Genomic DNA, 144,179 nt, shown 5'->3' with positions numbered 1-144,179 from the left:
TTTGAAAGCCTGTCCTCATGGCTGGCATTTTTCCCAGTGCCAGAAGTGACTGGCTACTCCACTTCAAGTTTTTTCTTTACATTCTATGACTTTACGTCCTGTTTTATAAATCCAAGAATGCAAAGAAAAATCCTGGACTGGAAGAGCAAGTTACGCGTGGACCTGTGAATCTAGGCAGTGCTTCTATCCATCAATCAACCCCCATCTTTCCTCCAACCTCCTATCTTGAGATTAACCAACGGCCTACATTTTTTAAAGGTTCCGCCTGAGGGTAAGGTCTTGAGCACTCAAAGCCTAGCTCAAGCCACACTGGCTGTGACGTTCTAAAGTCCAAACCTTCTCTACTCCTTTCAGAGCACTTCCTGTACACCCTGATGCCTCAGCCAAGAGGGGTTCCTTCCAGTTGGTACAGTCCATTTCAAAACTACGCAGTTCCAACCACAGTTATGGTTGAATCTCATACATGTTCCCAGTTTTAATAAAATCCATTTCTAGCACCACAGGTAGAGGAAAATAAAGCTTACTGCCAACAAATCCGTCATTTATTTCCACTCACAGGTGGATCCCTGATTGGGTGCATGAACTTAAAACTAGTTCCGGGCGAAATTTTTATTAGGGAAGTGTAATCTCACCTAATTCCCATATGTTGGCTTGCACATATTTCGCATAATTTTTCTCCTTGCATTGTTATGATTTTTTGCCCATCGTTTTCATCGGTGGGAGACATTCGAACAGAATGACTTGCAGGAAATGTGAAATAGACATGTGCCATGGAGAACAGACATTTGTGTCTGAAGCCAGTGCCCCGCTGGATCCTGCCCGGCTTTTGTATGTGGAGTAAACCGACATGCACAATTTTCATTCAGATGACTGGTAAAATGTATTTCACGTAGAAGAAAATGATGGATATTTTTTACAATAAAAAAAAATAATCTGCCCTCACCCCTCCCCCCTTACTTTACATCTCCTTTCAGTTCCCTCTTCAGGAGTAACAAGGAGGGGGATACATGTTAAGCCTGCCTGCTCATAGTGTGGAAAAGGAGAGGAGACTTTTATTTTAGTCTCCGGGTCCACTTTCTGTCCCAGTCCGACCCTGGCACTTGTATGTGCTTGTGCAAGATTCGAGCTATGTAGAACTGCCAAAAGGGCATAATTAGTTGTAGGCAGGCTGTGATGCTGTGTTTTAATCCTGAAGAGACTCAGCTAAATTGCAGACTAACAAAACTATTTGATACAGTGGCTAGAAGACTCACGAAACAGCCACATGGCTTACCTAAAGCATCTGCCAAGCCACTGCTATACTAGCCCACTCGCAGTACTTTGTCCCTTCAATTTTTATGGTCTTTACCAAAATGAAATCGAGACTTTTATGATCTTATAGAGTGTGACCACCCCCTTTTCTTATATTGTAATTGTAAATAAGGCCTTTCTTACAAATGTATGTTATCACATTGTGCACAATAAATAAACCACGTAAACCACCTCTCTAGCAGGCACTAGCTTCTCGAATAGTGTCCCATAATGACTCTGGCCTAGCTTCATCAATTACAATTTTATCCTTAACCTCTACCTCCCTCTTCTGGTTCCTCCTGTACGCCCCCCCCCCCCACTCACTCGACAGACACCATACAGCTGCCTACCCAGAGCGCGCTATTACTCTGCCAGACACTGCCATTTTCTGAAAGATCATTTTATCTACACAACTCTGCCTTCCTCAACTCCTCTTGGTTGTTCCTTTGTTTCTTCTCTCCTGGTTGTTTTTTTTTCTATCTCTCCGGTCCTTTCTTAACATTTAAGCAGTGGGTAGGTCAGTGTGTGGGCCAGATTTTTGTCTGTTTGTGTCTCCGGTATTACCACAAACATTGCCTGCAACTATCATAGATGCATGCAGAGTCTTATACCCTGCACAACAACTATAGAGAGAGTTTTTACAAGTTGAAAACTACCCTGATTTGCATATGTGGGCAATTTTTAGCTGATTTGCTAATAGGGGACTTTTATTTTAGTCCCCGGGTCCACTTTCTGTCCCAGTCCGACCCTGGCACTTGTATGTGCTTGTGCAAGATTCGAGCTATGTAGAACTGCCAAAAATAAAATGTGGATCATGCCTGTCGCCCACGCTCTCATTGCAACCTCCTCCTCTAAGAATTAAGGACAAAGAATTAATCTTTGATGTCAGAGATACCATTCTAGTGGCTGAATTGCTCAGTGTGAAACTGGAATAGCTAGGATCAATCCTGGCTTCCTTGCTTGCCCACATTGTGTGCAAATATTTTATTTCACTGAGCCTTCTTTTTTTCCATCATCATATATTATAGTACCTTCAAATAAATTAGTTCAGAATATCCTGAGTACATAAACCTCTTTTGTTTTATTCAAAGGCTTTAAATATTGCTTATTGTATAATAAAAGTCTAGGCCATCATTGTCATCAGGGTGAGGGCATCAGTTAATGTTTAAAAGCTCTTGCTATTAATAAATACATGTTAATGCAGATATGTAAACTGAGGTACTAAGTTGAAACACTTCTGGGAGTTATAGAAATACACTTTTTTCGATTTTGTAGACACCTTATCATATTCCAAAAATATGAAGTTTAAAATACATTATTTTTTTAAGTGTGTCACAAAGAAATAGGTGTCAAGATATATACATGAAAGTAGATCTGTTCTGGTTTACTTAATTGGTCACAAAGAGGCTGCGTTTCAAAATGTCTTATGGGGTTAAGGGCCCTACTGCAGAGATGTGTCTGTGCCCACCAATTATCAAGGGATAATAATTCTTTTAAATTCTGGTGGTTAATGCACTTGTTGGAAAGATCTGTGTTTTGTTTAGTCACAGTTTGACTTATGTAGTATCATAAATGGTTATATGTGCCTAATGCAAAGCACATTGTGCAACATGCTGATTGCAGATTGCTATTTTATGTAGCTAGGTGAGCGGGTTACTACTTTTGACACTGAGATCCTTTTGTTACTTGCAGTTTAAAAGTCACAAACCTCTATCATGCAACAGTCACGCCATCGAGGAGGTGCATGCAAACAGCAAGGCATGGATTTAGAACCTTATTGTTTTTTTCTCTTTTACTCATTATTCTGAGGTTGTTAAAAATGGTTCCTTTGGTTTGGTGACAAAGTCTCTTTAGTCCAGACAATTCCATCCATTGTGTCACGTTTTAAATCCTGTAGTTGTCTTTCCCCCCACTATGCACTTAACATACAGTGTCTAAGAATATGTACGACATGTAACCCCTACACCCTATAATCCATTCCTCATTGTTTTATGTAACATTTTCAGTTTATTGATTTACAAACCTACATGACTTATTGTTGTTTTATAAGGTATGCTTTTAATGTAAAGCACTCTGACACTGTACACTGGGATAAGTAGTGGTATAAAAGAATTAAATCAAACAATTAATTAGCACTTGCTACTTAAATCGTTCTTTGTGTAATTACTCTTATAGGAGATACATATGATATTCTTACAATGCATACACATCTATCATATACAACAGTTGAACAAGGTCAAAAACCAGCCTCCAAATCATAGTTTCTCTTAAGTATTTGTGAAGTGATAAACATGATGTGCCTTTGTTTCCTTCCATTCAATTGGTAACTAGGAGTAAGGCTCAAGAAGGCTCACAGACAGGATAATAGATTCAGTGCTGGAATGAAGGGAAACCCAGTCGAATCCCTGATCCGGCAGCCATTATTCAGCCAGTTCTGGGATCCATGTGGCTCCAGTGAAATATGCTATATTGGCCCTGGTGTAATTTGCCAACACCGGGATACATTATAGCAGTGCTTGGACATTGTCTGCTCAGAACAGCAATGTGTAGGCTATGAAAGGGGAAGGGCTTTTTTCTCTTCCCACTTGGGCCCAAAACAAAGGGCAATTTAAAGAATCATCAGCCCTCCTTTTGTTGCAGTAGAATCCTGACTGGGAGCTATCTGCAGCCTAGCACCTAGTTGTCAATCCGATGGGGAAACAAAGGCACATAGCTTGTTATCACTTCACAAGTACTTAAGAAAAACTTTAAGTATTTAAGGGGCATATTTACAAGAGAATGGCACGGTGTTAAGCCAAAATTGTTAACGCTGCGCTCCGCCATTCTGAAAACGCAGAGATGCGCAGTATTTTCAAGAATGCAGCGCACCCCTGCGTTTCCCCTAGCACTGGCACTAAATTTAGATTCCTAGCGCCAACGCAAGCACCCTTGCACCATAGTGCAAGAGTGCCTGCGTTGCAGGGAATGATTGTTCATGTGCAGGAGGGTGTCCCTTCCTGCACATAAACAATCAGTAATGGCGATTTATAACTTCTATGTGTGCTGCTTTATGCAGCACACATAAAAGTTGCAACTCGTCATTTTCTAATGATTGTTTATGTGCAGGAAGGGACACCCTCCTGCACATGAACAATCACTAGTGGCGATTTGATGTTTCTATGTGTGCTGCAGAATGCAAAATGAGGAGAAATTAATAATTTCTCCTTGTTTCGCCAGGTTAATACCAGGTTTTACTTGGTCTGATTTTTGGCGCTGCCTTCTAATTACGCCACCCTTGTAAATAAGGGGCAGCATCAAAAAGCAATGGGTGTTGTGGCAGAATGTCCACCGCAACACCCTTTGGCCCGCCCTTTCACGCTAAGTGCTGTGTGAAAGGGGACCTTATTCACAAAGCAGCGTTAAGCCACGTTAAGTGGCTTAACGCCGCTTTGAAAATAAGGCAAAGGGCTTATCACCACAGGAACATCACAAAAAGTGGCGTTCTAGTTTCACTGTGTATGAGTCACACATAATCTTGACTGGTCAGGATTATAATGTTAAGATTATATGGCTGGAAGAAACACTAAGTCAGGATTTAAAACATAACACAGTGCTTGGTGTTTTCCTTTATAACTACTCCAAGGAATATTATTTAGCAGTCTTACAATAACAGATTGAGAAAAATCAATAAGGTTTTTAACCCATGTCTTGCAGTTTGTATGCAGGTCCTTGATGTTGGTTCATAGCTCACTGTGCTATATTAGAAGGATTGCAAATTATGAACTGCTACTAATAAAATGATCTCTGTGTCAAAGGCAGTGCACCCCTCTCTTACCAATCTACATAACATAATAATCTGGCAACTGCATGCCACACAATGTGCTTTGGCGGAGACTAAGTGCTTTAACCAACAGAGTTATCTTACCATTATTATTATTCCCTGAGATATACTGGACAGACAATGTTTTCTGCACAAGTGTTTTACCCCCATAACAGCTGTGGCCGGTTCATTGGGGCTGAGGGGCCACGCCCCTTCACCTTTTGCCCCTCACGAACAGTGTCTGTGAGACTGAGCAGAGGTTGGCCTGACAGACACTGTTCACTTTCAATTCAAGCAGCCAGGAGCCAGACATGCGCATTTAGCGCAAGCTCCTGGCTACCTGTGCTGAACTTTGCTGGGCTGAGGAAGTCACTGCTCCTCTGGGCGTGACCTCCTCATCTCAGCAAAGGTCCTTGAGGCCCTTTCCTCAGTGTTGAGGAGTAGCGTCACACATTGCCTCAAATCTGGCCACTTCAGTTTTAAGCCCTGAAGCGCCCAGAGTCGAGTGTCAATCAGTGACACTTCATCACAGAGTTTGGTGGGGTCAGCAGTCTCACTGACCTCATCCCACCCTGTGAAGATGTAGGGATTGCTGCATTCCCTCTTTGACTGCCATTAGGTGAGCCAATGAGGGAAGGCATCAGTCCCAAGCCTCTATGGAAAAGCATCCCCCTTTGAGACCCCCGAAACTGCTTGGCTTGTCACCTTTAATTCACCTTCGATTCTATGAAAATAACGAGGCAGGCGGTGGAACTGAAAGACAAGAACAAGGTTTATTTTTCCAGAGGGGAGCATGTCTACTGCAGACACCGGGATGTCTCTCAGGGAGGTGTTCCAACTTCAACTCTTCAGCGGGCCACTTTTATACAGTGTTTCGACAATACAATCTTTATGAGCGGTGTCATGTAAACTTAGTACCCCCCGCCCCGGACAAGATGCCATACATTCCGGACAAGTTGCTTCGTACCCTCCCAATCATAAACAGTAGGACGTATGATACTTATCGGGCAGCTGGCCTTGGCCTCAGGGTCGAGAACATGCGAGGCTGGTCAGGTTTTAACGTCTTTTACTGTTGATAGGGAAACAAGTTCTATTGTCCATCGAGAGGTGCATTCTTTGGGGTGCAATAAACCAGGTTAGTGTGGGACCTTTTGGTATCTACGATCTTTGGTTATTTGCACAGGGATGGGGAGGAACAAGGAGGGCAGAGGTTTGTGGTGGCAATAGAATGTCCCTTTGAAGCTAACATCAAACGTGGGCATGTCGGCTAGATTATGGCCCTCAGCACACATACCAAGTCGGTCAGAGGTTTATACAGATATTTGTGGGAGTGCAGGTGAAACAGAGGTGAACAACAGAACACAAAATGGTTGCGGTCAATCAAAATGGCTGCGGCCTATGTGCACGTAGAAAGGGATCATCTGGCAAGATGGTGCAGGCAATGTTCACGATTATCGGCCCAGGTTTCACAGTCCGCCCTTTGAACATGACTAGTCAGCTTGTCAGTTTATTTCGATCACCATAATGTCCTGTATCTCTTGTTCATATAACACTCTCATTTTAGTCAGCTGAGTGTCCACAGTCTTAGGGCGCAAGGTGCTTATAAAAAGGGAACACAGAGGCAGTATACAGTGCACACATAAACAACAACCACATATTGAAAATATTGGGATCAAGAGGATCATTGATAACTTCCAACCCCATTCCCTTAAGATACCCCAAAGCCAATTTCCGAGTGTCCAAGTCTCTATTCCTTGATGGATTTCCGAAGACAGTCCGTGGAGATGCTCAATAGCTTCATAAACAGAAGGTGAAGTGTCAGGGACGAGGGAGCGTGGCTTGGATGCCGAGGAGGTAGGCAGCGTGAGCCCGGAGCTCCGCGCCCGATCCCAAATATCATCCTGATTATCTGAACGGATCCCAGCGAAACTGGGAAAACTCAAAATCTGAAGTCATCACGGAGGGTGCAGCGCTCGCAGCGGACGACCTAAAGCTATTCCTGGACCTGAATTTTGACTTTGAAAGTTGGCACTGGGCGTGAGGCCATCGAGCTAAGATGGCGCCCTGAGCCCGAGACAAAGAAACGACGGGAGCACGAGGCCGGACTCTTCTGTTGGCCTGTTCCTGGTGGTGTTGGATGGATTGAAAGACCCCTCTTGACCACCTCGGCGGACACAGGCGAACTTTCCTCAAGCTGATGCGAGCTGTTGGGCATCGTGACCACAATTACGTTGGGTGAAGAAGCGATAAAATGGCGGCGGCCCTGTGACGACGGTCCCGGCTATCTGAGCACAGACTGGCATCAGAAGGCTCCCCGGCGGCAGTAGACCCTAGAGTGCGGCTTCATCTAGATTGATTGGAGCGGAGCCCACTGTGCTAAGCACATCCGAACTATCTGATCCTATTGTCCGGGGAATTACCTAGTGGTGGAGCCCTGCAGTGCGGAGTGAGGGTGACGAGGTGACCCTAGAGGCCGCTACCATTTGCAGCCGAGATGGTGAAATCGAAAGGGAAGGGGGAAGGAGCGACCGACACAGAGGCTGCTGAAGGAGCGGATCGAGATCAGTCTGCTCTTCAACGCATGCAAGACCGTATATTGGAGGCCATCGCGACCACAAAAGACGCCCTGCAGCAGGACATAGCCCAGGTGGCGACGGGCTTGGGTCTCCTGAAAGCAGATCACGACAAGCTTAAGGATAGAGTGAAGTCTGTGGAGATCGCTGTTCAGGAATTGGCTCCGGACCACGCAGCGGTGAAAGCGCAGATGGCGGATGCCCTAGACCGGCTGAAGGTACTGGAGAGGAGGGCCGAGGATGCGGAAAACAGGAGCAGGCGCAATAATGTTCGCCTCGTGGGCCTACCGGAGAAAATTGAGGGCGACGATATGGTGGGCTACCTCGACAACTGGCTACGTACTGAAGTGGCGCCGGAGGGATTGTCTCCTTTCTTCTCCCTAGAGCGGGCCCACAGGGTACCGGCTCGGCCACCGGCCCCGGGCCTTCCACCTCGCCCGGTGGTGTTCAAGTTGCTCCACTACAGAGACCGAGACTGGCTGCTGCAGAGGGCGAGGGAAGCGGGACCTTTTCAAGTGGATAATAACAGAGTCACCATGTTCCCGGACTACACGTTTGAGACTCAGAGACTCAGGGCCAACTTCTTGTCCCTCAAGCGTGAGCTCCGTGGTGAGGGCATAAAATATTCCCTGCTCTTCCCGGCGAAGCTGAGAGTGGTGGTGGACGACAGATCGCTTTTTTTTACGACCTCGGCGGATGCCTGGGCCTGGTGGGACACCTATAAAGCTGGAACGGATGGAGCTAAAGCCAGGGCGGAGGAAGCTAGAGTGGCGCAGCCGGTCAGGAAGTCCCAACGGATTCGGAAAAATCGTCGGAGAACTGGTAAACCATCTGTGTCACAAACAGAGACGGAGAGGAAGGCGGCTCTGCAGGCAGTTGTGGACCTATCTAGCGCGACCAGGAGTCAGTCCGGGAAGGGCACGGACTCTGAAGAGCAGGGCACGGGGTCGGAGACGGGGCTCTCGGAATTTGGTGGAGCCAAAGGCCCTGTAGTGACACCGCAGACTTCTGGGGAGATCCTTGAGGCGTGACACGCTGGACAGGAGGAGCGGCCTACTGGTCAGACACTGGGGCGCTGTGCCCGTGAGCGCAGTACACTGTTATTTACGGTTTCGTGACTCTGTGATGAGGGGATCGTGGGGCGGAATGTGCGGGATTGATTTGCTTGGACGAACCTTTCGACATCGATTCGCGCCCTACTGGCCCTTACGGTCATCACAGTGGAGACTGCGAACACTAGTGCCTTCCTTTGAGGGGTAGTTGGGTGTGACAGTTTGGATGGGGTCGCTTCAGATTGTGGGGGGGCCTGTCCTGGGGGGGTGGAAGCCGAGAGTAGTTGGGGTTGCTCCGGTGGTCTTGGGGGGGTTTCTTTTGTTTGGAGTGGGAGGGATGGGCAGCACGTGGCTGGCAAACGCGCATGGTCGATGACTTCTATTGTTCTATCTGTGTGTGCAAAGGGGCATGGCTAGTACGGGGGCTTTGAAATGTGTGACCTGGAATGTTCGGGGTCTGCAGACTATGACACGAAGGCACAAGGTTCAAGCGTACCTAAAGCGTAGAGGTGTGCACATAGCTTTCTTGCAAGAGACGCATCTCAACAAGCAGGAGGGGATTGCGCTACAAAGGAGGTGGAGGGGGCAACTGTTTAACAAGACATATTCAGCCTTTGCAAGAGGGACGTTGATTTGGATACGTGCGGGGGTCCCTTTCCAAGTCACTAAGACGTTGGTAGATCCGGAGGGTAGATATGTAGCAGTGGAGGGGAGATTGAGGGGCCGGGTGGTATCCTCTGCAGCGTGTACGCCCCCAATGTGGATTTGCCCGCTTTTTTAACAACACTCTCGGGCAAACTGGCGAGTTATCTAGCAGGGCCAGTGCTCATGGGGGGGGATTTCAACTCGGTGGTAGATGTTGATTTGGATAGATCCCATCCCCCGCTGCGCGCGTCCCCAGCACACAGGGTGGCTAAACGCAGGCTGGAGTGGCAGGAGAGTTGGGCTCTAGGAGACGCCTGGAGGACGCTGCACCCCACCGCTAGGGATTATTCCTTTCACTCGCATTTGCATGACCTGCATGTTAGGTTGGATGCGTTTCTGTGCTCATCACATATGCTCTCTATGGTGGGTGGCGCGGAGTATTTGGCTCGAACAATGTCGGACCACAATCCTTTGTTGTTGTCCCTGAACTGGATGGTGGAAGTTAACTGTGTACCAACATGGCGACTGCAACCTGATACCTTGGATGACTTGCTCTTCAGGGAGGCCCTAGGGGAGCGATTAGAGCGCTACTTTGAGGAGAATAGTGGCTCCGCCTCTACTAGGGCGGTGGAGTGGGACGCGTTTAAGGTGGTGGTCAGGGGGCACTGTATTGGGAGCGCTGCAGGGGCTCGTAGGACTTTGCTGGATGATCTTGAAAAGGCGGAGAAGCGGTTGAGGGAGAAGGAGAGGGAACGCCCGAATCGCCCCGAGCTTCCGGAGGGGCTTAGTGGCGCCAGGGAAACACTAGCGGTGGAATTGGAGCGACTGCGTAGCTTTGACCATAAAGCGTATATGACAAAGGCGCATGCGGAAGGTGATAAGGCGGGGTCGATGCTGGCGTGGCTTGCCAATCCGATCAGGCGGGGCACGCCGATCATGGCGATTCAGGCGGTGGGGGAGGAGCTATGCCACACCCAGGCCGGGATTCTGGATAGGTTCAGGGCGTATTACGAATGTTTGTACGAAAGCGGAGAGACGGGCGGGGTGGATGAGCTGGGCACCTTTCTAGGATTACAGCTATCGCAATTGGAGGATTCGGAGGCAGAGGAGTTGGGTCGGCCCATTACGATCGGGGAGATAGGGAGTGCAGTGAAGCAGATGGCTAGGAATAAGACTCCGGGGCTTGACGGTCTCCCGATCGAGTTTTATAGTAAATATTTGGAGCACCTAGCTCCGCAACTGCAATTGGTTTATAATGAAGCGCAATCGCGTGGTCGGCTCCCAAGCTCAATGTGTGAGGCCCTCATGATCCCATTGTTAAAACCTGGCAGGGAGGGCGCTGCTCTATCCTCCTACCGTCCATTGTCCATGCTTACGACGGACTACAAGATCCTGAGTAAAATCCTGGCGAATAGACTTCTGGTCCACATGACTGGTCTGGTCCACAAGGATCAGTGCGGCTTTATCCCTACGCGTAACACTACCCACAATATCCGCAGGCTTACAAGGTTGATGGGGGCCCACTGGTCGGACACCACTGTTCCATTTGTGCTCTCCATAGACATAGAGAAGGCCTTTGATAGTCTTGAGTGGGATTATCTGTACGAGGTGATGCGGCGTTTCGGGCTGGGGGACGGGTACATCAACTGGACCAAAGTCCTGTATACGGAAGCCGTAGCTAGAGTCAGGGTTGGCTCCCTGATCTCGAAGCAGTACCCCGTGCGACGAGGCACCAGGCAAGGGTGCTCCCTCTCTCCCCTCTTGTTTGCTTTGGCAATGGAACCCTTTGCAGTGGAGGCCAGATCGGGCCGCCACTATGCAGGACTGATGTATAGGGACAGGCCGCACCTCATTTCGTTGTACGCTGATGACCTACTGATGTTCTTGGCTGATGCGGAGGCAGAGCTACTGGGGGCGAGACGTCTGTTGGAGCGGTTTGGGCGACTGTCGGGCCTGAAGGTCAATTGGCCCAAGTCCTGTCTATTCCCCCTGAGACACGGAGAGCCGTGCCCTCTCACGGCACAGGAACTCCGGTGGGAACCGCATTGTCTGCACTATCTTGGCGTTTACATCTACCATACCCCAACGGATATGCTGGATGGTAATATTAACCGTTGCATTACCGCCTTTAGAGGGAGTATGGATTTTTGGTCCACTCTTCCACTGTCACTGGCTGGTCGGATCTCCCTACTTAAGATGGTGGCTCTGCCCAGGCTATTGTACTACTTTAGGACGCTCCCGGTGTGGATCCCGGGCTCTGTTTTCCGACGCCTGAGATCACTGACCATAGCGTTTCTTTGGGGCACAGGTAGGCGACGAATCGCGCTGGATACCCTCTTGCGGCCCAAGGACGAGGGAGGCATGGCGGTGCCGGATTTCGAAGGGTATTATCTGGCGGCTCAGTTGCAGGCTTTCACTCAGGAGGTCGCGAGGGTATATAGAGGCCCGGAATGAGCTGAAGATGAGGGCACCCCGCGGCATGTGTTGGCGTACATCACACTGCATCAGAAGCTCTTGGTTAGGGATCTGACAGTGGAGGAACAGACATTTCGACTCTGCTGGAATCGAGCGCGCAAACGAGCGGGGGTCCGCCTTATGTATGCTCCTGAAATTCCGCTGGGGATGGTTACAGCCCTCCCTCATGGAGGGGACTGGTCCCGTTTACTTGGCTGGGAAGAAGCTGGGGTCCAAATGCTGGGCGACTTGTACGAGGATGGAGTGCTGCTCCCGTTTCAGGAATTGCAGGAGAGGTTCGACCTCCCACGAGGCGACTACTTGTTGCATGCGGCGGTAACAGGCGCTATGCAGGACCACTGGGGAGAGGGGTTGCAGGAACCGGTGATCTCAATGGCGTGCCAATATACGATGATGGCAGCAGGGACCTTTAAGGCGGTAACCTGTCTATACTCCAGAATGTTGTGGGAGGCTTTGCAGCCGCTCGCGGCTTTGAAGGCGAAGTGGGAGTTGGACCTCCAAATGGAAATCCCTGATGCGACTTGGGGTCAGTTGCTACGACGGGCACGGAAAAGCTCGAGAAACGCCAGGTTCCAGCTAATACATTTCTACATTATTCATCGGGCATACCTCACACCTGGGAAAATACGGCAATATTTTGGGGTGGAACAAGCGGCCTGTCCCAGGTGTAACACAGTTGGGGCGGAGTTGGGTCACATGCTGTGGGACTGCCCTGCCTTGGGGGATTACTGGCAGGAGATTGGGAGGGCTCTGAACAATGCTACGGATAGGGACATACAGTACACGAAGGCAGTGGGGGTCCTGCATTTGTTTCCGCACACATCCAAGAATAAAAATACCAGTCGGTTTATAGATTTGGGACTGATCCTTGCAAAGCGGGAAATCACGAGGAATTGGAAGTCGAAAGCGGGACCCACATATAAGCGATGGTATGGTGAATGTTTGCGGTGGGCAGCTTGTGAAAGCACTTTGAGGTACCAGATGGCTTGGAGAACGGATGATGAGAAGGCAATGGAGAGGGCGACAGCATGGGAAATGATGGTACAGGCGCTCCGAGATGATGCTGATGAGGGGGATGAGGAGATGGATGAATTATTGGCAGCTAACCCCGCTAACACACCCGGGGACACACCTTAGCGAATGTATAAGACCTTCTTGCAACACACCAGACTTTACTCTGCCTAGGATTTTTGCACAGCGCGGCCACGGGGGGGGGGGGAGTTCGGAACTGTTGGGGCGAAGGGGGGAGGGTGTTTGATAGGGGTGGGGGAGGGGCGAAAATTACAAAAGCAACCCACTGTTTCTTGCTAATAAGATGTCGGGCGTTGAATTATGCAGCAAGGACTGACCTAAGCGTTAAGGCAGAACAGTCTTCTTATTGAGGACATGTCAATCATGATGGGGAAGGACGATCACTGCTGTGTCTTCTTGCTATGCCTTATGATTATGCCGTGAACTTAATGTCTGTACATTTATTTTGGTGCTGCAATAAAAACGATGTTACAAAAAAAATAAAGGTGAAGTGTCAGGGACGTATGTGCAACAGCTGGCACAGATGATGCGACATGCTCCTCCACGGTCCGCTAGTACCACGTCTAGGACCAGACGATTTTGTAGGGCCACCAGACGGACTGCCTGAAGCTCGGCAGTGTTGTTGGTGAGGATGCCAGCTGTGATGTTCAGTGCAGTTGCAACTACCTGAGTCAGGTGCCTGATGACTCAGCTGTTTGCCATTGGTCCCCATAGCGGAACAAGCCCTTTTGCAGCTCCACAGCCTCGTGGGAGCCAGGTGTAGGCCTTGGTTCGGCAGACAAAGTACATGTTGGGTGAGGCCACAATTGCTGGAGGGTCGGCAGTGTTCAGAGTCCTTGTGATATTGCACGTGCTGTGTTCCACATTTTTAGTCCCAAGGCCTTTGATGCACACAAGGCCGGAGACATTCATCACGGATAGGGCCACAGTCAGCGTTGCAGAGGTTCTTTTCTTGAGGTTGGAAAAGGTTGTTCTGACAGGATTGCTGAAAACTTGTATTTCCACTTAATCTTTGGAAGGGACATTCATTGGGAATGTCGCGCTGGTGGAGTGAGGACAGAAAGGAGCTGCTGTTCTTCCTGTTTTGTTCAGCCAGAACTCAGTGTAGAAATGAGCAATTGTTTCATCGGAAGTGGCATTGTCTCTGTAACTTTCTTGGAGGAGCATCATCCAGGCGAGGCAAGAACCATGAACGGAAAAGGGTGAAGGGATGAATGGGATAGATCATTCAGTGGCATGTGGTAGCAGTTCACAGACCCAGCAATTGGTGGCATTAGTGGCAAGACTGTGCTGGTGCAACAGTTGTACAAACGAGTTGTTCCAAAATTCTTTGCGCCGTTCTCGGAGGTGCGACGACAGTGATACTAGAGAATGTTCTTTCTGGGTGGTAGGTTGCAAGGTTAGAAACATTGTTCTGTGTGCAGGAGCATTCTCCTCAATGATCCAGACTGTGATCATTAGCAGGAGACAGGGGAAAAATGCTGCCACAAATACAATTGTCTTTGTGATGGGCAAGTAGGCGTTCTTGGAGGCGTTGCGATTGTTCTTCCCGTGTTCGGTATCTTCCATCTTTTTCAAGGGGCTCAGTGACTGGCAAGACCACAGACTTTGTCTTAGCGTTTTACCCTGGTAACGTTGGCTGTGCTACCGATCTGAGGTTTTCGACTCAGTAAGAGGCCTAGTTGTCGGAGCACCCTCCTTTTGTTGATCGCAGGTTGTACCCCTTTTTGGACGGCACTGTGGGGTCAGGAACTTCTGTGAGTTGCAGTGTGTCTTCTTGTGGATAGCAACTCAGGGCTGGTCGGTCTTTCGTTAGAACTTCCTCGAGCACCTCCACCTCTTCGCGGGTTGCCAGCGTCGGAGGGATTTTCTTGCAATGGTGAGCATGCAGCCAATTTCGCTTCCCTTCCACTCGAAGGGCAGTTCAGGTGGTGATCAAGACTTGCCAGGGGCCCATCCACCTCGGCTCCAGACTCTTGGTCCTCTGGAAGTTCTTCACGAAGATATGGTCTCCGGGCTTTATCTCGTGTCCTGGGCCCCTGGATACGTCTGACAAGGCTTGATTCACCTGTTGGTGGATTAGTGTTAGCTTGTTTGTCAGTTTATACAAATAGTCGGACATTAGCATATCCGGGACATCATTAAAGAAGGTTGGTTTTGGAGCTGCCCAAATGCTCATAGGCCTGCCGAAGACAACCTCATAAGGAGTTAGTCTGTGCTTTGTTGGGGTGGAGCGCATCAATAGCAATGCCAATGGGAGGGCGTCGGGCCAATTTAACCCGGTTGTGGCAACTATTTTGGCCAGTTTTAGCTTCAGGGTTGCAGTGTGTCTTTCTACCAGGCCCGCTGATTGGGGGTGGAAGACGGTATGAAACTTCTGTTTTACCCCCAACCCTCTCAGGATGTTCTGTATCACCTCGGCTACGAAGTGGGGGCCGTTATCACTACATAAAATTCTACAAAGGCCATAGCGAGGAAAGAATTCTTTGAGCAATACCTATGCAGTTGCTAAGGCGGTATTGTCACGGGTGGATTATGCTTCTACCCATTTGCTAAAAGCGCACACAACTACTAGGACATATTTCAGACCATGGCACCTTTCTAGTTGGATGTAATCCATTTGTAGGACTTCAAAGGGGTGGTCAGGGACTCAAAACCCTCCCAGTGGTACTACCGTCCACTTCCATGGGCTGTGTTGTAGGCAGACTATACATTGTTGCACTAGGCGTTTGGCAGATTTGGCTATCTTGGCATTATGCCACACTCTGGTGATCAGTTCAATCATGGGGGAGGAGCCTATGTTTGCGGGTAAATGTGCCATGGTCAATATAGGGATTAAGTAGGCATTGGGCAACAGCCATTTATTCCCATCTTTAGTTCTCCAGCAATTTTCCTCGTCCTTCAGTCCCACCCTTTCCCACTCAGTCAGTTCGTCTTGCGTGCCTTTCGTTTGTGTGTCTCTTACAGTAGTTCTAGCGTCCGTCCATTGTTCGGTTTGTGACCTGGTCATATACATTCGTGTCGTAGTCCTGTCTTCTGCCGTGGCTCGGGCAGTAATGTCAGCTAGTGAGTTTCCCTGTCCAATAAGATCAGTCACTTTCTTATGTGCTTGGCATTTTATCACCGCTAACTTCTTGGGGAGGAGGACTGCTTCTGTAAATGTGGAGACTAAATCTCCATGTAGGATGGGTGTGCCATGTGAAGTCAGGAACCTTTTTTTCCTTCAAAGGATCCCAAAATGGTGAACCACCCCAAAGGCATACTGGCTGTCGGTGGATATGTTGACTGTCGTACCTGCTGCTAAAATACAAGCTCGTGTGAGTGCCATGAATTCCGCTGCCTGGGCAGAGCGTTGAGAAATATGGACTGTCTCTATAATGGTTCGGGCTGTGATGACAGCGTATGCGGCTGAGGTGGTACCGTCAGGGAGTTTGATATAGGAACCGTCCACCCACAGTTCTCCATCTGGTTCTGAAAAGGCAGTGTCTCTAAGGTCTACTCTACTCTTGGTCTGTTCGTCTGTCAGTGTCACACAGTCGTGTAGTGGAGTCACACCAGGATCGTTTTCAGGTAGTGGTAACAGAGTTGCCGGATTGAGGGTGGTGCACCGTTTCAGGGTAATGTGTGGTGCCAGCAAGGTCAGCTCATATCCTGTCAGTCGGGCGCTAGTCAAGTGTTGGGTCCTGGTCTGGTTCAGGAGTGTGTCGACCGCATGGGGTACTAACCCAGTGATGGGGTTGGAGAGCACTATTCCTTCCCTTTGTCGTATTTATAATGCTGCGGCTGCTACAGCACGCAAACACGCTGGCAGAGCTCGGGCTACTGGGTCGAGGGTGGCAGAGAAATATGCGCAAGGGCGCTGTTTGTTACAATTTGATTGTGTTAGGACAGACAATGTACATCCCTCCCTCTCGTGTGTGTAGAGGGAGAATGGTTTGGAGTAATCTGGGGTTCCTAGGACAGGGGCTGAACAGAGTGCATCACATAGCTGTTTAAAGGCAGTTTGACATTCAGGGGTCCAGGGGAGAGGTGAGGGGATGTCTTTAGCTAGGAGGGAGAGAAGGGGTTTTGACGATGAGGCTGAAGTTCGGCAACCACTGTCGGCAAAAGGAGGTGAGACCTATCAAGGTACGGACCTGCTTCTGACTTCTGGGGACAATTGTTAAAAAGGGTTCCAAAGACAACCGGTAACCAAAGACCCTTTTATGTTGCCCGGCGGTATCGCCTCTATGACCCACCAATATTAATCAATGAAGAAGCAGGCGCTGGAGACTGGAAGGCAGGAAACGAGGATTTTATTCTCTCCGGAGGAGAACACATCAATTCAGACAGCAAGTATCGTCACGAGGTGCTCTAACCACATCTCTGAGGCCTGGCCTCTTATACTAGGGATTATGACCTTTATTGCACATAACACATTCTCGCAATACTTTAGTACTTGAAAGAACATCCTCGGAATCTCCCCTTCAGACCCGTTCCCACATACATTTACAGTTGGATTCCCCACCCCGGTCACAACAGGTGATGGTTGTCGCACAGCAGGGCATTCCGCCGATTCACGGAATGCATGGGGTTGATCGGATCTCATGGGGTGGGGGCTTTGATCGGTTCGGGGGTCTTTTGATGGGGAGGGGAAGCTTCCTACTGTACGGGGTAATAAACAGTATCCGCAGAGCCAGGTGGCGGCCTGGGAACAGGGAAGACAAACGGGGACACAGGAAAAGGGGTTTGCATCAAAAGGGTTTGAGGCCATGAAAGGAATGAGGGGAGGTGTCGCGCTGGGAACAGGATGGGATTCAGTGGTGAAGCTGCGCTGAAGAGGGGTTTATGACCCTAGGCATGAGAGAGCGGGGGTTGTCAGTGTGTGGGGGAATGCTTGCGAGGTTAAGAGAGAGAGAGACGCGCTGGCTATCAGCGAGGGGCAGGGAGGCCATGGTGCTCAAAATGGCTGCCGCTTACGCGCACGAATGGGCTTGGAAAAGGGGCAAGATGGCGCCGATAATGTTCACCAAGTTTGTATTTATTTTCCACAGTCCTCCCTTTAACATTTCCAAGACATCTTGCTGGCCTATTTCCTATCTACACCTATATGCAGCGATCATAAGTAAGGGAGAGGGGACTTAGGCGAAAGAACTGTACATAAACATCACATTATCAACATCATATTGAAAAATCTCATCATTTAGTAGGCGGGTTCATCGTTAAGTTGGTTGCAGAAAAAGTCATCGTAATGCAATATCAGACTAGAATTACGTAGTGAGGGCGTTGGGTACAGATCATAGAATAAGAACTGGTAAGTTATCATATAAGTAAGTCCTTTTTGTATACGGCGGATGCATAGTCAGTCCAATGGTGGTTGGGAGAGAGATGAGATACAGCAAAAATATATATCAGAGTTCTTGTTGTCCTTTGTCGTCTTCTGTCGGCACTGTTGAGCACCTGGATTACCTATCAACAGAAATGTTCATGTGGATTGAGTCGTTGGGGGTCTGCGGGTAGGGGTGCATTCTGTTTGGTTTTCGTCAGACCTCGTAGGAGGAATGCGTTACGGTTTTGGAGCAGGTGCATCTCCTTCCGTAATGCAGAGCATAGATTTGCAATGGAAAATGCAATTGTTCCAGAATTGTGAGATCTGTTCGTTTCTTGAGTCCCTGTGGTGGGCATTTCCTGTTGCTTCCATCATCTTCAAGGTGCTTGGTAGCGGGCAGAACCACAGACTTTGTTTATCTTTTCTTCGGGGGCGACCCTTGGTGGAGTTCTAGGTCACCGTTCTGGGTTTTAACATAGTCCGTGGTCTACTTAGTCGGAGTTCCTTCCTTTCTGACGCAAGGAGCACTCTTCTCTGGGTAGCTCAGTAGGATTTGGAGGAACTTGGGAGTTCGGATGGAAAGGTGCGGGTGTGAACAGTCCTTATGGTAGGTCGGAGGAGGAGGGGATGGAGCAAGGCCAAGTCGGGAACAGATCAGGGGGAGGCGGAGAGTTTTGCGACAGGCGAGTCCGTAACCATGTTCAGAGAGCGGGGGCTTTTGGCACACGTTGATCATATAGCAGGGGCTTCAGGTCAGCCCTTTCCTTAGCTTTGTCTGAAACAATGCCCCGTCCGGCGTCTCCTTACTGCTGTGGTCTCGCCTCGGCCTCCGTCGCTGATGTTCCACAATCCGCAGTCAGGCCGCGTGCTCCCACATCCGGTCTCTTTCTCCTCCGACAGTGATACCCTTAAATGAGTTTTGAAAAGACAGTCTTTAGAGATATTGCAGAAGAAGGTAATTACATAAGTCTATTTCTCTCCCAACACCAAGCAACTGGGGTAAGCACTCGCTACATTGGAGATTCTTGCGACTGACGTATAAACAATTGATGATGGGTTTGCTGGATTCCTTACAACTTCCTTTTGTTGGCTAATTCTTTGACGCTTTGATGATTATTACGTTCATTTGTCATATGTCTATTATAGTAGATGTCAGTTCTTCTGGCAGAGACCCACTTCCCTAGTACAAGTCTTGAAAAGCTAGGCTGGTCTTTAGGGCCTTGTGTTTTACAAAAAGTGCAACGTGCTATTCACCATAGTCTGATAGGCATCCTTCTGAGGGATGAACATAGGCTAAACAAGTCTTCATTACATCAAAAAAACATCTTATTTTCAGCAAGGCTTACAGCAACAAGGTCTTTCGATTTTCGATCTAATTTTTAACTTTGCATACATCTTTCTAACTTTCTATAAAAATCCTCGCAACCTGGTTACTACAAAAACTCGGGAGGGGTGGTTTGCAATAATTATTAAACTTATCCTCGGGGAAGGAGGGATCTTATGGACAACAATTAGGGACACAGTGAATTAGAGCAGGGGGTGTTTTTCAGGCTCTCGTTCAGGGCAGCTGACACAAACTGGGGGCATTTTGGGTAGATGGGGGTGTCTCGATCATTTCTTACAGCTTGGGGTACGGAGACAATTTGCAATGGGGATGGTCGCATTACCACAGACACATTTTATCATAGAGGCCACTGACAAATAGTTCCCTGAGGGTGGGTCAAATTTAGGGAACCTTAGTCGTCTTACCTGTCCCTTTCCTATCGGTCAATTTAATTTTCATCCATATTTTTAGCAGAAAGGGAGAGGTAGTAACGTGGTACCGATACAATTTTATTTAGGACAAATTTGTGCAAATACTTGTGGTATTTGGGGCCAATCAGGAGGTGCACCAGGTTCGCCAATTAGGTGCCAGTTGCTAGGAAGAGGGAAAGTGTGGAGGGGTGGAAGAGTGAGTGAGAGAGAGAGAGAGAGAGAGAGAGAGAGAGAGAGAGACAGACAATAGGCCAAACAGTACACGTGTGACATGGGGAATGACCGTGTATTGTTAGGGCTATTCAGTGTGTTACCTAACGTTTAGACGTTTTGGGTCTGTGTTAGGATGTAGAAAGCATGCAGTTTGGGGACAGAAGAGCATTAGATCAGGTAAAAAGGTCGTGCATTGGGTAGAGCGTCCTTGTTGTGTCGTTTTGCAGCGCTAGTCCGTCTTCATGCATCGGGCGTGACGTGGTTCCAGATCCCTTATGGTACTCTAATCGGGATTCTAATGTAACCTGCAGAGGGAAAAAGGGGGAAAAAGGGGAGGTAGGGGGACAACATTCGAACACATCAAATGTATGGGCACGAAAGTCCTTTACTTACCACATACTCGTACTTATCTCTTCGGGATATAATCCCTTAGGGTTCTGGTTTCCTAAAGTCATGGGGGCAGGCAATGTGATAGGTTGTTCATGGGGAGGTTCGAGGATGGCATTAAGGATCGTGTGTAGTGAAAACGCTAAAAAGAGGAATCAGAGGTGCCTAGCGTGAGGTACCCGGTTTTGTAGATGTATCCGGCCATCGGGATCCCTAAATCATTCCCAAAGCTGTGATGTTCTAAGGCATATCAGTTCTCCGTTCAACCCTGTACCTTAATACCTTCGACCACCATATCCTTATATCATTTTATCAATTACACCGTTTTACTTTACCCATTCTCAGAGGTCAAGGTCCTTCTTCATACGTCAGTTCCTGAGCTTAGTCGCATATCTTGGAGGCAGCGTATCATACCTTTGATTCGACCATCAACCCAGGGCCGAACAACCATTTCTCGGATAACCTTAAAAAAGAGCAGAACAGTTGCGTACAGAAAAACCCTCCCACCGATACCCGTATTCACAAAAGTATGCGATGCCTATCCATAGCTTTTTAAGACCTTTATTTGTAGAATTATTCAGTACGTAAAATGTGAGAGCGCAATTCATATTTTGGCCTGATATGTCGTCGATGGAAGCACATACAGTAGGGGGTTTTTTTGTAACACAAGAACATGTGAAAAAAGGTCTAATTAATTATTTGCAAGTAACCAAAAACATTTCATTGCGTGACGAAGGAATCAGGGGCATTTCAGTTCATAAATGGAAACACAGCCAAGCTCATCATAATCACATTTTCTAGATGTAAACCGTGGGTATGCATCATAGGCGGCGTTATGTATCAGTTACAACAAATATCAGAAATAAATTGTTCATTGAAATCAACATTTTACGGAACCCTTCTCAAATGTTCGCCAAGTGAACCCTCCTCCCTCTAACATTGAGTGCGCAATGGTTCGTATATATATATATATATATATATCTTAGTACATCAAGTTTCATTAGCTAAGGAATACCACGAGGCATCCGTTAGTTTCCATTGATACCGGCGCCATTTTGGGCGAGGCCAGCTTAATCCGGAAGTAGCATCAGAGGAAAAAAATGTCCCCGACAATTGGCGGTTGGACCAGAGTCCCTTTCGGCAGTTCAAAAAACTGTGCTAACAGAGGGGCTGGTGGTGTGGACCGTCAATCAAGAGAGGGAGGGGGATAGAGTCTTTCTTACCGGGTCATGTTGATGCTCAGCCGGAACTTACTCAAGTTCGTTAGTCCATAATGTTCCTGGGTGGTTCAGACGGAAGCTGATGCAGACACGAGAGCACCGCCATCTTGTTGCTGTGCCGTGGTTATTTCATTTGAGATCAATGCAACTGTTCCTCACCGGAAGCCTGAAGGGGCCGAGGGCTCTTGGGACTTTGGTAGAATCTTCAAAGTCGAGGGGATGTTTGTCGATGGTGGGGGCTTGCGCCCGGGTGGGCAAGTGCCCGAGTTGCAATTTCGGACAAAGTTACTCCAGCGGCCTAGACCCGCCTTTCGAGGGCCCAGGCGCCATTTTGAGACCCTGTGGCAGCCACCTTTGCCGTATCCATCAGGAGTGGAAGAAACTTCTTGTGATGGCGAAAGACAGAGCATCATGTTGCTGGAGCAGGACATTTTGGTTCGGGGCGCCAGGGTGCAGCAGTGGAGCCTTCATCTGGGGAGGTGAGGGAGGCTCGTCCGTGCCGTCTTTCTCTCCCGGCGCATCCTACGCCGTCCCTTGGAATCAGGGGCGCACATGATGACCACCCTACACCCCTGATTCCGACTCTTGGGGGACCACTGTACATCCGGTGCTCCGTAAATATGCCCGTCGGACATTGTATGTCCTGTTCTGAGAAAGTATACCAGTCGGGCATTGTATGTCCTGTACTACGCAAGTATACCAGTCGGGCATTGTATGTCCTGTGTTGCGGAAATATACCAGCCGGTCATTATATTTCCTGTGCAGCGTAGGTATATGGCCGTCGCCCGGCTGGGGGACATCGGCGTCGGGCCAGGGCAGGGAAGCCTCCTACCTGTGGAGGTGGAAGAGGCTCGTCCGCGTCGCCTCTTCCTCCCTGCCCACCCTGCATCCGTTCGATGGAGGAATTCGTGATGGCCGGACCAGAAGATACGAGGGAGGGGGTCATTTGCAGCCGCCCCCTCCCTACTCGCGGCCCGGGGGACGCCATCCCTGGAAGGGTAGTATGGAAAGACCATTTCATTGCCTGCTTGGTGGAGCCTCCAGGACCTTCTCGCCAGCGATCTCTTTTTGGCCCATGGTTGCTGGCAGGCCCCGCCCCACACGTGCTATGTGTTTCGGATGGGCGGGACCATCGAACTGTTACATTTCGAGGACTTCCGGAGTGAGCATAACATGTTTTGTATTTTCCCTATTAGTCAAGTTTGCTTTTTAGAGAGTTCTACTAGTTATTCTATTTACTGTTGGTTGTGTGTTGTACCGTAATTAAATCCTAAGTTATATAATAGACGCTTGGCTTTCTTGAGTCTTTTCTCTAACGGGGGGTTGTTTACACTGACCTGCAGTTGTGTTTGTTTTTCAGAGTGGGGGAGCAACAGAGAGCAATCAGTCCCAGAACTCTAACATGTCGTTAAAATTGGCCTGACGAAATCTGTGCCACCGAGCATAATCAAACGGGGTGGTCCTGTCTGTTCTGTCTGCACTAGTCTGATTGGTTTTTATCTCACGTCTTTTTCCTTTCTGTCGGTCCGTCCTTTCTGTCAACCCTCCATTCTTACCTATGCTTTGCAGAGTCGGGCATTGGGCTTTCCAGTGTCCAAGACATTTACAGAAAGCACATTGGTTTTGTTTTAAATCTGTCCGTCCTGTGCGTAATGTCGGGGGATTACCTTCGGGTCGTTGTGTTCCGGGGTTGGCTTGTCGGCACATCCCTTTACACCGTTCGCTTTTCATGTCTACTCCTCGGGGCTGTGCCATCGCTGGCCCTTCCCTTTGCCTACTAGACGTTTGGAGGGTTGTCCGTCGTGTCCCTTCACCTTTTCTAAATTCGTCGCCTTCCCTTCGTCGTGCAGCTTCTTTGCGCCACATACCGAGGCTATCGAGCATAATAGGTGTTGTTTCATTCCTACGAAGGGCTATTTCTACCGTTTCTATTTTGTCGAGATCAAAGGATCCTCTCAGTGGCCACTGTCTTTCTCGATCCCTTTTCGTATATTTATGCCACAGCTCACTATAGGCTATAGCAATTAATCCATGCTTCATGAACATGTCCTTATTAGGGGTGCCTTCCAGCGGAGCCGGATGGTTCATCTCTAATAAGCGGTCCGGGTTAAACAGGCTACTAACCAGTGGGGAGAAGACAGGCATGACGGATCACAATGGGATAATAGTCAGCACTACCTATCTTATCACTGCGCGCAAAGACTAGACAGAATATTTCTATTCTACGTTGTTTGCACGTAGTGAATACCTCATGAACCAATTCTGAGCAATCAATCAACGTTAGGTCAAAAATAAAAAATCAATATGGTCAATGGGGAGAATAAGTAGGCTCGCAAAGGTTCGCGTCACCTACCCTTTCACTATCTGTAAAGAGGGGACCTAATCTTCCCTGTTTTCAGACAGAGAATCTCCAGAAAACAATCTATAACAGTTAATCAATGTTTAGGTCAAAAATAAAAAATCAATATGGTCAATGGGGAGAATAAGTAGGCTCGCAAAAGTTCGCGTCACCTACCCTTTCACTATCTGCAAAGAGGGGACCTAATCTTCCCTGTTTGTAGACAGAGAATCTCCAATAAATTAACAAAGAGTAATACTAGTATTTTCTCAACAATTATCAATTACTTTCAATTATCTATCACTTTCGCAATTCGTCGTGTTTACACGACCTTACCCGGACCGCATGGACAGTTTCTCGTCTTCCGAATCCAGCGCCCGATCGTCCTCTTCTCTTCGTACTTCTCGTGGCACTCCTGAGGGTTCCCAGTCAGGACCGCAGATCACTCGAGAGAGGTCTGTTCGGAACCAGTGAAGTTCGGATGATCGGCTGTCAGACGAGGGTCTATCGGACAGGGTACCTTCCGATCGTTGCAGTCGTTCACTCTGTCGTCAGGACCTCTCCCACTGGATCCACGAGTCGCTGATGGGCCCCACGTTTGGGACGCCAATTGTTAAAAAGGGTTCCAAAGACAACCGGTAACCAAAGACCCTTTTATGTTGCCCGGCGGTATCGCCTCTATGACCCACCAATATTAATCAATGAAGAAGCAGGCGCTGGAGACTGGAAGGCAGGAAACGAGGATTTTATTCTCTCCGGAGGAGAACACATCAATTCAGACAGCAAGTATCGTCACGAGGTGCTCTAACCACATCTCTGAGGCCTGGCCTCTTATACTAGGGATTATGACCTTTATTGCACATAACACATTCTCGCAATACTTTAGTACTTGAAAGAACATCCTCGGAATCTCCCCTTCAGACCCGTTCCCACATACATTTACAGTTGGATTCCCCACCCCGGTCACAACAGGTGATGGTTGTCGCACAGCAGGGCATTCCGCCGATTCACGGAATGCATGGGGTTGATCGGATCTCATGGGGTGGGGGCTTTGATCGGTTCGGGGGTCTTTTGATGGGGAGGGGAAGCTTCCTACTGTACGGGGTAATAAACAGTATCCGCAGAGCCAGGTGGCGGCCTGGGAACAGGGAAGACAAACGGGGACACAGGAAAAGGGGTTTGCATCAAAAGGGTTTGAGGCCATGAAAGGAATGAGGGGAGGTGTCGCGCTGGGAACAGGATGGGATTCAGTGGTGAAGCTGCGCTGAAGAGGGGTTTATGACCCTAGGCATGAGAGAGCGGGGGTTGTCAGTGTGTGGGGGAATGCTTGCGAGGTTAAGAGAGAGAGAGACGCGCTGGCTATCAGCGAGGGGCAGGGAGGCCATGGTGCTCAAAATGGCTGCCGCTTACGCGCACGAATGGGCTTGGAAAAGGGGCAAGATGGCGCCGATAATGTTCACCAAGTTTGTATTTATTTTCCACACAGGAGTGTCTAGGATTGTCTGTATTCTTTCGGGTGTCAGTTTTCTCCCTTCTTTGGATAAGAGGTGGCCTAGATAGGTTACTTGTGATTTACAAAATTGCAATTTCTTTCGGGAAACCTTGTGACCATTCTCGGCAAGAAAATGGAGCAGTTTGATGGTGGCTGGGACAGCTAAGGGTGTGGTGTCTGCCGCTAGAAGGATGTCATCTACATATTGTATTAGAGTCACGCCGTATGGTAATTGCATGGCGTCCAACTGCCTTTTGAGCGCTTGGCTATAGATGCTCGGGCTTTCTGTATACCCCTGGGGTGCTCTACAAAATCTAAATGAGCGAGAATTTAGGGTAAATCCGAATAGATAGTGGCTGTCTTGGTGAATAGGTATGGAGAAGAACGCATTTTTTAGGTTGATTACGGTAAAGGTGGTAGCAGTTGAGGGAATTAAGGTCAGAATGGTAGTGATGTCAGAAACTACTGGGTACTGTGGTACTACAATTTTGTTTACTTCCCACAGGTCAATGATGAAGCGGTAGGCTTTTTCATCTCCCTCTCCCTGTCTCTTTATTATCAGTAGTATGGGGCTGTTACAAACGTTGCTCACTACTTCCTCTACCACCCCTGTCTCCATCAGAGAGTGGATGATGTCCGTCAGTGCCTTCTCACCCTCTGGTGAGATTTTGTACTATGGTACCTTTGGTAGGATTGCGTCTGGTCGTATTGTTACGTGTACTGGTTCAATCATCATTCGTCCTACGTCTGAATCAGCCCTAGCCCATAAGTGTGATGGCAAAGTGTCCAGTAGGGATGTGTCAGTCTCAGAGATGGGATACATGTGCTAGGAAGGGCTATCTCTATGGTGCTGACGGTTGTCATATAGGATGACACGCACTCCGTCTGGCGAGCACCTGATTGTCGCATGGAAGTGCTTCAAAAGGTCGAGACCCATAATGGCGTCTAGGGTGTTTGAAGAGAGGAGAAATGTTGTTTCAATGATATCGTTGTCAAGGTTGAAAGGGATCGGTCTGGACAAAGGGTTGGTGGAGGGCGTACCATCAAATTCTATTGAGGTCACATGTGAGCCAGACAAGGGTTCCCTTGGAATCAGTCGTTTGGATAGTGCACTACGTGTTGCTCCCGTGTCTACCAAAAATGGCGACCGTGTGCCCAGGACCTTTGCGGTAACATAAGGGCCTTGCTGATCAACATAGAGCTCGACTGGATCCCTCCCTTGCCCCTGGCTGTCCTATGCAAAGTCATACATGTTTTTGTAATCTGTCTGTTGACACTGGTTTTGTCTAGGGTGGTCAAAAGCTTTTATTCTTCCTGGCCTTCCTTCGCTTGTGTACCCTCTCCCACGTCCTCTTCCTCTCTGTTCACTTGCTATTTCCTTTATCCCTCTGCCCCAACCAGCTCCTGATAAGGCTGGGCATTGGGATTTCCAGTGTCCATATTCATTGCAAAATGCGCATTGATCCTGTCCTAAGTCCTGGCGTCGTACATATGGTGTCGAGTCATTTCTAGGAGGCTGTACTCTACGGACATTCTGTTAGTATCCTCCCTTATATTGATCCTGTCCTGTATTCACCCCTTGGAGTTGGGCTATTATTACTCTTTCCTTCAAGTCCTTCTTTTTCTTTTCTGTAGCCCTTTCTCGTTTTTCTGATGTTCATAATACTGGGCCATTTGGAGAATAGCCGCTGGTTTAGATGCTGCCCAACTATTTTCACTAGTTTGTAGTTTCTGGGATACCTCCGGCAGCAGTCTTTTGACGTAATTTTGCACGAATAGGTGGTGTCGGGTTGCAATGGACATGTCCTGTCCACTGTAATCTGAGAACACTGTTTCGAATCTCGAGAAATACTCGGAGACATCCTCTTGTGGTTTCTGGCGGCACGCTGTTACTATGGACGAATCTATCTTTTTCTCCGGTATCAGTGTTTTTACCTTCTGCACTATTTTATCAGGGAGGTCCAATATAGCTTTAACTGGTTTTTGGCCAGGATTCCGCTGTTTGTCTAATGTGCTGAGTTGTTCCCAGGTATGACCGAGCAATTCTGTGTGGTCTATCCTCCTAATCTTCTTCCACACATCGGCTGGCAAACATAACCCGAAGAACAAGTCGATGTCGGCAAGTGTTATTATTGATGACCCCAAAGCGGTACCTAGTTCTGTGTAAAAGGCGGTGGGATTCTTTCATAAATCTGACAGAGATTTACAGAACGTCAGGATGTCCTGTCTGTCCCATGGCTGATACACCCAATTGTAGACCACCCTCCCTTTAGTGTCCTGATGGTTTATGTCGTCATTAGTCCCTTGTCCCTTAGGGGGAACCCAATACGGAGCAACTTCCTTTATCGGCATCATGTTATCTAGTTTCTCTATTGGGGGTATTACTAGCTTCGATGCTCTGTCTGTATCTATCCGCCCTTGTTCTATGAGGTGGTGGAATGCTTCTAACGTGGACGAAAAGAGTTCTGCTACATCGTCGCCGTTTTCGTCTCCTATGTCAACTTTTCTATAAAGAGCCATTAGTCTCCCGGGCCCTACATCCTGATATTTCTCTTCTTAGACAGTAAGTGTGTAGTAGCAGAAGCGCACAATGAAGAATCGTTTGTGGCTCTCGACATAAGAATTGCATATGTCAGTCACATACCCTTCCGTTTCTTTTCTCTTCACGAGGGTTTGAATATTTTGTCAATGTTTGCCAGCTCGTGCGTACTTAATCGTGGAACCCTGGGCAACCCCTTTTCTATTGATCCTACTTCTACTAATGCGTTTGTTGATGAGGCACTTGGTGCAAGTGGCTCGACTGGAGCGGAAACGGTTGTGGCGTCTCCGTTGGTACCTGGCTGTCTTGGTGCTGTACTACGGGATGAGTAGGGGCATAAGGAGGTGGCATGTAGATGATCGAGGGACCCATTTGGTGCACAGTCAAAATATCGACTACAAAATATCGAATGGACATAATATTGAGTACAAAATATAGGCTGGACAGAATATCGAATGAACAGAATATAGACACCAAAAATATCGTTTTGAAGGTGAGTAATGTAATATTGAATTTTAAAATAGATAGTCAAAATATCGAGGTACATAATATAGGTTAATAAAAATATCGAACATTTAATAATATCTAATTTTTTATAGTGTATTTTATGTGTTAAAAGTGTTTATTTATGTCATAATGTAATTTAATTATTTAATTTAATGTTATTTACATTTTGCGTAATTTAATTCTGTAGCGGGTTGTGGGTTTATAGGGGAATAGGGTGGGAAGTCATTTAATTATAATTAATTAAATATGTAAATCTATTTATTGGTATTTGTTTATAATTAATTGTTAAATAATTTTTATTTTGTAATTACATTTTAATTGCCAATTAATTTTATTTAATTGATTAATTGATAATTATGTTAATTTAACTAATTTAATTTCTGTAGGGGGTTGTGGGTTTATAGGGGAGTAGGGTGGAAAGTAATTTAATTATACTTAATTAAATATGTAAATGTATTTATTTGTATTTGTTTATAATTAATTGGTAATTAATTATTATTTTGTAATTAATTACATTTTAATTGCCAATTAATTTGATTTAATTGATTAATTGATAATTATGTTAATTTAACTAAATTAATTTCTGTAGCGGGTTGTGGGTTTATAGGGGAGTAGGGTGGGAAGTTCTTTAATTTTAATTAATTAAATATGTTAATTTATGTCGTGTTATTTATTTATAATTCATTGTTAAATAATTTTTATTTGGTAATTAATTAAATTTTCATTGATAATTAATTTTATTAAATTGATTAATTGATAATTATGTTAATTTAGCTAATTTTACTCTTTGGAGTGGGAATAGTAATTTAAACCCCTACGCTATCCAACGCTTTCCCTACTGTTGCACTCTTTGGAGTGGGAATAGTTATTTTTACCCCTACGCTATCCAACGCTTTCCCTACTGTTGCACTCTCTGGAGTGGGAATAGTAATTTTAACCCCTACGCTATCCAACGCTTTCCCTACTGTTGCACTCTCTGGAGTGGGAATAGTAATTTTTACCCCTACGCTATCCAACGCTTTCCCTACTGTTGCACTCTCTGGAGTGGGAATAGTAATTTTTACCCCTACGCTATCCAACGCTTTCCTTACTGTTGCACTCTCTGGAGTGGGAATAGTAATTTTTACCTTTACGCTATCCAACGCTTTCCCTACTGTTGCACTCTCTGGAGTGGGAATAGTAATTTTTACCCCTACGCTATCCAACGCTTTCCCTACTATTGCACTCTCTGGAGTGGGAATAGTAATTTTTACCTCTACGCTATCCAACGCTTTCCCTACTGTTGCACTCTCTGGAGTGGGAATAGTAATTTTTACCCCTACGCTATCCAACGCTTTCCCTACTGTTGCACTCTCTGGAGTGGGAATAGTAATTTTTACCTCTACGCTAGCCAACGCCTTATCTACTGTTGCACTCTCTGGAGTGGTAATAGTAATTTTACACTTCCGCTATCCTACGGTAATAATATTGGATATTTTTTAATTATAGTATGTTACTATATATATATGTTTTAACAAATATGATTGTAATTTTTTTTATATAACTTTCATTAATTATGTAATTATTATAAGGTAATTTAAGTATTTTTAAGTATATTTTAGTAAATAATTTTTAATATTCATTTAGTTTAACATTGTTTTTAAGAAATTCGATATTACAAACTATATATTTGTAAATGATATTTTTTACTCGATATTTTTGTACTTACCTGTTTGTAGATACAAAGTCGATATTCTGTCTGTCGATATTTTGTCGCCGATATTTTTGGTAGTCGATATTATGTTGCTCGATATTATGTCAGTGATCCCATCATTTGTTCTCTGTTTAGCCGGTAACTCGGGATAATGAGTTAAAGGCGTTCTAACACGGTACTGGCCTGATATTTTCGATTCTTGTTCATTTTTATCGTTTTCCCTTTCTTTTATTTCATCTTCTAGCTTTTTACAGGTCTGGTAAGCAGACTTTCGTATTTCTTTATCCTGCCTGGCTTCATCTCTTTTCTTTCGTTGCATTGCTTCTTTTCGCCAGAGGCCATAGTTGTCGAGCATGGCTGGCGTAGCTTTCTTTTTGTGGAGCGCTATTTCCTATATTTCTATTTTAGCGAGATCAAAAGATCCCGTCAGTGGCCACTGATTTACCCGGTCCTTCCTAGTGTATTTGTGCCACAGTTTGCTATAAGCAATGATGGCTACTCCATATTTAACATACATGTCCTTGTTAGGGGTACCTTCCGGCGGTGCTGGATGACTGACCTCTAACAAACGGTCCGGTCCAAAACAATCAAACAATTTTGAGAAGACAGGCATGACGTACAAGCGGTCAATAAACAATCTCAATAGGTCGTGAACAAAGGTCTGCGCTACCTGCCCTTCGCTGCCTGCAAAGAGGGAATATTCCTATTCTACGTTGTTTGCAAGCAGGGAATGTCTCAATTACTACCAATAACTTCAAAGAACGGAATACCAGTATTCAACCAAACAATTTCAATATAATCAGACAGTCAATTTTGTCGTACTTTACGACCTTACCTGGACCTTATGGACAGTTCTTCATCTTCCCCTTCCAGCGCCCGATTGTCCTCTTACTCCGATATCGATACGGCAATCCTTTAGGGTCCCAGTCAGGACCGCAGGTCACTCGAGAGAGAGGTCCGTTCGGAACTGGTGAAGTTCAGGTTGATCGGCAGCCAGACGAGGGTCCTCTCAAGGCAGGTTAACCCCAATCGGTTAGTTGTTCACTCCGTCGTTGGGACCTCTCTTACTTGGACCGGCGAGTCGCTGATGGGCCCCACGTTTGGGACGCCAATTATGGAAAAGCACCTCCTTTGAGACCCCCGAAACTGCTTGACTTGTCACCTTTAAGTCACCTTCGATTCTATGAAAATAACGAGGCAGGCGCTGGAACTGAAAGACAAGAACAAGGTTTATTTCTCCAGAGGGGAGCACGTCTACTGCAGACACCGGGATGTCTCTGAGGGAGGTGTTTCAACTTCAGCTCTTCAACAGGCCACTTTTATACAGTGTTTCGACAATACAATCTTTATGAGCGGTGTCATGTAAACTTAGTACCCCCCGCCCTGGACAAGATGCCAAACATTCCGGACAAGTTGCTTCGTACCCTCCCAATCATAAACAGTCGGACCTATGATGCTTATCGTGCAGCTGGCCTTTGCCTCAGGGTCGAGAACATGCGAGGCTGGTCAGGTTTTATCGTCTTTTACTGTTGATAGGGAAACAAGTTCTATTGTCCATCGGGAGGTGCATTCTTCGGGGTGCAATAAGCCAGGTTAGTGCGGGACCTTTTTGTATCTACGATCTTTGGTTATCTGCACAGGGATGGGGAGGAACAAGGAGGGCAGAGGTTTGTGGTGGCAATAGAATGTCCCTTTGAAGCTAACATAAAACGAGGGCATGTCTGCTTGATTATGGCCCTCAGCACACATACCAAGTCGGTCAGAGGTTTATACAGATACTTGTGGGAGTGCAGGAGAAACAGAGGTGAACAACAGAACACAAAATGGTTGCGGTCGATCAAAATGGCTGCGGCCTATGTGCGCGTAGAAAGGGATCATCGGGCAAGATGGCGCAGGTAATGTTCACGATTATCGGCCCAGGTTTCACACCTTCTGGGACCTCCTAGGCAGAGCTGCAGTTAAATGTGTTTTTTTTTAATAATGTTTGGTGGGTGCGTGCATGCTTGAATATTTAGTCATAAGTGTTGTGAATGAATGTGTATGTGTGTGTGCGCACGTGTTTAAATGCATGGTTGTGAGTGTGCATGTGTGCATGTGTGTCCCGTGCGCTCTCACCCTCATACAATTACCGGCCGCCACTGCCCCATAACATATTTTAAAATGCCGGCTTTGCATCGAACTAAGACAGAACAGATTTACTGTCACTTTCTTCTTGGTACTAATGTATCTGTAACAGAGTTTTTTTTAAATACAAATGTATAAGTTAACTGTAAGCCTGCTTTTTTCTGACTCAGCCCCTTGTGACTCCACCTTGTTTTTGTTGCCCACCTTGACCCCCAATTTATAGGTTCCCAGAGTAAAGTGTTTCCAATTCCAGCACTGATGGTACTTTAACAAAAAATTGCTATTATCTGTTGAAATAAGCTGGACCCCTCATTCCTGCACTGGTTCTCACAGGTATCTAGTAATACTCTTGGAAACATTTGTGTATGCTTAGATTTGGAAATCTGTACTCATGCGAGGTTGCTAAACCCGAGACAGCAAATTTCTGTATATTTCATTAGAATAGAGCGCCTTCACCCAGGCTAAAATCTATTCATGGAGCCAGCAGTCACGTGCCACGAGCTGGCTTTGGTGACATGGCCCCATGTCATGCCAGAACGAACCACCATCCAATCAGCTTCTTCCAGGCTTCTGATATTAAAATAAAATGATCGCTGGAGCATCTTGCTTCGGCGCCGCGGTGCCCATGTAAAAACCAATTGCCCGGCAACACAAACTATCGCCCCCAGTTGCGCAATTCAAGGGCAGAAATGAAAACTGGGCTGTAAAACCAAAAAAGCAGCCCATCTGCCGCGGTAATGGGGAGTAACTGACTGCAAATACGCGGAAATGCGCGGAGGTCCCACTGCTCCGACCTGATAGCGGCAAATAGGCCGGGCCGGAGGTGTCTTCGGCCTCTGGTTTCTTGGCAACCGTTCTGTTTAGGAAACGGCGAGCGAGCTGGAGACATAACATATGGTCTCGCCAGCGGCGCTGTTTACATTCTTGTCCTTCAGCAGACAGATGATGTCTGGCCAGGACGGTGCATCTGTACAAGATGGGGTGATATATTATCAACCTCTTGTACAGCTCACATAAAAACGTGCGGCGTGGCGCGTGATAACAAGTGCTATTACGTCCTAGCGTTTTATCAACCTCAGAAGACGAAAAGGCTGGATGAACGCCGCTGACAGATAAAAAGAAGGCCAGCACGTTAAACACAGATCCATGCAGTAGTTGCATTAACCAGTCGAGCTATATTGCCCCTTCAGTCCTTCCACAATAGCTCATCTCCTGCAGACCCCTGAAGCTGTTGCGGCGCCCAGGAGGCACAACCATTGAGGGCCCCAAACTTTCACCTTTTGCTGCTCTGGCTGGAAGTGAGTGAGAGTCTTCGAAAGCTCTCAAGTTACCTAGGTCCACGTGTGAGTAGCTCAACCCACTCACGCTTTTTTTGCTTTGCATTCTGCATCTTGTTGTCATGTTTATCCAGTGATAAAATAAGAACGCCAAGTCCCAGAATGCAAGTTAAAAACTTGGATTGCGCGAGCTACTCATGCATCAGTCTTGTCTGCAGCCACAGACATTGATTAGCCTAGACAATACTGTGCTGTGCTTCTTTTACTTTCGTTTTTTAACTCCCTCTCTTATGTATTTGTTCATCTACTTGTGTGTGTGTGTGTGTGGGGGGGGGGGGGGGGGGGGGGGGTATCCTTCCCGTCTGCGGCCTCTTCTAAACCATCCTGCACTGGACTATCCTCTGTTCCTCTTGCGTCCTGCTTTTCCCGATCCCCACAAAGGAAGGGCCGTCCAAGGTCCTGGGCGTAGACCCGAAGGGATACTGTCCTGCAGCTTTCTACTGTCCCTACACCATAACAGCACAGGCCTGGGAAACTTGAGAGCTCTGGTCTTGACGCATCTGAGGTATATTACCATAACATCAGGTGGCTTCCGCCTGGTAAAGACTAGTGACTTGTCTGTGACAGTAGGATATGTGTAACAGAGTGTTTGTAGGCAATACGGCGCTTCAGAACCAGTGAATAAGAACACAGGATCCCAGCTTGGTTTTTAATGCCCTTAGCGCCAAAGGTTTAAGCTCTACATCTCTCGCCCTCCCCAAAAAGCATCATGAACACCTACCCACATACTTAGGAGTCTTTTTCATGCAAGTGCCATGGGCCCATTTTAAGGTTTCACAATTCATTTACACCACGAAGGTGGCATTATAGTTTTCTGAAAGTTAAGCACTATTGTATCTGTCTGATACTAGCACCAAGTCCAGAGTTAGGAGTGGGCTGTGTTGTTTTTTGGTAACTTCAGAGCACTGGCAGGTGGAGAGTACACTTTGATTGTTGGAAGGGGAAGTTAGCTGCTAATGTGGTGGAGTGAATGTGAATGTAGGTTATTCGTCAGCACAAGCCTTGTTCCTGGTGATCTCAACTGAAAGTAAGTTTGACGAGGTCAGTATTTAGGCCCTTCAAGAACTTCATTTGGTTGGGTACAGTTTAGGTGAAGGGTTTTGTCTACGTCATTCCAGAGTCTTGGTCTCTGCTCACCCAGAGGTCTACCACAGTGTTTCACCCTCTTGAAGGCAGAAGAGAGGGACAAAGAGAGAGTGTATGTGTATGTGGGTGAGTGAGTGTGTACATTGTTAATTGAAAGTCCTCCCACATGCCATTTCGAAGTTTGTCAACCATTTGGTAACAGAAGAAAACAAGCATTGGAAAAGCCAAGAGGTCCCGCCAGCACAGGAGCTATAGACTTTGGCAACATGTTTTTGCAATGTTGTACACCAGTGTGGCGGATGCTCATCATGGCAAAAAGTTAGTGGTGTGAAGTGTCCTAGAGTGGAGTGGGGGGGGGGGGGGGTAGAGAGTTGTAGAGTTGAGTAGAGGAGAGGGGAGTAGAGTTTAGTGGTTCATCGGCAGAGAGTGTTGTAGAGTGCAGTCTTGTAAAATCCTAGATTGGGGTGGCATAGCGTGAGTGCCATTGAGTGGAGTGGGTGCAATAGGATGGAGTGGGCTGAATTGGTTTGAGGTAGTGGGGTGGATTGGATTAGGGTAGAATGGGGTGGATTGGATTGGGGTAGAGTGGGTTGAATTGAGTGGAGTGGGGTGGATTGGAGTGGGTGGGCTGGATTGGGTGGATTGGATAGGAGAGGGGTGGATTGAAATGGGGTGATGGGGATTTGATTGGGGTGGATTGGATTGGGGAGGATTAGACTGGTGTGGATGGGATTAGAGTGTGGTGGTTTAGAGTGGGGTGAATAAGAGTGGAGTGAAAGGGTGGATTGGATTGAAATGGACTGGAGGGAGGTGGACTGGATTGAAGTGAGTTGGATTGGAGTGTGGTAAATTGGATTGGATTGGATTGGACTGGAGTGGGTTGGATTGGAGTGTAGCTGGCTAGACGGATTGCACTGAATACTGACTAAATTGGGCTGGGTGGATTGGATTAGGGTAGAGTGGGGTGGATTGGAGTAGAGCGAGGAGGATTGGACTGCAGTGGAGTGGTGTGGATTGGAGGAGGATGGACTGGATAGGGTGGGTTAGATTGGATTTTGATGGATTGAAATGGGATCCAGTGGGGTGGACTGGATTGAGGTGGACTGGAGTGAGGTGGATTGGAGTGGACTGGGGTGGAGTGGAGTGGGATGGGATGGACTGGAGTGGGGTGGAATGGAATGGAGTGGGCAGATTATTTTGGATGGAGTGGAATGGAATGGAGTGGGGTGCATTGGTGCGGGAGTGGGTGATTTGGATTGGGGTGATGTGGATTGGATTGGAGTGGGGTAGATTTGATCGGAATGGATTGTGGTGGATTGGAGTGGGGCGAATTGGGATGGAGTGGGTGAATTGGGGTGAGGTGGATTGGATTGGATTAGACTGGAGTGGGGCAGATTGGAATGGGGCAAATTGTTTTGGATTTGAGTGGGGCAGATTGCTGTGGATTGGAGTGTGGCAGACTGTTTTGTATTGGCATGGGGCAGGCTGAAGTTGGGCGGATTGTTTTAGATTGGAGTGGAGCAGATTGTTTTGGATTGGAGGGAGCAGATTGTTTTGGATTGGAGTGAGGTAGATTGTTTTGGACTGGAGTGGGTCAGATTATTTTGGAGTGGGACAGATGGTTTGTGGTGGGGTGGATTGGAACAGATTGGGGTAGATTGGATTAGAGTAGGGTGGGTAGGAGTGGATTGAATTAGAGTGGAGGTGAGGGGTGGATTGAACAGAAGGGGGGTATTGGATTGGAGTGGGGTGGATTGGATTAGATGTGAATGGGGTGGATTGGTGTGTGGTAGGCTGGATGCATTGGATTGAGTGGGGTGGACTGAACTGGGGTGGGGTGAGGTGGATTGGATTGGGGTAGTGTGGGGTGGATTGGAGTGGCATGAACTGGATGGGGTGAATTAGATTTGAGTGGGGTGGGTTGAAATGGGGTGGTGGACTTGTTTGCGGTGGGGTGGATTGAAATGGAATGAGGTGGGGTAGATTGGATTGGGGTGGGGGAGTGGAGTGGGGTGGACTGGAGTGAGGTTGGTTTGGAGTGAACTGGGGTTGAATGGAATGGATTGGGGTGGAAAGGAGTGGGATGTAATGGATGGGATGGATTAGATTGAGTGGATGGATAGGAATGGGGTAGCATGGATTGGATTGGGGTGGAGTGGGTTGGAGAGGGTAGATAGGAGTGGAATGGAGTGGGGTAGACTGGAGTGGGGTATATTGGAGTGGGGTGGATTGGAATAGGGTGTTCTGGAATGGACTGGGGTTGGTGGGGTGGATGGGAGTGGAGTAGATTGGGTTGCAGTTGTTTGATTGGATAGGAGTGAAGGGGATTGGATTGAGTGGTGTGGATTAGATTGGGGTGGGATGAATTTAAATGGGGTGGAATGGAATGGGTGGGGTGAACTGGGTTAGGGTGGGGGGTTTGGGGAGGATTGGAGTCGGGTAGACTGAATTCATCTGGGTTGGGGTGGATTGAATTGGGGTGGACTGGGGTGGTGTGAGGTAGATTGGGGTGGTGTGAGGTGGATTGGAGTGAGGTGGATTGGGGTGAGGTGGGTTGGATTGAGTGGGGCAGATTGGAGTTGGCAAGATTGTTTTGGATTGAAGTGGTGCAGATTGGAGTGGGGCAGGCTGTTTTGGATTGGAGCTGATGGGAGTGGACCATATTAGAGTGGGACAGATTGTTTTGGACTGGAGTGAGACAGATTGTTTTGGATTGGAGTGGGGCAGATTAGAGCGGGGTAAATAGTTTTGGACTCGCATTGGGCAGATTGGAACGGGCAGATTGTTTTGGATTGGAGTGGTGCAGATTGGAATTATGCAATTTTTTCTGGATTGGAGTGTGGCGGATTGTTTTGGATTGGAGTGGGTCAGAATGTTTTGGATTGGAGTGGGGAAGATTTTTTTTAGATTGAGTGGGGCAGAATGTTGTGGTACAAGTGGAGTGGGGCACATTGTTTTGGATTGGAGTGGGGAATGTTGGATTGATGAGGGGGTGGTGTGGATTGGATTGGGGTGAGGTGGATTTCATTGGAGTGTTTTAGATTTGATTGGGCTGGATTAGGTGTATTACATTGGTGTGGGGTGGATTGGATTGGAGTGTGGTGTGGTGAGGTGGATTGTGGTGGATTGGTGTTGGGATGGAGTGTGTGCATTGGGGTAAGGTGGATTGGACTGGAGTTGAGTGGGTCGAATCGGAGTTATGTTTGATGGAAGTTGGGCAGATTGGAGTGAGGCAGATTGGAGTGGGGCAGATCGTTTCAGTTTGGAGTGGGCAGACTGTTTTAGATTGAGTGGGGCAGATTGTTTTGCATTAGATTGGGGCAGATTGGAGTGGGGCAAATTGTTTTAGACTGGAGTGTTGTAGATTGGAGTGGGCAAATTGTTTTGGATTGGAGTGGGGCAAACCGTTTTGGATTGAGTAGTACAGATTGGAGTGAGGCAGATTGTTTTTGATTGGAGTGGGGCTGATTAGATAGAGGTGGATTGGATTGGGTGGGGTGGATTGGAGTGGGTTGGGGTGAATTGGAGTTGGATAGATTGAAATTGGGCAGATTCGAGTAAGGCAGATTGGAGTGGGGCAGATTGTTTTATATTGAAGTGAGGTGTGATTTGATGGGGTGGATTGGGTTGGGGTAGATTGGATTTGGCTGGATTGGGGTGGACTGGAATGGGTTGAGGTGGATTGTAGTGGGGTGGATTGGATTGGGTGAGGTGGATTGAATTGGAAAAGGGTGAATTGGATTGGAGCGGATTGGAGTGGGCGGATTATTATAGATTGAAGTGGGAGAGATTTTTTGGGTTTGGAGTAGGGCAGACTGGAGTGGGGCAGATTATTTTGGATTGGAGGGAGGCTGATTGGAATGAGGCACATTGTGTTGAATTGGAGTGGGGCAGATTGATATGGATTGGAGTCAGGTGGATTGAGAAGGGAGTGTGATGGATTGGATTGAGGTGAGGTGGATTGGATTAGAGTGGGGTAGATTGGATTGGGCTGGATTGGTGTGGTGTGGATTGGATTGGATTGGGGTGGACAGTGGTAGTTTGGAGTGAGGTGAATTGGGATGGAGTGAGTGTATTGGAATAAGGTGGACTGGAGTGGAGTGGATTGGAGTGGGGCAGATTTTAGTGGGGCATGTTGATTTCAATTGAATTGGGGCAGATTGGAGTGCGGCAGATTTTTTTGGATTGAGTGAGGCAGAATGTTTTGGATTGGAGAGGGGCAGATTGGAGTGGAACAAACTGTTTTGGATTGGAATATGGCAGATTGATTTGGATTGGAGTAGGGCTGATTGCTTTGGATTGAGTGATGCAGAACGTTTTGGATTGGAGTGGGGCAGATTGGAGTGGAACAAACTGTTTTGGATTGGAATATAGCAGATTGTTTTGGATTGGAGTGGGGCAGATTGCTTTGGATTGAGTGAGGCAGAACGTGTTGGATTGGAGTGGGGCAGATTGGAGTGGAACAAACTGTTTTGGATTGGAATAGGGCAGATTGTTTTGGAATGGAGTGGGGCAGACTGGGGTTGTGCAGACTGGAGTGGGGCAGATTGCTTTGTATTGGAGCTGATTGGAGTGGAGCATACTGGAGTGAGATAGATTGTGTTCAATTAAAATGGGGCTTGTTGGAGTGTGGCAGATTGTTTTGCATTGGAGTGTGCAGATTGTTTTTGGTTGGAGGGGGCAGACTGGAGTTGTTCAGATTGGAGTGGGGCAGATTGTTTTCAATTGGAGCTGATTGGAGTGAAGCATATTGAAGTGGGGCAGATTGTTTTGGATTGGTGTGGGGCTCATCAGAGTGGGGCAGATTGTTTTGGATTGAAGTGGGACAGATTGAAGTGGGGCAAATTGTTTTGGACTGGAGTGGGGCAGATTGTTTTGTATTGGAGTGGTGCAGATTGAAGTGGAGCAGATTGTTCTGGATTGGAGTGGGCAGATTGTTTTGGATTGCGCCTTGCAGATTGTTTAGGATTGAGTGGAATAGATTGTTGTGGGGCAATTGGAGTGGGGTGCATTGTTTTGGATTGGAGTGGGGCAGATTGGTTTGAATTGGGTGGGGCAGATTGTTTTCGACTAAGTGTTGCAGATTGTTTTGGATTGAGTGGGGCAGATTTTGAATGGGGCAATCGGAGTGTGGCACATTGTTTTGGAATAGAGTGGGGTGGATTTGATTGGGGTGAGGTGAGGTGGATAGAATTGGAGTGGGGTAGATTGGATAGGGGTGGATTGGATTGGTGTGAGGTAGATTGGATTGGGTGGGGTGGATTGCGGTGGATTGGAGTGGGGTGAATTTGGATGGGGTGGGTGTATTGGGGTGAGGTGGACTTGTTTGGAGTGGGGTAAATGAGAGTGGGGCAGATAGTTTTGGATTGGAGTGGGGAAGATTGTCTTGGATTGAGTGGGGTAGATTGTGTTCGATTGAAATGGGGCAGATTGGAGTGGGGCAGATTGATTTGGATTGAGTGAGGCAGAACGTTTTGGATTGGAATGGGGCAGATTGAAGTGAAACAAACTGTTTTGGATTGGAATAGGGAAGATTGTTTTGGACTGGAGTGATGCAGGTTGGAGTTTGGCAGATTGCTTTGGATTGGAGCTGATTGAAGTGGAGAATACTTGAGTGGGACAGATTGTTTTGGATTGGAGTGGAGCTCATTAGAGTGGGGCAGATTGTTTTGGATTGGACGGCAGCAGATTGAAGTGGGACAAACTTTTCTGGATTCGAGTAGGGCAGATTGGAGTGAGGGCAGATTGGTTTGGATTGCTTGTTGCACATTGGGTGGGTTGGATTGGATTGGGGTTGAATGGGGTGAATTGGAGTAGGGTGGATTAGATTGCAGTGGGGTATATTGAATGGGGTTGGTGGATGTGATTGGGATGGACTGGAGTGGGTGGATTGGACCGTATTGAGGTGAACTAGAGTAGGGTGTAATGGATTGAGTGGGGTGTATTGTTTGGATTGGAGTGGGACATATTGTAGTGGGGCAGACTGTTTTGGATTGGAGTGGGGCAGATTGAAGTAGGGAAGATTGTTTTAGATTAGAGTGGGGACAATTGTTTTGGATTGGGCTGTGCAGATTCTATTGTACTGGAATGGGGCAGATTGAGTTGGAGTGTGGCAGATTGGACTGCAGAAGATTGCAGTGTGGCAGATTGTTTTGGATTGGAGTAGGGCAGATTGGAGTGGGGCAGACTGTTTTAGATTGGAGTGGGGCAGATTGTTTTAGATTGGAGTGGGGCAGGTTGTTTTGATTTGGAGTGGGGCAGATTGTGGTGGGGCAGACTGTTTAAATTGGAGTGGGGCAGGTTGTTTTGTATTGGAGAGGTGCAGATTGATTTGGATTGGAGTGGGCATATTGTTCTGGACTGGAGTGGGGCAGATTGTTTTGAATTGGAGTCAGCAGATTTTTGGGATTGGCGTGGGGCAAATTGGATTGGAGCAGATTGGAGTGGATTGGATTGGGGATGTGGGAGGCATTTGATTGGTCTGGGAAGGTGTGGATTTGGTGGGGTGGATTGGTGTGATGTGAAGTGGGGTGGATTGGTGTGGACTAGAGTGGGGAAGATTGGAGTGCGGCGAATTGGATCCTGAACTGAATCCTACTTCCACAACAAGATCGCGGACATACACAACAGCTTCAGAACTCAACCGACGCACGCCACGACAGAACCACCGCCCCCCACCACCACCACCCTCTGTGCCTGGACCCCGGTCAGCACTGAAGACACCATCCGCACCATGAACTCCATCCACTCCGGATCTCCGACCGACCCCTGCCCTCACCACATCTTCAACAAGGCCGACGCTGTCATCGCACCCCACCTGCGGGATATCATCAACACCTCCTTCGACTCCGCTACCTACCCGGAGAGCTGGAAGCACGCCGAACTCAGCGCTCTACTAAAGAAGCCATCAGCCGACCCCACCGACCTCAAGAACTACCGCCCCATCTCGCTGCTCCCGTTCCTTGCAAAAGTCATCGAGAAGACGGTCAACAAACAGCTGGCCGCCTTCCTCGAAACGAACGGATCCCTCGACCTCTCGCAGTCTGGCTTCCGGGCCAACCACAGCACCGAGACCGCCCTGATCGCAGCCACCGATGACATCCGAGCCCTGCTCGACAACAGAGAAACAGCGGCCCTCATCCTCCTAGACCTCTCCGCGGCTTTCGACTCTGTCTGCCACCATACCCTAGTGCAGCGCCTCAGCAACATCGGAATCCAGGAGAAGGCACTAGAATGGATCATCTCCTTCCTCGTTGGAAGGACACAGAGAGTCTGCCTCCCCCCGTTCAGATCAGAAGCCACCGAAGTCATCGGCGGCGTTCTTCAAGGCTCCTCGCTCAGCCCAACCCTCTTCAACGTCTACATGAGCCCCCTCGCAGCCATCGCATGCCAACACAACCTCAACATCCTCTCCTACGCCGACGACACCCAGCTGATCCTCTCCCTCACCAACGACCCCGCCACCGCCAGAGCCAACCTTCACGAAGGGATGACAGACGTAGTCAAGTGGATGATGAACAGCCGCCTGAAACTGAACTCGGACAAGACGGAAGTCCTCATCCTGGGCCCTTCACCCTCCGCCTGGGATGACTCCTGGTGGCCCCCCGCCCTGGGCAGCGCACCCAAACCAACAGACCACGCACGCAACCTGGGCTTCATCCTGGACTCCTCCCTCTCCATGACCAGACAAGTTAACGCGTCGTGCTTCAACATCCTGCGCATGCTACGTAAGATCTTCCGGTGGATCCCCACCGAGACTAGGAAGACGGTGACCCAGGCCCTCGTCACCAGCCGTCTGGACTACGGCAACTCCCTCTATGCCGGTACCACCGCCAAACTTCAGAAGAGACTCCAGCGGATCCAGAACACCTCAGCACGACTCATCCTGGACATCCCCCGCCGCAGCCACATCTCCGGACACCTGAGAGACCTGCACTGGCTCCCGGTCAACAAGAGAATCACCTTCCGTCTCCTCACCCACGCACACAAAGCCCTACACAACCAAGGCCCAGGATACCTCAACAGCCGACTCAACTTCTACGCTCCCACACGCCAGCTTCGATCGACCGGCCACGCCCTCGCCGCCGTCCCCCGCTTCCAAAGAGCCACCAGAGGGGGAAGGTCCTTCTCCTACCTGGCCGCCAAGACCTGGAACTCCCTCCCGACCCACCTTCGCCTGACCCAAGACCACCTCGCCTTCAGGAAGCAGCTCAAGACCTGGCTGTTCGAGCAGTAGCGGACCCCCCCCTCCCCAAGCGCCTTGAGACCCCACGGGTGAGTAGTGCGCTATATAAATGCTTTGATTGATTGATTGATTGATTGATTGTGTTAAATCATCATTTCAGAAATGACACATGAGAAAAAAAGAATGTCGCTTTGCAATAAAATAATCTTCATCTTTTGAAAACAACGCCCACAGTCAAAAACAAAAGAAAATTTGTGCAAAGCGAGAAAAGAAGACTTGGCAAAATAAAAGAAAGTTAATAATAGAAAATAAATATTTGTAATTTTGTTCGTCCTGCTGAGTACATTTTTGCCAGTCAAACACCTTCTGTTTGCTGGGCACTAGAGGTTAAAAAGAACAAAATAGTACCTCAATCATGTTGGGAGCAGTGGATTGGCACTGATTAAATTGAATCAATCAGTCCTTGGTCCCTGCTCCACAGAGAGGAAAGGATGTTAGGCCTGCCTTGGCGAATAATGAGGCTGTAAAGAATAGTGCCACACAAGCCAACAAATGGTAAGTAAAGAGCGGTCGGCAAGCCCTTTTATCTATACAACAGTGCCTAGCAAGCGATACACATGTGTTAGTTCAAGTGAGATGCACGCGCTAGCGCATGCTCTCGTAGGCTTGACCCTAAAAATGTGTCTGTGAATCACAGAGATGAGAGGATACCACAGCATCCCAAATGAGCTTAAACCTCACAAGAGTACATATTTTAAAGTTTTCGCATTCAGGGATCTAATGGAGAATTTGTGAAGGAACAGGAACAAAGACGTTACCCAGGTGCAGTATTCTGAAGTCTTGAGAAAGTATAACAACCACCTTCCCATAGATACAGAAATGCAAACCCTTGCTGCTCCCCAAACCAATCAGAAATCCTTGCATTGTGGGCGCGTCATGGATTGGAGGCTTTAAACTTAACTCGAGTGCTTGGCTGGCATAGGGTAAAGATGGCTGCAGCGGTTACAGATTTGTGCTAAGACAACATGTTTAGGTTTTCACAGCATATGCGTTTGGAAGTTCGAACCCAGGAATGTTTAACTCTGTTATACCCCTTTGGAAGTTAACAACAAAGAGACCTCCAGTAAAAGGGCTAATATAACACCTGTTAATTACAGTGTTTTTATACATGGCAAAACTGTTGACATCAAGAAGGAGGTGTCACAAAATTCCAGTGGACATAACAGGAGGAACATGCTCTAGAAATGTAGAACTGTCCTACTCAGCTGTCAGTTCATCTGGTGCCATGAGAATGACTATCAGCAAAGCCGGCATTTTCAACCAGAAGCACTAACCTTACAGGGCTTGTTTTTCAATTAAAGCTAAGGGTCTATAACTGTCAATATGATGGTGGTGGTGGCTGGAAAACAGCTTACCCACCACATCACACCAATACTAAGGGAACTGAACAGGTTGTAGGGATATCTCTAAATGTCCGAGTGTCACACTGTGCCGCGCAAATCTACAGTATGCCTCACAGGGAAGCAGCCTTTGGGCATGCAAATCAAATCACCAAAGAGCAAATAAATAAAAGTTCTGGATTCGGTGTGCATTCATTGCACTGGTGTCGGGTATTGTGAACCAGTTCTAGTGTAATTTGGCACTGTCATTTGCACAGACTGGGCAATATCAACACAGCATTTGCATTGATCAAGCAGTGCAAGCGTTTCTTTATGCACCCTGGGTGTATATTTCAGTTTTTGCCACCTGTACCAACTATGGTTAAGTTTTTAGGCTACAAAGGTACAAAGTTGCCTGACACTGATCTCATCTATGTAACCAGCCCCTCTCTTCTTAGGTTGACCTTTAGCATGGACCCTTGCACAGTGTAAGGGAGTATAATGCAATGCAGAGCAGCACAAACAACAGCGTTAATCAACTCTTGCAAGGAAAAGGATGTACCAGCACAAAGTTGACGGGGGCACAGTACTGATATAGCATTTATTCGCATGGCATGAAACTTGCACTAATCCGTGTGAAGTGGGCGTAATTGGGCGGGTATAGCCAGCAACCCTATAATTCTACACAAAACCAGGGGCCTTATTTATGAAGGCCTTGCGCCGCCTGTGCGTCACTTTTTCCCATGTTAAAAGTGACGCATCTGTGGCGCAAGGCCTTCATAAATAAGGCCCCAGGTCTACTAAAGTCACGCAGAGTTGCACAACAAAGCTGTTTATGGGATCCTAAAGAAAACAACGGCAATAGGAAAATAGTGTGTTACTTACATATGTAATGCATGTTGTTTCAGTGAAATGACACAAATTACACAGTTTACCCAAGTACTTTTGCCTGCGCACAAGGATTTAAAATGAAATGTGCGCCTCGGTTGTCTCCACTGACATGGAGTCATGTGCTATCCATAACAATATTTGTTCCAAGCCCAGGGCTGTAAAATGGTGTCCGCACTGACATGGACCCATGTGCAGAGACGTATTAAGGCATGGGCAAAGTGGGCTCTGGCCCATAGCCCCAGGCTTTCCGGGGGGGCCCCCTGATAGAATCAGCTCTGTTTCACAGAGTCTTGCCCTGATGGCATTGAATGTTTCTTTTTTTTTTTGTTTAAAAGATTTTTATTAGGATTTTTGAAAATACAATACACAAGCCATATGAAAATTAAGCAAGTAATATGAGAAACGAAACCATTAGGCATAAAACATATGAGGAAAAAAATATATATATATCCTAAAAGAAGGAAGAAAAAATAAGAAAAAGAATAGAGAGGAAGATAGGGAAAAAAGAAAGAATATAGACAGAAAGGAAGACAAGGGAAGAAAAGAAAAAGAGGAAAGAGAGAGAAAAGGTATTCCAACAATGAAAAAGAAGAATATTTGCATGAAGAGAGAAAACGGAATCAACAGTGGCAAGGTTTGGAAAAAAGATATGTAGTAAAAGAGAGCCATAGGAGATCAGATTTAATTTTCTGAGAGACAGAAGAAGAAGCAGTAGCAATCCTATGTTCATCACAAATGAAATTCCACCAAGTGAGTACAGGCAATTTGGGGTTATCTTTCCACACAGATAGAATCACTTTAAAAGCAAGAGCAATAAAGAGATCTAATAGTCTCACAGAAGAGGGTACAATATCAATATCATGGGATAAAGAACCTAAAAAAACACACAGAAAGGATAATGGAGTAGTGAAACCAAACCTTGGCATGCAAATATTCCAAACAGAGTTCCAAAAGGATAATACAGAAGGGCAATCATAGAGTTGATGTTTAAACGTACCCGTTTCTTTGGAACATGACCGACAAAGAGGGGAGGAAGATGGCGAAAATCTACAAATATAAACAGGAGTAATAATAGCTCTATTATAAATAAAAAAACATAGATTGAGTAATACGGGCAGCTGCCGAAACTTTAAACAATTTGGTCCATAATTTATCCCAAGTAATAACAGAGAGAGAAACGGATAAATCATGTTCCCAAGCAACCTCAACAGTAGACTTAGAACGAACCATAACATTAGATGACAGTAATGCATATACACATGAAGCTTTAGGCAAATGAGTAGAAAATAATGTGTATAAAGGAGTAGAGGGAGTAGTATGTGGCAAGGCAAGAGGCAATGTTAATGTAGCCAAATGAGCACGCAGGGCAGTAGTAATGATGGTGTATTCACGAAGAGAGGAGTTTGCTAAGTGATAAATGGTTTGAAGTTCATTAAAAGGAATAATAGAGTTATTGGAAAGAAATTGACGAGCAAATAGAATATCTTTTTCCTTCCAATATTTGTAGTAAAAGGATTTGCCCTTGTATTTAGGGAAATTTATTATACCACACAATGGACGAGAGAAAGCATTGAAGAGGGGTAAAGTCCTCGGAAAATGTATTATACAGTAATGTTTGTGTATATTTCAAAATGGGGTATTTGGTCAAAAAAGAACAATTTGACATAAAAACAATATGAGGGAACGAAAAATCCTTTAAAAGGGAGCGTTCAAAAAGAACCCATCTAGGAACTTGAAGAACCGGGTTTTAGAACCCAGCAGCGCCAGGGATAACGCCCGATGTCTTCGGATTCCCCTGCCTCGGCAAACAGAGACACGGGACACTTCTTGATGACGTCAAAGACCAAATTTATTGGCTGCAACCAGGAACAGAGATCTACGAAGCACAACACGGGTGATTCGCTAGAGACTGCAGAAATTCATGGAGCGGAGCATCGTCTTTTATGCTAAAAATCACATTCCTGGCTAGCATTGATTACATACAAACTGACGAATAGAAAAACGACATTTCAAACATATCGCATGACGACAATCCCACTTTTCGTTGTCCAGCCCCCAGAGATAAGGCAAAATCTAACATTCCTGTTCAAACGGGCCGGACAAACCCTTCATAAAGACCTAAACCCAAATCAATAATTAAGCCATAAAGGAAGGAACAGAAACAGATGAGAAGCAAGATAGAAGGGTGTGTGCGTGTACCATAAACTCAGCAATGTCCTGCTCTTTGATCTCTATCTGACCAGCTGCTTAACAAGGAACTGGCTCAGTGAGGTCAGCCTCGGGCAAGGGAGTCAGTTCGGCCAGGTCACACAGAAGTCAGCTAAGGTGTACGTGTCCCAAGGACTCGTTCGGCCGTAGTCATCGGCCTATGTGAGGGCAACCACACAAAATGGCTGCCGCACACAAAATGGAACCAGAGGGTTCAAACGAAATCCCTGAATATGTAGTGTTCTCATTGATCGATTATGACGAAAACACTCGTACACACCACACTTGTCATTTGCGGTCCGCTGATACCAAAATCGTCTATATCCGACCACCTTTATTGAACAGGTTCGGAATGACGGAACCACAGGACCGCAGTACCACAGAACCACAGACCCTCCTTTTGCCCTTACATAGGCAATAAACCCAAACCCATGTCAGTCTAAATCCAGGTCTATATTCATCAGATCATCAAGATGTTGCTGTAGCATCATCCTAGTACTTAGCAACTCTCTCTGGACAGGTCTTCTCGCACACGAAGTAGCACAGAGGCCACATATAGCAGGAGCACACTGTACACAGAGACAGAACAGGAAAAGGATAGCTACGATCATCCCAATGACCATCAGAATCTTCCATCCCCACGTGGATATCAATCCCCAAAACCATCCCATCAACGACCAATCTCCCTCGTCTATATGTACAGACTCGGAGATCTTATGTAGCTTGGAAATGGCCTGGAAGACTGTCGGAGCGTTGTCTGGAATGAAAACACAGCAGCTCTATTGAATCAGTTTACATACTCCACCTCTATCTGCAAGTATGACGTCAAGGGCAACTCTTTCCTGAAGTGTCATAAGTCGATCCGACTGGAGCTCAGCAGTCAAGTTACTAAGGGCACCGGCAGTTTCGACTATGGTGGACTCAACCACTCTCGTCAACTGTCAAATGTTCCTGCTGTTAGCCATAGGCCCCCAGAACGGCAGAAAACCCTAAAAGAAATCTCCCAATTCTTGTCCTTCGGTATCTTCCTTACTGAAGACACCTCTAGCAACTCTTGTCTTATGGTAATCTGCCGCAGCTGTAAAAGTGGGACGCAACAGGAACGAAACAAAACATGTGCCCGAGAAGTCAGGGGGCAACCATGTATATGCTTTATCGTAACAGATGAAATAGGTACCCTTAGCTGCTAGGAACGCTGGGGAAGTCTGAGACGTAAATACATAAGTCTCAGTACAGACACTCTTCCCTAACTACGCTCTCGGATTCTTGCCATTACCTCGCAGACAATAATGACCCTGATGGGGCACTATCCAAATAGGTGGAGAACTTTTAGCTCGCTGGTTAACACTCAGACTTACTCCATATCCAGTAACGTTCCAACCAATGTAGGCTTGTGTCTCATCTCTCGGAATAGTCTCATAGGAACTAATTCCCCTAATCATGTCGACTATACCCTTGACCAGAGCAATAGTCTTCGGACTATCTTTCATGGAACGTTGGGGATAGACTCCATGAGCATAAATGAACATCGTTCTATAAGCCCAAATAGAACCATTGTAGCTGAAAGGCAAAACCAGGTAAGGAATACCTTTATCGGTAGTATGGGGCATAAGGCCACAAACCCAACAGTTTGTCGTGTTCATTACTAGCTGGTGTTGGTGCAGAAGCTGAACAAAGGAATTGTTGGCAAATTCCAGTCTTCTAACGATTTCATGTTTGGGCAGAGGGTGAAAAGAATGAGAAGAAATAGTAGGAGGAGGCATAGGTTGCGTAGTGGGCATGAACGTCACTTGAAAAGAAAATGTCATATATCCAATTAAAAACATTATTAAACTAAGCAACATAAACAAACACAATATTAAAAATCGTTTTCAGCTCATCAGTTTACAAATTTTGCTCTTAAAGCTTATTCTTTCAACAGGTCTCTCCATCTCGAAAAACTCCATCCTCTCTAATTGCTGCTCGCGGTGGTAGGGTGTTCCGTGCTAAGGAATGCTTCTGTCAGTCCAGGGCAACTCAATGGAGGCACAGCTTCTTGAAGAAGATCGTCACTTTCTTGCTCAGTGTTCGTCCCAATCAAACGGGCATCGCTGAAAGGCAGAAAACGAGGCACGGTCTCAGTCTCAGAGTCAGGAAGTCCTTTCTGGACCCACCGGTCGTACAGCAGAGGCAAAGGGGCCCTCTTACAATGTACACTGTGGATCCAGTTCTTTTTACCGTGCACTCGTACTGCAGAACGGGTAGATAACAACACCAGATAAGGTCCGTTCCAGCAGGGCTGCTCGTTCTTGGTCTGCTGGAAATTTTTCACAAGCACCCACGATCCAGGTTCAATGGCGTGTCCTGGATCTTCTGAAGCTTGTGGCAATGTATCGTGAACCTGTTGATGCAAAACACGCAATTTAGCCGTCAATTCATACAGGTAGTCAAGCAACACAGGATGTTCTATTTCGTTAAACTTTGTCGGCCTCGGCACTCCCCAAAAGTTCCCCAGGCGACCAAACACGATCTCATACGGACTCAAACCCATTCGTGAATGCACAGTCATTCTAGTGGACAAAAGGGCTAGAGGCAAGGCATCTGGCCATTGTAAACCAGAGCTCGCTTGAATTTTGGCCAGTTTTAGTTTGAGAGTGCCATTGTATCACTCGACTAGACCAGCTGATTGGGGATGATTTGCAGCGTGAAACTTCTGCCGAATACCTAATCCATCACATACTCTCTTCATAACTTGACCCACAAATTCACTCCCATTGTCACTCCAGATCATTCTCGGCAATCCATACCTAGGGAAAAATTCCTTAATAAGGGCTTTCGCTGTGGACAAGGCAGTGCTATCCTTCAAAGAGTAGGCTTCCACCCATCTAAAAAAAGAGCAAACAACCACTAACACATACTTTAGGTTGTTGCACCTCTCCATGTGGATGAAATCTAGCTGCAAAGCCTCGAACGGATACGTTGGAGGAACAAAATGACCAGCTGGAGTTGGAGTTCCCTTACCAGGATTGTACATCAAACACACCATACAGTTCTTAACCAGATTCTCTGCACACTTAGGAATTCTAGTATTCTGCCAAACCGGAGCCAACAACTTGCAAATCCCTTTCACGCTGATATGAGCCAATCCATGAGCCATTGTAACCACTGGAAGTACATACGCATCGGCTAACAACCATCTCTGATGCTCTGACAAATCAATCCAACAACCATTCGAATCCAATTTACCCTTACTCTCTCTCTCCATTCATTCAACTCTTTCTCTGTAGCTTCAGCTTGGATGGATTTCACACTCTCAATCGTATCTTCACACATACTTCCATCTGGAACCCATCTCGCCGGTCCCGCAACATACATTCGACTCATCACATCTCTCGCAGTTTCTTTCGCGACTTCATCTGAAAACGCATTACCACGACCAACATCATCCGTAACTTTCTTATGCGCACTGCATTTCACAATCACTACTTGCAATGGCAAAGTAAGTGATTCAAGAAGTTCATTCACCAACTGACCATGCTGGATCTTGGTCCCATGCGAAGTCAGGAACCCACGCTCTCTCCACAAACGTCCAAAACTATGAGCCACACCGAATGCATACTGGCTGTCGGTATACACAGTCACTCGTTTTCCTTTCGCCAACACACACGCTCTCGTCAATGCAATCAACTCTGCTGCTTGTGCTGAATTATGTGGGATACGTGCAGCTTCAACAATCGTATGCAAAGTTGTAACAGCATATGCCGCAGTCGTATCACCATTCGTGAGCTTGAAGCACGAACCATCAACCCATAAGGTACCATCACACTCTGGAAGAGGAGTATCCCTAAGGTCTATCCTCCCTTTCGTTTCTTCCTCAGTCCTAAGGAAACAATCATGCTGTTCGGTATCGTCTGTCTCAGCTGAAATCGGCAACAACGTAGCTGGATTCAACGTGTTGCATCTCTTTATATGCACATGACTCGCTAACAAGGTCAATTCGTAACCCGACAACCGAGCACTAGTTAAGTGCTGTGTCTTGGTACGATTCAACAAGGTATCCACTGCATGTGGAACCATCACAATCAGTGTATTGTCTATCACCAAACCAGCAGACTGTCGAATTGAAACAGCCGCTGCTGCTGTAGCTCTCAGACAACTCGGCAATGCTCTAGCTACCGGATCCAAAGTCGACGAAAAATAGGCACATGGACGCTGCTTATCGCCAAATTGTTGAGTCAAAACTGACAATGCACATCCCTCTCTCTCATGGACATACAATGTGAAAGGCTTACTGTAGTCGGGGGTACCCAACACAGGAGCCGAGCACAACACATCGCGCAATTCTGAAAAGCTCTTCTGACATTCGTCAGTCCAAGGAATAGGATTTGGGGTATCCTTAACAGTAAGAGCTATCAAAGGTTTCGCAAGCAATGAAAAATTAGGGATCCACTGTCTATAGTACGATGTAATACCCAAGAAAGCATGTACTTCTCTCTGTGTCGTAGGCACACTCATTTTCGCAATGGCTTGAATTCTTTCTGGGGTCAGTTTCCTTCCCTCCTTCGATAAGAGGTGACCTAAATAGGTTACTTCTTGTCGACAATATTGCAACTTTGAAAGAGAAACCTTATGATGGAAATCAGACAAATGACGTAACAACGACAGAGTACCCTCTCTACAGATCTCTTCATTGTCGGCAGCAACTAACAAATCGTCAACGTACTGGATAAGAGCAGCACCATCAGGTAAAACAAGCAAATCAAGTTGTGTCTTCAAAGCCTGACTATAGATCGATGGACTCTCGCAATAGCCTTGAGGAGCGCGCTTAAACCGGAAACTTCGTACTCCTAAAGAGAAGTCAAAGATATCTCTACTCTCCACGGCAATCGGGATGCTGAAGAAAGCATTCTTCAAGTCAATCACCGAAAACCACGTGGCTGTAGCCGGGATCAAATTCAGTAAAGCGGTGATATCAGGCACAACAGGAAATTGCGGAAGTACAATCTTATTCACCTCGCGGAGATCGATCACAAACCTATATACAGGAGGCTGTGAAGAATCAGTTCTTTTCAGAACGGGCAAAACCGGACTATTGCACACGTTACCTCTCGTTTCCTCAATCACACCTTTCTCAATCAGATCATAGATGATCGCCAGAAGCGCTCTTTCACCATCACTGGAAATGCGATATTGCGGAATGCGTGGTAATCTAGCATTCGCTTTCAACGTCACAACATATGGCGGAATCTCTAGGAGACCCACATCATTAGGACCAGTAGCCCAAAGAGAATCAGGGAGAGAAGACAATTCAGGTGGAAGTCGATCTTTAGACAAGTACATCGGAGAGATCGCTCTCTTACCCAATGTAAGGTGTACTCCTGACGGAGAAAAATATAGCGTCGCATACAATCTCTTTAACAAGTCCAATCCCAACAAGTTCTCACCACAACCAGTCGTCAGAATAAGGGGTGCTTCGAATTCACGAGGTCCAACAGAAATAGACAACGGACTAGAAATCGGATTCGTAACCGGGGCGCCAGAAAAACCTACTGAAACATTCTTTAAGCCAGACAAAGGTGCGCCAGGGACTTTAGAGTGCATAATAGAACTCTTTGCAGCACCAGTATCCAACAGAAAATGTTCTGACACACCTGATGCAATCACTTCAACATAGGGTCCACTCTGATCTACTGGTACTGAAACAACTCCCTCTATTTGTCGATGGCTGTCCTAGCAATCATTACCATCCACATTCTCACCTTCAACGTAGTAAGCATCCGCATAGTACTGTGCCGTCCTACCAGACGCACCATTCTGCTGATCAAAGCTATTCATAGAATTCTGTGGAGGCAAAGAACGCGCATTCTGAGGAAACACACCACGTCCTCTTCCTCTAGAAGCTTGTTGAGCACCTCGACCTCTCACACCAGAAGCACCATTCGTACGCTGTAGCAGAACCGGGCAACTACTCTTGAAATGACCCTCTTCTTTGCAATACGCACACTGATTAGGGCCTACGGGAAAACGCGGTTGAGAAGACTCGAACCTTTGCGAGTTTCTCTGATATTGCGGAGGTTGCTGATAATCGCGCTGATTATTACGAGGCGGATAAGCTTGCTGTAGAAGAACTTTAGTCTTCAATTCCTTAGTCTTCTTATCCTCTTTCTCTATCTCATCCTTGTTCCTATTCTCATAGTACTGGGCAGTAGCTAAGATATGCGCTGACGTGGAAACAGCCCAAGCACTCTCAGAATCCTTCAACCTATTGCACAATTCTGTAAGCAAATTATGAACAAATTTGTCAACGAACAACCGTTGACCACCTTCTGTACTCATGTCCTGACCACTGTGGTCTACAAATGTCTCTTCGAACCTAGTGAAAAAGTCGGACACAGTTTCGTCTTTCTTCTGCTTGCATGCAGACAACTTGTCCCAATTAACAGGTTTAGCCGGCATCAAAGTCTTCATATAATCAATAATCCTACCAGGTAGTTCAGTAATTATATCTTCAGGCTTAGCACCACCTACTTGTCTAGTATCTGCAGCTCTAAGATTGTTCCATGTATCACCTAATTCCTGTGCATGATCCGAATGACGAATCTTTCCCCAAATATGCTGTGGAACAACATTCCCAAACAACATGTCTATATCAGCCAGATTCATAATACATGAATCCGCAGTTTGAGATAGCTCCTTATAAAACCCTGCTGGATTTTTACGCGGATCAGGCAAAGTCTGCTTAAGAGCAAACACTTCAGCACTTTTACAGGGAACATGTATGTATGTGTGTATGTATAGGCATTTATATAGCGCACTACTTACCCGGAGGGTCCCAAGGCGCTTCGACCGCTGCGAAACCCTTCCTGGCTTCCCTGAGAGATGGTCCCTTAATGGGTATCTCCAGGGTGAGACCCGGCATCCCCGGCGGTCTGGTGGGGCCGTTAGTGAAGATGAGGCAAGCTAATGCCCAGAGTTGCTGAGTGTGATCGCTGATCAGAGTGGGCACCGAGGCGAGAGAATTATCGAGTCCGCTGAACCTGGTCCAGAAACCTGCCGCGCCGGGAATCGAAACCTGGTCCCGGGCCGTCCTCTGCTCTCGGGTCTGCCGCCTCTAACCAGTGAGCCACACTACTTCACTGTACCCAGACACGCTGAAAGTGTGGCGGAATAGGTGGAACAACGTTTGCATCACCAGGTCTCCAAACTGGGGGAACCTCACTCATCGGATATTGACGCGCCTTCCTCCTAACCGACGAATCAGGCTCAAACAGTCGCTGAGAAAGAGATTCACTCCTAAACGACAACAACGTCGCAACTTCTTTCTCAACTCCAAGACCCACAACAGTCCCTTTCGCAAACTCAGAACGTATACGATACAACTCAGGCGGAGTCTGTCCTACCTCACCATCTTCCCATTGTTCACGAAGGAAAGAACACATCATATCAAAAACATATCGTTGTTTCGGTGCTTCCCATTGAAGGAAAACATCCATAACACCCTCAAGGTCATAGTGCGAAGGATACGTAATTCATTTACGCGCTAAGTGATCTAACACTGTCCGTTCATTAGGATCAGGCAATTGGCTACGCAATTGCTTATGCTCTACAACAGGAGATATACCCAATGAACCCAAAAGAGGAGAAAAGAGACCAGCAACAGCATCAGTCATTCTCTGTCGAGCAGAAGGAGAAGTTGACAAAAGAAGAGGAGACGGAGCAGAATGAGAAGAAACCGGAGTCGGAACAGTAACAGTAGAAAGAGACAACACAGGTGTAGGAGTAGCAGACGAAGGAGGTAGCAAAGTCGGCGGCCCTTGAGAAGGCTGCGCCAAAGCAATAGGAGCCAGTGGAAGAGGAGCTGGCTGTTGAGGAATCACAGGGGGCAAAGCAACCGGAGGTTGCGCAACTACAGGTGGCGGAGGTGCTGTAGCACTCTGCACATAAGGGGGTGGCGAACTCAATAGATGCGACATTAAAGGATCTTTCACAAGATCTTTCTTCTCTTCTTGCTGTTGATATGGCAAAGCTGGATAGCACTTGTCTACCGCTAGTTTACGTTGCCTAAGCATCTGTTCTCTTTCTTGTTCTTCCTCATTATCCCTAAACTGTATAGCAGCTTGCACCATTGACATACCTCGTTCTCGTTTATTTTTCTTCGCTAACCTCATTTCTTTCTGTTTGGCTTCCTTTCGCCATAAGCGGAAAGAGTCAAACATCGCCGGCCGGGCTTTCTTCTTGAACAGTTTAACTTTGAGATTGTCTAAAATCTCTGTTTCAAAGCTACCATAACGGGGCCACTGTAGGGCGCCGTCTTTCCTGGTATATTTGATCCACATTTCATTATACGTGATGGGGCCCACTCCATGTTTTACATAGAGGTCATAGGTCGGAGTTCCAATCGAAGGAACCGGACACAAATCCTCCAATCGGGAATCCCTAGTACAACCACAACCAAATATCTTTCCAAGTCTGCTAAAACCAGGCATCTTCACTCACTAGTCTAGCTTCAACCTTCAAGGGAAATCTCAAAACGATAGTCTCGTGAATACACGAGTCCCTCGGCTTTGGGGCCTGCAGGTACCAAATCAAAGCGATCCCGATGGGATACCAAAACAAAACTAAGGACTGGGAGACGCTCCACTTATACTTAACTGAAATATTGATGGCGTCACCAGAAGACCCGTCTATTGTCTCGCTTTACAAATCGTCTAATGGCTCCAAGACAGGGCGACAGTCAGGGCAGCAGTCCTTCATAGCCGTCGGAAAGCTTGGAACCTCGCAGCAAAGACTTTCGGACCACAACGACATACAGGGGTCGATGAAGTGGCACGCCTTCCTCCAGAATTTCCACACGAAGCTCCTCACGATCTTCGGGATTGGACCGGTACCGCTGAAGTCGCCCCACATTGGGCACCAACCGAAGAACCGGGTTTTAGAACCCAGCGGCACCAGGGATAACGCCCGATGTCTACGGATTCCCCTGCCTCGGCAAACAGAGACACGGGACACTTCTTGATGACGTCAAAGACCAAATTTATTGGCTGCAACCAGGAACAGAGATCTACGAAGCACAACATGGGTGGTTCGCTAGAGACTGCACAAATTCATGGAGCGGAGCATCGTCTTTTATGCTAAAAATCACATTCCTGGCTAGCATCGATTACATACAAACTGACCAATAGAAAAACGACATTTCAAACATATCGCATGACGACAATCCCACTTTTCGTTGTCCAGCCCCCAGAGATGATAAGGCAAAATCCAACATTCCTGTTCAAACGGGCCGGACAAACCCTTCATAAAGACCTCAACCCAAATCAATAATTAAGCCATAAAGGAAGGAACAGAAACAGATGAGAAGCAAGATAGAAGGGTGTGTGCATGTCCAATAAACTCAGCAATGTCCTGCTCTTTGATCTCTATCTGACCAGCTGCTTAACAAGGAACTGGCTCTGCGAGGTCAGCCTCGGGCAAGGGAGTCAGTTCGGCCAGGTCACACAGAAGTCAGCTAAGGTGTACGTGTCCCAAGGACTCGTTCGGCCGTAGTCATCGGCCTATGTGAGGGCAACCACACAAAATGGCTGCCGCACACAAAATGGAACCAGAGGGTTCAAACGAAATCCCTGAATACGTAGTGTTCTCATTGATCGATTATGACGAAAACACTCGTACACACCGCACTTGTCATTTGCGGTCAGCTGATACCAAAATCGTCTATATCCGACGACCTTTATTGAACAGGTTCGGAATGACGGAACCACAGGACCGCAGTACCACAGAACCACAAACTGGGGACTCTAAAAAATCAAAAGCTAGGGAAAAGGATTGTTTAATTAAAAAAGCAGAGTGGTAATTTTTAAAATTAGGGAAACAAACACCACCTTCAGTTTTGGGGTGAGTAAGTCTAGTAAGGCAATACGAGGATGTTTATTATTCCACAGAAATTTAGTACAGATGGAATTTATACGAGAAAAATAAACATTGGGTATTTTAATAGGGAGCATAGAAACAGTGTATAATACGTGAGGAGTAATCATCATCTTGATAGTGTCAAGCCTGCCCCACCAAGAAAGATATAAGGGGGACCAAATTTGGAGTAGAGACTGAAGTTTCTTAACAAGGGCAGCAAAAGTAAATTTAAGCGTATCAGACAATGGCGAAGAAAACCAAATACCAAGGTATTTGATTTTGGATGGGCACCATGTAAAGTCAGTAGTATTGAACATATATTGGAAAACAAATATCATTAAGGGGTAAAACTTCCGTTTTAGATAAGTTCTGTTTATATCCGGAAATAGAGGAATATAAACGGACCTCATCCAAAAAAGGAGGTAAAGACATAAGAGGGTTGGCCATATAGATTAATATGTCATCAGCATATGCAGATATTTTGGTTTCAACGGAGGGGGATGTAAAACCAATAATTTGAGAATTAGTTCTAATACGTTCTAAAAACGGCTCAAGGCAAAGGATAAACAATAAAGGTGAAAGAGGACATCATTGTCTAGTACCTCTTGCCAATGGAAAACATCTAGAAAATTGATTGTTAACAAACATACTGGCTCGAGGGGAGGAATATAAAAGTTTGACATAGGAAATAAAAGTAGGGCCAAAACCAAACCAATGGAGGGTTTGAAACATAAAATGCCAATACGTCAAAGGCCTTCTCAGCGTCTAAGGATAAGGCAGCAAGAGGGTCCTTGAATTTTTTACCAAGAGAAATGATATTAGAGAACATACGAGCATTATCAGAGGCTAGCCTGCCCTTCACAAATCCAACTTGATCTGTTTTAACCAAAAGAGGAACAATTGAGTCAAGACGGGAAGCCAGAATTTTAGCAAAGATTGTACAATCATAATTAATTAAGGATATGGGGCGGTAATTTTTGCAAAGGGAATGGTCCTTATCTGGTTTGGGAATAATGACAATTAATGCATCCATAAAGGAGCCAGAGGCCTTAGCGTCTGCAATAAAAGAATTAAAAAGTTGTAAAAGTTTAGGGGCAACAATTGAATGAAAAGTAGAGTAAAATTCCACAGGTAAGCCATCAGGGCCTGGTGCTTTCGACTTTTTCAATGAGTTAATAGCCAGAAGCACTTCCTGAAGAGTGATATCATTTTCTAATTGAGCAAATTCATCAGGAAGCTATGGTGGAGAGGGGAGACCATCAAAAAAAGACGTTATATTTTGAGTTGAAGGGTGAGTGTCATCAGTATAAAGGGACTGATAATAATCATGAAAAACAGCAGCAATGTCTTCATCAGATGTAACAAGTGTATTATCAGCTTCATTAAGGATAGGGCCAACAGCTTTACGCTCAGATTTAATTTTTAAATAATTAGCTAGCATTTTACCCGCTTTGTTTTGACCCCCATGGAATTTGGATTTAATCTTGAGCAAGGTATTACAAGCTTCAAACGTGGCGATTCTGTTAAGTTCAGTTTTTGCTACAATTAGATCTTGAAGGGCAGTAGTAGCTTTAGATGTGAACTATGCATGCTCTAGTTCTTTAATTATCTGTAACTGATCTTTATAATTAGCAATATTTAATTTCTTTTTTTTAGAAACATAAGAAATAATGAATGCTCGAAGAGCAGCCTTAAAGGCGTCCCAAGTATTGGGAATAGAAGTATCAGATGGGTTATTCGAAATGAAAAATTCATTCATATAAATAGTAACTTCCTTTATAAAAACATCATCAGTTAAAAGAAAAGTGTTACGTTTCCAGCGACAAAATTTAGGAGAAGCAAGGGTAAGGTCCAGAGTAGCGTATACAGGTGCATGGTCAGAAATAAAAATAGAACCAATTTCAGAACGTTGAATAGAGGGGAGAAGTGATTTACTAACCAAAACATAGTCAATACGTGACCAAGTGTGATGTACATTGGAGAAAAAAGTATTCTCAAGTGAATCAGGGTTACAGGTTTTCCAGACGTCATACAACGGACGTGAGGCAATGGAGATTGGAATGATTTGTGGGATTTATCTGGTTGGAATTTACAGGAGGATAGTCTATCAGAGAAAGGGTCTAACCATTGGTTGAAATCACCTGTAAGTACTATATTCGGGCAATCTATAGTGTATATAAGATTTTTAATATCATTCCAGAATTTGGGATCAGGACGGACAGGACCATAAATGTTGAACAGGACCAATGTCTCATTCTGAATCACAACCTTTGTCATTACCCAACTATCATCCTCATCAGTCTGCGTAGACAATATTTGAACTGATAAAGCTTTGTGGAACAATATAGCAACACCCCCTTTTTTGTTAGCAGGAGAAAATACAACTTGGCCAACCATTGTCTATTCAACTTGAACTATTCCACATCATTACAATGAGTTTCTTGGAGAAAAGCAATTTGAGAGTTAAGCTTAGATAAATGGGATAGTATCTTTTGTATTTTAGTTTCAAATGTATTTTATTGGGTTTTTCAGCAGGCATAAACAGAGACATCTCAGCTTATTGTAGAGGCAATAGGCACATACAGCGGACGGGAAAGACAAGCATGTCTTCCCTAAAATTGAGTAGCAGAGCGAGACAGATATGCCAAAGAGATAGTACGACATTGTGGATGCAAATGACCTGCAGTGCAATAAAATAACATACGAAGGACAACAACAACCAATAATTCCCATCCCGCCCACCCTCGAACGCTCTACCCCGCCCCAACCAGTGTGCCATGTAGTGCCAGAAGGTCCGTCAATGGGCCAGTGGTGCCCAGTGCCCCTGTCCGGGAAGTCACTGAGATTCACAGTTGGCATCAGTGAGACGCAAAATCTTAAGATACTTGGGACATGTGACTTCATTGAATTCCTTGGACAGGAGGGTCAATAATGGAGGCCATGTTTTCCGAAATGCATCAGTTGAGTTGGTGAGTGTGGCCTATATGCGTTCCATCCCAAGTGTAAACCAAAGCTTTTGGAGCCACCCCGTGTGCGTAGGTTTAGTTGTGGAGCCCCACAGTGATAGTATATGCTGCGTTGCTGCCTGTATGGCAATTCCCATTTGCCGACCCCGCAGCGACTTCATGGGAAAGGTTAGTGCGTTGGGGAGACCTAGTAAAGCATATGCAGGGAATCTCGGGATTTCAGTCTCAAAGGTGGAGTCAATATCGTCCAGGACCGCGTTCCAGTAGTCTCCAAGTTCCGGACAATCCCAAAGGAGGTGGGTTAGGGTGCTTGTTTCCCCACATCCCCTCCAGCAAAGCTCGCTACGTGCCGGGTTCCCTTTGTGTAGGCGGGCTGGGGTGAGGTGCCAGTACATAGCCAATTTTATTGCCGCCTCTCTCGCCTTTGTATTACGTGTGGTATGTGAAGCCCTATAGTAGACGTAGCCCCATTCTTTAGATGTCAAGGCCCTACCCAGTTCAGCCTCCCAGCGCTTCTGACTTGGTGTTTTATCCGGGGTGTGTGGTGGTGTGAGCATTTAGTAAATTTCTGAGATAAGGTGTTTATGCGTGTCCCTTAGTAAGTAACCATTTTTCAAAGGTCGACATGGGGCGACCCACCAGTGCAGCGGTGTCCGGGTCAGTGAGCCAATGTCTAAGTTGAAGGTATTGGAAAAGGTGAGGGTTCTCTATGTCGTACCCCTGTTTGATATCTATGAAAGGAAGAAATCCCCGCAAATCAAAAAGGACGCCAGCGGAGCGACATGCTGTGCCTCGCCATTGGAGGAATGTGTCTGCGCCATTGCCCGGAGGAAAGTCTGGGTTATCCAATATGGGAGTGAATGGGGAAGGAAAGGTTGTTAAACCGTGTTTTAGTGCCACCCTATCCCATATCTGTATAGTCATGCGTGTGATAGAGGACCTTAACATGTATCGTGGTCTATGTTGCCTAGCGAGGAATGGAATCCTCCAAAGCGGAGTCTGTGCCATAGCCCTATCCTGGAAGAGCCATCTCTTCTCCGACTCTGTTCTGTACCACTCCACTAGATAGCGGAGTTGAGATGCCTGGAAATATCGTACCAGGTTGGGGACCCCAAGGCCGCCTTCGTCCATGCTCTTGTACGCCAGGTGTTTGTGGACTCGTGTACGTTTCCCCTCCCAGACGAAGTTAAGCAGGGTGTCCTGTAAGTCTTTCAAGGTGCCCGCCGGGGGCATAACTGGGACGGTCTGAAAGAGATATAGGATTCAAGGCAGGATAGACATTTTCACCGCCGCTACCCTCCCCAGCAGGGAAAGGGGCTGTTTGGACCATCGCGCCAGATCCGTCCGAATCTGGGCGGTGAGAGTGTTGTAATTAGTCGACACCGTTAAGTCCGTTGAAGAAGTTAGGGTAATCCCCAAGTACGGGACCTGGGTAGCTAGCTGAAGACCGCACCCTTGGCCAATGGCAGTAGTGCGTGGGCATGCATTTTTGCCCAGCGGCAGTATCAAAGACTTATCTATGTTAATTCGGAACACTGAAACGGAGCCGAACGAGGCAAGCTCCTTCATAAAGGCGGGTATAGAGATGTTAGGTTGGTCAAGGGTGACTATAACGTCATCCGCATATAAACTGATGGTATGGGGTTCGTACCCGAAATTGATACCCTTAATTCTTGGGTTATCTCGGACCTTCTGCGCCAACGGCTCTATATACATGGCGAATAGAAGGGGGAAGAGGGGACACCCCTGCCTGGTGCCGCGCTGGATTTCGAATGGATTTGAGTGAAAACTTTCCAGGCGGACCCTAGCCTGTGGGTGGTGGTAACAGCTTGCTATCCGAGAGCAGAAGCGGTTGCCTAGGTTGAAGCATCGCAGGAGTTGTTGTAAGTAAGTCCAGTTCACGCGGTCGAACACCTTCTCCACGTCGATAGCAAGCAACGCGGAGTCTGAGGCTTGAAAATGCGACTTGTCGATGAGATGAAGTACCCTTTTGGTGTTGTCGCTGCACTGCCGATTGGGTACAAAGCCTGATTGGTCGGGTTCCAAAATTCCAGGAAGGCAAGGGCCAAGGCGCGCAGCAAGAATGCCCGTAAAGAGCTTTAAGTCAAGGTTCAATAATGAAATAGGGCGGAAGGCAGAGCAGTGCATGGGTTTCTTACTGGGTTTCGGCAGCACCACCACTTCTGCGGCCAGCAATCTGGAGGGATGGCGCCCAGTCCCTCGAAAGAATTGAAGAGGCGGGTGAGCACTGGGGCCAACTGCCGGCTAAAGATTTTACAAAATCCCGCCGAAAAGCCATCTGGTCCCGGGGACTTGAGCGGACGCAAACGGGATATGGCTGCCAGAACTTCATCCTAACGGATAGGGGCGTCTAGGGCATCTGCGTTAGCCTTGGAGATTTCGGTAAGGGTTGTCGTGGCCAAGTAGGCCCCAATGTCCTCAGAGGAAGTCTCCTCCTCTCCGTACAGCGAGGCATAGTAGGAACGGAACGCCTCGGCCACCTGAGTGTCGTCTGTGAGCACCGCCCCGTTGTCGCCCGTGAGACCAGTGGCCTTAGCACGCTGGGTCTTGGCCTTCAGAGCGCTGGCCAGTAGTCGGCCTGTTCTATTGCCCCCGACATAATAAGTATGTCGAAGACGGAGAGCCGCAAATTCCGCTCTATCCGTGTCTAGGCTAGCTAGCTGGGCCCGTGCTGCTCTTAATTGCCTCCAAACGCGTGGGGCGCAGGTGCTGCTATGGACCCGCTCCAGCATCGCGACGTGCGCAGTGAGGTCATCCCTTTTACTTTTGTGGTCTTTGGCCTCGGCTGCTGCTATGGCAATGAGTTCGCCTCAAGCGACCGACTTCAGGGCGCCCCAGAGAGCTGTCATGGAGATACCCGGCGTGTCGTTGGTGGCCAAGTAGTCAGTGATGCACTCGCTGATTCTTCTAGTGACGTCTGGTCGTTGCAGTAGGGTTTTGCGTAGGCGCCACGGGCCCGGGGGGCGGTGGGCCGCACAAAGCGCGAGTGACAGTTCCACTGTGTCGTGGTCGGAGATGGCTGCCGGCACTATGGTAACCTCCTCAAGATTTTTGAGTAATTCCAAAGAACCTATGAAATGATCGAGTCTGGCATATGTGCGGTGCACATGCGAGTAAAATGTGAACCGCGATGGGGTCGAGTGTTTGGCCCTCCAGAGGTCTACTAAATCCCTATCTTGTAGCCATTCGCAACTATTGGACGAGAGAGCACCAGTTCCTCTGTAACGGTGTCCCGATCTATCAGCATGTGTGTCCATAATGATGTTGAGATCCCCGCCCAGGAGTAGAGGTGCGTGTGGGGTTTGAAGCGCCTCCGAAACCGCGCCTTTTAGGAAGGCTTCTTGTCCTGCGTTCGGGGCATAAAGGGAGCCAATCGTAAGATGTGTGTCACCTAGCTGAAAAGCATGCACTAAGAGACGACCCTTGATTTCCCCCACCTTGTTTCCCACCCTTCCCTGGAAACTTCTAGATATTAGAATCGCTACCCCAGCAGTTTTCGTTGGGAGAGAGGAGAAGAGCTGTTGTGGGAAGGCGCGGGAGCGCATTCTATGCCAATCTTTTTGCAAGAGGTGAATCTCCTGCAGTAAGCAGATATCTGCCCCAGAATGTTCCAAGTAGGAAATAATAGCCCGTCTCTTAATTGGGTTATTCAGCCCTTTCACGTTGAGGGTCAATATCTTAAGGGTAATGTCAGTCATGGTGCAGCGGACATGTGGCACAGCTCAAAGTAGGCATCTCGTATGGTGAAGGGCAGCAGCGTAGCAAGTCTCAAGCCATGGCCCCCCCGGTAACCCTGTAGACCCATTCCTAGACCCTGTACGCAAGTGAGCGACAAACATCGGGATCGGCGCAGCAGTGATTTGTCATCCCCACAAATGATAGAACCGATCTGACACACTGGTTCCCTCCCTTGAACCCCCTGCAACCCAAAAAGCCCCCCCAAATCAACCCAAAGCCCCCATTGTCTGCTTCGCTGCATAAGTAAGCGAAAATCATTCTGTGCGGAGGCTCTAAAACTACCCCCCAACCCAAACTCCGCCCTCCCAGCCCCAACTCCCTAGAAATGCATAGTCCCAGTCCTGTTAGTCCACACAGGGCCGTGGTAAAGAATACTGAAGGGGTCATCTCCGACGACGGCTTCTCCGGTCCCCCCGCCCGACCCACCTGCCGCATGGGCAAAGCATGTGCAAGGAGGAATCTCCCCTGAGGAAGTGGCTATCACTCTGGAGAAGAAGTTTCTTTGGCTACCTCCGCCACCGCAGTCTCACGCTCCTGGGAGATGACAGAGGCATCCGGTTTAAGGCGGTGAGATGGGGATTGTTTTTAACTCAGTCTGCCAGCCCCCTCTGAATGGTCCTTGTGAGTTTCTTAATATCGGTTCAGTATCAACCTGGTCAAGACCCAGGAGGGCACAGGTGTCTTGGAGTGACCGCAGCTGATGTAGCCGTCCTTTCCACTTGAATATTATCCGAAATGGGTGACCTCATGAGTAGGGGGATCTCTTTCTGCCTTAGGAAGTTCGTTACTTGTTTGAATTCCTTCCTTTTTTAGAGAGTGATAGAGGAGAGGTCTTGGTATAGGGCGATGGGGTGACCTTGAAATTGAAGGGGCTGGGCTCGCCGGGCCTCTCGGAGAATCCTCTCCTTCAGGGGGAAATCTGGGAAGAAGGCAAAAATGTCCGGTGGTGGGGCTGGGGCCCGTCGAGGCAACCCAACCTTATGGGCCCTGTCAATGAGAATGGCAAAGTCCACAGGTTCCCCCAGTATGCTCCTGAAGAGGGATTGCAGGTAGCCAGTGATATCAGTCCCTTCATCCTTTTGAGGGACCCCCCATACCCGTATGTTGTTGCGACGGGAACGGTTCTCAAGGTCCACCGCATGGGCCTGGAGGTCAAGTTGCTGGTCAGTGAGGCGCAGGACTTCCTGCTGGAGTTGCTCAATTTCGCTGCTTCTAGTCTGGTCTTTCTCTTCAATGGCGACCACACGTTCCCCAAGGCCCTCCACATCACGCCGGAGCTCTCGGACTTCTCCCGCCACTTTCTGCTTCAAGGATCGGAAGTCCTCCCTGAGTGAATTAAATAATGTTGCTACAAAAGACCTGGTAATTGGTACCTGGTCTTCTGTTGAAGCTGGCGGCGATTTTGTGGTCACCGGGGAGGGGGGGGGGTCTTTGTTGGGCTTGGGCTGGGACTTGGCCAGCAGTTCAGGAAGCGTTTGGGATCCCCTCTTACCCCTCTGCGCCGCCATTTTGTGGGTAGCCCCTGTAGTAGGTAGGTGACGGGTCACTGGGGCCCCCGGGGGGTGGTGCAGTTCTGTACCGTGCCTTCAGGGGGGTTAGTTGTGCAGGTGTAGGGCAATTCACTCTCTATGTCTCTGGTGCCAAGGTAGTAGACGCCGTCACCTGCCCACTGGTCCGCGAGAAGCGTGGCAAAGTCGGCCTCGCCGCTTCAGTCTCACTGTTCCCAGCTAGGTGATTGCCAGTGCTGTGTAGCAGGGTTGGCGGCCACGGCCTCTGACGTCCCAAAGTGAGCTTGTCCCTAGTGGCTCCCCAAACCCGGGGTGCGGTGTCACTCAGGTCCCTTCCCGCAATCCCACACCGGGGGCTCGGTCGTGCCCCCCGAGCTGCCCAAAGGGCCCACCTCCAAGCTCCTCACCTCCACATTCGTCGGCCCGGGAGCGGTTCTCCGCAGCAGGTCCGGGTCTCCTGCTCAGCTTCGTCTCACCGCCAGACTCGGCCCAGTGTCGTGTGGCTACAGGGCCGCCCCGGGGTCATGGCGGTGCTTCGTGCACTACCAGGCGTGGATCTCCACGGAGGGGGGCAGCGCTGCACTGTGCTCCCCGAGCAGGATCTCTCCCAGGCCCGCTGGGGTGTGCAGGTTGGCTGCGCTGAGCGCCGTGAGTGCCCGGGTCGTTGGCCCAAAGCCGGGGCCTCAATTTTCGCAATCTCCGGCCGGGTCCCACTCGACCTCCGGCCGGATCGCAGAGGCGGCGAAGTGCTGCAATGGGGGTCCGCGGTGCAGGAATTGCCGTGAGGACCCGCTCCCCCAGCCCTGTCCTCTGAGTTTTCGCCAGCTGGGTTTGTTCCTGCCGTCACTGGCAGCGGGCGTTAGCTCTCCGGTGCGGCCACCATTGCGGATGGTAGCGCAGCGTCTCACTCCGATTCGCGCCTCCTCAGGGTGTGCAGACCAGCGGCACAGTTTCGGGGCCCCGCTGTCGTTGGGCACCTTTTCCAGTGTTTTGGCTTCACTTTGGGGGAGATTCGGGCATTAAAGGCGGCGATCGGCGGGATCGGGCAAGGAGCCTCGGAAACCTGCGTCCGATCACGCCGCCATCTTGGACACGCCCCTCGTACCTTTTTGTCTTTTAACAGGATGACAACACCTCGGACGTTCCACGAGACAAAGTTACACATGAAGGATGGTAAGGAAGATGGGAATCAATTGGAGTGGAAACATTTCAAGGAAAAAACTGCAGAAAGAAACACAACAAATAAAAACATTACAATGGGATAGTTTGTCCGGCTTATTCACAACATTAGAATATAATAGGTCCAAAACAACAACAGGAGATAAAGAGAACAATTGATCCAAAAAAAGAGATTGCTGGGAAAGAGAGATGTATACGAAAATAGGGACAAAGAGAAAAAGCCACAAAGAAAAAAAAACAAGAAAGGAGGATAGAAAAAGAGAGCAGAGATAGAAGGACAGTAAGGAAAAAGTGAACAGATCAAGGTAAGAGAGCCAGGTCTGAGGAGAAAAGAAAAACTAAAGTAGCAGGAGCGTAGTGACGCCGAAGAGGAAGCGACCCCCAGCGCGCAACACAGAAGATAAAAGAGAAAACAAATCCTCAAGAATACAAACAAGACATTGAGAGATAGAAATGTAGAGAAGAAAAATAAAACATAAAACTCAGAACGGTCCAGACCGGAAAGGCAACAAGAAGGAAACAGAAATATCAAGCAGTAGTGTCCATGCCAGAAGGAGAAATATTCTGCAAAAATGACTGGAGCTTCTGTGGGTCATCAAATGAGCGAGTACGACCATTATGAGTGATTTTACAAAAACATGGATGGAGGATGCCATATTGGATATTTAATTGTCTCATCTGAGGTCGAAGATTCAAAAATTCTTTGCGTCGAGCATTCGTTGAATTATAAATATCTTGAGAAATAAAAATGTTATGACCAGACCAAATAAAACGCCTTTTGAGTTTAGCAGCCTTCAACACAGTCATTAACTCAGTAAATTCAAGAAAAAACATAATAATACCACAAGGTTTAGAGGCATTAGGTTGAAGACGACCTAAACGGTGGGCTCTTTGGATATGAAGAGGTTGTGTCGTAGGTTGGAGTTCTAGAGGATCCGTCAGGAATTTCTGTAGAAAAGACACCATGTCAGGTCCCTCGACATTTTCCGGAAGACCACAAAGGTGTAGGTTATTCCTTCGATTACGATTTTCAAGGTCCTCAGTGTGAAGTTTCAGCTTGTGAATCTCTTGTTCTAATAAAGGGACCTTGGAGGAGACATCTTGGGTATTGCTGACATGTTGTTCCAAATCTAGAACTTTACCTTCCATAACAGCCAATTTTCCTTCAATTTGATTACATTTAACGTTGGTAGCAGACATAAATGGTTGAAGACCACAAACCTCTTCTAGAATAGAGTCCAGAACGGGATTTGGAGATGAAGTAGGAGAGGGCGGGTCATTTTTTGGTCTCTTTACCTTAGTTCCAGTGATAGAATGCTTCGAATTGCAGACTCATGAGACATGTTTAAACTGAGGGAAAAAAATCCAAGTAGTGACAAACTACACGGTTGACAGGAGCAACACCTCAGAAAAACACGAACAAAATGGATGAGAAATAAATATCTGCAATTGAAAGTGTAGTCACAAACAGTCTCGCTCAAAAAAAAAAAAGATGCAGATGCAAAAAAGACAGGAGGCAAACAGAGTTATAAGGCTGAGAGATCATGTAGTAGAATAATCTGAATGCCTAGCCAAAGAAACAAAAACCAATCAGGAGGAGAAGCATATCTTCCAGTGTGAGTAGGATTAATAAGCAAAAAATAAGCACCAGTCATAATATACTCAATATCATTTGCATGGTAAACATAGTAGCAGGAGCCTCAAAATAGCAAAAACGAGCATTCACGCCATTAATTAACTGGCTGCTGGTAATACCACAGAAGGTGGAGTGCAGAGGCGGCTGAGGAGAAAATCGCCAGTAGATGAGCTTGTAAGCATCACGTTTTACGCCACACTGCAGCAGAATGAAGAAAAGTGGATAAGTGATATGCGGAATGCATTAGCAACTTATTAAGCCCGCAACAGTCACCAGACACAATATAGTCAGTGGCATTTCATGATGAACAGAGTTGCAAGAGCCTCAAAAGTGGCAAAAACAAGCATTCACGCCAGTACACAAAATGGCGGCTGGTATTACCACAGATTTTGGATGGTAGAGGCGGCTGAGAGGAAAATTGCCAGCAACTAAAGTTCATAAGTATCGCGTTTCACACCACATTGCAGCATTGAAGAAAAGTGGACACGCAAAATACGGAATGCTTTGGCAGCTTATAAAGGCAGCAACAGACGCTTGATGAATGTAGAGAGGACACGGGCTCAGCGGCACAAAATGGTGGCCGCCCGCGTCCGAAAACGGAAAAAATTACCGGCACAAAGAATTAATTAAATGCAGGTCATCAGGCATCCGGCATGGACACCATTAGGTTCACGGCATCTTCCGACGGCTGGAGCAGCAAGCAAGTTCCTCTACAATGCAGTGTGAGGTCCGTTAAACACCTTCGTAGGCTCGCAGCACCGCGGAGCTCACCGGAGAAACGCCATCACACGATGGCGCGTAAGCCATGCCCCGGCATTGAATGATTCTTAAACAGATTGTTTTAAATACCACTTTCCTTTATTTTCATTGTGGGTGATATGCAGCGGCGGCCAGCACAGTTAAACGCAGTGGGGCGGGCCTTGTTGGGGTGAGAGGGGTTAGGGGGCAGTCGACAGACAACAGAATAGGCATAATTAAATCAGTAAATAATACCCCACCCACCATGCGTTGCCCCGCCTCACCGCCCCCACTACGCTTACTTGTGCCGGCCACCGTTGGTGATATGTGTGTCAGTTACATTTTGTAGAGAAATGTGTTTTTGATTCATGCAACATCCATAAAACAGTTTCCTTTAGATCAAATCAGAACCTCACATTTGAGAAATAGGAGTTTGTCACAGAGATTATTTGCAATAACATTAGTGAGCAACTGCTGTGTTACAATATTGAAAACACACATCACTATCCATGAATATTGCATGTAAACACAGTTACAATTTGGACAAATGTGTTCGTGCACTGTCAGTGACTCCGCCAAAGAGGGCATGAAAGAGCTGAAATAGAATCATACATTCAAAACTGTTCCTTACAGGGTCCCCCAAAATATGCTTATCCCTGGGCCCCCAAAATCCTTACAATGTCCATCTCCATGTGCTCTGTGATGCATTTACTTTCCGTAGTTTGTATGGTTTACCAATTCCCCAGCCCCTCAACAGGACATAGAAGGTTGTTGATGAGCGAAGTGTTAGACAAGCAGTTTGTCCGAACAATGATGTCATCAGATGACATGGGGGGGGGGCACTGCTGCTACCCATGCCACAGTGCTGATTTGACATTCTTGCCTTACTCTGCTCTTTCCTGCAGCCGCCTTGCTGGTTGATGTCTCTCTCCCGTTTAATTCCCTACCGGTATGGAACATCCCTCTAATCAGGGCAGCCCTCCAGCAAGCATTAATAGAACTCCCTTAGAAGCACAGACTGTCTTTCTGGGAATTTGACAGCGAACATCTCCAATAAGCACATCTTGTAGGAGAGTAGGGTCTGCAATCCCATGATCACCCAGATTTTTTGCTTTTGTTTCACTGGTTTACGACTTTCTCTGGCTGTGGGCCTGCCAATCAGACCCACAGCCTGGCTGTTCTCTTTCTAAATTACGACATGTACCCTAGGTGCATTTACCAATTGGTACTGGGCCACCTTATCAGACCCTGTAACTCAGGGCATAGGTGTACCCAGGGCCGCCAGGGGCTGCAGCATGTATTGTGCCACCCCTGGCTGGCCTCCTAAATTTGACACAACTGGCTGCATGACAGCTGGGGGCAAGGTCGTGTAATCACCCTTTGCTTTAGGTATAGTAGCCCTATATCTAACCGTACAATGGACACCCGAGTTCCTATCAGTCACTCCTATGGCAGGCCTTGACAATCCTGAAGGCAGAGTGCGTGGACTCGTGTGAACTGGGTTCTGGCCCGAGCCGAGCCCGGTTGCAGCTTGCGGAACCAAGACCCAATGGCTGTTCCATGATAACGCGTACCATATCAGTAACTTCGGTACCGCGTTATCCAGACATGTCGAGTAAGGTGTCATACGAATTGGGATGCTGCCCCCTCACCAATCCTGGCGACGAGGTTGGCATTCCGCCCTTCTAGAGGGACACGACATGTACGTAACTGTGAACCCCGGTTAAAGTTAACTAAAGCCTCAGCTCCACAAAATGGATGCTGCCACCACAGACACGAGTCTGACCTCCTGCTGCTGGGAGTCCTTCCAGCGAGGAGCGCTTGGACAAAGGGTTTCCTGTCGAGGGCGGTGTTCGCACCGTCCCAGACAGGGTTTGTGTATTCTGGGTAGGTAGGGCTTTTGCGAGAAGGTGACTGCGGAGTGGCACCCCGGTGCTCACTACGCATCTGCCGGTCAGAACCAGTTCCAGGGGCGCCAGTCCTGGCCTGGGGAAAGTCCGGCAGGGGAGAGGGGTGTAACTACCCCCCTTTCTGGTCCCACCCTTAGGGCAGGACCTAGTCATGTACCCACCCCTTTCTTTAGAATAAAGGCCGGAGCGGGGACCCTTCCAAATTAGATCATCTTTGAATCAAGAACTACTTTCTACGAAAGGACATTCAAGACTCTTCTCAAGATTTCTCCCTTGTGACTAAGGAGTAGTCACCCTGCATCAGCGGGCACCATCTAAGAACTCTGCGGTTTGCTGTAAGTCCTTCCTCAGGAATCCGACGGCCCAGCTCAACGAGAACCGGCTTCCCTGGCACCTCTGACCTCTACCCACGTCATCAGCTCAGCTGTGATCTGTGGGTGCGACGAGACCTCGAGGGACCGGTCATCATCAAAACCTGCACGCATTCTTAACCAGCACGACCATCGAAGTAATTCTCTGGTGAGTGCTCTGGGGTCCGAGAAGCCCCGACCCTGAGCCGCTCCAGCACCGAAGTGCAGTCTCCCAGCATCTCCACGATCTGCGTGGGGCCCTTCTGCTCGCTGCTCAACCCGTTGTCCGGTCACTAGCCGCTGGCTTGTGCCCTCCTGTGACGACATCCGACAACCAACGCTGCTGGTCTGGTTGCTCCAGACTGGCCTTTGCTCCCATCTTTGCGGGAAGCACCCCGGACCCTCCTGGTCCCCTCAAGACGCCATTTTAGGCCCACCACGTGGCCCTGAAATCTGCCAAGGCTTGTTGCCCCAATACTGGGCCCAGCGACGCCGACAGCATCATCCTTCGTGGGACAGCTCGCACCTCCATCCTGGTCGCCGACAACGCCTCCTGGTCCGTGAGACTGCAGAGCCTAGCGTCGCTCACTCACCTAGTCGAGGTGACGGGCAACCGGTGCCCTCCTGGTACCCTCTGACTACTGGCTAGTAGTACGAACTTGGTCCCCTCTGCTTTCAGGTGTCAACGATCTCTGATCCAGGCTTGGATCTCTACGAACTATTCATCACTGGTCGCCGGCCAGCAACTCCTTTTCTTCCGGCTCCTGGCTCGTCAGCGAAGACCCCGACGCCTGTAAGACTTGTGCAGCCGCAGCCCTCGTGGCTAGGTAATCTCGGCATTTCGGTGCCTGCATAGCCTCTTTACTCTAGGGTCCTGAGTCCCTCGCTTCCGACTTGCCTTATTGGGTCCGCCCGAGACCTCTAAACTTTCCGTGTCCTCGGACACTTGTTTTAATTGTGCACTTGAAGTATTTTCCTAAGAGATTTGGTTTGTGCTTAGTACCCTGTTCTCATAAAGAGTACAGGGCTGTTGTGAATCTTAATAAATATCCTGTTTATTTTCATAACACTTGTGTGGTGTCCTTTCACTTGGTGTTCAAGGGGTATATGTGGTATAACAGCTGGCTTAACACGCCCTCTCGAGTCTTTAGCCTTAGACTGCTCGTATCCACGCTACTAGGATAGCTGGTCTATAGGTTGACTTACAACCAATCACCATAAGGGTCGTTTGGAACGATACATAGCGGTCGCTAGAATAGCGAACGCTGCATATCGGGCCAACTTCTCACACATCTCACACCGGATTATATGTTCTGCTGAGCCAAGTATTCCTTCCTTCCAGATGAGCTGATCTAGAACCACTGCCCAGTGAATTAGGGGGATCCATCTGGGGTGAGGTGCAAGCTGGCACGTGGTCATCATGCTCTTTTCCAGTAGGTTAAGCTCCCAGGTTCTGGTATCAGCCTCTCGTGGCCAGGGACATCTGAAGCATTTTGGGAGCCCTGGGCCATTTTGGGGCCCTTGTAAGGGTCCCAATGGCTGTACTTCAGCTCCTTCATGCCCTCTTTGGCGAAGTCACTGACAGTGCACAGACACACTTGTCCAAATTCTAAATGTGTTTACATGTAATATTCAGTGAAAGTGATGTGTGTTTTCAATATTGTAACATCGCAGCTGCTCGCTAATGTTTTTTTATTTTTGAAAACCTTTATTTGTGTAGATGGTGACATACAAATACGGGCCTACAACCCAGAGGCCGGCCACGGAACAAACTGGAAGACACCAATAGCAATAAAAAGTACGGAATGGTCACGTAATACTACCCAATGCTGCGAGTCTATAATGCTAACTGAGCGTAACCCCCCGGTAAAGGATCACTGAAGGTTAATTTTATATATATAAGAATAAAGGATCGGTCGTATAATAAGCGTCTTGGTACACATGACGGGGAACAGAAACAACATCATTATAATAGGGAATCCGTAAGTCAGTTATCAGAACAGTCCAAAGCGGTCAAGCCATCGATGCCCTTGCTATTCTTCTTCAGTCAGTGTCCACCCGCAACGTCATGTGCCCAAAGACAAGCAAAACATCACTCTCATGATAATCGAATCATCAATGAGACGGAAAAAGGTGCAATCACTATACAACCCAACCCGGAGAGTAAAAGAAAACGAAAATATTAGAAAAAAGGGAAAGGGAAGGGGGAATCCACGTTACTGTACCCGCCCCACGGCGATAATGGCGATCCACTATCCAGACAGCAAACATTCTTAGGGGCAGGGAGGCTAAGTCAGGAGAAGCAAAAACCCGCAAGTACCATACCATATGGGAATACCCAAACCCCCCCCCCCGGGCACTCATCCCGCGGGGATCACGCACAGCAATGGAGACCCAAGAAAAGGGCAGATAAGAGCCATAGAAACAAAGAACTATCTAATAGACCCCATCCACCCGCCCCACCCTGCACCCCTGCAGAAGGCTATGGCCTACCCCTCCCAGCAGCGTGCCTGTCGCCCTAAGCGTGAACCCGAAATATAGAATGAGATAATGTAGGGAAAGGAGAAGAAAACAGATAAAAAGGAAAAATGAAAAGTCAAGAGGGGAGGATACCATGTATCAAGGCGCACGGCCCCCACCCCCCGCCCATACAAACATTCTAGTGTAGCCCAAAACGAAACTGGCATAGTTTCAAGTAGCCATACATGTTAAGGGTTCGACAAGTTATCTCAATTTGTGGCAGTCCATAAATCCGTGCATCGAACAGCAGTCCTCCGGGTGAAAAACCTCCGGGTTCACCCCAGTCCTTTCTTAGCCATCGCCTCGGTGTATGAAAAGGTAGCAAGCATAAAACAAAGCAGTGAGAAGAGGTCATGGAGCCACCGCTGGGCGGTCAATGGAAGCCACCCACTGGATATCCACCGCCGAAGGCAATGCAAGAGCTGTTCACGGCAGTCATGTAAATCAGTTGCACTGATCGCCCGCAGTTCTTCCCGCATGCGGTCCAAGCCGTCGCCGCCCCCAGCCAAAGTACGGGAAACAAAAAGTAACCACCTCAGGCCCATCCGCATACCTGGGGGACGGCTCGGAAGCAATGGCGATCCCCACATCGACCTGCACACAAAAATCCCGGACCAGGGTCGCCTGCCAAATCCTTAGCGCCTGCAAGACGTCGCCAATTGTGGGTTCACACGCCCCGGTGCAGGTCCCATCACGGCACAGAGGTACAGCACCAACATCCCAGGGCGTCCCACAGCTTACGGCATCAGCCGCCATTTTGTGATTACTGCGCAGTCTTTTCGAGACCGACTCCTGGGGTGGGCTCACAAGCGGGGCCCACGCAGGATCCCCCTCAATCGTCCACACAGCAGCCTCGGTGCAAAGAGGAGGGTCACCAAAAAAGCGGGACCCGCCGGCGCCAACGCTCCGCCGGAGCCACTCTCCACCACCGAGCGATGGAAGTCAGGATGGCCGAGCGAGGCAACAAGGGGGGGAGCCACCAGCACGGCTTCCCCACACACAACTTGCCGCACCTCACCTCTGGACCACCGGAAGGTAGACCCAGGCGCGTTCAGTTGCCTTCAGCTTTTTCACACAACGGCCTCCTCCGGCCGGCATCCGTCCTCCACCCGAGGCCGCCGCCGACTCGTCCCAGCCGGCTACTCGCTGAAGGCAAGGCTCCGGTCTCCACTCCACAGAGGCCGCACTTCCTGGGAGGACGCCGCTGCGGGCCCACTGATCTCCGGAGCCACCAGGATGGGTGGTAAGTGTCAGCAGACCTTCATCTGGAAAATGTTGTCTTTTTTGGGCAGGATGGGCGACAGGATAGATTAGTTTGGGCAGGGAGGCCGGCGGAGCCGAGCTACCGTGCGGCCATCGTGATGTCGGGCTAGGCTCCTCCCCCCTGCTCGCTAATGTTAATGTTATTGCAATTAGTCTCTGTGACACACTCCTATTTCTCTTGTGTGAGGTCCTGATTTGATCTCAAATAAATTATTTTCTGGATTTTGCATGAAACATAAACACATTTCTTAACAAAATGTAATAGATACACATATCACCCACAAGGAAAATAAAGCAAAGGAAAAGCGGTATTTAAAAGAATCTGTTTTAAAAAACATGTATTCAATACCATCAGGGCAAGACCCTGAAGAACAGAGCTGGCTCTATGGTGGGGGGGGGGGGGGGGGAGGGGGGAGGAGGCTGGTTTCCTATGCCAGGAAGAGTGGACACTCTAAACAGGGGCAACATTTTAAAGCTCATTAATTCAATCGAGAAACTAAAAAACATAAATACCACCGATCTGCTAACACTCGAATTTCAATCAACCCCCAACCCACAAGGAAATGAAACAACAAAGACCACATGGTCATCAAGGGAGGTAGGAAACCTAATTATGGAAGAATCTCCCACTTTCTCACAGTGGGGAATTAGACTCGAAGTAGAAAAAAAGCCACCCTACCCCACTCTGCTCCTTGAAGAAAGGAATCAAGAACTCACCCAACCGGTCAAATCAATACTAAAAGGAGCACTTAGTCATTCTCCAGGGTTTGACAAATACTCGCCGCTATCCCACAAGCCCTCCACTCAGCAAACAACATCACGCAGCCTTAAAATCACACGTACTATACCTGGAGGTGACTCCAACTGACAAAAAGTGCCACCCTTAGCACCCGACCCTAAGGCCACCCTCACTAAAATCAAAATATGCAGTTGGAACATTAATGGTCTCTCAACCAAACTGGATGACCCAGACACACAAAATTACTTAAACAGTTTTGACCTCATCCTACTTCAGGAAACATGGGAACCAAACGATATCCCTTTACAAGGCTATACAACCCTGACCCATCCGGCAACCAGAGGCTCCCATTATGGCCGATGCTCCGGAGGACTCGCAATACTCTCCTCAATACCTACCATCGGTGCAACGGAAACAAAAAGAGCAAACATCACCCCACCAAACGGAATACAATGTATATCATTTGCAGTTAAAAACGAACAGGTCATTCAACAGCTACACGTCATAAACACATACATCCATCCGAAGCACAAAAAATCAGGGTCAAGGGAACTCATCAAAGAACTGACAAGGCTCATGGCCGAGGGGGACATGGAAAACGTACTTGTGGCAGGAGATTTTAACCTTAACCTCTTCAGAGAACAAACCACGGACGATATGACAAAGGAAATGGACACCATCTGGAAAATCCCAAGCCAATCTTTCCCCCCCCGAAATAGATACACCAAAACCGCAACCCAGTTTGTACAAGATCTCGAGCAATTAAACCTGAGAGCGCTCAACGGACGACTCATTGAGGACATTCCTCCAGCACCGACTTATTTCTCATCAAGCACCTTTTCACACCTCGACTTCATGCTCGTATCTCTCCCACTGTACGAGAAGATACGCTCGTTCAAGATAGGACACAGCACCCAAAGCGACCACCTGCCGTTAGAATCCACTCTTGAATTGACCAGCGTGAATAAAGCAGTCCCAAGAAGATATTTTGCAACAGAACACACCATCAACTACAGAAGAATAAGATGTAAAACCACCGAGCCCGAGAAACTCCTAAATAGCGCTAAAATAATCTTACATCAGACATTCAGCTCAAACAAAAAAACCCTCGACGCCTGGGCTCGATTCGTCACGGAAATAGGAGTCAAATACGCAACAGAGATAAAAACTCAAAAAGGCAAAAACATCGCCAGGATCACATACGGCAAAATAACAACTGCAGAGACAAAAAACATAAAGAAAGAAATAAAAAAGACCCTCAAAGAACTCCGAAAACACCCTAACATTGAGGGCACCCAAAAGCACCTCCGCAACCTAAAAGCACTGCTAAAAAAGAAGAATTGGGAAAGAAAAAGGCAACTAAATGAGGACCTTTGGGCAAAAATCCTCCACAACTCCAAACAGAAGAATAGCTCCGGCTTCTGGAAGATCATCCACAGTCTACAACAACCAGGCCACAAAGGCATTGACTCTAACATCTCCGAATCTGACTGGGCTACTCATCTATCAGCTCACTTTAGCACAACGGACCCAGCAGCGATCAAGCCAACAGGGGGAGAGAGGTCAGACGCAGGGTATCAGAGCCTCGACAAACTGGGCACATTCCCCCACAAAGAGAACCAAGCCGGCAGGTCTAAACCAATCGAGGACCAAAACCCAGTTGTGGCCAGAGGTCATTCATCCATACTGGACCCAACCGCGCACCGAGAAGAAATATTACCCCAGGTCAACCCAGATAGGTTAAGGAAACTAATCCTGAAAGGCAAGCTCGAGGGGGCCTCCGGTCCCAACGGGATACCGCCGATCCTATACAAGCAAGCCCCAGCCTTCTGGTGCAATACTCTGACACCAGTATTTCAAGCAATAAGAGGAACGGCCAGCATACCAACATCCTGGAGAGGCTCAATAATTAGCCCAATCTACAAAAAGGGAGCCAGGAACGACCCAAGCAGTTATTGTCTTATTGCCCTCATCGACACAGAGGCCAAATACTATGCAGGCCTCATTTTGGAGGAATTAACATCTTGGGCAACAGGAAAAAACATCATCGCAGCAACTCAAACTGGATTCCGCAGTGGCCAGGGCACCTCAACCAACATCATGGCGCTAACCCTTCTGTCCGACGCTGCAAAAACCTCTAAGGGGGCACTCTTCACGTGCTTCATAGACTACAGTGCCGCATTTGACCATGTGGATCGGCAAAAACTCTGGCGGAAGTTGGACAAATGGGGAATTCCAGGCCCACTCTTACAACAGCTGATAATGCTATATACCGACACCTGGGTCAGGATCAAGTTAGGTTCTGGAACGCATCTTCCGAGACAAATCAAGACCAGTAAAGGCCTGAAACAGGGCTGCGTCCTAGCCCCCACGATGTTTAACCTTTTTCTCGCAGACCTCCCCGACGATCTGGAGACAGTCAAATCCCACGCCCCAAGACTAGGCAACATCACGCTTTCAAATCTTCTATATGCTGACGACCTAGTCCTCATCAGTCGGTCCCCTATCGGTCTTCAACATCTCCTCAATAAAACCAATGCATTTTCAAAAACCAACTCATTAACTATCAACTTAAACAAAACAAAAGTAATGACAATAAACTACCATAAAAAACGGAAACCAGCATGGTTCCTGAACGGACAGAGGTTAGACCAGGTAACCTCCTACAAATACCTAGGAGTCATAATAGACGGCAATGGCTCCTTCAAACAACAACTAGATGCCATTCGCCGAAAGGGTACGACATTCCATCTATCGATAAGACCCTTGCAGAAAGTACTCCCAGACCGGACCCTGGGCCCTCTCCTACAGGTAATAAAAGCTCGCTTACAGCCCATGCTCACCTATGGCAGCGAGGCCATGAGAGGGAAAGACGCAACAACACTAGACAATACCATCAGTCGAGCATACAGGGCAATACTCCATCTCCCCAACAACTCATCACCAGCACAAATTCGGCTAGAATTCGGCCTGCAGAAACAAGCGGTCGAGAGAAGAGGCGCATACCTAAAAAGCTGGCGGAAAATCAGAGATGCGGAACAAGGGTCCTTAAACGCCCATCTATGGACGGAACTATCGATTAGAGACAACTCACCTGCAAGGACCTACCTAATGGACTCACTGAAGGTCTTAGGACTCACAGACCTATGGGAGTCGGCAACTGACCCTCGTACCTTCAAAAAAGTGGTGTCAAAAGTCACTAAGATGGTTTCATTACTCGAGGATAAAGCCACCCTAGCTAAGAGAGCGCACGGCTGGGCGGTGCTGAAAGGTTACAGCGCTCTAAAACCACAAGACTACCTAATGATGGGCCTCACACAAAAGACAAAAAAGAAGTTTCTTACCATGCGCATGGGCAGAATTCCTATAGCTCCGCACCTGGCACCATGGGCAAGGGAAAACCCCGCAAATCAATGCCGTCTCTGTCTTTCTGCGAAAGAGGACCTTATACATATAATCTGCATTTGCACAAAACTCCTGGACATAAGGTGCTCACTGTTACGAACATTATGGAACCAGAAAGGCATAACGAGCTGCAGGCAGGCCGTGATGCTCTGTTTTAACCCTGATGAAACTCAGCTTAACTGCAGAATAACAAAATACTTTGAGATAGTGGCCAAAAGACTAAACGAAAAAACCAGAGGGTCTTCTCTAGCAGAAGTCAAATAACAACAAAACAAACACCCCTGGCTACCACGGTCATCGAAGTGGAAGCAGTAAAGACACGGAAACTCCACAGATTCATATTCAACAATAGCTGAGACTCTTTACATCTGAACTACTGCACTTTATTAGTTTTAATGAAGACACCGACTTTTTTTAAAATTTGTACGTTTTATAATTGTGAGTTTTTATTAACTGTACAATAAACAAACCTAAACCTATGCCAGAGGACTTTGCCCATGCCTTAAAACGTCTCTGCTTGTGGCACCTATTATACTTCTCTTTTTTGTGGTTGCCAATTGAGTCTCGTGGTCCCATCTGTAACGAAATCGAGTAAGCACACATTCTTTTGCATTGTAAGTGTGGTCCGTTAGGAATTATTCTCCCCAGCAGGAATTTTCTGCTGTAAATTTCTCTAGAAACTTTACATGGGACAGAATTGCCCTTCTTATATCCATTTGCTCCCAGACAGTCTTCTGCAAGTTTATATTAGCCTAGATGATGGCCAAATTATTTTTTTTCCACCAGGGTCAAAATGCTGACTAGAAACCAAGTTCATAAAATTATTTGTAAATCATTGTTTTCTGTCAAAATACAGTATTTTGTATTGCACACACCTTTGCACCCTACTTACTTTCAAATGCATCATTGTTAAAACTGCATGAGCACCGTGAGCAATGCACCTTTATACACATCTCATGTTATGATGCAGCATTTTATCGTTCAACATACAAGGGCTGAAAAGCCTGAAATTCTGTTCCCCTCCCCTGAGCTGGACCAGTGTCCTTTTCCACCCATCTTCAGTCTGCCCATCTAACTCAATTTAATGCATTTTTCTTACAACACCAACATAACGCTATTGATGTTTTTGACACTTATGAGATGCCCGATGCCACCATTGAGCCATTCCTAGGTGACTTCTTGGTGACTTCAACCTGATGCCCAATAATCAGTTTCAACACTCACTGTTCTCAATTTTTTTCTCTGATTCAACATACACATCTAATGAATGTGTCACTGTGTTTACGGGATGCTTGACTATAACAGACCAAGAATGTTCGCAGATCACCAATCATATCTGTTCAGAGACTATTGAGATCCAAACAATGTTTGTGTCAACACTGATTAGATGCCAATAAAATATGGTTAAAAAAATGAATGCGCACTGTGGAAATGCCACAGATCTTGTTATATCTACTAGACTTTTGCACGCCTCACCCATCATTTACACATCTCTTTGCGATCTTGACTTTTTACACAAGCAAGTCAAAGTTTGCCCAGCATTCCACCCTCAAACCAGATCCCCAACTCCAAGAGGAAGCACTTCCAGAGTTCCTCCCAGCATCCTTACACAAAATTTACAATGACCTCAATCAACAGCACATTATTCAACCATTTCAGCATAACCATTAAACAAACCTTAAATACACACAATTCCTTACACAATTTCATCCCCAGTACCTCACACCCACAGCTTTGAATTTCAGCCGGTCGTCTGTGGCTCAAAGACATCACCACCTGGTCACTTTTTGAAGGCATACATCAAGTCTTTGTACTATACCCTCTTTTACTCCAATTTACACCACTCTATCAGCAATATCGTCTCCCTTTGGCTTCTCCTGCCACTTCTATGTTAATGGTAGCCAAATATTATTCTCCTTTCCAGCATTTATATGTCCCCTCAAGTCTTGCATCTCATTATGCCTCACAGCCATCTGACACTGCATGGCACTAAAGTCCTTCATACTAAACCCATCCAAAACTAAGGCTCTCTACTTCCGCTCCTCTACTGAATCTACCCTTCTTACTAAATCAATCTTCTTTCCCAAAGACTCTCTGAATTGCCTACTCAGCCAGAATCAACAGGGTACTCCTTAGCCCAGTAATTTAAATTGAACCCGTCATCTCCAGCACAGCCACCGAAGCATGCTTTCAGCTTTCAAACATTCGCAAGATTCTGCCGCCAATGCCTGTCAGCATGGTCAAAAATGTAATCTCCTGTCTAGTTCTCAGTAGATTGATCATCTGGTAGGTCTTCTGATTTTCTTCTAGGTCCACTTCATAAGATTCTAAACGTCACTTCTAGAAAGCTGAACAAATGAAACAATCATTCTTCCTCCATATCAACATCCCACTATCAGGCCAGCTGTTTCTCTGCCAAGTACAGTCATGCGCAGTTACTGCTAATACTGGTATCAAAGGAGCACTTGTTCTCCCCCCAGCTACCTCCAACACTCTCTCCCAATGGGATCTAAAACCACTGATCTCAATCTTCTAGCCACATCAAAGCCACCTACTTTGGGTAAGGGTTTCCAGCTCACCCTGTGTCATCATGTGATATTTGCTCATCACCGGGTGACCATGTGAAGAAAGCTGATGCCATGTGATATCATGTGAAATACCATGCCAGCTCACACTCTACCACTGTGTGTCACACAATATTGGCTCTCGTCACACGGTCAGCCAGTGAGCACAGGGTGAACTGGAGCCCCCTGCATAACATCCCTTTCAAGCTCCTGTGCTGGAGGCTCTGTGATGTTACACCCCATTATGTATTTACAGGTTCTCCAGAGCAGCTTCAGAAGGGTTTCTTTCTTGTACTTTGATAGGGTGAGGAGAAGCACCGTCAAATGTTTTCACCAAGTACAGTTGTTGGCTACTACACGTCTTAACAACTTCAGGTCTATTTTTGTTGAGTTCAATGCACATATAGGTTTTAGCTATAAGAGTATGTGACTAATACACTGTATGGTTGGCACATGCAGTTGTCATCTTTCTTAAATCCTCACATGTGTAGTTCATTGTTGCTCTGGGTAGTACACTTTTGAAATCGTTTTTAACATTTGTTATTTTAACAAATATTAACATTTGAATTATTTGTTCACACAGCTCCTTGTTGGTTCAGATCCCACCCTGAGCGGGTCCTGGCCGGTGCATTTCCTCACTCTTTAATTCCACAAGCAAGAAGTGGCATGTACCGGTCTGCTGGGGTATTGTTGCTGCCTGGTACAGTTGTCGACAGGTGCTGTTTTCACAGGGTACAGTTGCTGGCAGGTACATTTAGCAGCAGATACAGATCTCCCTGCGTGCAGTCACTGCCTGGTACATGTGTCTGCAGTTGCAGGTCTCCCTGGGTACAGCTCTTGCCAGGTACAGATGTCAGCAGGTATACGTCTCCCCAGGCAGATTGGCTGCCTCGTATAGTTGTCACAGGTACAAGTCTCCCCGAGTACAGAAGCTGCCTAGTGCAGACATCGACGGGTACAGATCTACTTCATTATAATTGCTGCATAGTACAGTTTTTGGCAGATACAAGTCTCCCTGAGTACGGTTGCAGTCTGGTACAGTTGTCGACAAGTACAGATCTCCCAGGGGACAGTTGCTGCTGCCTGGTACAGTTGTCAGCAGGTACAGGTCTTTCCAGGTACACTTGCTTCCTAGTACAGTTGTCAGCATGTACTGCTCTCTCCAGGTACAGATGCTGTCTTATACAGTTGTTAGTAGGTACAGGTCCATCTCCACCGGAGCAGTTGCTGTCTCCTACAGTTGTCGACAGGTACTGGTCCCATCCGGGGACAGTTGCTGTCTGGTACAGATGTCAGCAGGTATAGATCTCCTCGGGGACAAATCCAGCTGTTACAGTTGTCAGCAGATCTTTTCGGGTACAGTTGCTACCTCGTACAGTTATCTCTCCGGGCAGCAATGTTGCCTGGTAGAGTTGTTGGCAGGTACGCATCTTTCCAGGTACAGTTGCCGCCTGGTACAGTTGTCAACAGGCACAGGTATTTCCGGTACAGTTTGTGCCTGTTACATTTGTCGGCAGGTACCGGTCTATCTTTAGACAGTTGCTGCCTCATATAGATGTCACTGTGTACAGGTCTCTCAGGGTACAATTGCTGCCTGATACAGTTTTCTGCAGATAAAGGTCTCTCTAGGTACGGATGCTGTCTGTTACAGTTGTTGGTAGGTACCTGTCGGTCTCCAAAGAAACAGTTGCTGTCTGGTACAGATCTCGACAGGTACAGGTCTTCCCAGGGACAGTTGCAGCGTGTACAGGTCTTTCTGGGTACAGTTGCTGCCTGGTAAAATTGTCGGCATGTACAGGTCTCTCCAGTTACAGTTTGTGCCTGGTAAATGTGTCAGGCTGTAAGGTCTCTTCGGGTACTGTCGCTGCCTGATAAAGTTGTCAGCCTGTAAGGTCTCTCCAGTACTGTCTCTGCCTGGTAAATGTGTCAGGCTGTAAGGTCTCTCTGGGTACTGTCTCTGCCTGGTAAATGTGTCAGGCTGTAAGGTCGCTCTGGGTACAGTCTCTGCCGGGTAAAGTTGTCAGGCTGTAAGGTCTCTCTGGTACTGTCTCTGCCTGGTACAGTGTCAGCAGGTACAGGTCTCTCAGGGTACATCTCTGCCTGGTAAAGTTGTCAGGCTGTAAGGTCGCTCTGGGTACAGTCTCTGCCGGGTAAAGTTGTCAGGCTGTAAGGTCTCTCCGGTACTGTCTCTGCCTGGTACAGTGTCGACAGGTAGAGGTCTCCTCTGGTACAGTCTCTGCCGGGTAAAGTTGTCAGGCTGTAAGGTCTCTCCGGTACAGTCTCTGCCTGGTAAAGTTGTCAGCCTGTAACGTCTCTCCGGTACTGTCTCTGCCTGGTAAAGTTGTCAGGCTGTAAGGTCTCTCCGGTACAGTCTCTGCCTGGTAAAGTTGTCAGCCTGTAAGGTCTCTCCGGTACTGTCTCTGCCTGGTAAAGTTGTCAGCCTGTAAGGTCTCTCCGGTACTGTCTCTGCCTGGTAAAGTTGTCAGCCTGTAAGGTCTCTCCGGTACTGTCTCTGCCTGGTACTGTATCTGCCTGGTATAGTGTCGGCAGGTACAGGTCTCGCAGGGAACATCTCTGCCTGGTAAAGTTGCCGGCAGGCTCCAGACTCCCCTGCAGCTTGTAACCTTGATACATTCACGTAAAGTAATTTCCCTTGATTGCTTATTGAGTATGTCTGATTATCCTTTAAGAGTCACTTTAGAGTGAAGCCTGAAGGTACGCCATAAAGTAATTGAATTGAGCATAAAGTCCCAGCTGGTGCCCTTGCCTCTAATTTGAACAAAGATCCCCCAGTTGTAATTGACTGACGCAGCGGATGCCTCGCGCATGCCGCTGATAAAGATGGGATTTTTATCCTCTTTTAACAAACTTCTGACTTCGCCAACAGCCTCCATGTAATTGAGCCAATTGAATGCTGTTTCCATGGCCAGAGGGCTCTTTGATTGGCTAGGAATAAAGTGCTCGCGCGTCAAAAAAGATCAAATTTTAGGGGACGCCGTTTAGTTTTTTGATCGTTGCCTTCGTCACGGTTGTTTAGGTTTCTGGTTTTTAGCAATCAGTATTCAAACCCACCCCCGTTTTCAAAAACACATGGCACTTCTGTATGCAGTGAACATCCATCAAAATGAGCTGGCGTAAGAAATATTCCCAGATACCTGTTTGCAAGAAACAACACAAGCTCAAACCGGAAGGGCTAGGGTTATGCTTAATTTTTTTATGATATTGATGGCCCCGGGGAAAGCATGTCGCAGACTAGTCTTTCCCCTGGGGATTTCGTGCTGGGAAACAGGGCATGGGTGGGGATAGGTAGCTGGGGGGAAGGGGCGGTGTTTTTGGGACTAGGATATAAGGGCCCGGAGAGGCGCAGTCTGCCTCTCCTGGACTCAGTGCATCACTGGGGGAGGGGAGTAAAGGGGGTAAAAAATGTGTCCGCCCGCTCACCCTACAGAACAGGGCACAAGTCCTAAAAAAAGAAGTGGGGGGGTGCTGACGTCACGACAGGACGTGACGTCACGAAAGGTGGCTTGCACCATCAGACTCATTGCCTCCCCTAGCTCATCCCTTGGATGCGATTGCATCAGACAAGCCAGCGTGCGAGCAGCGTTCTGAATGTCTTATTACTTACCGGTAATCTTCATTACCCCGATTAGGGTCCTCCCCGTCCCAGTCCTAACAACGTGAGGCAGTCCTGCCTCCACCCAGCCAATCACAACGCCAGTATTCAAAAGTTACATAAGCCCCTCCCACCTACCGCCATGCCTATTATCAACAAGACTCCGACACAAACACAGCGGGAGGGCGGGAGGGTACAGGACTGGGACGGGGAGGACCCTAATCGGGGTAATGAAGATTACCGGTAAGTAATAAGACATTACCCCCTCATGGGTCCTCCCCGTCCCAGTCCTAACAACGTGAGGAACTCACAAGCAGAGAACCAACAAAAAACGCAGGATACCAGGGATCCATGCAGAGTACAAATCAGTAAAGATCAATGAACAGCAATGTCCAATACGCCAACAGAAAAACAGCCAGCAGAGGCATGCAAAACAACAAGCCAAGAAGGTAGCACAAATACGAGACGGGACAGCGGGTGGCCGCCCAACAAAATCCCGGATAGAAAACTCCTGCCGCCCCAGCCCAGGAAGCAGGCACAGAACATGTCTAACGACCCAGCACCAGAGACGGAGGAGGCAGACCCAAAGGACCGAAAAGGCAGGTAGACCGCCAAACGCACCCACTGACCAAACTCAGAACCGGAAAACCATAACCCCCAAGCCACACCTCCACAGGAGACAAACAGGGCAGGAGAAAATGGAAAAACACCAGGGAACGAAGGTGGGAAAAAACCGGAGAGTCCAGCGAACCACCAAGGAAGGGGGAACAAGGGACCCCCCAGCAGGTAAAACAGGAAAAACACCTCCAGCTGCCAAAGGAAATGGGAAGAACCCCCAGGCAGAAAGACCGGAACAAGCCACAAACCAACCCAATCCGGCAGGAACTCCCAACTGGGAAAAGAAACGAGCAGAGCACCCAAAGCACCCAACCGACGAGCAGAGGTGATGGCCAGCTAAAAAGCCACAGTAGCTGACAACCAGAACAAGACAGCCACCAGCAAGAGCTCAAAAGGGGGCAACAGCAGACCCCCCCAAACAGCAGGCAAAAACCCAAGAAGGCACGAGTACAGGAGAGACCGGCCGACGAAGCCGGAACCTAGAAGAAACCGACTCCCCAAAGGGGCAAAAACCACCAAGGAGGCTCCAGGACCCCGACAAGCACGAACTGCCGCCCACTGAGAAGACAAAGCGGAAGGGGCAAGGCCCCGTAAAAAAAATAGTCCTGAGAAAATCCAACACAGAGGTAGGATCCCCCAGCACAGGAACGACCCAATGGGAAGAACACAAAGAGAAAAAAGAACCCCAAAGACGACCACAGCACCCAAGGGCCGAAGGCCGACGTGACAACGGGATGCCACGAGCCACCACAGAGGAACAGCCCGAAGACGCCAACCACAGCCGCACAAGAGCCAGGCCGTCAGAAGCAAGTGACATCAGGGCAAAAACCAGCTGTGGACCAAAAAGCGGAGCCGGAGTCAATGAAGTCCGGCCAAACCCGACCCCCGCCAGCAGCAGCAGGAGCAGAAATCAAAGACAGAGAGGTTAACGATACAGACACCTACACACACCCCCTTACATCCCCAGACTATGCAGGAGGAGAAATAGGAGGGAAGGCACACAGAAAGCCCGAAGGCCAAGGAAATGTGCAGGGGCCATGCAAATCCACACCAAATTGAACCAAACAAAGAAAATGCGCCGCTGAAGCGAGCACAGAGGGCACAAAACAGAGGACAGGTGGAAATGGCCCAAGCAGCGTCTACAAACGAAAACGCAGACAGTCCTGAACACAAATTCGAAGCCCACAGAGGAGACACGGCCCAGAGAGAGCTGCGGGAGCCCGAACCACCAGAGGCACAAGACACACCAATGAGCCATAGCGTCGTGGGAACAACACATGGAAGCCAGCAGGAACAGAGACATGCAACTGGTCCCCCCAAGAAGGCCCAAGCAGCAAATAGCCACGGGAAGGCCAGCACGAATCAAAAAACTCGCCCGCCACCAAGGACCCCATTGTGGCGCCCAACCCCAGGGACAGGCGTCCAAGGACAACAAGAGGAGAGAAGGGAGCTGAAAACGCACCCCAAACACCAGGTCGGGAGAGCAAAGCCACCAGGCCAAAGTAGGAACCAGAACAGGGGAGAGAGGAACCAGAGCCATGTAACCTGCACGGAAAAGGACCCAAAGAGCCAATCAGAAGAAACACCAAGGACAGGAGGAACAGGCAAACCCAAGGAACCACAGCCGTGGAGGCAGCCACCACCTCCTGGAACCGCAACCAACCCCAAAGGGCAGAAGGGCGACCCAGCAGGACCCACAAAAGAGCCAACAGGGAAGAGAACCGAGCCGGAGGGTGAAAACAACCCCCTGCAAAGCGACGAACAGGCCCCGAGAAACTGAAGGCCCCGAACAGGAACCAGAAGAAAAATGGCCAGAACCACAACGAACCCCAGTAACCGGAGCAAGGCCACAACGCCACCATCGCCAGAACAGTCACAAGGAGGGTGGAAGCATAAACCGGACAAAAGCCACATAGGGAAAAGCCAACAGCACTCCCCAGGCGGTCACCCATTCCAGGTGTGGACCAGACCTGACCCTGCATAACATAGAACAACAGGTGCAAGCAGAGCGGAACCGCCAACCAGCAAAAAACCTGCACAGCAGGAGCCAGCACCGCGGAAAAAACCTGGTGAATAGGAGAGAGGCCGAAAGGCAACACCCGAAACAGAGAAAGGAACCCATCCACAGCAAACCGCAGGAACCGCGGACCAGCCAGACGGATGGAACGTGAAAAACAGACAATACCCAAATCCAGGGAAGCCCAAAAAAAATAAAAAATAAAAAACACCCACCAGGAAGAGGGGAATGACAGACCGCAAGGGGAACAACCGACCAGCGGCACCAAACGGTATAAAGCCCCGGGACACAGAACCGTGCAGAAAGGAACCAACGGGCGCCAGGACCAAGAACAAAGAGGAAGAGGAACCTTGGCCCGCTCCGCCACCGGAATCAGCACAACAGCGCCCAGAGACAAAAAGAGACCGACGCCCAAAGAAGAAGGTAAATGCAACACGGGTCAAAGGACAACGGAGCAACCGTGAAAACAGCCCAAAAAGGGGGACAGCCCGGAAAGGAAGCCGGAAACCAAGAGCGAAGACCGACAGGACCCACCAGTCGGAAAGCAGACCGGACCAACAAGCCAGGAACAACGGATCCGAGCCCCCAAAACCGTAACAAAAACAGCAACGGAGACAGGGAACCCACTGCCAGATGAACACCAGGAGTGGGACACAGACCCAAAGAAAAAGAGAAGCAACCGCAACCACCAGGTCACAGAGACCCCCCTCCCAGGGCACAACAATACCCAAAACCCTGGACGACCAACACCCAGGGGCAGCCGTAGGCGCAACAGAGGCCGGGAACCAAACGGAACACAGCCTCCCCCACCCCCGACCACGAAAGGGCAGAGAGGAAGACAGAGCACCACCACACAGACTGTCAGTAGAGGGAGCCAAAAAGCCAAGGAGCCACAGAAAAACAGACAGTGGACCAAGACGCCAGGACCAGGTCAGCCGAGAAGAAGACTCAACCCATCAAGCCAAGACAGGAAGGAAGGCCCGCAAACAGCCAAACTCCACACAACCCATGAAAAGGAAAAGTGAAGCACAGGCCGAACAAGAGCCAGCACGCACCCCAAAAGAAGAAGCAACACATGGAAATGCAGGAAAGTGAGAGACAAAGTCCGCCAGGCGAAACCACCATCCCAGAAAATGAGGAAAACCCTGCGTAACTGCCGCAAGCCATGCAACAGACAGGATATCCAACAGGACAACATGGAAGGAAAAGGTCAACCACCACAGAGAAAACAAACTGTGCAGAAAACCCCACAGCATCCAGGGATCTAGGGCCACAACCCAGCATCACCCTAATAAAGACCTATCCCCAGGACAACGCAAAGTAGGCCCTGGTAGCGCATACTGGGCAGCCAATACCAACAACTGTGGAAAAGCACAGATTGAAACTATATCAACCCAGGTAATTGGACAGCATAGGCAGGAAGATCCCGTGAACACCAGTAGCCCTTCACAGTATTCAGCGCAGCCCCAGAATCTGCAAAAATTACATCCACCTGCAGAACCTGGAAACTATGCCGCATGGAAACAGCCCAGGCAGGCACAGGTGAAGACGACCCTTCACACATGGTGAGTGAACCCGAGCAATCGAACCAAACAGGAACTCGCCACACAACAAAGGAAGTGCCCAGCAACCTCCAAGCAACACTGCCCCCAACCACCAAATCACACAACGTGAGACCGGTGAAAATTACAATGGGCAGCCCTGTAGTCTCCACCCAGAGCCCCAGGTCAAAAGACCAAGACCGTGGGGGCCGGACGCTGCACTAGAACCACAGCGCCGGAACGACCCGGGGCCAGGACACCACAAAAACTCCCCGCCCCAGCCCAGCACATGAACGGGGAGAGTCCCTGACCCCAGAACAGGAGCGCAGCTGACCGGGGGACCGGAGCAGCCGCGCAGAGAGAAAAACCCACAGGAAACAATGCAGAAGTAAAAAACTGCAAATGAAATAATCCCGTGAAATTCACACAGTAAAATAACGCAAAAGCATAAAACTGCAAATGAAACACTCACGGCACCGTCCTGAAGAAAGCCAGAAACAAAAACAGGAACCGGGAGCACTAGCGTTCCGACAGCCGTCGGAGCAGAAAAAAAACAGGCATGGCGGTAGGTGGGAGGGGCTTATGTAACTTTTGAATACTGGCGTTGTGATTGGCTGGGTGGAGGCAGGACTGCCTCACGTTGTTAGGACTGGGACGGGGAGGACCCATGAGGGGGTAATGAGCTCCGAACTCGCCCCAGAGAGGCCAAATAGTGAATGTGTGGCTCCATTTGCTCCAGTTATTGAGCTCCGGTAAAATAAGTGGGGGACGCCGCCCACCCGCGTGGTACCCCGACTCAAGCCCTGCTACAGAAGGTTCTGGGAGCAAGGGCTTGTTTTCTGTACCACAGCGTTATTAACCAAGATTAGGACAGGTTGCAGGGCTCGTAGGCAGGAGCCAGGGCCAGACTGGGAACCGCAACCGGCCCTGGCAAAGTGCTCGGCCGCCCCCCCATCCCCCCGGGGGTTGGAGGTGCCACCGAGCTCTTTGCCAGGGCCGGTTTTCAGCCGATTTTGGTACAGGGCCGATTTTTCAGCTATGCTGCAAAAACGGCCCTGTAACAAAAACAGCCCTCAGGGGCCCAAAACCGGCCCCCACCCTTGCGGCCCACAGGGGGATTACCCGGTGACCGATATGGCCAGTCTGGCCCTGGCAGGAGTCTTGGAGTGGGGGGGGGGGGGGGAAGAGGTGGAGAGTCACATGTGGGCTTCTCCACAGCCTCAGGGTGGGGGGTGGGGGGATGGGGAGAAGAACAGAGCACAGGTGAAAACTTAGTGTGCAGTACCTTGTCGAGTGAAGAGAGAGTTCAGGGGAGGGTGTTTGGGAGATAACAGAAAGAGAGTCTGGGTAGACTGCAAGAACGCGAAGGATTGGATCAGGGAAGGATGGAACAAGGTATGCTGTTTTGGGAGAATGGAAGTTGGTGTGAAATGCAAGTGGCCTCTGGATGTATGGGGGACGTGCCTTATTTGCAAAGTTAATGTCATTGTTGAACAAAGTGTAATACATTTGCAACCACGTCCTAAAACAGGCCTTTTACGCTAGTCATGGGTCATGAGTGTTTTGTTGTTGCACGATATATTGTATAGTAATCTAATGCATATAGCAATTATTTCGCCTGACAGATGGGCAGCAGGCTGATCGGGAGCCCAAAGTTTGTTTAGGGTATTATTATTTTTATAACGCTTATACCATCAGGATTCCAAGCACTAGTCCCTTATAGCCTTCAGTGTTCGGTGTATCTGGTGTGTGCAGGTGATGATTTCACCGTGTTATACCCTATTGCTTTTAAAAGTGTGTGTTTCAATTTGTTTCCCCATATCTGACCAAGGTTGCTTCCATTATGATGGTGTATGGAGGTGGTGTTCCACACAGTCTGGTTACAGTAAATATATATCTATAACCCAACCCACATTTAATTTTTGATGTCAACCACACCACCTCTTGCTGGGAGGCAGAACAGAGTATCTAAGATGTGATATTTCTAGGAGGTATTTGGGTAGTGTGTCTATGCAGAATTTCATTCACGTTTTTTAAAAACATTTTTATGTGCTCCTTGGTTTTGAGCAGTGCAGTTCCCCTAGGCTTCTAGTGGCAGGAAAGTATACAAAGCTGTATGTTTCCACTCTGGCTCAAGTTTTTTGACTGTCTTGAAGTAATTCTCAGGCAAGCCAATTCACATGATGAGTAATTTGGAAGGCCTTCTGAGTCTCATGTTAACAATGCATGTTTTGGATGACTTGGTGTGTTAATATATGAATATATAGTTTGATAGTTAAGTATACGCATGAGGCTGTAACCTTACATGGGGAGCATTTGTGGTCCTTTGAAGGGACACAAGTGAGTTGCATGGAGCTTACTCCTTACAGCCGAAGGCTGTGTGCAGCAGATACTGGGGTTGGGCACTGGGTCCATAGAGCCCTGGACATGGCCTAAGTACCCTTAACACGACCGAAAGGAATGGGAGCCAGGTTGACAAAATTATTGATAGGGCCTGAGTCATGGACCCAATTTTCAATATAAATTAGGAAGAATTGTAGGTTGGGTAGGAGTACTGTAGGCATATCCATTTGTGAAATGTACTCAATGTTATGCATTTTAAGATTGGATGATGTCTTTACTTTCGCTGGCAAATCTTTCTTTCAGCCTCCCCTGCAATGCATATACACACACATACATGCATAATATATTTTTCTCTCTCCAACCTCACCTCATAAACTGCTGTCTCGAATTTCAGAATGCGAACGGGTGATGAGGGGATTTGGATAAAATAGGGTCAAAATATCACCTTAAAATCCAATTTTTACATATTTTCTAAAAGACTCAGGCTTAAAAGGGACACTACTTCAGCTATGTCAGAGACAGTGTACTAGCACAAGCAACATGTGCCAAACGACTTACTTAGCGTGAACCAAGTTACTGTTTGTTGGACATAGAGTTGTCAGGTCACCTAGGGTAGCCTGGCCTAGGGTAAGACAGTCAATTAATAGAGGCACATGTGTAAAGGTTGCACACCACCCAGCAGTAACCTAATGCAATTTCACTCAAAAATGACACTACACCGGTAATTATGGAAAAATATGGTTTGCTTTATAAAAAAAGTTTGGTTTTTCTATATATCTCTTTTCTTTTTACACCAATATTTCTCCTTATATTCTTTCTCACTTTGCTTATCAGGTAACACTTACAATTTCATTTCACATTTCTTTTGTCAGTTTCATCAAAGTTCAATTCGGCTTCCTTCACATTTACTTAACAGAGCTACACAGTTAATGAGGGATGGGAAGAGTTAAAAGAGACCAATCTACACAGTTCCTTTAGTAGAGCATTGTCATTCTAATGAATGATAAGTTCCCACTCTTTAACACTGCTCCTAGCAATTACACTCAATGCTAACGTTCTAGGAATAACACCCCGTAGGTTTCTTCAAAACTCTTCAACCTCCTCCCACTTATAAAACCCAGAAGAAGATTGGGCTCGATCTCACTCTTTACACACACACACCCTCCTTGTTAGGTGGGGTTCAGGCAGGTTTACTGACAGAGTGGGCTCCAGGGGCTGCTAGAGGAATCAAGGGATGATTAATCTCAGTCAGGACTCTGTCCCGGATCTATAAGCACGCGGTACCCTGGCTTCTGTTTGGCACTTCCCAGGACCGACTTATCTGGGCCAGACTCCTGCCTCTAAGAAGGAGTGTCTCGGTTCCTCCACAACCCTCTGGTAGACCTCCCCTCTTCACCTGGGAGGCTCAGCGATCTCGGTGGCCACCTTGCTGTAGTGGCGTCCCTCCCAAGCCCCACTTCCCCAGCTTACTTGTGGTGAGTGTGGCAACTGTCTATATTCTCTCTCGGCCACCGGGTGGTCTACCGTATTTCCACAGACCTTTTCCCCCTTTGTAGCAGGCACAGACTGTTGGCCAGCCCCCAGAGCGATGAGCCTTCCCTTCCGCTGGTGTTCCGGTGAGCTCAGCTGCGGGGGATCAAACCTTTGAGCTGATCGGCGGTCCTCAATCCTGGGGTGGCTTCCGCTGGATGCAGTCGAGCCTCTGCTTCCTTCCGGTGCCGCGCTGACGAGGAGACACTACTCCCCAGCCCTTGCCTCACGGAGTGTGCGCGGCAGCCAGTCCACTGAAGTGCGACGCCGCCCTCTTCCGAAAGGAGGTTTCACTCGCTTCCTGACATGCGCGGCCAGAGGAACACTTCCCTCAGGCGGCGCTCACCTCGCCAAACTCCTCAGCGACCGGCCAAATCTCCTCGGCTCGAGTCCTCTTGTGGAACTGGGCCAACAGGACTATCTGCTCACCGGCACAACGTCGGAATAACCCACTGGTCTCCGCAGATCCTGGAAACGCGGGTAAGTGAGGCGAAGACTTATTTTGCTCCGATCTCCCTCACAAACCAGACGTGGTAGGGAACAGAAGAGGGTGACACCTCACTCCTTCTCCTGACGTCCAGCCGGGCAGGGCTCCTTTGACGCTCCCCACATTCCAGTTCTCTCTTGGCTTGTAACTAAGCAATCTGCCACAAGGAAGTTTCTCCCAACTGGGCCAAATCAGCAGCAAGGGAGGTAGATTCTATGTATGGGCAGTAGACCTCAGTGGACCATCAACCCTGACAAGATCTTCCTTCCCTATTCACTGCCGTCAGTGCTCCAGCCAGCTCCTCTCAGATGCCCACAACTTGGTACCCTTCTAGATGGCTGCCCAGCATTCCGCCTTATATAGGCTGACCCTCAGAGGTCCAGAAGGGACCAGAAGGTTCTGGAATGCCCTATTCTATCCTATGGGTCAGATCTCAGGTGTGACAGTTGTGACAGTTGAAAACCACCATTTTGTATCTCTGGGTGAATTCTAGTCTGGAAAATGCACCTAGGCCTGAGGTAAAAATCTATGAGGGCAAAAGAGCATCTATCCCCCAGGTCAACACCATAAAAATCTAGTGGACACAAAAAGATTAAAAAGATATGAAGGGCAAAAGAAAGGGGACAAAATAAATAATTATGAGAAGGGGCTACGCAAAAGGCCAGACAGGTCTAACACTGTTTTTATTTTTTTATTTGTTTTTATTGATTTTTATACAATAATTATATTCTCAGTGTATAGAACAGCACAATCACATTGGTACAGCACTTATTTATACATGGTTACAAACATTTTAGAGAAATACACCTCTGTAATGCCGAAGGCCAATGAGAGTCCCTGCATAGCTATGCCTAGAAGTCTAAAGCGGTTATACGAATCATGAACAGCAATCCAGTACAGGTAGTTCACAGCATTGTCGACTGCACTAGTAAAACAATATAACCTAACATTATCAATTAGCTCTATAATTATCCATTATCTTTACAACAATCTAACACAACACACCCACCCATCCCTCCTGCCTCACGCTCGGCCATAAACAGCTATAGTAGTAATGGCACAGAACTATACAAAATTCGTATATATCTCGGTCCCACAGTCTGTCTGAAGTGTACAAAGCAGTCACGTTAAGCAACCAATAACAAAGTACACTGGTGTTATGAGAAGCCCACCCACCTCGTAGTGGCGGTCCAAGCCCCCCATAGTAGTGACATCACTCCCAATAGAATAATATATCTATCGCAGCATATTCCTCCAAAATTGCATTCCAGCTCAAGGAGATCAGTGTTTTTCGAAGGCCCCTATATTCCTCTCGTTTAAGTTCAGCCCCTTCTGCCTTGCCCCATCTCATCATTTCCGTATGCCAGTCCTGTAGGGACGGGGCCCTTGTAGCTTGCCATTGTGTGGTTATGGCTCTTTTAGCTGAAAGGAGCGCAAGATTAGCAAATTGTTAGATGGAATTTCCCTTTTTTTCACGGGGCCCTAATCCCAATATGCAGTATTCCAAGGTGTCGTTAGAACTCACCGGGGCTATATCCGACAGTATTTTTCATATCGTTGCCCAGTAGTGTCTTAAACTAGGGCAGTCCCATATCATGTGTATCAGCCCTGCATTTTATTGCATGGCAGCGTGGGCAGGAATCGTTCGCACCTTGGAACATAGCACACAATCTGGGTGGGGTTAAATAAGGTCTGTGCAATAGCATCAATTGAATAAACTTACATTTTGGATTACGTGATACTTTCTTGGGGTATCCTAATATGGTGTCCCATTCCCTAGCAGTACGTTCACGGCCTATGTCCTCTTCCCACCTGTCCCGCAACTGTCGTAATGAGATCGCCGTCTCATTTCGAATTCCATGTGTCAACCATTTTGTCAGGCGTGCCCCGTTACCCATGAGGTATTGCATGGTAAGTAGCGTATTCGTGTGTGGTTCAGTGCCTTCGGGTGACCAGGTGGTGCGTATGTATCTAGATACGTGTGCATGTAACAGAAACACAGCCTCTGATGCACCATGTACGCGTACCAATGTTGCATGTGACACTAATGCACCCTCTGAAAAAAAATCTCCTATTGTGTTGACGCCCGCATCAGCCCACACCTGTAATGCACGGTTAGTGAGCAGTCCCGATCGTGTAGGGATACCCAATAATGGAATAGTAGGAGCGTACTGTGTCGTCCGTCCAGTATATCTCACTACATTTTTCCAGTAAATGAGGGCTATCTTTAGCAAGTGGGGTGTCGATATCGGCAGGGGGCTTGAGGTAGTAAGAGTCTGTTGAGGACCCCTTTTTCCCTACCCCGTAATGTCATATCCAGCTCCTGCAAATTACGTCCTGCAAGCCAGTACGCTGGCCACTGCAACTGGCTAGCATAGCAACATGCACGCAAATCTGGCACTCCCATCCCCCCTTGCTTCGTATTCAATTGTAACTTCGCTAGGCTTATACGTCTGCGCCCCGTGCCCCATATTAGGTCTATCATCAGCGAGTTCAATACTTTAAAAATTCCCGAGGGGACCAGTATAGGCAGATTGGTAAAATAATAAAGTAGCCACGGCAGTAGCACCTTTTTAGTGATGGTTACTCTGCCCGCCACCGAAAGGGGCAGCGAAACCCAGAATTGGATTTGAGATTTGAGAGCATTAATTGCACGTGTCAAGTTGCCCTCCAGGAGGTCCACGGCAGTGCGATAGATGTGTATACCGAGGTATTTGAAGGTGTCGGGTGCCATCTGGAATGTCCAGGGGCCGACCGTAAAGTGACCGCTTCTCGCTGAAGTATCAAAGAAATATGCATACGACTTGGTAGCATTAAAAGCCAGGCCATAAAGTTCCTGAAATGACTCAAATATGGAGGGTATTGGGTGTGGGTCTACGTCCATGTCTTTGATATAAAGTATGAGATCATCTGCATATGCATAGGCAGTGTGAGATACACAACCCTGCACTATTCCCCTACAGCCTGCAAAAGAACGGAGTCTGTGCAGAAGCGGTTCCAGCGCCAGGATAAATAACAGCGGGGACAAGGGACAGCCCTGCCTTGTACCCCGGGCCACTATTGTATTGCCTCGATATATGCTGACCCGTGCGCGCCCGCGCAGTGGGGTTCGTGCATAGCAGGCACACCCACGCAATGTATTCCTCAGGGAGACCAAATCGTGCAAGGGCATAGAACATATAATTCCAGCGCAAGGAGTCGAATGCCTGCCTTAGATCAAGTGATACGCAACCTTCCCTAGTACCCGTGTCTAGCGTGCCCAGCATGACCTGGTGTAGGCGTCTGATGTTAAGTGCCGTGTTCCTACCAGGTACAAACCCACATTGATCAGTATGTATTAGTGTGGGGATAAGCTGACAAAGGCGAGTGGCCAATAACTTACTCAGAATCTTATAATCAGTGTTAAGGAGTGATAAGGGCCTATAACTCGAAATTAGCAAACTATCTCTCCCAGGTTTCAGCAACGAAACCACCAGCGCTTGCAATGAAGTAGCAGGGAGCCCATCTTTCTCCAGAGACTCGTGATATATGCACTGTAAATGAGGAATCAACAAATCGGAATAAGCAGCATAAAACTCAACTGGTAAACCATCATTCCCCAGGGAGTTATTGCACGGTAAAGCTTTAATCGCCTATCTGATATCCGCCCCTGTTATTGGTCGTGCTAACTCATCGTGCTGTTGTTGTGTGAGCTGCGGTAAGTCTAGTCCTTCGAAGAAGGAGTCAAAATCAGTGTCGGTAAGTCCCGGTAATGGACTATAGAGATGCTCATAATAGTCTCTAAATGCGGTATTAATGTCTAATTGCGTGTTTACCATAATACCCTTCCTGTTACGAATTTCCAATATAGGTGTGGGTGAAGGAACGTTTCGGACAAACCGTGCCAGCAACGGCCCTGATTTGTCAGCCTGTGTGTGTTGCTTCTGCGTGTACAATCGGTGATCAACAATGCGCATCTCCTCAAGTAATTCTGCATACTGAATGTTAGCCTCCCGTAATTGCGTCAGCTGCTCATTTGTACCTGAAGCTTCTCCTTCCAATGCAGCCAAGCTACCCTCTACCCTCGCTAATCGTTCCATTAGAGCATGGGTACTCACAAACTTTCTCTCGGGGGCCAAATTTACAGTGTGGTTTATGTCCGAGGGCCGCACCGGTGGGGGCGGGGTCAGTGGGGGAGGGAGCGGGGCTAGAGAAGAAAAAAAAACTGAGGTTGATCACAGGTCCCTGCAGCGGACGCCTGCGTCCACTGAGCCACCAGACCCGGCAAACACACATTTCTCTCTCTCTCTCCCTCGTTCTTTCTCTGTCGCTCTCTCTCTCTCTCTCTCTCTCTCTCTCTGTCTCCCTCTCTCTCTACCTCTGTCTCTCTGTCTCCCTCTCTCACTCACTCTGACTGTCTCACTCCCTCTCACTCCCTCTCTCCCTCTGTCTCACTCACTCTGACTGTCTCACTCCCTCTCTCCCTCTGTCTCACTCACTCTGACTGTCTCACTCTCTCTCTGTCTCCCTCTCTCTCTGTTTCCCTCTCCCTCTCTCTGTTTCCCTCTACCTTCCTCTATTTCTCTCTCCTTCCTTCTCCCTCCTTCCCTCTGTCTCCATCTCTCTCCTTCCCTCTCCCTCCTTCCCTCTCCCTCCTTCCCTCTCCTTCCCTCTCCCTCCCTCTCCCTCCTTCCCTCTGTCTCATTCTCTCTCCTTCCCCCTCCCTCACTCTGAGGTCTCCCTCCCTCACTCTGAGGTCTCCCTCACTCACTCTGAGGTCTCCCTCACTCACTCTGAGGTCTCCCTCACTCACTCACTCACTCTGAGGTCTCCCTCACTCACTCACTCTGAGGTCTCCCTCACTCACTCACTCTGTCTCCCTCACTCACTCTGTCTCCCTCACTCATTCTGTCTCCCTCCCTCGCTCTGTCTTTCCCTCGCTCTCCCTCTGTCTGCCTGTCTCCCTCCCTCGCTCTCCCTCTGTCTGCTGTCTCCCTCCCTCTCCCTCCCTTGCTCTCCCTCTGTCTGCCTCTGTCTCCCTCGCTCTGTCTCCCTTGCTCTCCCTCCGTCTGCCTCTGTCTCCCTCGCTCTGTCTCCCTTGCTCTCCCTCCGTCTGCCTTGGTCTCCCTCCCTCGCTCTCCCTCTGTCTGCCTGTCTCCCTCACTCGCTCTCCCTCTGTCTGCCCGTCTCCCTCCCTCGCTCTCCCTCTTTCTGCCCGTCTCCCTCCGTTGCTCTCCCTCTGTCTCCCTCGCTCTCCCTGTCTCCCTCGCTCTCCCTCGCTCTCCCTCTGTCTCCCTCGCACTCCCTCTGTCTGCCTCTGTCTCCCTCCCTCGAATCTCCCTCTGTCTGCCTCTGTCTCCCTCCCTCTGTCTGCCTGTCTCCCTCCCTCGCTCTCCCTCTGTCTGCCTGTCTCCCTCCCTCGCTTTCCCTCAGTCTGCCCGTCTCTCTCCCTCGCTCTCCCTCTGTCTCCCTCAGTCTCCCTCGCTCTCCCTCTGTCTCCCTCGCTCTCCCTCTGTCTCCCTCGCTCTCCCTCTGTCTGCCTGTCTCCCTCCCTCACTCTCCCTCTGTCTGCCTGTCTCCCTCCCTAGCTCTCCCTCTGTCTGCCCGTCTCCCTCCCTCGCTCCCCCTCTTTCTGCCTGTCTCCCTCCCTTGCTCTTCCTGTCTGCCTCGCTCTCCCTCTCTCTCCCTCTGTCTCCCTCGCTCTGTCTCCCTCGCACTACCTCCATCTGCCTCTGTCTCCCTCCCTCGCTCTCCCTCTGTCTGCCCGTCTCCCTCCCTCGCTCTCCCTTGCTCACCCTCACTCTCCCTCGCTCTCCCTCACTCTCCCTCGCTCTCCCTCGCTCTCCCTCTGTCTCCCTCGCTCTCCCTCTGTCTCCCTCACTCTCCCTCTGTCTCCCTCACTCTCCCTCTGTCTCCCTCGCTCTCCCTGTCTCCCTCGCTCTCCCTCTGTCTCCCTCCCTCTCCCCTCTGTCTCCCTCGCTCTCCCCTCTGTCTCCCTCGCTCTCGCTCTGCCTCCCTCGCTCTCCCTCGCTCTGCCTCCCTCGCTCTCCCTCGCTCTGCCTCCCTCGCTCTCTCTCTGTCTGCCTGTCTCCCTCCCTTGCTCTCCCTCTGTCTGCCTGTCTCCTTCCCTCGCTCTCCCTCTGTCTGCCTGTCTCCCTCCCTCGCTCTCCCTGTCTGCCTCAGTCTCCCTCGCTCTCCCTCGTGCTGCCTTCCTCGCCTTCCCTCGCTCTCACTCTGTCTGCCTGTCTCCCTCCCTCGCTCTCCCTCGCTCTCCCTCTGTCTGCCTGTCTCCCTCCCTCGCTCTCCCTCTGTCTGCCTGTCTCCCTCCCTCGCTCTCCCTCGCTCTCCCTGTCTGCCTCAGTCTCCCTCGCTCTCACTCGCGCTGCCTCCCTCGCTCTCCCTCTGTCTGCCTCTGTCTCCCTCCCTCGCTTTCCCTCTGTCTGCCTGTCTCTCTCCCTCGCTCTCCCTCTGGCTGCCTGTCTCCCTCCCTCTCCCTCTGTCTGCCTCTGTCTCCCTCCCTCTCCCTCTGTCTGCCTGGCTCTCCCTCTGTCTGCCTCTGTCTCCCTCCCTCTCCCTCTGTCTGCCTGGCTCTCCCTCTGTCTGTCTGTCTCTGTCTCCTTCCTCTCTCCCTCTTCATCTCACCCTGCCTATGTGTGCCCGGGCTGAGACAGCTTCTGGGCACACACACACTCAGCCAGTCAGCCCCACCCAAGCACTTCACAGGTCTTTAAAAGACCATTCGCATGCTAATGAGGCTTTGTTCACCTCTTAGGCCCCTGCAGCACCACTCTGACGGAAATCACCCGGCCCTCACAGAGTCTCTGCATCGCGCTGCCGCAGGGGTGTTTGCTGGGATTCTTTAAAAAACAAACAAACACGGGTACATGTCTGCACGGTCCGCGGGCCGCCAGGGAAGGCTTGCCGGGCCGCCCCCGGCCCGCGGGCCGTACTATGAGTACCCGTGCATTAGAGCAATTCAAACACCAGTTTTAGTGCTAATTGCCACTCCCCTTATGACCGTTTTAAAGGCATCCCATTCCATCTGGCGGGTACTAGCAGTCCCTGTGTTGTCTGAGAAATAATGTGCAATCGCTTCCGAGAGGGCATCACGGAATACCGGGTCCTCTAGCATTAGAGGTTGTAGTTTCCAAGTCGGAACCTTGCCCCACTGTAGTGTTAATTCCACCGGGTTATGATCTGATAGGGTTTTGCCCATATGGAGCACAGAAGCAACGGACCCCATCAGGGCCCCAGAACAGAGGAAACTATCTATCCTGGTATGGAGCCTGTGTGGTGGTGAATAAAGAGAATATTCCCTGTGTCATGGATATTTTACTCACCATGCATCATGAATTTCCCATCCCTCCATCCACCCTTTGAGTGCTTCAGCTTGTTTTTTGCTTTCCGTAGCATGTAGTGGGGGATGAGACCTGTCTAAGTCAACGCTCAATACCGCATTAAAGTCACCCCCTAGCACCCAGGGGTATTCAGCCCAGTCAGCCAAGGCTATACTCAGTGTAGCCAAATATTTATCCTGGTCAATATTCAGTGCATATATACAACCCATAACTACATGAGCCCTGTCCAACAAGCCATGAAGTATCACATATCTGCCATTGACATCTACTTTCTGCTCTAGCACCCTAAAAGGAACATTATTTCGCACCCACACCGCCTCTCCCCTGGAAAAAGCTGAGTAAGTCGTGGCGAACATTTGCCCCCTCCACTTCTTCTGTAGCTTGGCTGCCTCAGCAGCATTGAGATGGGTTTCCTGCAGATAATCTATAGCAACCTTTCTTCTATTGAGTTGTGCCAGGATACGTTGTCTTTTATGAATAGAACCCATGCCCCTCACGTTCAAGGTACAGTAGGTGTACTTATTAGGTACTGCCATCGTGGTGCAGGTAGTGTAGTTGCCATGTGATATGTGGGGACCGAATCCCTGTAAGCATGAATTGCCTATAAGCCGAGCGTGCTAAAACATATGAATACCCCAATACTAGGTTCCAAACCTGAACCCGAAATCCAACATGGATTATGAACAAGGCATACCAAATCGCAATCGCCTGGGGGAGAAGGCCTGAACTGCGACAGTACGTATACACAACACATTGACCATTTGGACCATTTGGACCTATCTTGGTTACATTAGCATAGTTCCCTATATAGCTACTTCACTCCAGACCCACTCAAGCAGCCACCCTCAGTAATATACATTGCAGTACCCCTTTATACGTTACCACTCTCAGACATCACAGAACGCAGCATAAGAAGTCACTGGCAATCTGAGCTGTAATCGAAGGAAATAGCGTTAAGCTAGTTTCTGAGTTAGAGCGCACTGTGTCCGCATCTGAAGAGTGCACCGAAGTCGCCGCAGCTTGGGCATCGTGAGCAGCCAGCGCCACCGCCGTCAGTAGTGCATCCTTTTGGCTGTTCATGATCTGCTCCGACGTTGGGCCAGAGTCCATAGCGTTCCCACTGTTACCATGTCCCGGTCCGGTTTTCCCAGTAGATTGTATCGCAGAGGCCCGGCGCAATTGTACCGATGGAAGTGAGGTCTGGGAGGACTCCGGAGTAAAAGTTATTTCAAGTCAGTCCGCTGCTTCCTCTGGGTGTTCAAAGATATATGATTTATGACCAGAAACGACTTTCAGCCGGGCTGGGAAGAGCAATGCACATTTCAAATTTTGTGCACGAAAGTTCTTCTTGACTCCTAGAAAACTAGTTCTGGCTTTCTGGACTGCTGGGGTGAAATCTGGGTAGAGAGAGATTGTCTTGTTCTCAAAGCATTTGGGAGCATTCTCCCTGGCCGCCCTTAGGATTGTGTTGCGGTCCTTGTAATGTAGTATGCGTGATATCAGCGGGCGGGGTGGAACATCCGGTTGAGGAGGTCTTGGAGGCACCCGGTGCGCCCTTTCAACACTGTACAGGGGTGTGAGGCCCTCTTTCTCTACGTGGTCTCTTAACCAGTCCTCCACAAAGAACCACGTTACTGTTTACATAGAAAGCAACAGTTCACAAAAGACTCACTTGAATATACATTACAATTTTTTTAGTAACTGATTTGCAAATTCAGTTATTGCAACAGAATCCAAGGCTTCCCACGCCGCACCACATCACCGGCCACCTGAGAGACCTTCACTGGTTACCTGTCAACAAGAGAATCACCTTCAAGCTTCTCATTCACATCTACAAAGTCCTCCCCAACCTGCAAACCACAACCACTCCCTCTCCTACCACACCTCCAACAGACATCTTCGCGCCACTCAACTGGCCCTGGCCACCATCCCATGGATCCGCAAGACCATGGCTGGAGGAATATCCTTCTCCTACCTCGCTGCAAAGAGTTGGAACTCCCTGCCTCTGCACCTCAGGCAATCACCATCGCTGCCGCAATTCAGGATGGACCTCAAGACATGGCTATTCGACTGAACCGCAGCCCCCCAGAACATTGAGACCTTCACGGGAGAGTTGTTGCGCTTTATAAGTCCCTTATTAATTGATTTATTGAAGGCTAGTTATTACAAAGATATTTATTATAAATAGTTATAGTTCAGGTAATGCCAAATAATACATTGGTGCCCAGAGTGATCTCACAGTGAAAACATGAGAATGATGAGTGCAGTGGTGTATACACACAAAGTAAACAGTTTTGTTGTGATAATAGCTCTGGTTTCACAAAAAGTAAATACATGATATTCCTACAAGCTACATTCTGTGCCATGATTTTCTTTTCAGCACCATATTTTTGAGACGATATTTGTTCTCAATTATATTTTTGCAACAATTTTAAGATCATACAGCCCATAATGTAGAACAATCACTGAAAGGTCAGAGAATTGATTGGGGCATTTCATCACGTAATAGATACCACTGAGGTGGATTATTTTGCCAGTTTTGTAAATACCTAGTCATATTCTGAGTTCCTGATCTTGGAATGAGATATGTCACGTTGAAACTGGATTTATCTCCCTGAAATCTGTATGTTTTGCCTCTTTTTTGGCTTTACACATTGACCCATTTTGCCAGGTTTTCCCTGGCTAAATCCATCAGGGAAAAGTAGAAGTGATGTGATAATTACCACACAGCTCAGAATTCCAATCACTGCACAAATTGAAGAGGCTCTCCTACCCAGAGGGAGACAACCATAGCTGCCAAGGTTTCAGATTGCTCATGTGTGACGTTTTCATAAGCTCAGTGTGATTATGAGTGGCATTCAACGACTATGAGTTACACTTTTCCAGGAGCAAAATCAAGCAATGAACAAGAGGGAAACATATAAATATCAGAACCTACACCCATTTGAGCAACAAGAAACTCTCAGAAGAACTTAAAACTGCTGCAAAGTACCAGAAATTGAAGGGCACTAAGATGTGCGAGAGGTCCAAGTGTGGAGCCTGAGCCATCCTCGCTGACGCTGAACTCAGCTTTGTGCAGACTGCAGACAGTGATTGCAATGCAGAGCTCAGCTCAGCTACTGTAACATCTGATGCATGGTACTTGGCAGGGCTGGTTTTACACAAACTTTGCAATTCTGAAATTCATTTGCAAGACAATTGTAGTTGATGGAATCAAAGATTCCCCTGTGCTCCTGCTTTGTCACCTGCTGTGTTCCCAACTGAAAGACACACCCATATGCCACAATTCTTCTATTCTCCTTTATGCATTCACTTCGAATTCTGAATAAAACAATTACTTTTGCTCACCAATTTATACTCTGACAGTATAAAAGTTCACCATACGTTAGCAGGAGTCTCCTTGGGGAGGTGTCTGCACCTTGAGAATTAGGAATCACCATCCTCCATTACTCTGCAGTGAGAGACTGAAACACTACTTGAAGACACCAATTAATTTTAATCAAATCATCTAGCAGTGACCAGATATTACTTGTGCAAGTTTCAGAAGCTGTGCGTGCCAGTAGGAGTGCATGTGTGATTTGTGAATGCTAGTACCAGAGCAAATGTCAGTGCTGCTGTGAGAGAGACTAATGATGCCAGCCCAAGTGTGAGTGTATGTGAGAGTTAAAGCGCCAGTACAGGTGCTAGTGCAAGTGACAGTGAAGGTGTGAGGAAAGTGAGAGTGAGGTTAGTGGTGCAAGAACCAGTCGCGAGGTGCAAATGAGATTACTTTTCAACTTCCATTGCAGGTGTGAAGAAGGTTACTTGTGCTTGTGGCAGTGAGGTTGCTGGTGTAGCTATACCGGTGGTTTTAGGAGTACAGGTGCAAGTGAGTTTACTGATCAGTGCCAGAGGAAATGGGAACAACAGCACGAGTACAGTCATTCTTGCATGTGCCAGAGCAGAACTGACCTCTGATGTAATTGCAAGGGCATGTGCTTTAGCACTGCTACAGGTTTTAGGTTGGGACACCACATCCTGCTACTGAAGTTTAAACCAGAAGGTGTGAAGAACAGCTCAGTCAACACTACTGTTTAGAGTTATGGGAGTTAAAAACCTTATAGAAATTTAACACATATTGAGAATGACAAATAACAAAGTCCTGAGCCACACTCACAGAATAACGTAATCAATCCAAATCAAAGTCTTTTTAATCCGTTTTCATGGTGGTTTATTCAGTTTTCATGTATGTCCAAATACAGTATGCTTCACTCCTTCAACATCACAGGTAGCCACAAATTGAACCAACACGTGTTTCGTCTACAGGTATATAACCTACTCTAAGCAGGGATCACAATCGGCAACTCTGGGCATTAGCTTGCCTCATCTCTACAACGGCCCCCCACATTCGCCGGGGATGCCTGGTTTCACCTTGGAGATACCAAGTAGGGACTATCTCACAGTGATTGCCAGGACGGGTTCCCCAGCGGTCTGCAGCGCCACGACGCCTCAGGGCAGCAGTGCGCTTTACAAGACACATTACATTACAGAAGCAGTGTAAACGATAATCGCAAATTCAACCACACATCTATATTGCTGTCACCTCAAGTACGGCAAAGACCTAAAATCACTATTAATGCAATATTCAGAGCCTCAATGCAACCTCCAAATAAGAGGAAACCCCAGCTGTGAAAGCCTCCTCAGCTTTCAAACTAAAGTGCTGCTTAAGTACCTGGTAGACAGTGACAATATGTGTTGTCACTCAGGCAGCGCGCATTGCTGTAGCATGCTTAGGAGCTGGCTCAGGCAGCATACTCTGGCCAGGGTTGGCAACAATGTTTCAATAACAGCTGCGGCGCACTCAAAGTTACTGACCTTAAGACAAGGTCACGTCGCGGCTGAGTATGATCGGGGGTTGGGGGGTTTGTTTAATTTGCCTAATCAAAATCCTGGCTTGGGCCCGGGCGGGGCCACATTTGCACCTCAGCCAGAAAACCCCAGCTGAGCTCGCACCGCACGTCCCGCCGACCTGCACATGTAAGATTCAGTCAGAGGGGACAAAACTCAAGTATCCAGCCCAGAAGCAGTGTAAACGGTAATCGCAAATTCAACCACACATCTATATTGCTGCCATCTTAAGTACGTCAAAAACCTAAAATCACTATTAATGCAAATATTCAGAGCCTCAACGCAACCTCCAAATAAGAGGAAAACCCCAGTCTTGAAAGCCTCCTCAGCTTTCAAGCTAGTGCTGCTTAGGTACTGTGACAATATGTATTATCACTCAGGCAGCGCGCATTGCTGTAGCAGGCTTAGGAGATGGCTCAGGCAGCGTGCTCTGGCCAGGGCTGGCAACAATGTTTCAATAACAGCCGTGGCACACTCAAAGTTACTGACCTTAAGACAAGTTCCCGTCGTGGCTGAGTATGATCGGGGGTTTTGTTTAATTTGCCTAATCAACACCCTGGCTAGTGGACAATCTGGGGTATAGGCAAAACGAAGCGGAGAGTACGCCTTTACGTGTATCGAATTTCGGCGTATTACCTAAATTCGATTACCGTTTACACTGCTTCTGCGCTGGATACTTGATTTGGACTGATTACGTTATTCTGTGAATGTGGCTCAGGACTTTGTTATTTGTTTTTCTTGATATTTGAGTGTAGACTTGTCTGCAGTTGCTACTCAAATTCCTTGGTGGACTATCACAGACAAAACTGATATTATTGTTCCCTAATACATAGTAGCATCGCCGTGCGCAACCTATATACCCCTACTGACCTCCTATTGCTTTTGTTACATATTCAGAATGCTCTGGGAAATATGGAACAAAAATGAACAACAAAATAAATTGCAATTTACTGGTACTGCAGTAGCACAACTATTCTTAATCATACTGGATAGAACCACAAGCTGACATGTACAATACCATGATTGACAGGGTGATGAATTTCCTTGGACACTAGCACTTAGGGAATGTAGCGCATCATTTTATCTTACAATGACAATTGGCTCCTTGTATTTCTAAACTTTGTCAGCAGCAACCTGGTTTTAACATTCAACTGCTCTGCATAACTTTCTGTGACGTGTCTTTTGCTGTATAATCACTGAAGCATTTCCTTTTCATTTAATGTGTGGCATGGACATTGACTGGGCATGAACACGGAGGCTTGGGAGTCTAGTGACTAACATTAGTAGAAAGATGGGTTTACTACTCGCACTGTGTCCTCGACTTACCTGATTCCGATTTACTTTATCTGAGCCCCTACTGGCCGGGGAAGACCTTGTCACGGTGATCTGCAGAAATCCCCCCTTCAGTCACTAACTTCGTCCGCTTATGGCAGAGCCACTCATGTTACCACAGAAGAGGTGCTGCTGACTATGGCCGGCGGCTGGTTGGCTGGGTGAGTCTAATAACCATCAGACTCACAAAGCAGCTCAGAGTAATCTTTATACCCCTGGCTGGCGTGCGCGCACAAACACACACACACACACACACACACACACTTGTGTCATGGCTGGAGACATCAGCGCCCCTCCCCCGTGCACTATTATGATAGCTGGGCCCTCAGGCATTGATTTCAGCAGGGGAAAGTTGAGAGCCGAAGGCCCGGGCCTCAGCCTCGTTTACTATAAAGTTGTGGCACTTACTGTCAGCGAGCACTGTTACAGCCGGTCCGCAAGTCTGAGCAGCTCCGCGGTCCAGGACTGTGATTCCACTCATAGCTGCACCACTGACTCTGCTGCAGCGCGTGTCCCCTCTGACTGAATCTTACATGTGCAGGTCGGCGGGACGCGCGGTGCGAGCTCAGCTGGGGGTTTCCGGCTGTGCTAGCAGCTGCAAATGTGGCCCTACCCGGGCCCTAGCCAGGATGTTGATTAGGCAAATTAAACAAAACACCCAATCATACTCAGCCACGATGTGACCTTGTCTTAAGGTCAGTAACTTTGAGCACGCTGTGGCTGTTATTGAAACATTGTTGCCAACCCTGGCTAGAGCACGCTGCCTGAGCCAGCTCTTATACCTGCAGCAGCAATGCGCGCTGCCTGAGTGATAATACATATTGTCACTGTCTACCAGGTACTTAAGCAGCACTCTAGCTTGAAAGCTGAGGAGGCGCTATATGCATGACAATGCATTTCAGTGCGGTGATGCGGACCACCACACTGAAATGTGTTAGTGTAACGCCTGATGAGTGATACTTGGCAGGGCTGAGCCAACTGGTTTGGCAGGGAGCCGGGGGACATCTCTGATTTGCAGCACTCACCCCAGTCTCCATAGGTCAGCGGGGGGCAAGGATTGGTTGACGTGAGGCTGCCCCCAGAATCACTAAGGTACTTACAGGGTCAGAACGTGATGAGTGCAGTGGCCCCGCTTCTTACAAGGAGCTGTGAGATGGCGAGTCGGTCTCTTTGTTTCCCGCTCTCCACTGTGAACGGATCACTGCTCCTCTGCCCTCAGCTTCAGGACACCCACACCCTGCCCACATTTCAGCTGGACCACAGAGGCCGTGGCCGGCCTGTCTCCCACAACCCTCTGGGAGTCGCACGGGCTGAGCATCTGTTTCTCGCCGGGATTGTCTTGGCTTATTTAACCCTCGGTGGCGGTTCCCCAGGTCTCGCAAGGCTGTGGCAGGTACTGGGGAAGCAGAGGGATGCAGTGAGACCCTGTCTTTTAGGTTTATTTACTTGTTCTGTGCTCTGGGTGCTAAGATTGTTATCTTTAGAGATATTGCTGGGGTTATTTGACTTGTGTGTAGGCCGCTTGCTCTAATTACAGTGGCGTTATCTTAAGTGATATTGCTGGGTTACTTGGCTTGTGCGTAGGCTGCTTGCTGTAATTACAGTGTCTGCAGGGCTGGGATTTGAGATGCTTTCATCCTGACTCACAGGGTGTTTTAATGAAGGAATATAGTCTCCCCTTTTGTATTTCAAAAGTCTATTGAATTTGCAGGATCTCTATGAACCAATGCAGGCAGTATTGGTGGTTGTTTCGGCGTTTTTGCCGGCCAGGTTTTCACATTGTACCTTTGTTAGCACCAGGTTCACCGTTGGGCAAGGGGTTTATTTTTGCATTGTTTGGTAAATAACTAGATATTGTTGTGAGGATGCCAGATGAAGCTAAGAAGCTCCCTCGTACTGGGGTTCATATGTAGCAGTTGATACGCAGGATGGATTCGATAGACGAGGCTCTGGCTCTTTTGCACCCATAGGGCCCACAGACTCTAGAGCCTGCAGCTCCGGTGGAGAGGCTTAGAAGGCCTGGTGTTCCTCCAAGGGCGGCGTTCCCGCCAGTGAAGAAACGTGGTAGGGAACAGGGTGCAAGTAATTATTGGGGTCATGTGTGACTCCTGAGGTTGTGTTGTTGGGCACCTTAAGTGGTGTTGAAGGTCAGGGTAGGTCACCCATTGTGATAGTGCTTGCGGTGAACAATAGCATTGTTCAGAATAGCAATAGTTGCATGGCAATTGGGGTCACGCAAACAGGTGGCAGGGGACAACCGGACTTATTTACGTACTTGGCTAGTGAGTTGCTTTGGCTATGGAAGGTAGAATTTTGTCTGCACCTCTTATGGGGGGTGCTTTAGTAGGCATAGTGGAGAGCAACAATATTAAAAAGGCAAGGAAGCTTGTGGCCCATCTGGATCATTGGCTGGCACTTCACACATAGGCAGTGTGGCGCAAGCTGTATCAATGGTGGTCGGGCCTCACCCCTTCCCAAGGAGTCTACAACAGCAGATACGGTGGCATAATTGCCGAGCATTGGGCTGCATTCAGAGCACAATCAGTTGGGCAGACACGTGCCGACAGAAGTGAAGAAGACGATTTGGAAGGGCAATTATGTTGATATGTACAAACTAAAAGCAGATAGGCCAGAGTGGGAAGAGAGCAAACAGTGTAAGGAATGCTCACATTCTAGGAATGGTGGACATTGGTCTTACAGAAAGATGTATGAGGAGACATTGTTGAACTGGGGCAAGGGCTTCACGATTTTTCAGGCAATTATGGGTGAGCAATTCCCAACCCTGGAATTACAGCTAGCTTGCTAGCAGAATATGATATTATGTGTGCATGATGAGTTTGACGAGACCGCCTGGACTAACTATGACAAGATCTTTATGAGGATAAAGGCTACTAGACCTACATTAGCACGGGACCAGATTGATGTGAACACTTGGCTGAGCTTCATGAGGGTGCAGAGGCCTGATGCTGCCCCAAGTCAACCCTTTTGGGCAGTTCCAGGAGCAGTAGCTCACACATTGGAGAGGTAAAAAATGGTTCATGCTGGGACTTTAACAAGAGATCCTGTTCCTGAGCCCCAAGGTTGTGCAAAATTAAAGCTTTGCTGTTCTTTCCGTGGCCTACCCTCATACCCAGAGTCCAACACATGCTACTGGTCAAGGCACAATAAACAGTTAATTGGCAGGTAGTGGTGACGTGATTGAATCATTACGGCGGCAGTACAGTCATTGTATGAGTGCTTTAGGAATGGTTTCAGGATCCTGGCTGAAGGCTGTGTGGGGGTGACCAATGGCAAAAAATCAGTTGTCACTGTGTGCTAATCCTAGCATTGCCAGGGATAAGACTTTGAAGAAAATGAAGCTAGGAAGGATGGCAGGTCCATTCTATTCCATCCCACTGGATAATTGTGTGTGTTCCCCTATAGGGGTGGTCCCGAAGAAAGAACCAGGTGAGTACTGCCTAATTCATAGCTTGTCAGCACCTAGAGGTCAGTTGGTCAATGAATATATTGATGGGGCACTGTACTCAGTCAAGTATGCCTAACTAGATCAGGCAATTACAATGCTCCAGGAGCTGAGACCTGTGACATTGTTAGCAAAAGAGAATATAGAATCTATTTTAGGCTGCCACTGGTGCACCCTGATGACTTCCATTTACTGGGTTTGCAATTTGAGGGTACTTTCTATTTTGACAAAAATGTATGCCCAAGGGCTGTTCAGTCTGCTGTGCTTACTTTGAGAGGTTTCACACTGTTTTGGAGTGGGTATTCGGGTAGAGATCGGGTCACCAGTGGGTACTGTATTATCTAGATTATTTCCTGTTTGGAATGTGGGAAGGCTTTAGAAGCTTTTCAGGACCTGATCTGAATGTTTGGGGTACCTTTAGCACACGCAAAGACGTGTGCGCCAGCTACAACTGAATTCCTCAGGATAGAATTGGATTCCAGGGCAGGCACATCTAGCCTTCCCTAGGAGAAAGTTAAGGTGCTTGCAAGGGCATTAGAGGAATGTCGGGGGTCGAGAGAGTGATATTGTATCAGTTAAAGGTGGTGGTGGGGCAGTTGAATTTTGATCTATGTTGCATAGAATTGACAAAATCTTTCGAAAGAAAAAAGAGGAGTCTGATAAAAATAATAGCGATTACAAGGATCATATCCTATTCACCAAAATGGAAAAATTCAAGAAGGATCTTGAGAAATTCAAATTAGAACGGGTGTATCCTTATACCAGCGAGTCCTATGCTCCGCCCGTTTACAATTCTAATAATCACAAAACCAGTTACAACTATGGTACTTCTGATTCAGATGGCAACACCTCCGGCAGTGACTCTAGCAGTGAAAATCAATTTAGACCAAGCAGGGGTCGAGGCAAGAGGAACTTTAATCAATTCTGGCGGGGCAACCAACATAATCAAGGACCACAGCATTGGTGGCCACTGAACCCTTGGCAGTACGGGGTTCCTAATTTCCCTCCCAACCAACAGAATTCGTTCCAACCACCTATGGGTCCTTTCCCTCCTAATTTTCCACCTGCCTTCCCCACCAACTTTAATGGGCAGCCTTTTTTAGGGTATGGCTGGGGTTCCCAAACTTTTTTGGCCCGTGGCTCCCTTGACCTAACTGGCAGTTGGCTGTGGCTCCCTGCCATTTTTTCACCAGTGCGCGGGATGGAAGCCCGACTTCGGGAGTACTTCCTGTTGTCTTTCTTAAATTAATTAGGATGCAATGAAGGTATTATAATCATATTTGTAACAAAATAAAAAGATAACAGTTGTTTAATAAAAACTTGTTAAGTGAAAACGATACAAGATTCAAGCCAAATATGATTAAATGTGCCCAATCACCATAGGCGCCATGGGCGGGCGTGGCTGTGTGGCATAATTTCACTAATTTCGCAGCTAGCAGGCTTTGGGCCTGCCGCTGCAGCTCTCAAAATGCAGCCGCCGTAATGAATTGACTGTGCTGGTGGTGAGCATGATGACTACTGCCTCAGCTGCTGCCAGCAGTCCAGTCGGTTCGGAGACTCAGTAGTCTGTGTCTGATCCAGACTGCGGCTGCGGCACTGGCTGGGACTGTCTGTGGTGCCAGTGCAATCGTTGCACCTGTACCATCAATGGGGTCGGCGCTGGCTGAGTAAGTGAAGTGTACTTTCTTTTTGTCTTCCGGACCAGCAGGCATTTTGGCAACTTGCATCCTGCACGCGGCGCCCCCCTTTAATTTTATGAATCCCTGTTCAACCCTACACGCCTTCCTGAGCTTTTGAATTCGGACATTGTAAAACTCAGAGCTGGCCCTTATATTGCCACAGCCAGCCTTCACAGACCCTCAGCGCCACCCTGCCAGCACCCAGAATCTCTGAGACCTCATCTTATAGCTGTTAGAGTCCATAACCAGCTCTGAAGAGCACCACTACCAGCTGTTAGAACCCATCACTGTCCATAAAGATTACTGCATCAGGCTCATGGACCATCCCTCTGGCCCTCAGATATCGTCAACACACCTTTGCTTACTCTGGCCTAGGGCATTGTGTGTGACTCAAAGGGTTAAGTTGGGGGTGCCAGGACTGTGTGCACATTACCATTTATGGGAGAAATACTCTCTGTTAGAAGTCCCAGCTGTGGGAAGGCTCTTGTTTGGTATAGCAGAACCGAAGGACAACTCAGATCTTTATGAAAATTAGGCAATCACACCCTAAAGAAAGTGGAGCGGATTCGTTGTAAAATTACTGATTATCCATTCGGGGAAACCATTTCGTGGAAGGTTTATAAAAAATGGTTTTGGTCAAACAGTCTAGGACTTAAAAGCATGTGGTTACTATTGGCTTTAAACGATGTATTCCATTGGTGCTGGCTGTTGTTTTCGGGCAGTTATCGCAGCTCGGTGGTGAACGGAAACATATCACAGGGTTATAAGCGCGCCCAGACTGCCCTTCTCTTTGTTTAATGAGGGTCATTTGCACCTGTCTTGCCACCGCGCACGCAAATCTATGGACCAAATGTCTCTCCGCTGCGTTGTCTGACAGGAGCTGTGGTCCGAGGGTGGGCGCAGCTCACGGGGGGTTAACAGATACGTTTCATCTCTAGTGCAGCAGTGATCCGGATGTGCACCTCTCACCTTAGCAGCCTCTGTCCGGCGCGGCAGCGGGGAGGTGAATTAACACCTCCAGCTACTCGGTGATTCATAGCCCACTGCAACCTATTTCCCACATGGTGCGTGGCGGTGCGGCGCCCCGGGCTTCTCATCACGGCGCACCGGGGCGCCGCGGCGCACAGTTTGGGAAGCACTGGGGTATGGCCACGGCAGATCACTGGGCAGAAGGAGAGGCCAGACCACAGCCAAAACATCAACACAACCCCAAGTGCAGTTCAACTCACCGCCAACAACGAGCTCGACTCGGAACTTACGGAGCACCACGGCCAGGAACAAAGAACAAACCCCCACGGAGACAGCATCGTGATCAATCTGAGCAGTCGTACTCTCACCCAGATTGAACAAACGGCCCTCAATAGAGGCTTGGGTTTTGTTCCCACATATCGGAATGAACACTTCGAAACCCGATTAGAACTGGCTAAATTCATCAGAAAGGTGCGACTACACTTCTTTTTCATTGATAAAGAGAAATCAGACCAAGAGGAAGCAATGACTAACACTGGATTAAGTCCCAAATCGACCTTTAATCCGCCAGCTCATCTCATGCCAGCTAACGTCTTGGCTTTTGAACAGGCTATTGAAAGGGACATCGATGAGCTGTTCAAACATGATGACAAAACATTCTGCAATCTCCCTAAAGCTGAGCACCAGGCCCTCAAATCTTTATCAGCTGACAAGTCGATAACTATAAAACCAGCCGATAAGGGCGGAGCAATCGTCATCCTCGACACTGAGACGTACAGAGCCGAATGCCTTCGGCAACTGAGCGATGTAAGATCTTATCGCCTCTTGGACCAGGATCCCAATGCAGACCTACAAAGGACGATTCGAAATATGACAGAAGAGGCACTTAATGAAGGATGGGTAACTGAGTCAGAGGCCAGATTCCTTAACACTGAACATCCAGTGACCCCTTACTTCTACATTTTACCGAAAGTGCACAAGGAGAAACGCCCGCCACCAGGTAGACCTATCATCTCGGGCATTGGGTCTATTTTAGAACCCCTGTCCACGTTTGTTGACCACTTTCTACGCCCTATGGTCCAAACAATGCCCACGTACCTTAAAGACACCACTGACGTCTTACGTCTACTGCCGGACCTGAACTTTGACATCACTACTGACCTGCTGGTCTCGTTTGATGTAGAGGCCCTATACACCTCCATACCTCAGGACGAAACCCTGGAAGTCATTCATTCCCTACTTGACACCACCGAGAGAGACACCATCACTCCGGTACATTTTATTATGGCCTGTGCTACCTTAGCCATGAAGAAAAATTTCTTCAAGTTCGAAGACAACATATACCTACAAGTGTCTGGAACCAGTATGGGGAGCGTTTATGCCCCCAGCTTGGCAAACCTCTACGTACACTACTTCGAACAACGGTTTGTCCTGAACGGGTCCAACCCATACTTTGAACAAATAAGAACTTGGAAACGATATATCGACGATATATTGGTGGTATGGCGGGGCTCCAGAGACAGTTGCCAGGATTTTTTGGGATGGCTGAACAGCAGAAATGCTTTTTTACGCTTTACCATAGAGATTGGCGATAACAGTCTGGCCTTTCTTGATCTGATGATTAAGGCCACTGCCACGGGATTACAGTCCGAATTGTATAGAAAGCCAATGTCCAGAAACTCCCTGTTGTTATACGACAGTCACCATCTTAAGTCCTTACGGGACAATCTGCCATTTGGGCAGTTTCTGCGGGTCCAAAGAAACTGTTCCACGGACATGGCTTTCAGGACACACTCCACTGCACTTAAGGACCAGCTCGTTGAAAGAAAATATCCTCCCCGTCTGGTACACCGTGCCATGAAACGGGCCAGCAACAACAACCGAGCAGCATTATTGGAACCTACCACTCCAAAAGCACCTCTTGAAAGGCTGACCTTTGTACATACTTTTGGTACATTGTCCCATAGTATCAAAAAAGCAGTAAAGAAACGTTGGTCAATCTTAAATTCAGGACCCCACTCTATCCTACAACCGTTGTTCTCTTTTAAGAGAGGACCCAATTTGCGGGACAGAATGGTACATACCAGACCTCTTGATGAGACTCCCAGAGCGGTAGGTACCCTTTGGGATCTACCCCCAGTGTCTGGCCACCACCCCTGTGGCACATGTCAATCATGTGCCCAAACGTCCAAAACCACAGAGGTTGACATCGGGACTTCTAGGCCCTGGAGACAGGTGAGGTTCACAAACTGTAACAGTGATAAATTAATCTATCTTATCACCTGTCCCTGTGAGCTTAGATATGTGGGGATGACCACCCGGAAGATCAAGGTGAGGTTATCTGAACACAGAAGTACCATCAAATGTAAGAGACAGGCCACCAAACTCACTACCCATTTTATCACTCAAAATCACTCACCTACATCTTTTAAATGGACAGTTTTGGAGAAACCGTTCATTCCCTCTCACATCACCAACGTGAGTGACTTCCTTCATAAGAAAGAACAGAAATGGGTGTTGAAACTTGGCACCGATCGGACAGGGTTAAATGATGACATTCCCTGGTCCTCGTTTTGAAACTTACTCCTTCTGAGAGATGTACAAAGGATATATGTGGTCATAAAATTCTGTTATAAAGCCCTACCTAGCACATAGATCTAACCTACAATTCTCTAGTAGTGTGCTGAAATCATTGGCTTTATTGCTAGCCGTTGGGCTTAGTATCATGACCTGTATCACAAGATTCTATATTTGGGCATCGATATAAGTTTCCTCTGCCTTAGCCAGATTGGTAATTCTGCACATCGTCTATGTACTGTATTTATATCTCACTATGACTTTGGCGCTAGCTCTTGGGCTCAGTCAGATTACATCGCTTTTGTTTCAGGCTTATAAATAAGTCTCCATCGCGGAAACCGAATGGGCAACTTTGCCGACTGTCTAGCACATGTTGTTTACAATTCACCATAACAACATCAAGCTAGCGCGGCATTGGATAACCTGCCCGTAGGCTCAGCCACTCATATTGCCTGGAACATCACGGACGCCTGACGTAGATCCTTGGCGCGTCACGTGACCGTTCCAACCAATCGGGGACAGCGTGATAAAACCTACCAAAACAAACCGCCGGTACCTCCCCAGACGGCACAGATGCCGCTTAGGAGTACCGACGGTTAGGTGAGTGTGTTTGGTGTTTGTCTGCCGCTACAATGCAACTGTAACACACGTTCCTTTGTAGAGCAGTTTCTTTCGAGTCTGCCTTGCTTTGTTTCCTCACCGCGAGGCATGCGATACGGTATCACTCGAATGGAAGCAGTTTCGTTAGTGGGGCTCCTTGGTACTCCCAGTTCAAACAGCTTCCTTGAAATTCAGTATAACGATTTCAGACTATGAGTGTATTGGAAGGATATGTACATCAACGTGCGCTCACAACAGTATTATGACAGCGGTTGATTTACAATCACTATTCCATTTACCCTGCATTGAAAGCGGATACAACATTCTTGATACCGCCCCTCATACTTTGCTAGAATGCGTACATGCCTTGGTTGTACACTGAGGACAGTATTTTACAGCTCATATAGATCTGTTGCTGGCACTTCATGGTGGGTGATTCTAGAATTTGAATTTATTCACCTTTTGCAGAGCGGTGCTTCACTAGAGTCCTGAGCCGCAGCCAGGTGGGGTGAGGTCTATACTTCTTACTAACCAGGTAAGAAGTATTTTGTGAAACTTGAAAAGTTTCAATTTCTACTACAATTGTTATACACTAGTTCGTTCAGTGTGTATGTTCGGATTTTTGAGACATGAACTTCACCTATGTTGATGATTGCAACAGGTGCAAAAGAAGGCTTATTTTGGACAGGTGCTGAGGGATATGCTCATGCCATGCATTTTTTATTTCAGTCCATTGCTGACTGTGTGAGAAGACTTGGAACAGACATACCTAGAGGTTCAGGTGACATTTAAATATCTATGTCGTTCCAATACTATATTTCACTCACTTTTAAACACTTCTGTCACATTTGGGGTTTTTTCTATTTGCAGTAGCGGTATATCTAAGGTCCTGAAGAAAGCAAGGCTATTGGCCGGATTTGCTGAAACATGTCGACCACGTTACATCACTAGACAGTTCATTAGTTTTCCCTGTCTTGGCTATTTTTAACATTGGTGTTAGGAGCTTTACCCTATTAAAATTATTTTTCTGCTCCTTAAACCAATTTTATTCACCCTCTTTATTTTCTTGGTATTTCCCTTGCACTGCACGCTCTTTTTACCCCGTCAGTTACTCTATCAACACACACGTTTCTGACCCTAATACCAACGTATACTGACTAACAGGAAGGCTAATTTCTTTCTGCTAGAGAAACAAGATCTAGTACCGTGTTGGTCCTCGGAGCCCCAAATGATGAAGGGCGGTTCCGAGTGGTGACTGATGGGTGCCAGAGACCAGACACCGATCTTGATCTGGCACTTTTAATACCATTTCTTTTCCAGTCATATGGCTAGTGGGAGCGCTACACCTTCACTGTCCTCAATATTTGCCTGTCTTACTTTTGACTCTCTGATACTTTTTTGTAGTATATAGAATTGGGCCGACCATTTTCCAGATCAATTGCTCAGGCCATGTTGTTCCTCAAGTTGAGACACCATCATACTAAGTTGTCAAGTGAAGTGCGGTAAGACATGGGAATCTGGGAGGCAATTTTAAGGGATTTCATGGGTCTGTGGTATGGCCAAGCCCCCTGAGTTCAATAGGGAGTTGGTTTGTTTGCAGATTCTGCAGGCAGCTTGGGTTTGGTGCCATCTTGGGTGCATCTTGGTGTGCCCAACAGTGTCCAAGAGATTGGGTGAAGTTTGGGCTGGTGGCAAACTTTGGTTTCTTGGAGCTCCTCCCCATCCTGGTGGCACTCAAAATCTGACCAGAGCAGTTCTGCAATCAATCTGTGGTATTCTGGTCACACAGCAAGACTGTAGTGGAATGCATTAACCAACAAGCAGCCAAGAGTAAGATGATCTTGAGACTGTTGAAGGAAACCATACTTCTCTGTTTGAGGCTGAATGTCAATTTTAAATCCAAACATGTGCCTCGCGTATTGAACAATGCCGCAGATGCTCTGTCTCCTTTTAAGAAGCAGGCCTTCAGGTACCATCAGCCAGAAGCAGCGGAGTTCCCTTCACCATTCCCAGGCCAACTATGGCGGCTTGTCGCCCCTGCCTACCAAACCTTGTGGCTGCCAGCTTAGTGCCCAGGACAATGCGTACCTTTGAGGGGGCATTTTGAACGTTTGGTAGGTTTCAAGAAAATAAGGGGGTTGGAGAATTGTTTTCGCCTGAGTCCATAATTGCATTTCTTGAGGCCTTGAGAGGGGAAGTGCTACCGGTGTCATACGCTAGGCGGCACACTGTGGCAATTTCCTTCTTTGCAAATATGCTTGGGCACCCAGATGGGACAAATGTTTTCCTGGTACAAAAGGCCCTGAAGGGCTGGCAGAGATTGGAGGGTTGCAGTCAGGACTCCAGGCGCCCAATATGCATGTTGAAACTGGCTAGGGTCATGGTCAAGCTGGATGTTCTCTTTTTCAGGGCAGCTTTGTCCCTGGAATTCTGTGGGGTAATAAGGGTGGTGGTTTACAGCTAGCAGATATTCAATGGGCAGATGGTTCCTTGGTACTCACCATTACCGGCTTTAAGACCAACCAAAGTGGTAGGGGAGATCATATTCTACTGCACAGGGCCCTAGGGAATGAGTGCTGTCCAATGGGGAATTTAGAGGTTTTTATAGCTCACCGGGCGCAGGGACTGTGAATCCCATTTTGGTTCACGAGGATGGTATGCCACTCACAAAGTTCCAATTTGCCAAGGTGCTCAGTTAGGTCCTAGTGTCAGCAGGGTTAGATCCTGCAGAGCATAGTTCCTATTCATTTTGGATTGGTGCAGTCACTGCGGAGGTAAGCATGTGGCTAGTGGGACGAGAAGTTCAAAGAATAATCAAGTGGAAGTCTGACTGCTACAAGTGCTATGTGAGACTAAACATGTTGTAATATTCTGGCATTAATTTCTCCCATCCTTATTGGTACTCTCCCAATAATGCAGGTGGAGGACATGATAAGGTGGTGCGGTTGCTGGATACTTCATTGCATCCTGTGAACGCGGGAGCAAGAGACAGGGACAAGGATGGGGTGGGGGGCCACCCCACAAGAGAAGAGAAGAGACAGGGACAGGCCCCCGTCCGAGAAGAGACAGGGACAAGGATGGGGTGGGGGGCCCACCCCACAAGAGAAGAGAAGAGACAGGGACAAGGATGGGGTGGGGGGCCCACCCCACAAGAGAAGAGAAGAGACAGGGACAAGGATGGGGTGGGGGCGCACCCCACAAGAAAAGAGAAGAGACAGGGACAAGGACGGGGTGGGGGGCCCACCCCACAAGAGAAGAGAAGAGACAGGGACAAGGATGGGGTGGGGGGCCCACCCCACAAGAGAAGAGACAGGGACAGGCCCCCATCCGAGAAGAGACAGGGACAAGGATGGGGTGGGGGGCCCACCCGGGCCCACCCCACAAGAGAAGAGAAGAGAAAGGGACAGGCCCCCATCCGAGAAGAGACAGGGACAAGGATGGGGTGGGGGCCCACCCACAAGAGAACAGAAGAGACAGGGACAAGGATGGGGTGGGGGGCCCACCCCACAAGAGAAGAGAAGAGAGGGTGGGGGGTCCACCCCACAAGAGAAGAGAAGAGACAGGGACAAGGATGGGGTGTGGGCCCCACCCCACAAGAGAAGAAAAGAGACAGGGACAGGCCCCCATCCGAGAAGAGACAGGGACAAGGATGGGGTGGGGGGCCCACCCACAAGAGAACAGAAGAGACAGGGACAAGGATGGGGTGGGGGGCCCACCCCACAAGAGAAGAGAAGAGAGGGTGGGGGGCCCACCCCACAAGAGAAGAGAAGAGACGGGGACAAGGATGGGGTGGGGGCTCCACCCCACAAGAGAAGAGAAGAGACAGGGACAAGAAGAGACAGGGACAAGGATGGGGTGGGGGGCCCACCCACAAGAGAAGAGAAGAGACAGGGACAAGGATGGGGTGGGGGCCTCAGAGAGCAAGAGCAAGAGACAGCACAGAGCAGTGCTCGGGACCCTGACAAGGGTGGGAGTGGGGGGCCCCCAGACAGAGTATTCTCCAGGGCAAAGCTCACATGAGAAGGGACGAGGCAGCAAAATGGTGCCCTCAGGTAAGCACGCTTGTTAGAACACACCATGGGCGTCCGCAGGGAGAGGGAAATGGGGGGCCGAGAAGGGTGCAAGGCAGAGGGGGAGAAGGGTGCAAGGCAGAGGGGGAGAAGGATGCATGGTAGAGAAGGGTGCAAGGCAGAGGGGAGAAGGGTGCAAGGCAGAGGGGAGAAGGGTGCAAGGCAGAGAGGAGAAGGGTGCAAGGCAGAGGGGAGAAGGGTGCAAGGCAGAGAGGAGAAGGGTGCAAGGCAGAGAGGAGAAGGGTGCAAGGCAGAGGGGAGAAGGGTGCAAGGCAGAGAGGAGAAGGGTGCAAGGCAGAGAGGAGAAGGGTGCAAGGCAAAGAGGAGAAGGGTGCAAGGCACAGAGGAGAAGGGTGCAAGGCAAAGAGGAGAAGGGTGCAAGGAAGAGAGGAGAAGGGTGCAAGGTAGAGAAGGGTGCAAGGCGGAGAAGGGTGCAAGGTAGAGAGGAGAAGGGTGCAAGGCGGAGGGGAGAAGGGTGCAAGGCGGAGGGGAGAAGGGTGCAAGGCAAAGAGGAGAAGGGTGCAAGGCAAAGAGGAGAAGGGTGCAAGGCAGAGAAGAGAAGGGTGCAAGGCAAAGAGGAGAAGGGTGCAAGGCAAAGAGGAGAAGGGTGCAAGGAAGAGAGGAGAAGGGTGCAAGGTAGAGAAGGGTGCAAGGCGGAGGGGGAGAAGGGTGCAAGGTAGAGAGGAGAAGGGTGCAAGGCGGAGGGGAGAAGGGTGCAAGGCAGATAGGAGAAGGGTGCAAGGCGGAGGGGAGAAGGGTGCAAGGCAGAGAAGAGAAGGGTGCAAGGCGGAGGGGAGAAGGGTGCAAGGCAGAGGGGAGAAGGGTGCAAGGCAGAGGGGAGAAGGGTGCAAGGCAGAGAGGAGAAGGGTGCAAGGCAGAGAGGAGAAGGGTGCAAGGCAGAGAGGAGAAGGGTGCAAGGCAAAGAGGAGAAGGGTGCAAGGCAGAGAAGAGAAGGGTGCAAGGCACAGAGGAGAAGGGTGCAAGGCAAAGAGGAGAAGGGTGCAAGGAAGAGAGGAGAAGGGTGCAAGGTAGAGAAGGGTGCAAGGCGGAGAAGGGTGCAAGGTAGAGAGGAGAAGGGTGCAAGGCGGAGGGGAGAAGGGTGCAAGGCGGATGGGAGAAGGGTGCAAGACGGAGGGGAGAAGGGTGCAAGGTGGAGGGGAGAAGGGTGCAAGGTGGAGGGGAGAAGGGTGCAAGGTAGAGAAGGGTGCAAGGCAGAGGGGGAGAAGGGTGCATGGCAGATGGGATAAGGGTGAAAGGCAGAGGGGAGAAGGGTGAAAGGCAGAGGGGAGAAGGGTGAAAGGTAGAGGGGAGAAGGGTGCAAGGCAGAGGGGAGAAGGGTGCAAGGCAGAGGGGAGAAGGGTGCAAGGCAGAGGGGAGAAGTGTGCAAGGCAGAGAAGAGAAGGGTGCAAGGCAAAGAGGAGAAGGGTGCAAGGCAAAGAGGAGAAGGGTGCAAGGAAGAGAGGAGAAGGGTGGAAGGTAGAGAAGGGTGCAAGGCGGAGGGGGAGAAGGGTGCAAGGCAGAGGTTAGAAGGGTGCAAGGCAGAGAGGAGAAGGGTGCAAGGCAGAGAGGAGAAGGGTGCAAGGCAAAGGGGAGAAGGGTACAAGGCAAAGGGGAGAAGGGTGCAAGGCGGCGGGGGAGAAGGGCGCAAGGCAGAGAGGAGAAGGATGCAAGGTATGTGTTACTTATAACTGCTGTATTGGTGACAGTGGCATAACAATCGCCCCGCATCCCCTGCAGTATGGCGGGTCGCTGGCCTGAGAGCTCTAGACTGGCACGGAGAATGGGAGGGGGGCCCCCTCCATGTAGTTTGCAGGGGGGCCCCCTCATATTTTGTTACGCCACTGAGGGGACTCCCATTTACTTGAGTCTCTGTGAGGGTTAGACTTTCATTTGTAAACAATAACGTGGTTACTGTGCAAATTTTGATGTTTAAAAACTGTGAGCCTGAAAATAAATGCACTGGGGGTCCTACGACCCCTAAGCCAAGAGAGTGTGCTCTCGAGCCGGGCTTGTTCCAGGTGGGCAGGGGTGGGCTGGTTGGGGTGGTAGTTAATCATTGGCATCAGCGACTCCCTGGTCATACAGAGGTTTGCACACTGTTTGAAATTCACCCCTGAAATCTGAATTGGGGCATATCCTTAAAAACACAGATAGGCATTAAGAAATACCTTCCCTCGAGCAAAACAAAGCATGCTCAATGCTAGATTCGTTTTCACAAGGAGCAGGTTCCACATCTCTGCTGGCAAAGGGCACAAAGTTCTTATGGAAATATTGTTATATTAGATGGACTGGATGGCAACCTATGTGGGTACTAATGATCAAAACAGCACACTGAATATAAATAGTGTCCTGAAAGACACACTGTTATTCAATGAGGCAGGACTCACATGACTCCACATGTACAAAGAGAGACCCCCCATATTTGTCCCAGGTGGTTATCGGGGTCTCCTTTTGTACATATGGAGTCATGCGAGTCCCGCCTCATTCAATAACAGTGCTTTATTCATTGTTCAATTACACCATAATTCTGAATCTTGCTAAATACTTGTAACGACTACGAACATTCCACCATCGCATCACAGTTGTGGCAGATACCAAACAAACCGAGTTCCCTCTATTCTCAGCCACACTTCCCCTCACCTGGAAAATCCTACTTGACTGTAAACCATCTAGTGTAGAAAAAACAAAATTCTTGGATGTAGCACTCAATAAAAACAGAAATCTACACACCCATATTAACACTGTAGCTCCCTCAAAGGAATCAAGCCACCAATTCTAAGCAGTAGTTCACTTGAAAATCCTCCTTAAATTAGACTACAGCCACTTGCTTCTAACTGGCATTCCAAGAATATGCCAACCCCGTTAAAGGTGCCCTCAATTCTACAGCCCCCTTGGTCGCTGGCACAATAAGCTCCAATCCCATCGCCCCAGCTGGCTCACTACTGAGGACTGGAGCACATACAAGCTAACTTGCATAATTCATAAGGCTTTGCATGATGGCTCAGACAAATACCCGACTCACAAACTAATCATCTTTGGAGACTCCTGCTCTCTTCAAAGTACAGACTCTCTGAGTGGAAACTGCAACCTTCATAAAAGCTAGAACCTTAAAACAAGCCATCTCCTCAAATACACCCAGCGTGCCATAACGACCAACCCTCTGATAAGTCCTTCAAAAGAAACCTAAAAATCCTTCTTTTCCAACATCATCTCACATAATAAGAAACACTTGCCCATTAAACAGCAGAGCAGAGAGCTAAAAAAAATTCTCTTATGTTCTGCAAAGGTTTGTTAATTGACTTTGTTTGGCATGTTCACCACAACACGGGTGCTCACTATTACTATGCATGTAGAACTGGTTTGGTAGCTATTTTGAGCCAATGATTTACAGGTATCGAATGAAGTTTTTGAATATCAGTATTAACTGATCTGAATATGGGAATACCTAACAGAAGTCTGGATGCAGCGTTTTGTAGCACTTGAACTTTGTTGAGATTTTGCTTCTGCATATTAAGGTACAGTCCTTTACTAATAATTGTTCTGCGATGGGTTTGGGTAGGCAGGAAGAATGGCGCTCAGGCCGATTAACGGTTCGGTATAGGAAAAATTAGTAAGGTTAGGTGCTACCAGGTCAGGGGAAACCCGGACAACCCCTGCAGTAATGTGGGTTCGGGCCCACACTTGTTTTTGCGAAAAAGTCCTGGGCACACTTGTGAGATGATGAATCAGAGTGTCAGTGTACAAACTGTAATACTCAATGTTAAAATCACAGAGGTCAACATCAATGGATGCTTTGTTAGAAAGTGTTTATACAAGTCCTGCAGTGTGTCAATATTTACAACAAGGGGTGGTGAGGGACAGAGTCTCTGAATTAAGCAGAAAGCTTAATGGTGCATGATGGGAACAGGGCAAACCAAACTACAAAAGCCAATTCTTACACTGGGAAGGAAACAAGCTCCCGGGGACCGGTTTCTGGCATTACAGCCGTCTTCGGCCCGGTTTGCTTGAATCCTGATGGTGCAATGAGCAAGGGTCTCACATCTGAGAATACCCTTCCACGCTTAGGGTGGACAAAAATATATTCCCATGATGCACTGGGCCAGGGACAGACTGATTTGCATATAGCCAGGTTCTGAGCTGGGATGGGGCAGTGAGATAAATAACGGTGATGGATCAAGCCCTGATCTTTGGACTGGGTAAGAGTGGTCTGCTTAACTCAGACACTCTGTTCATCACCACCCCCTTTTCTAAATCGTTTTTGGCCACTATAGGTGTGGCAGGGTATACTCAGACATGAGTCCCTTTCTCACTGCTCCATCAGGATTCAAGCAAGCCGGGCCGAAGAAGGCTGAAATGCCAGAAACCGGTCCCCGGTAGCTTGTCTCCATTCTGGTGAAGAATTGGCTTGGTAGTTTAGTCTGCCCTGTTCCCATGATGCACTGGGCCAGGGACAGACTGATTTGCATATAGCCAGGTTCTGAGCTGGGATGGGGCAGTGAGATAAATAACAGTGATGGATCAAGCCCTGATCTTTGGACTGGGTAAGAGTGGTCTGCTTAACTCAGACACTCTGTTCATCACCACCCCCTTTTCTAAATCTGCAGTGTGTCAAGACATGAATACCAGCCGACACGTGTTTCGTCACCTGGGCGGTAACCCATGCTTCTTCAGGGCTGACTGTAGATAATAAAGCCTGTGCAAGATCGCTGGACCGGTGATAATTCCAACCCGGTCTAAAAACGGGTATTAGAGCTGCAGGGTAGTGTAGCTGCAAGGGTAGTGTGGTGACATATGGACCCTGGACCCCATCGGTAGTGATTCCAAACAACAATGAACAACGGGTGAGTGCATCCGTGTTCAAAGGGTCCTGAGTGAAGATGGAGGCATGTGCGCGGGTCCGTCTCTCATTCTGAATGTAGAATTCATCATCTCACACGTGTGCCCAGGACTTTTTCACAAACAGTACATTACTGTAGTCCAGCTTTGACAGGACAAGAGAAGTCAACGACTCAAAAGGGATAAAGCGCAAGATCTTTTTAATCATCCTCAGTGTGAAAAAGGTAGAAGCTGTCACTGAGTTTAACTGGTCGCCAGAGGTGAGCTTGTTATCCATTTGAACACCTAAGTTTTTGTCTTTCCTGACAGGGGTCGGCAATGTGCCTAATTCCTCTGGTAACCAGGAATGGTCCTAGATGGAGGTGTTGTTGCTGAAGAGAATCTCTTCAGTTTTATCGGAATGCAGTTTTAGGCAATTGCTGCTCATCCACTTGCTAATGGCCTGCATGCAGTCAAGAAATGTAATGCCGGTATTAGTGTCCTGGTTAGACAGCGACACAACGATTTGTGTGTCATCGGCATACGAGGTCAGAGAGAACTCAAGAGATCTTATCAAGTATGCCAGGGAAGACACATAAACATTAAACAGGGTTGGGCTGGGCGAAGATTCCTGAGGGACCCCTTATGGGAGAGGGAAAGACTCAAAGACAAATGTGTCCAAGGCCACACATTGTTTCCTATCAGGTAGGAAGGGGCGTAGCAAAGTCAATGCTGTCCCCTGCACTCCGATCATGGGTAAGCAATCCAGCTAAAAAGCATGATGGACCGTATCTTAATCTGCACAGAGATCCAGCAATATCAATGCAGCATTACCTCTGGCTTTTAGCACCTCTATGGTTCATTCTGTAGATCTGATCATATCAGATTCCATACCACGTCCTCCTCTGAAGTCATATTGTGTAGTATCTAATAACTAATTTTCCTGAATCAAGAATTTGCCGAAAGTTATTCAAGTCATTGGGTTCATAACATATCACAGCCAGCAATAAAAGGGCATACCCTATAATATATAATACTCCATAATTACATATGGCGTTTTTGAGGAAGGATGACCTACAATTAGTTGGATTTCAACTACTGAATAAACATGACCACTTATTCCAGCGCAGTGCATGTTGGAGACACAAAGCACTAAATAATACTCCCAAATTAATAAATTCAACTCACTTTCCAGTTTGGACTGACATCCATGTTGACAAGAGCCTTGTATCCTTAAACTGCCCCAAGGCGCTGTGATCTGTGCCTCTGAGGTATTACCACCCAGACTACATTCAGTACAGGGTCACAATATAATGCCCCCCTTACTTTAAATGACATCCTCTGTAGGGTACCACGGCTCAACAGTTTCACCACAGGTAGCATAGAATCAAGTTCCTGTTCCTCGAGTTAGACGCTTGATCTTAATAATAAAACAAGCACTGGCAAATCCAATAGGGGTTGCCAGCAGCCAGCATGGGCGTCATTTAGGGATAGTCAGGGGTCACAGCTGTGACCTCTAGCTTGCTCCCTGCTACTCCTGGCACTTCCTTTGTGACCCTTGGCCTCCGAAGAGGCAAGAATTTTGCCTCAGAAGAGGTCAGGGGTCACATAAATGAAGTGCCAGATGTAGTCAGGAGACATCCATGGCTATCAGCCTTTTTGCTTTGTCAATGTTTGCTTTATTTTATCATAACGTTACAATAAAGGGGTATAGCCATTAGTGTCACTGGGACCTGGGTGCAATATGGTACATAGAGAGAGGGGTCCCAGTACGCAATATTTAGTCAGAACAAGAAAAGCAAATATAAACATATATTTGAATTCACAAATGTATGTACTTAGTTAGCACACTGTTATTTAATCACAATGTGCATAGAGATACAGTATATCATACAAGTATTACATTTTATATTGAAATAACATTAGTGCCCTAGGGAGTGAAAGAGTGGGATAGGGTGAATGTGAGAAGAAAATATGTGCGAGGTTTTCACAAGTAAACAATGCAGGTCATCAACTTCAAAGTTTATAGGTTAATCAACACTGGCTCCAACCTAGAGCCAGCTGAAAAAGGAACAACCAATGTTCTTAACACATTTAGGCGAAACCATGCTCCATGCGCTTACATAGATATCCTCAATAGGGGTTGCGCAAGCTGGTAGGGGGATAGGTTGTCGACATTTCGACCCCAAAAAGTAGCGTTAGGTACCTGTAAAACCTTATAACGGGTCTTCATCAGGACAGTGGTGGTGTAGGGGGGCAGGGTTACCTAGAAAAATGAAGTACAGTGAGTGGCCAAATATAAAACAGGATAGTGAACTAAAATGCAGGGAGTGTCTGAGGGCATTTACCGTGAAAAAGACATCAAAGGTTGGGCCGTCCAGCTTCAATCCGGGGAGAACCAAAGTAAATCTACAAGATATTGTGAGAAACAGGGGAAGGGTATAAGCTCCAGAGAAAACATCTCTTAGGAAGATCAACTTGTATGTAAAAAAGATAGTGGTAGCTAATATACACTCACATAGATCAGGGCAGAATCGTGATCGTGAAGGTTTTATTCATGGCACAAAGACCAGCCGCCACGTAGGTCAGTAGTTACTAAAAAGAAGTGAACAAAACACAGAGGAGCAACATTAGTGCTAGACTGCGGAATCCTGGTTAAAAATGTGTGTCCCTACAACCCTGAGCACTTACTTGGGTCAAAGGGCAGCCATGTCGTCAGTGGCGCAATAGGGAAATGGAAATGCCACTACCGAGGTCGGCGATGTCTGGAGCAAAGGATCTTAAGAAGCCTCTACACTCATACTCAGTCCCCTCCGTGAAATTATCAACTCTTCCTTTAGATCTGCCATCATACCCATGAGATGGAAGCAGGCTTGGGTATCCCCCATAATTAAAAAACCCATGTTAGACCCTACAAAATCGGAAAACTTTAGGCCAATATCACTGCTTCCTTGGCCGGCAAAGGTGGCTGAATCCCACGTGAACAGCATCTTAACGAAATTCCTCTGCGCTAATACCATCCTCGACGCCTCCCAGCATGGATTCCGCGCGGAACATAGCACCGAAACGGCACTTTTAGGTGTAACAGAACATCTTCGGAACATCTTGGATTCCGGTCAGACGGCAGCGCTGATTCTTCTTGATCTCAGCGCTGCCTTTGACACGGTCTCACACGAGGTACTGTTGCATCGATTGGAGACAGTAGGAATTTGTGGACAAGCACTAGAATGGTTAAGGACATTCCTGACCGGTAGGTCCTTCCGTGTCTCTACCCCACCGTTTCTATCAACGGAACGTGCAATTGAGCAGGGAGTACCCCAAGGATCTGCACTCAGTCCGACGTTATTCAATCTTTACGTCCAGCCATTGACTGAGGTTGCCAAACGATGGGAGCTTTCTATAGTCTCATACGCTGACAACACTCAGTTAGTGGCAGTGCTGAGTGAAGATTCAGGGCTGAATGCATACAAGTTTAAACTAGGCTTGTCCGCAGTTTCCAACTGGATGACATCTAATTATCTACAGCTTAATGCCAACAAGACTGAAGTCCTGCTTGTAGGAAAGGATGTCTCAGCCTGGGGAGCGAAATGGTGGCCTGATATGCTTGGAACCCCTCCCGAACCCAAGAGTGAGGTAAAAAACCTTGGAGTCTGGCTAGACCGCTACTTCTTTCGGGATCCTTCGGAACCTGAAGCCGATCCTAAAATTTTTTGATCCTCCTACCCGCCAGCTCATAGTTCAGTCTTCCATTCTATCTCGACTTGACTATGCTAGCTCCCTACTTTTGGGAGCTAACCAGGCAGAGGTAGGAAGACTGCAACGAGTCCAAAACGCGGCGGCTAGAGCCTTAACAGGGCTCCCCCGCTCCCAGTCGGTCACCAGCACCTTGACCAAACTTCATTGGCTGCCCATGGACAAGAGTATTCAATTCAAGACCCTCTGTCTGGCATTTAAAATCCTGCACTCCGCATCTCCCTCCATGCTCTGTCCCCTCCTGACCCCCTACATCCCCAGGCGAGCGTTACGCTCAGAAAGTCAGCACCTAGTTGTGATTCCTCGTATAAAACGTGTGCGAAAGGGAGGACGCTCCTTCCACTATCTCGCAGCGAAACTATGGAACACCCTGCCACTCCAGATTCGGGGTCTACAGGACCTCTTGTCATTTAGAAAGGCGATCAAAACATACCTCTTCTGTTGATCCGCTCCGTTATGTTGTAGCCGCATGTCCACTTCTGCAGTAGTCGTTTCTCCTGCTTATTAAAGCGCCGGGACGCCCCTTAGCTGGGGCAGCTGCGCGCTATACAAGCACCTATAACATAACATAACATAACAAGTAATTTGTACACAAGGGACAATGCCTTCACCCTCGTGCCAGAGAGGTGCGCGCCCCGGTTACCAAATAATCGCATCTGGTTACTGCACAACCAGAATTGTGACGATGGTTCATTATATTATACTATAGAAATTAAGCCATCGATGTGTTTGATTATTTACAACATTTATGACCCCTTCACCCTCGTGCCTGAGAGGTGCGCGTCACTAATGCCATATCAATTTAATTTCATTCATATGGGGCACGACTTCTGCACTATTTCTATGTATCGCGGCCCTCGGAGTCTTTCTACTATGGCCACACACGCATTACGCACTAGAAAACGTACACACGCGCAGCGTTCATCTTGAAAAATATCACAGCTCGCTTCTCGTGTGACTGCTGATTATTCGGCACTCCACAGAACCCCTTCAGGAATCGTTGGCGGCCGTCGTCCCAGGTATTTAGTCCTCTGCCTTAGTACATTGGACAGGCACTGTGCAGTCGGCATTGTCCCTATTGTAGGATTTACAGCGCACCTAATACTTTGTGCCTCATTTGTCGTTTCAGGCATCGCCGACCTCGGTAGCGGCATTTCCATTTCCCTATTGTGCCACCGACGACATGGCTACCCTTTGACCCAAGTGAGTGCTCAGGGTTGCAGTGACACGTATTTTTAACCAGGATTCCCCAGTCTAGCGCTAATGTTGCTCCCTCCGTGTTTTGTTCACTTCTTTTTAGTAACTACTGACCTATGTGGCGGCCGGTATTTGTGCCATGAATTAAACCTTCACAATCACGATTCTGCCCTGATCTATGTGAGTGTATATTAGCTACCACTATCTGTTTTACATACAAGTTGATCTTCCTAAGAGATATCTTCTCTGGAGCTTATACCGGCCCCAGTTTCTCACAATATCTCACAGATTTACTTTGGTTCTCCCCGGATTGGAGCCGGACGGCCCAACCTTTGATGTCTTTTTCACTGTAAATGCCCTCAGGCACTCCCTGCATTTTAATTCACTATGCTGTTTTATATTTGGCCATTCACTGTACTTAATTTTTCTAGGTAACATTGCCCCCTACACCACCACTGTCCTGATGAAGACCCCGTTATAATGTTTTACGGATACCCAACACTACTTTTTTGGGTCGAAACGTCGACAACCTATCACCCTACCAGCTTGCGCCACCCATATTGAGGATATCTATATAAGCACATGGAGCATGGTTTCGCCTAAATGTGTTTAGAACATTGGTTATTCCTTTTTCAGCTGGCTCTATGCTGAAGCCAGTGTTGATTAACCTATAAACTTTGAAACTGATGACCAGCATTGTTTACTTGTGAAAACCTCGCACATATTTTCGTCTCACATTCACCCTATCCCCCTCTTTCACTCCCTGGGGCACTAATGTTATTTCAATATAAAATGTAATACTTGTATGATATACGGTATCCCTATGCACATTGTGATTAAATAACAGTGTGCTAACTAAGTACATACATTTGTGTATTCATATATATGTTTATATTTGCTTTTCTTGTTTTATTATAAGTCATGGAAACCTTTCTTGTTGGGGGAGCTCCATGCCCTCGACAATATAGAAAACACATATTTGGTCTCGAAAAGCACACATTGCTTCAGTAGTCCCTGGCATTGAAGGGAACTACTATTTGTGCCGTTGATCCTTGGGAATGTCCAGAATTTGCGCGACTCAGAGTGAAGTTAGTCAGTGGCTAAAGTGGGTTGACCGACTGCCCCACGCTGTTGTGGGTGTAAAAAAATGTGAACGACATAACAACAGACCAATGGATGAAGAAAGCTGGCCGAACGCCTTCAACCAATCAATCAGTAGATTTGTAGAGCTCTACTTGATACCCACTCGCTTAAAAGTATATTATTAGTCAAATCAAAATTTCGTGGCTGTTTCCAGACCTAAAAAGGCAGAACAGTAAGAAATGAGTGAGTATTTAACAGCCACTTTACTCCCACTCCACACAAAGACCAGTAACCCAGCTTGCAAGCAGGACCCACTTGAGCGGTAATGATTCAGGAAAATCAGTATTCCTGAGATGTGCTGAAGATAATTAGAGCAAACATTGATATGTGACAAGTGGAAATAAACCTATTTCAAATCACTCTCATTCACAGCATACATGCAAATACTTGACCACTGAGCCCTCCATTGTGACGGAAGCACCAATCCGGCGACGAGAAACAAGGCCTTGTTGAATGGGGCGCAGAAAGGAGCATTGTGCTCTGTGCAGCACAGGGCCAGGTACGAGAGCGCCACAGAAGCAGGGTATTGTGAGATGAGAGTCATAATTATGTGCAAATTATGTATGAGAATGGAGGCCGGTGCTTATCTACAAAGTGTTCTTTTTTAATTTTTTTTACCAGTGACAGGGTTTTGAAGGCATGCTGCAATGCAATCTTAAGCGTTCTGGGAATCTCGAGCAGTGTTTGATTGCAGTTTTTCATTACCGGTTGCCCGCAATGCAAGCAGTCGATTGAGCCAGAGATAGGTTTGTGGTGTTATTGTCTTTCTTGAAGGCCCTTGCAGGATATCTGATTGCTGAGGTGTGGGGGAAGAGAGGGCCACAGAGGACCACGGGCGTGATGTGAGCTGTGATAACTGCTGCTAGCTTTTCTGCACAGTTACAATTCACTTATCAAGGCGTCACATATCTATATATATATATATATATATATATATAGATATATATATAAAAAAATCAACGCAGGCACCCATTTGAAAGGAGACCACACGAGAATCTTAGCTTCACTGATTTATTAACATCTTGCAAGCAGGCTTCCAGTACGAAGGCAAACTTCACAAAAATATATGCCAGACGTGTTTCGGGTTGATGTAAATCCCTTCCTCAGCGGCGTTCATTGCGCACATTTATATTCAAAGTTCTCGCCCCACTGGGCGTAGCCATCACAGTGGCATTCTGGAATCTGTAGTGCCAATGTGTATTCCCAAATGACAAAGTCTCTTTTGAGCTCAAGAGATTACATGCAAAACAGACTAAAATCAATAAGAGACACCACTATCGTGATTTTTCCTATCACCAGTTAGTCAGAAAACTGCAAAGCAATACTAACATCATTAACCGCCAGTCAGACAAGGGCGGAAATGTGGTGCTCTGGCCAAGACAATTGTACATGGAAGAAGCCCTTGGCCAATTGAACGATAGAGAATGCTACAAGAGAACTACCATGAATGACGTGAAGCAGGCCTGGAATTTGATCTATACAAAACTTATGGCATGGAGAAGTATGGGACTAATAACTATGGACGAGTTCAAATTTCTTGAAAAAGAACATCCGGTGATTCCCGTAGTTTATTTTATTCCCAAGATTCACAAGAATTGTATTAAACCTCCCGGCCGCCCTATCATTTCGGTTTCAACAGCATAATGGAAAATGTAAGCAAATATGTGGATTTTTTTCTCCAGGACCATGTTAAAAAACTGCCATCCTTTGTCCTTGATACAGGGGACCTACTAAACAAGTTAGCGGGTGTTGAATGGCAGTCTGGGTACTTATTAATCTCCCTGGATGTATCCTCTTTATATACTTCTATTCACCACAGGGATGGACTGAAAGCTGTGCAACACTATTTGAATTCAAGATCCACATGTTTTTATGAACATAACGAAATGGTACTGTCAATGATTGATCTCTGTCTGCATAATAATTTCATTCTCTTTGCCAACCAGGTGTTCCAACAGGTGAGGGGGGTGGCTATGGGGGCCTGTTTTTCTCCCAGTTATGCCTGTCTCCACATGGGGTACTGGGAGGAACAGGTCCTCATACCCGGTTATCCTGATATTATGTCCACTAAGGTTGTCAAATGGATGAGATATATTGACGACCTCTTGATCATTTCGAACGGTTCTGAATGTGAAGCCTCACAATTCATAGGCAATTTGAATAACAACAAGCTGAATTTGGGTTTCACAAGTCAAATCAGTGAAAATACAATATGTTTTTTGGATGTGGAGATCTTCATTCGTCATGGCAAATTGGAAACCAGGTTATTCAGGAAGCCCACAGCCGGCAATGCCGTGCTGAATGCATCTAGTCATCACCCTGCACATCTAATAAGAAGCATCCCATTTGGAGAGATGCTTCGTATTAAAAGAATTTGCAGCACAGATCTTGACTGTAGATCAGCACAGAATGAATGTAGGGCTAGATTCTTGAGGAGAGGATATCAATCTGATCTTTTGGACAAGGTCATATGCAAAGCAAATGCATTAGGAAGGCCACAATTACTGGCAGATAATAATAACCGGGCCGATAACGAAGAAATAGAGACCAGATTGATTTTCACTTACAGTTGTAAACATTTAGCTATTCGCAAAATTATGAAAAGGAACTGGGCGCTGATTGCTAGTGATACAGTATTGGGCAATCAGCTAAAAAGATCTCCCAGTATCACTTACAAAAAGGCTAGATCGATGAGTAACTGCTTGGTATCCAGTAGCCCAGAGGTCAGGGCAACCAGTTCCTGGTTGAATAGTAGTAAAGGGTTCATCAAATGCTCAGTGTGCAAGGCCTGCAAAAATGGGGTAAGCAAAACTGAGTATATCACACCTTTCAGTGAGAGACCTGTCCGCATCCAAAGAAAACTGACATGCAAGACTGAGTACGCTGTGTATATGCTGGAGTGTCCGTGTGGCCTGCGCTATGTGAGAAGCACGAAGCTGCAGGTACACAAGAGGATACTGCAGCACCTACGAGCCATTACCAACGGCGACACCGCATACCCAGTCGTCAGGCATTTTGAAGAAACCCACAATAAAAATCCTGCTGATCTCAAATACTTTGTGATCGATACAGTTCCTCCACTGAGAAGAGGTGGTGACCGCGAGGCACTACAACGAAACTTAGAAACAAGACATATCATACTTCTCGATTGCAAAGTAGCTAATGGATTGAATGCTAGCTAGGACTGTTTTATTTATTTGTAATTTATTGTTGTTAGAAACTGCACACACTTGCTGCTGCCTCTTCTCCAGACCAAAGAGGTCCCTTTATTTTAATCAAATTTTGAAAATGTTACATTTCATCATTTTTTAACACTTGGTTTGCACGGTATTTCATGACTGTATTTATTTGCAGCATTTTGCACAATTTATGTACAAAACTAATGTGTGATTTTGGCATTTGCTCACTTGGGCCATATTCTGGGTTTCCATCAAACATCACTCATATGAATTTTAAATAATAGGGATGGTTTGAGGGAGATTGAGTTTTTTTATATTGGCTTTATTAGTTCATAACCATCTTTATATTTATCAATATGAGTTGTTATCAGAATTCAACAGAGTTTTAACAGCATACATTTGGGTATTTATATGAATTTGAAAACGTATATATTTATTTATAGGCTTTTATTTTTATTGAATATGCTGCTAACTTATTGAGACTTCCAACGTTTTCAATATGCTCTGTAACTATGTATTTTGCAGTTATATATTCTGGCACATGATCATGATACCCAGCTTTAAGAAAAGCACTAGTATGCTTTCTATGTCTATCGGCATTTCAATACGTCATGAATTATTTTACTTTAAAAAGAGCACTCCGCCTTTTCAATGTTGTCATGTGATCAAGGCCCTTCTCGGGCTGAAATGCGTAATGGCCGATTTGGTGTCGGCATTTAATAAAAGACAATTGCACCATTCAGCGGGTTTGCCTCATCTTATTGCTACGCTACCTGAAGACGTTTCTTTGCCTCATATACATATATAAATATATATATATATATATATATATATATATATATATATATATTACCTACTGGCGATAGCCAGTAGGTATATATAGTTAGGATTTTTTTCCTATGGGACTTTTGAAAATTCTATGTCTAATAACTTTGGCGTTTGTGGACGGAATCGGCTGAAATTTTCAGGAAAATGGCACATTTTGTTTCTGAGCAGCCCCTGAAAATTTGGAGGGGTTTTGTTAAGGGGGGGCCGAGAAAAAAGGGGGTCCCAAAACGCGTTTTTCCCATGTTAATTTCCATAGGGCGTTTGGCCTCACTTTTAGCTCGAACGGCTGAATGGATTTACACAAAACTTGGCAAAATTGTAGGGACTGTTAGCCCGATGTGCCTTTGCTGGGTCTCAATATATGTGCTCCAGTGGATTTTGAGAAATTAACGTTTAAAAAAATTTATATATCTGTGACAGCGTCCCAGATAGCGCTCCAGATCGCGTACTTTTCGCGTCACGGGGCTTTGCGAAGCGATGCTGATTGGCTCTCCGGTGTCTGTCAACATTCTAAACAGTCTGGTGCGGCCGCCTTCTTGTCTCTCGGTAGGATCGAGGGACAAGAAGAGGTGAAAAACGAAGGGGGAATTTAATGAAAGGGGGCAAGGTAGACCCCTCTTGACCCCCTAGGAATGATGTTGGGGTTATTAAAGGGTCCCGTGGGGAAAATAAAAAAAAATTGATTTTTCACGGTAGAAGCGCTTCCCGGATCGCGAACCGGGCCGCAAACTGGTAGCGAAACGGGAATTCGCCATTTTGTGTTTCGATTTAATTAAATTACTAGGTATAAGGGGGTACGGGAGATGTATCCTAATCCCTTATGTTTTCTGAGGGTGGCTGAGGAGGCTCATATATGTTGATACTTGTCTTCCAGCGGCTGTGCGTGAGCGTTTTATTTTTTTTGCTGCGTGACGTCTGTTAACGTTCGATTCGACGGAAATCAGGAAGTGTTGACCGCCATTTTGTCACTGCGATAAAATATTTTGTTATAAATTAATCCTTATTGATAAACATTGTGCGCCATTAAAAAATGTATATATCTGTGACAGCGTCCCAGATAGCGCTCCAGATCGCGTACTTTTCGCGTCACGGGGCTTTGCGAAGCGATGCTGATTGGCTCTCCGGTGTCTGTCAACATTCTAAACAGTCTGGTGCGGCCGCCATCTTGTCTCTCGGTAGGATCGAGAGACAAGAAGAGGTGAAAAACGAAGGGGGAATTTAATGAAAGGGGGCAAGGTAGACCCCTCTTGACCCCCTAGGAATGATGTTGGGGTTATTAAAGGGTCCCGTGGGGAAAATAAAAAAAATGGATTTTTCACGGTAGAAGCGCTTCCCGGATCGCGAACCGGGCCGCAAACTGGTAGCGAAACGGGAATTCGCCATTTTGTGTTTCGATTTAATTAAATTACTAGGTATAAGGGGGTACGGGAGACGTATCCTGATCCCTTATGTTTTCTGAGGGTGGCTGAGGAGGCTCATATATGTTGATACATGTCTTCCAGCGGCTGTGCGTGAGCGTTTTATTTTTTTTGCTGCGTGACGTCTGTTAACGTTCGATTCGATGGAAATCAGGAAGTGTTGACCGCCATTTTGTCACTGCGATAAAATATTTTGTTATAAATTAATCCTTATTGATAAACATTGTCTGCGCCATCTTGCCTTTTTTCCAATGCCACAATTTTGTCGTGCACGGCAGCCATTTTAGATGCCTTGACCAGACCCACTCTCTGCACGCCGTCGATTCTCAGCACGGCTCCCCACCCTCGCAAGCATCTCCCCCACGCACTGGTCACCCCCGCTATCTCTCTCATGCATGGGCCACAAACCTCCCCCCATCTCCGCTGCTCTTCCCTGAGAATCACACCCCGTGCCCGCCCGACACCTCCCTTTCACCCTATTCACTACCGCACCCTCTGACACTCCTCTTCCTCTGTGTCCGATTGTCCAGGCCGGTCCCAGGCTATCACCTAGCCCTGCGGATGTAGTTTATGGCCCCAGCTGTAGAGAATCCAGACATGCCAACCCTCCCGATTCAGGCGTGAGACTACCGATTTCAGTGCTAGTCTCCCGCCTCCCGATTCCTGCAAGCAAAAACCCGATTCCTCGGGGGTTTCAGCTGACAGGGCTTGGTATTGTGTTACGTGCTAATTCTTCCAGGAAACGTCAGAGGGCCGATTGAGGGGCTCTAGAAGGGGTGATAAACCATTTAAGCCTCATTAACAAGCGCATGGTCTTTTAAAGATGTGTGAAGTACTCGGGCGGCGGTGTGTGTGCCCTGTTTCAGGAGCGGGCGGGGGGCGGGGGGGGGGTCACTGCCAGCAACTTTCCAGGCCAGGCAGTGTTCAACACTTGCATCACCCTTTCTCTGCCTGCTATTGTGCTCCATGCTTCGGAAAGGTAAGAAAAAGAACGTGCATTTGAGTTTGAAATGTCCGATCCTGCAGCAGCACACTTCCAAAGCCCACACATGACAATAACCCGATTCAAGGCCCCATTCTCCCGATTTATTTTTAAAAAATCTCCCACTTTGCTCTTCTGAAATGTTGGCATGTATGAGAATCATCCCTCTTCAAAGGAGTTACAGTAGATGAAGGCCCCCACCCCATGAGATCCGTCACACCACACGCGTTCCTACTATCTGATAACCATCCTGTATTGTGCTTGGGGGGGGGATTCTCACTGTGAGGGTGTGTGGGTCCGAGCCTGAAGCGGAAGATTCCAGGGATGCCTTTTTGTACATCAAAGTCTTCACAATTATGTGTCACATTAAAAATATATAGCACTCCAACAAAGTAGTAGGATTATAACATTTTAATAACTTATAAATATATACAACGCAACAAAAACAGTAAATACATTTAAACATTTTTTTAAAAAAGAAGCAACAATGGTCAGTAGCTGTGTTTTGTGCGAATAGTCCCAAGGCAGCACAACGTGCTGAGTTCTGGACGGCACCCAGGTGATGTTACCTGGGTGCCGCACTGGTTTTTGGTATCCTACAATGCAGCTCCGAAAAACGGCGTGGGGCATCCCGGGTGGTGCGGGGGGAGGCCTCGTCAGTAGCGGTCTGTTGTGCGAATAGTCCCAAGGCAGCAGAACGCGCTGAGATGTGGATGGCAACCAGGTGATGTCCAGTAAGTTGCCGCACTGGTTTTGGCATCCTACAATGCTGCTCGGAAAAACGGCGTGGAGCGCCCCGGGGGGGGGGGGGGGGAGGCGGCGTGAACGGGCCTCCCCAGGTGGAGGCTCGTCGGCTGTACTGGGGCGCCCCTTTACCGTTTCAGTTGCCATTCTGCTCGCTTTTGCTACACTGTGCCTCATCCTCCATTCAGCTGGTTATCGCCCGCTCTTGCGGCTACAGCATCTCGCTCACCATGTAGTTGAGTTGCGCCCACTCTTGCGGTGCAGCGATAGGCGGCTGCCACAGGACTCTCAAAATGGCGGCAGGCTCTTTCCTTTTTGGGCCTGGTCCACTAAAATGGCCCTGGGACACCGTGGAACTCGGACGCTTGTCTGCTAGGTCTTGGACCCCATTCTCGAAAGCGCCCCTCAGCCGTGAAGATTCTACAAAAGTCTTGGGGGCCCTCGACTCCTGCAGGCTTCCGGTGGGGAGCGGCTGCCATGATTGCTCGCGGAATGACCACGACGGAGCCACGAGATGTTGCTGCTTTCATGCTGACACCAGCTTCAGTCTGAAACATCCAGAAACAAGGTGGGGCTTTCATCGTTTGGGAAAAAAAAATGTTCTAAACCAATGAAAAGTGTTATTTTTAGGTCATATGACCAAGCCTTCCATCATTAGGAAACCAAAAGTAAAATGAACCAATGAAAAGTTTTATAAACAAGTCACATGACCTGTTATGCTTACGTTACGCGCTGCGCGCCGCACCCCGGATCGCTTCCGGGAAGCTGCGCTTCGCGCACCGGAGCACTTCCGGGTGCGCTAATGCGGCGTGTCATATAATGCATTACGCGACAACGTAGGTCCAGAATATAGTCAAAATGTCTCCACCAACCAGCGTTTGGAACACAACCCCTTTCAGCAGTCTAAAAAGTTCTGTTAAATGACAACAGAAGGGACAGGCAACAAGAACCATCAGTCAAAGAGGGGAGGGCAAGTTCTTCTCTACCGGGTCATGTTGGGGCGCTACCGGAACTGATCGAATTGGTAGTCTACAGTGTTTCTGGATGTTTCAGACTGAAGCTGGCGTCAGCATGAGAGCACCACCATCTCGTAGCTCAGTCGTGGCCATTCCACGAGCAATCATGGCAGCCGCTCTCCACCAGAAGCCTGCGGGAGTCGGGGTCCCCAAAGACTTTTGTAGAATCTTCAAGGCTGAGGGGACGCTTTCGAGAATGGGACCCAAGCCCTATCAGGCAAGCGTCCGAGTTCCAAGGTGTCCCAGGGCCATTTTAGTGGACCACGCCCAAATCTGAAGGCAAAAAGTTCCGCCGGACCCCGGGAGCCGGCTGCCTATGTCGGGGGCGATCTCAGGCCACACCAGGGCAACACGACTTGGGGAGGGGGCAGGAGCTAAGTGCCATCTCACCGCCTCTCGGGGGCCTCCGTCAAGCGGTTCAGGGAGGCACCGCATCACATTGTTTAACAATGCAGTCAGGTCCACAAACGGCCCTCACTTACTTTGAGAATAGTGAAGCTGCAGTAGGTGCAAATAAGCTTCAGACAGTGTTACAAGCGCTGCTCAGAACTCTGAACTATGGCACCCAACATCCAGGACTTATGCCATTTGAGCATGGCAGTGACATCGAAGCAACTCAGGGACCAAAACCATGAACGTACACTCACGTATGAAAATCTTACTTGGGGAGGGGGCAGGAGCCAAGCGCCCCCTCCCAGTCCGCGCCACCACACCGTATGTTGAAAATCTGAAGCCATCGTTCTACAAACTCAACCAGCCTTGGATGGAAAAATCTAGAAGAATGTACAAACGGAAAACCAGTTTTGGTCTGCATAGCATCAGCAGCAACGCTTGCTATCAGAGTGCATGAGTTTCATGCTCGATCGATTGAGCTAGCCGGATCGGGCAACAAAAAGTATAAAATAGTTATGTAAATAGTTATTTAATAAAATGTTTTACCCTGTTACTTTGCTGGTGTGTTGTATATATTTATAATATTTGCATAGGGTTTGTCGTTATTTTGGGTGGGGTGGGGTGGGCGGCAGAGTCGAGCTGTCTTGCAGCCATGATGGTGTGGAGCTAAGTTCATCTTACTAGTTTCGTATTTCTCATGAGGGGTTGTTCTTAATGTTTCTATTTTAGCGAGGTCAAAAATAGATCCCATTAGTGGCCTACTGATTTTGCTCGATTCCTTTTGTTTTTTTAAACTATTTTTCACTATGTGCAAAGACTAAACAGAGTATTGCGACTCTGTGCTTGTTTGTAAATACAGAATGAACCAAAGAGAACAAATTCTAAAACAGTAAATGCTTGGATAGCAATCAATCAAATAGAGAGAGAAGCAGGCACGACGGATTACAACGGGGGCAAAGGCCTGCGTTAACTACCCTTCACTATCTGCAAAGAGAGAGTACTGCTAAGAGAAAAGAGGGGGGGAAGGGGGGGCAGCGTTCAAAGCACATCAGCGTGCATAAACACGAAAATGTTTTTACCTATCATGTACTTGACATTTGACAGCATTTGATATTTGCTATTAAAAAAACATTGAAATTCACTGAAAAAACCATAGGTTATAGATCATATATAGTTAGGGATTAGCATTTACAAAACCTTATTTTACTCGCATAAAACCATTGAAATTTGCATATATAGTTAGTTGCGCTAACTATATATCGCGCACCCGCAATCCACTGCTGATGATGTCACATATTACATCATTCATGACATGGTCAGTGACATCACTGATGACATCTCTAATGACATCACTGATGACATCACTGATGACATCTCAAATGACATCACTGATGACATCACTGATAACATCTCAAATGATATCACTGATAACATCACTGATGACATCTCATTTGACATTACTGATCACATCAATGATGACATCATTCATGTGATAATACGATTAACCTCTTCAGACTCTAATATAACCTTAGATACACTCAGAGTAAACAGACACTCACAGACTGTCACTCATCCATGGAATTACTCACACACCTAGTCAGTCATGCAAAGAATCAATCACACCTCCATTTGCTCAACTATACAGTTATACACACCTTACTTATTCAAACATATTCTAACACATATTTACTCTCTTATACAATCACTGATACAAGTTTTCAATGATCCATGCAGCCACTCACACATTCACTGGCTCTTATGCACAGTAATTTATATATGTCAACTCTCACATGTACTGTGTTTTACATATGTACTTACTTTGACATGTAGCACTGAGATATCCATTCACTCACCAATACACTCATGCACACAGTCAACCGCCCATACAGCTGTTTCCACATGCACTTTTGAACCCATAGATCTAGTGAATCAACTGCTTACACATGTATGCACAGAGTTACACACCTCCCAGCCACCCCCACACACACACACACTCACTCTCCCATACAAATACTTGGACAACCAATCAATAACCCATATAGTTACTCATATAGCTACTGATCAACACATGCAGCAGTTTACAGAACAACAGACATAATGATGCACACATTAAGACAGTTTAGTCACTAACCCATGCACTCAGTGAGACACATTTATTCACTCTCTCATACAGTCAGTCATGCACCTACTAAATCCTTCATCCAGACACTTATACATCCACTCATTCTTCAATATGTAAGATATATTTTGACTTTACAGAAACATACAGTCACTGGATGTTGTCATCAGTGATGTCATTAGAGATGTCATCAGTGATGTCATCAGTGATGTCACTGACCATGTCATGAATGATGTAATATGTGACATCATCAGCAGTGGATTGCGGGTGCGCGATATATAGTTAGCGCAACTACCTATATATGCGAATTTCAATGGTTTTATGCGAGTAAAATAAGGTTTTGTAAATGCTAATCCCTAACTATATATGATCTATAACCTATGGTTTTTTCAGTGAATATATATATATATATAGAGAGAGAGAGAGAGAGGGAGAGACAGACAGAGAGAGAGAGAGAGAGAGAGAGAGAGAGAGAGAAGATAAAACAGCTTCCTGCCAGGAACAGATATTAGCGTATCGTATAATTCTCAATTCTTGGCTTTTGCATACTTCATATGTGTCCCTGTGTTATGGCTAAGATGCCATTATTCATCCCGGGAATGTCACTGTGCATGTAACACTTCTTGTGTCTCAGAGAGGGCGCTGTTTGTTCTTGTGCCACTGAGCCCTTTGCACATCCTGTCACAGCATCCATGAAAAATGTGGGTCACCTTTGTGGCTCAGAGCTGTATTCAACATCTGGCTCTGGATAAAAAAGGTTGTCATGTGTCCATTCAAGGAAAAGTCTGCAAAACAAACTTTGTCCTGAATACGCAGCTGTAAATATTTATAAACCAAGCACTGTCCTTGATTGAATCTGGACACCTTTATCATTGTGTCCCAAAACTGAGAATACATTAATGTCTTTCAAGAATTGTTTTGCTTCGAATCCAAGAGATCGACAAGAAGAGGTAAAATTTGCAAAATGCGGGGAGAGGGTGGTCGTTGTTAGGTCCTGAGGAAGGTTCTTCAAAGTTGTGTGTGGGGCCAGTAAGGTGGAGGAGGGTATCTTCTTTAGTATGGTGTCAGAGAGGTACTTCTAGTCCAGTCTTCATGCTCTGATTCCTGTCCACCTTCCACTCTACTTCATACACATGTGTCAACATTCTATTACATCATCGTTTACTCTAAACATTCCAGATGCCAGCTCAGACATGCAGATAATGGAGACGGGGATGCTACAGTAGGCTGTAGAACAGAAGTGGTCATGTGCATGTGTTTTCTGAAGTTAGCATTGAAGGAGAGCCTGCAGATCTTCAAAGCTCTACTCTAGTCACCTAGGTTCTCCTAGCCCAAGAATTTGCGCTTGCAGGCCAAGAGTGGACGTGAGCGCATTCAGGCTGGAGGGCGCTCACGCATGGGCGCTGCTTGCCTTCATCCGCCTTCTCCTCCTAACTGGCAGCCCGCACTGTGATTCGCGATGACTGGAATCAGTTGGTTTGACCTACTTTAGTTGGACAGATGACTACTGGCAGCAGAGAGATGACAAGCTCAAGAGCTCTGCGCAATAATTGCCTCTAACTGTCCTTCCAGTTCC

This window comes from Lissotriton vulgaris, chromosome 5 (assembly GCF_964263255.1).
Source record: "Lissotriton vulgaris chromosome 5, aLisVul1.2, whole genome shotgun sequence".
Classification (NCBI taxonomy): domain Eukaryota; kingdom Metazoa; phylum Chordata; class Amphibia; order Caudata; family Salamandridae; genus Lissotriton; species Lissotriton vulgaris.
Note: the sequence above shows the minus strand (reverse complement) of the source record.